At 42.9% G+C, this 144,179-nt stretch overlaps 1 protein-coding gene and 1 long non-coding RNA gene across 8 annotated transcripts; one reads left to right on the forward strand and one right to left on the reverse strand.

The window, feature by feature from the left end:
- Positions 1-6,436: 6,436 nt before the first annotated feature.
- ZC3H12C (zinc finger CCCH-type containing 12C) lies at positions 6,437-84,658 on the reverse strand. Of its 7 annotated transcripts, XM_089775635.1 has the most exons (9): positions 83,708-84,073; positions 53,196-53,344; positions 50,747-50,831; positions 48,956-49,038; positions 43,880-44,643; positions 30,783-30,922; positions 20,255-20,489; positions 17,782-17,888; positions 6,437-14,763 (listed from the first exon to the last, which is right to left on the reverse strand). In XM_089775635.1, the coding sequence occupies exons 5-9, from the start codon at positions 44,569-44,571 to the stop codon at positions 13,370-13,372; spliced, it is 2,568 nt and encodes an 855-aa protein (XP_089631761.1). In that variant the 5' UTR covers positions 44,572-44,643; positions 48,956-49,038; positions 50,747-50,831; positions 53,196-53,344; positions 83,708-84,073; the 3' UTR covers positions 6,437-13,369. The 7 variants fall into 7 exon arrangements, with proteins under 7 accessions (XP_089631761.1, XP_089631758.1, XP_089631759.1 ...); XM_089775632.1 differs by lacking the exon at positions 53,196-53,344; XM_089775633.1 differs by lacking the exon at positions 48,956-49,038.
- LOC149525878 (uncharacterized) lies at positions 84,632-113,319 on the forward strand. The gene is made up of 3 exons (XR_016348553.1): positions 84,632-84,769; positions 111,329-111,385; positions 113,044-113,319. It is a non-coding gene; the product is annotated as an uncharacterized LOC149525878 (long non-coding RNA).
- The last annotated feature ends 30,860 nt before the right edge of the window (positions 113,320-144,179 follow it).

Raw genomic sequence — 144,179 nt, forward strand, 5'->3', positions numbered from 1 at the left:
CACACAGAACAGCTTGCCTCATGCACCTAGCTTCAAGCAGTTGCTAAAATGTCCTGCTGAGAGGGGCAGAGGGTACTTCCCAGCAGAAACCCACGTTCTCCAACTATGCAGCAGGTCATAGCTCACATCTTTTGTTTCATTTAAGTATCAGCTGGTTTTAGTGATCCTGAACATGGTGGGTTGTATTGTTCCTGCTTAAGCAGTGTTTTGGATTTCTTTTGCAGAGAGTTTGTAGAGTTGCAACTTTCCCCTCATTCCCACCCCCACGGGCACATGTAGCAAACCACTCCACTAAAAGATGTTCCCCTCCATGTAACACTATGATTCGGCTGCTTCGCTAGTGTTCTTTCCCCTAATTTCAGGAACTCTTGCTGCTTAACAGCTTGACAATTACTTTGCAGTGAGCCTTCCCCAAGTTGCGTTCCCATACCAACACGCTGGATCTTTAAATAGGCTCTCTTGAAATCAGAGAGCACAGATGGTTGTGTGCATGCAAATTGAGGCTGATCATACTAACTAGAAAGGCTCAGTCACTTTCATAATCAAAATGCAATGAACCAAGACTACTCTACAATGGCTAAAGTTCCTCACAGTCCTGAGAGATCAAAGTAGTTTGCCAGTCTGCATGTACTTAAAACCATACACATCAATGCATCTATCAGTGTTTTATTAAACAGGTACAGTAGAGTCCCTATCATCCGACCTAAACGGGACTGACACATGGTCGGATTACCGAATATGTCGGATGATACGGACTCTACTGTAGAGAGCAACGGAACAGCTGATGCCGCTTCTGCCAGGACGAAGTGTCTCCAGCAGAGCAGCATCAACTGTTCTGTTACTCTCTCGGAGAAGCTGCTGCCGCTCCTGCTGGGGCTGCTTTGTCTCTGGCAGGAGCGGCAGCAGCTGCTCCTAGAGAATGACGGGGCAGCAAGCGGGGCCGTTCTCCTGGCCCACGCTGTATCTGACCCTGCAGCTCCCAGGGACAAAGTCCCCGGGCGCTGCAGGGTCGGATAAAGTGGAGTGTCGGATTATCGGGTGTCTGTTAATCTGGACTCCACTGTACCTCCAAACTGTTACCCTTGAGCTGATTATAGTAGCTTAGGGTTCTTGCCCTACTAGCAGGTAGGTAGTGTGACAAAGGAAGTGACTGCAATGGGGTAAATGGTTCGTGTTGCCTGGTGAATAAAGGACTGAAGAGGGACTTAAGAGACCTGGGTTACATTCCTGACTCTGCCACGAGCCGGCTGGGTGACCTTTGGCAAGTCCTTGCACCACTCTGTGCTGCAGTTTCTCCATCTGTGAAAGAGGGACAATCATACCAACCTTTTTCAAACACCACCAAATGCAGTGGGCCAATTTAAGAAAGGGAGAACAAACGTATGGCCACTAACCCAAGCTGTAAAACTATTTATGGGGACAGAGTAGTTGATCGTCAATGTTTCTCCAGGTGCTCTGTATTCATTAGTTAATCAAGATGGACAGTTTAGAGCCCCACCTGGGTGTGCCTCAAGGAACCCAGAAGACTATAAGCAGTATGAAGATAGTGGCAGCTTAAAGAGGGCATCAAAAAAATCAGAGACCAAGCTGATCAATCTAACATGTAACATCTCAGATCTATCCAAGTTACCAACTGGGAGGAACCCTTCCCTCCTGCCCCCCACCCCCTCCCACAACTCAGCTCTAGTCTATGGCTTAAGTTAAGCAACATTTCTTAGCCTTGATAGCATTTCTGAAATGGTTAGACATGTCCCTTTGGAGGTCAGCAAAAAAAAAAAACCAAAAAAAAAAACAAAAACAAACCCACACACTACTCTGTTTTAGTTACTGACAGACTTCCTGGAACAAAAACAGTTAAAAATGGGTTTATGAAATCTTACAAGTCACTAAATGCAAAAGATATTAGTGATGTGTTAGATATGGTGATTCTTCAATATTTTTGAAATATATAAAGCGACATGATTGATATGCTAGGGCTATAAAAAGCTACAAAATATGCTTAAATACAGGAACAACCCCCCCGATGCCGCCTTATGGCAGCCTGAGTTGCGACTCCCCACACTTATGACCATTTTTGTAAGTGCAGAAGAGGCTCAAAACCCCCAATTGTCATCCTCGGCTTGCATTCACAAAGGCATACGGCACCTATCATAAATGCAGGTTTGAATTACGATGCCCCCGACTTGCAACGCTTCCACAGGAACTGATCGTGTCAAGTTGGGGGCTGCCTGTACAAGTTTGTGATAAACAGAAATTCCTGTAGCTCTTTTGGTCTTATGTTCTAATTTTAAAAAATAGCCTATAAAAAGTTATGGGCCGGAATGCCCCAAAGCCCAAATGTAATACACAACTCCAGTAGATATGGAATAGTCCACTTATAGAGCATTCCAGGATTGGCCAAGGATATCCTAAGCCAAAGGGACATCAGTCTAGGGGTGCTAGCCAGCAGAGTAAGGCCATAATATGGATCACATGCAGTGCTGGGTGGAGTGAAAGAGGCAAGGGGAAGGTAGCATGGAGATCTGGTGTTCAGAAGGTAGATCCATAAAAAGTGAGGGGTAGTTCAGCAGGAAGGAAAATGCAAAGACAGCTCTGGAAAGCCAGTTCTGCCACAGCCAAGGTACCAAATGCTTGGATCCATCTTTAAGAAACTTCAGGGTGCTGGTTAAATAGCTTATGTAAAGGAGAGAATCTTACCTGTTAATGAGATTTTGACCTCTGGGCTCAAACCAAGAATGATGACAGTTTGTTATGTGCAGGTGATAGGTTAATTTAAGCTCTTATCAATGCAACCTACTGATTGCAGTGGTCTTGTGCCCACACAACTAAACAGGGATTTTGGCTCTATGTCCTCCACTTACACAGAACTTTCCATCTATATATCATTGTCCAAGCTGTTCCCGACTCTGGCACTGAGTGCAGAAGGTGAGAGCCCACAAGAGATTTTAAAATATCTTGCCACTAAAGACTTCTGCTTAAGAAAGCTCCCCAAGGTCACAGATTTCCCGACTGGGTGGCACACTGCCGCCACCCAAATGCCAAAACTGCTTTGAGAACCCATTTGGGAATTTCTCCCTGTGGGGTACCCTCAAGCTCTTTAGACCTCCTTCATGAGAAAACTTGAAAATAAACGTATTCCTATTAGCCAACCTTGCAGTTGTATGCAAGTGCACACACAACCTCCTGCCTTCTAGGACACAGGAATCAGATCATAGTCTTAAAAAGCTGATTTTATTAACAAAACAAAGACCAACATACTTGGTAAAGCATTTTTTGGTTGCTAGATGTTACAGCACAACTGTAAAAAGTAAGATTAAAACTACAGAAGTGCTTCCCTAGGATTCAATTAAAAAGTTAGTGTCCACGGGTAGTATGTGGGCTCAGAACAAGGGAGTCCAACAAACCCCCAAATAAAGAAAATAATCTGATTGCATTTGACTAAACATTTCCTGTTCTGCTGACATATCTGTTGTTACAAGATTTCTCTTTCCCAAGGCATGGATATCACTGTAAAGTCCATGCCTTGCTCCTGGCTTAACACATATCTCCAGCTCAGGCTACATCTACACTACGTTTTGTTCTGTTTTTTTCAGGAAAAGATACGCAAATTGCAAACCACAAATTGCATTCCAAAAAAGTGGTCGTGTTCCCTGGATGCGGTTGAGCTTTTCCATGTTAATCCCAGAAAAACTCTGCAGTCTAGACGTAGCCACAGCCTGAAGCAGGAAGGTCCTGCTTTTCAATTAAAAACCCACACACATTTTCATTGGCTCCCCTGGTTCCCTGCCAGCACTTCCTGGAGACTCTCTAGGACTCACTGTTCTAGGGTTTAACCTTTACAGGCAATGTAGTTAACTGAATGGCTCGGATATCCAGAAAAGGGTAGTACCCCTCCCCTTCATCACAATTATGATCTACATTTATGCATTTGGGTTGCATTTTTGTCTCCTTTGTTTGAGCAAGACTTAGTGAAAGATCTGTCAACCCTTAAAAAACTTAAACTCATCTATATTTGGCTAAATACAGTAGATTCTGTAAAAAGTTTTTAAACAACTTTGCTCAGTGTTGTCATTCTAGGATGGCACTAATTCATACATTACATGTAACATACTTGTTCTTTTAATTGCATATATTCTGAAGAACATAATTTCCTCCCCTTGAAAGTATTATAAAAAATGTTAGTTATCCACTGACTGGAAAATGGAAAACAAGGTGCCCATTTTGAGTAGGTGAAATAATTGGGGGTAGTACTAATTTATAATGTTTTTGATATTACCTGCTACTCTCATAAGTAAACTAGGGAAAATGTGATGTTAATGTAAGGGGCATAGTTGACCAAAAAAAAAAAACCACTCAAAGAGTAGTTTACCTATGGTTCTCAGTCAAACCAGCACTATGGATCTAGTGGGGCTCCACCCAGTGTCTCTCCTGGGTCTGGTACTGTTCAATATTTTAATTAATGACTTGGATAATGAAGTAGAGAGTACATGCTTATAAAGCCTATGGACAACACCAAGACAGATCTAAGAGGACAGGGTTAGACCTCAATAGGTCCTTAACATATTGGAGAATTAGGCTGAAACCAAGATGAAGATGAAATTCAATGAAAACATGTGCAAACTACTACATTTAGGAAGGAAAAATGAAATGTACAAATGGGGGAATAACTGGCTAAGCAGTCCAAAGGCCTCAGTGATAATGGATCACTAAATATGAGTCAGCGGTGTGAGGAGGTTGCCAAAAAGGTGAATAGCACTCTGTAATGTATTAACAGGAGCGTCGTATGTAAGACATGGGTGGTAATGGTCCTGTTCTGCTCAGCACTGGTGGATAAATTGGAGGGGACAGCAAGAGGACCGTAACAAAAAATGACAACAGGTTCAGAAAACATGCCTGCAGCAAGAACTGGCTCTCACTAGGAGGTGCCTTCAATGTTTTAAGGAAAGATAGCTTTGATTTGGTGGTTCTGGAGTGGGATTTCCAAAACCATTAGAGCAACATGGAAGATAATTAAACTTGGGGTCTGCCCTGCACCTCAGGGCAAGGGTTCTCAACTGGTTTGTCACTGAGATGCAGATTAAAAACCATAGTGCAGGCCCAGAGGTGGAGACTCAGACTGCACCACAATAGGCCAGGCAGCACCTGGGACCTGAGTGCCGGATCACAGCAGCAAATTTTGTATTGTTTTAGCACACTAATTGGGCCCTATGCAGAGGCTGCAGATTGAGAACCACTGCCTCAGGGTGGTTTTCAGTGCAATTATGGAACATCTGAAGACGCTTTCAGTGCAATTATGAAACACCTGAAGAGTACTGATGTGTGAACACGGAACATCTTAAGGAGAAAGTTCATAGCTGACACACTGAAATCTCTCCCGAAGATAAATGTTACATGTCTGGGACCACAAATCTCAATGAAAGTAGGGGCACTGACTTTTAGATGCTCTTGGAAATTGCACTTTGTCTATCAGCAGAAAGATGCAACTCTTGTGCTCACTGAAGTGGATGGGAATTTACAACACTTTTTACACTCTTGTAAGGCCCCTTTTCATTCACTTTTTATATAAATATCTTATTGATTGTGGTATGCAGAGCTCACAGAATACTGCATTTATGTTACACAAGTATCTGTGGTCACAGAAAAAACATTTACAGATGATCATGTGAAAGACTATCACAGAACAGCTGGATAACAGGAAAAGTTAAGGTCTGACATTTCCTTAAATTTGTTACTTTTTCTTTTAGGCCATTTCTAAAGATGGATTATTTACAAGCTGTGCCCCAAAGCATGTGCCTGACACAAACAGAACTGGTCACCCCAGTATTAATAAAAGACAAATACAACAATGACAGAACTGGAGGTCAGCACATGTGATGAGAGAAAAATTGTCTAGAAAAAATGCAAGGAGTCATAATTATGCACGACCCATTAATGAAAGAAACAGAATCATGTCTGAAGATAGCAAAGTAAGTAGCAATGGGTTGACAAAGAAAAATTTGAGATTAGACAAAAAAATATTCTGGAGCAATTGGATGGTAGAATCAGGCCATCAGAAAAAGAAAATGAAAGCAGGTTATTTTATAGTACAGGCAGTCCCCGACTTGCGTGGATCCGACTTACGTCGGATCCCTAGATACGAACGGGGTGAGGCAACTCCCGCACATACACAGCAGCATTCCCGGGGCTCGCTCACCTGGGTCCTAGGATCCTTCTCCTCCTCGGGCCGGCTCCGACTGGGGTCCCGCAGAGCTGCCGGGCAGAGGAAAAGTGCCTCCCCACTCCCGCTGCCCCCCCCACCCCCCTGCCAGCAACAGGCTGCCCCCTCCCCTGAGCAACAGGCTGCCGAACAGCAGACAAAAGCAGCCTCTCCGCCCCTCCTCCCCCTATACATGCTGGGCTCCCTGGGCAAACAAAGACTCCACCAAAACAAACAAAGTGCTGGCCTCATTGTGTTAGCAAAAAAAAGGACCCTCCTCCTAGAACCCTTGGTGGTGTGTGGAAATAAAGCTATTAGCTCAAAGCATGGTGCAGAGCTGTTTGGTATTTGATGAGTTACTCCTTTAGTCCTGAGTTTGTCACAGGGACAGAAATAGATGTGAAATCTTCTGAACAGGGGAACAGACAGCAAAACAAACATTAGAGGGGAGTTAACCTTTCCCTATGCTATCCAAAACTAAAAAAAATGTTTGGCTAGAGTTTCCCCTACAATATGTACCAGTTCCGACTTACATACAAATTCAACTTAAGAACAAACCTACAGTCCCTATCTTGTACGTAACCCGGGGACTGCCTGTACTGTGCCAAAAGCACCACATTCAAGCATAAGTTTGAGAAGTGCTTTCTGCTCAATAATTAATAGCATTTTAAACAAGCAAGCATCTTACTAATTGTTCAACCCCTACTTACCAAAGGGAGAGACATTGGACAACTCATGAGAAATAAATGTTGTTAGCAGCACTAGCGGAGCTGCATTCCTGCAGTCTTTTCAGACATTCTTGTTAGTGGAAAACTTGTATTTTCAGTCCACTTCCTCTCTTTTTCAGAAGGTCTGTAATGATGCAATGTCACTGAACAGCCAATGAAATGACAAGGATGCATGTAATATAGCAGAAGCTTACTCCTGTGCAAAACATTGGTCTTGGCTATCAGCCGTGAAAACCCATTTTACATTGTCACTCTTATCACCTGCTTTTGTGTGTTTACCCACGTAATGGTCAGTGGCCACTGAATCAACTCAATCCATGTTTTTTACTGTTCTTTCCCTGACTTAAAAAGTATTTGTTACCACAGAATCCTTTCTGGTACAAACTACCAGGATTCTGCAATTAAACATAGACTTATGGCAGTATTTGAAAGAAGCCAAGAATTGTTTATATACAGAGACTCTAATAAAAATTCTGTTATGTTACTGATAATCCTTTATCAACTACTTGGATCTTCTATTTAAGAGAAATTAAAAATAATGTCATGAGGACAATAGTTAGCTCAATGAAATACAAATTACCTCTAAGAATGAACAGACAGTCCATGAATCTATTAGGCTTTTAAAATGCTTTCTTTAGCTATACTGAATATTAGCTCTGCTAAGCTCAAGCAAACAGTTTTTATTGTGTGGTTATGAATGACACAATTTCATTACTAGCTTCAATGTTGCTATTGAAAGATCATCTTACATGAAACAAAAACAATCCAGCTGTGAGAAAAAGGTTTCTTTATTTTTCTCTAATATAAGAATTCATGTACATGTTTTGCAATGATTTTTCTTAAGATCTAAAATATGACTAACAGATGTGAACAGGCACATCACAGAAGTAGTACACAACAGTCAGTGAAGAGAGAAAGGAATAGTTCAATCTGTTTTGTACAAGGGGGATATCAAGACAAACACACACAATCCTACCTAATCAATAAAAATTATGGGGGTGGGGGAGGGGGGGTGAGAGAACAAAACAAGACACAGGCTTGTGCCACTAGTTCTGCATTTTTGTATTTTGTTGGTGAAACTTTTATACTTCAGCTGAGAAAAATACCTGCCTTATAAAACCTGGACAAGTTTTTCTTACAAAATGAGAAATGTGGTTGAAGGTAAATGATGTGATATGAATAAGAATCTGGACAAATCGTTAGAAGGAAATCTGTCTGCCTTTTAATAATTACAACATGTGCAGTGTTGGCCAAATTCTTCACTTGCATTACTTCTGTTTCACCCATTTATAAAAGCAGAGAATTTGATCCTACACATTAAAATGTTCACCAGGTTCCAATCTAAAATATACCCAAAGTCAGGGCCCAGTCTCGCAAACCCTATACCCAGGCCTAGCTGTAAGACTGGGAATAGTCTCATCAATGTTAATGAGATTATTTATTCAGGTGATTAAGGTTAGACATAAGCATACATTCTTGTAAGACTGATGTCTCAAATTATAAAGACTAAATAAGGAATGAAAAAAATCTTGAGAAAACAGGCCGAGCTTCTCATGCTTTAGAAAGGGCATAACAATTTTAACTTAGATCATTAACACACAGATACAACACAAAATTGAAAATTATGAACACTATAAGAATTGAAATTTGGAGTCAGGAAAATTATGCATAGTATTCTACAGCTATTAATACACTACAATTTGGTAGAGACCTTTATATACTGCTGTGTGTTATATATCCAAAAAAAGTTTGAAATGCACTGCAAAAAAGCACATACATGAGTATGTCTCCCATGTGTACATACTGCCCAGAGATGCATATGATTAGCTCATCAGAACACCAGCTGCTGTTGGAAGTCTTAAATTGAGCATAAGAGAAACTTTTCCCACAGATATGAACATAAAGTCTAGATAGAAGTGTAGGTATCTAGAAAAGTTTTAGTTAGAACAGTTATTTAAATTGGATTACTACAGAATTATTTCCATATTCAAGATGAACAATGTCTACATGTGTTTTATATAGTTCAAACAAAATTCTTAAACTATAACTTCCATTTTTTTCCTAATTTACAAATACATAAAATGTGAGCTCAGACATTTAAAAAACCCTAAATTTTCAAACAAAACATGGAAATTAAGAATATATTTGCTTTTATTAGTCATATGCTTCGTTTTGATTTTTTTCTACAGTAATTAAAAGTTACATCTAAAGGTATTCCACCTCATCTTTATAATCAAGGAATAAATAAGAATAACTTACATATGTTGTAAATAAAAATAAATAAGTTCTAAACTATTTATTTTTTAATTGTTCTCTTAATTGCACAGTATTATACCTGTCTGATAGCAATATTAAGTCAACTGGACATTTTTAAACGTTCTGATATTATGATAGCCATGTGTCAGTCAGTAATTCAGTCTTACCACACAAAAACCATCTTGCTCAAATCTTCACCTGAGAAAAGTTTTGGTAATGCTTATTCTGGCATTAGTGGTGCCCAGACTTTAAAATCTTCACATCTATCATGCCAGCCAACAATGTTTCTTCATAAGTCTTTTTTCCTAAGGCAAATGACCCAGGGTTTTAGGTCTGACTAAACAAGATACTCTGGTTTTCATCCATATCTTTATTTTTAGATGATAGTCTCCTCCGATTGCTATAGCCAAACTCCCCTCTCCTCTTTGAATACTCATTTACATATTCAAAGAAGGGCAAAGAACACATCAACAATCTACACTCCCAATCTTCAAGTGTGAGCACCACCTGGAGTCACCCTAAATCTGAACAATATCTTATTTGGTTCAATGTGATACTTTCAGGTCTGCCATTGGAACTGCTAGGGTTTGGTTTGGTTTTTTAATTCAGACATATGGGAAAAAAAGAAATTACCTACAAAGAGAAAATCTTACCTCAGAAAAGTAGTAGCTAGTGGTGATAGATTTAAAAATAAAAGGAAGAATTGTTTAAAATGTTAAACAGAGGGAACAGTGGTTAACAATAGCTTTGATATAAAATATGGGCCAAAATTAGTCTTGGTGTTTTTTCACTGAAGTTAAAACAATAAGGGAAAAATTGCTCATGAACATTTAACTCATTAAAATGGAATATTTGAGATGTGTTTAAAAAGCTAATATTCACAATCTAGCTACATAAAGAAGAATTGTGAGTGGATTTAATATGGAAATATGCGTACCATATACAATATTGAATCTATATAAGCAGAGAGTGTTGCATTTTAAAACTACTTAATTTATGTATCAAATAAATGTATCAAAGTAAATTATCCTAAAATACTGAAAACAAAGTAAAATGTTGCCCTCTTTTCAGCGATGGCTTTGCTTGAATACTTTATCCGGAAATGAAAGCCATATTACCCAAACTGAGCAAAGGCAAGCAGTAAATAGCCCAGTTGGACTTCATATATAAATTGCATCTTTACAGTTATATTGTTTGCATCTTTGCATATAACATAAATCAAATGTAAAGTTTTGCCAGTATTACCACAGTCCTATACATACTTGTATGGCATCACTTGTTATTAACTATTTAGAGCAAACTCTTCCAGGATGATGAGATCACAGAAGGCATTGCTCATGTGCTTTATTACTCATAAGGAGAAAAATACTAAACAGGCAATATTTTGTCACCAATAAATTTCCTTTGCACAATATAGCAAAGTTTGAATTTAACTAGCATATCATTGCACAATATTAAAAGCTGCCAAATAACTTCTGTGCTTACATTTTGTAAAGTAATTTTAGTGCTTTAGGACAAAGTACAATTTGACATGGTATAAGAATGCTTCTTGCAATCAACTTGCTTTAAATGATTCAATACTGTATTAATATACAAGGAATCATCTAATGCTGATAGCTCTTATCTGTGCACTGCAGCATACAGTGCCATGTTACTTCTCTCACCATTTTAATTATGTTGCCAAGACTAATGATACATGTATTAGGAGACATTCTGACTAAAAAAATTAAAAAGTGAAATGCATCTATTACATACACATCTCTTCTCACGTTCAAAGGAATTATCTTTTGGTAAAAGTTAATTCATACATACAAATATAAATGTAGAAAAACATTAAAGACAAAACACTCTAGTACAATCATTTCATTATTAAAACAGACGAACCTACTCTATGGTGTACTACTTAAAAGTGTCATTTGATTTAAAAATCTTAGTTCACAACTAAGATAAAACTCACTGTTTAGAACGTCTATGTCAGTACTTTACTAGTCTCTACATTAAAACATGTTCTACAGATAGTGACTAACAGATCATGGGGAAAATATCGTCACAGGTGAATAGGTTCTCTCCCTAACCAACTCAAGATCGCTTATATACAGCACTGTTTTATTACAAGGGACTGATGAATGCAGATCCCACCTCAAAAAACAGTAAATCTAGAGAGAGGAACACTTCCTGAATTAAGTTTGCTGAACATGGTTCAGATTATTGGATACATCTATAAATTCAATGCTTTTTAGAAGCATTTACTGTATACCCTAATCCTACTTCTTGCAACACACAGTGTCACACAAGTAGTGAAAATGTTTTCCTACATTGCTTGGACATCATTTTCAGGCAGCATTTTACCTTATTTTAGTAAGTTCACATTAGGTATGTTTTAGAAAGAAGAAAGTGCCAATACCTTTTTTATAATACAATTTATAAAAATATAAAATTGAAACAGACACTTACAATTATTGTATTTTTATTTGTCTACCCCTATTCTGGATTGAAATCTATTGTTTTAAATAAGGGATAAAATGTTGCCCAAAATTCTAATTATAGTTACACATTTGTGTTTTAACTAGATCTAAAAATCAAAATATTTCTCAGTTAAAAAGATACAATTTGTATCAACAGTATAGGTACTTTCTGGTTCTTCAGGGCCTTGCTTTAAATTGCAGCAAGTATATCAAAATTATCACTTATATTGTAAGCTAGTGGTTTAACAACACTGAACAATGTTACTTTACATGGAAACCTAAAACTGTAGGCAATTGGCTACATCATGTAAATACACTCCTCTGTCAATGACTTGCAAACCTTGTATTAAAAAGTTGAAGCAATAATAAAACCCATGACTTAAAACCAGAAATATCCCTTACTAATACTAAAACAGACTATTGTATCTGTTTCTACAGCAATACTATATGTGGCAAGAATTGGGCCTCCATAATAGAAGAGGCCAAAAACTAACTTCTAGAACATATACAGTATCTTACAAAAATGTTTATCATTTTCAGCTACAATACCATTACCATAGTGCAGTTAATAAATGTTGCATATCCACGACACACAAAACTTTCTAAGGCCAGCCTTGATAAATAGCAAGAAAAATGAACAGTGTCTTAAATACAAAACTTGCATTGAGAATACTTACATTAATTAAAAACAGGTAAATATTTTATGAAAAAGCATATTTTATCCATTACACCTGTGCACAAATACAAATAAAGAGAAACATATCAAACAATTTACTGGAATCCTATTCTGTTCCATTTCTACTGACCAGAAGCACACAAGCACTGGATAACAAATGTATCTGAACTGAAATATTCACAGCCTGATTTTAGGCAGTTCTGAACAGCTGCAGCTTTTACCTGATTCAAAGGAAGTTGCATATGCTCAGCAATTATTCTAATCAGAGCGCAAGGCTTTGCCTTATCCAAAAAGTAATGGAAATGAGTTCTTTTGCCTTTGATTGCATCTGCTTTTACTAAAATCAGCTGAATCATTAAAAACTATTCTTCAAAGAGCAATGAAAGTGCCATACTGTAAATCACTAATATATTGTTACCCATTTCAACATTAACTGGTAACTTAACATTTTATTTAAAAAATAAAGTCAGTGCCATAGTAAATCTTTGTTTTCTATAAATAAATCATTATAGCACAAAGAAGCCCACAAAATAAATAAATAATAAATTAATTGTTATTAAAAGTTCAAATTAAGCTTAGCTTGAAAATTGTTTTTACCAGGTCTATTAAACTCTTTCAGCTTTCTGCAGATTCTTTTAATGCCTTGCAGCTGAAGGACAAACATCCAGTAAGTTATAAAACATGTAACAAAAAGATAGAAAGTGCTGCATATAAACCCCTGATGCACCAAAGATTATTATTAGAGACCAGAGATACACACACACACACACACACACACACACACACACACATATTAAACTTAGACTGGAAAGTTTTCCAGTCATTAACATAGCTTAAAACCATTTAAAAATGTCAAGTTAGAATGTAAAACAAACCTGTTACTTCCAATGCATGGGGCATACAGATTCCATGATACTGTATTTCACATAAATGGATTACTATATAACCTCCTTGCTGAGAAGGAGATCACATATGCTATTGTAGCAAACCTCCCTCAGCATTTGAGCTGAACTGAAAACTACTAGACACCACAAAGATGCATCATCTTTCAATAACCTAGCTGGGATTTTTCCACTAAAATAGCTGCAGCAAGTTGCTGAGCATCTGTCATGTGAGGATTCCTTTTCATAACAATTCTCACAAGATCAGGAGGGAAGATGTTGCATAAGTTTATATAAACCTTCTCCCGGGTGTCCTGATACCTCGGAGGGTCTTGAGGGATTCCACAGAAAGGTATGCACCAAGTCTGATCTTGCTGTTCAGGTAAACTTTGGAAGGCAAACTGCTCATAACATGGCTGTGTGGGATTACTAGGCAAGGAATAAGTCTGACGATAGCCATATGCATCAATCCCATAACTCTGCCTATCCCAACTTCCAAGCCCATCTTGGCTGGAATAAGGCTTTCTTTGTCTTAATGGAGAATTATCATATAAACGTGAATCTGAAATGCTATCTATTCTTGTGGATACAAGGGCTCTACCCAGATGCATGGTCTTTGAATGTTGCAAACTCTGAGAAGGAGAGTAGTCATTAGGGCAACTAGAACGAGCACCAACGGTAGGATGCTGTAGATGTACAGACATGTACGGAATAGGAGGTTTGTGATGCTTTGGTTCTTCATGGCTATAACTTTGCACTCTTGTTAAAGGATCATGGTAACTCTGCAGGAACGGCTGTGAATTAAGACGGCTATGTGGATGCACATGTTGGCACTTTAAGTTCTCTTCTAATTGTGGGTCAGGTGAACTCATGTAAGACCGATCATTGTAACCCACATAAGAATCGCTACTACCACAGCTCATACTGCCTTCACTGCTACAATCAGAAGCTACAGAGCTAATTCTATAATCTGTGTCTAAGGAGAAACGCCTTTCAGGACTACGTGGACCAGAGATACTTAAATTTGAATAAGTATTCAGCATAGAGTAGTAGCCTACGTCCACAGGAGACTCACATTTTGGGTATTGGTCATAAGGCATTGGCGTTCCATGATTTTTGGTTGCCATCATCATTGGAGGATATTGTCCCTGTGATCTTTGATCCTGAGGGGGGAAATGAACCCCAGATGGAAGGCCATTGCTTAAAGGAACAGTACTTTGGGGTTTTATAGCTGAAGAATTCGGTATACTAACTAAAGAAGGAACAGACCTGGTTTCCAATTTGTTTTTGGTGGGAAGCTTTTCCTCCAAGTCTTGATAGACTTGAGTCCTTATGCTAGGGTCTGATTGCCTCTTTGGAGCAGCACGTTTGAGATCAGAAGTGCCATCAATCTTAGTGCTACAAGGAACACTGTTGCTTTTTACCAGTCCTCCTTCATTTGCAGCTTTGGCAGCTGTGCTTCTAGACATGGCTCGAAGTTCATCAGCTACAGACCGCTGAGGCTGATTCCCTCTTTCTGGGTGGTAGTATTTGCATTTGTGTCCATAGGTACATTTCTTTCCTATTAAAATTCATACAAGTTGAGGTAAAGAAGAAAATAAAATTATTTAGCTTCTTGAATTGGAAACTTTCAATTTTTAAAAAAAATTGAGAGTGAAATTAAAAGGTTTTAAAACTGCGTGCACATGTGTTGTGTTACAGAGGTGAGGTAAGGTTTTGAAACCTACTTCCTTGCTATGTGGAAACTGTGATTTGCTGTAGCTAATATTCAAACAGGTAAAAATTTAGATAGCACAAGGCTGAGACAGAGCAAGCAGAAAATATTCATCAGGCTGCCAGTGTACCTCAATTCTGTCTTGAAACATCTCTTCTACGTTCCCACTTTCTACTCCCGTAAACCAAGGAGTGTGTAAAGTCCAACCTTGTTTACATTTGAGAATTTGGGTTTTGAACTGCAGTGCACTAAATTCTTGTGCTTTCTTCACCACCTTCCCACTGTTCTAAAATGTAATTTTCTGTCTACTTTTAATTAATATCCACAACCTTTATATTTTTACTTCATCTCATTTCAAGGAACACACTTCCATGAAGTATCGCTAATGAGAAGAACTGAACATTATGCACATGCAACAAATCAGTCTTCATGCATATAGACCTTATGGCTTTCAATATGATCAAACTGGACACAGCTGGCATTAGCAGCAAAAGCTGCTAACATTTGAGCTGAAGGAGGTATTTGTTAGCATGTAGGCAGATGCTTTAGTTAGTGGGTGACACAAAAGTGGAATTTTTTTTGTAATTTCCCTCCCCTATATGTACCTTAGTTTCCCCTATAAGTTGCATGGGTAGCCAGTGGAGACAGGGGAGGACACTAAGGATACGTCTATACTGCATGCTTATTTTGAAATAAGCTATTCCAGAAGAAATACTCCGAAATAACTTATTTTGAAATAGCGCATCTACCCTACAGGGAACCCTCAAAACTTGTCCTACACAGGTTTCCCTAACATGTGGACGTGTTACCTCAATTTAGAGCCCAAAGACGTCCTGGGGACTAATTCTTCTGAATGGCCCTGTGGAGGAGCTATTTCAAAATAGCTGCAGTGGTGCGTCCACACTACTGCTATTCTGGAATTTCAGAATAGGCTTCATTCCTCTGGAATGAAGTTTACAGAAGTTGGAATAAGGTGTCTGTTATTCTGAATTTATTTCAAAATAATGGAATTGCTGTGTAGATGCTCGCATTGTTATTTCAAAATAACTGCTGTGTAGACACATCCTAAGTTTGCTCCCAGAAAAGGCTAAGAGACATTGAGGAGTACAGGATCTTTCGAAAAAGGTTTTTTTTTTTTTTTTTTTTTTTTTTTTTTTTTTTTTTAAAGAACCATGTCTAGATGGCGGTTTCACTTTCGAAAAGCCCTTTTTCGAAAGAATGCGCGGCCCCCATTATGCAAATAAAGCACGGAAAATTCAAATCCCGGCTTCATTTGCAATTTCAATCTGTCTAATTTACATCCCTCTTTCGAAAGAGGGATGTAGTCTAGACATGCCCTAAGGTATCCTAAATCAGACTCTTCTGCATAATAGATGATCAAGTCTTGCTTGCTTTGCTAAGGAGCACAAAATATACTGACTTAGTCAATGTGAACATGTCTGCTTGTAAAAACTTTAAAAATAAGGAATGGTCCTGCATCACCTTAGAGACTAACAAAAAATGTATATGGTATTATGAGCTTTCGTGGGCATAAGAACGTAAGAATGGCCATACTGGGTCAGACCAGTATCCTGTCTTCCGAAAGTGGCCAGTACCAGGTGCCCCAGAAGAGGTGGACCGAAGACAATAATCAAGCAATTTGTCTCCTGCCATCCTTCTCCAGCCTTTGACAAACAGAGGCCAGGGGCACCATTCCTTGTCCACTGGCTAATAGCCTTTTATGGATCTAACCTCCATGAATTTATCTAGCTCTTTTTTAAACTCTGTTATAGTCCTAGCCTTCACAGCCTCCTCTGGCAAGGAGTTCCACAGGTTGACTGTGCGCTGTATGAAGAAGAACTTTCTTTTATTAGTTTTAAACCTGTTACCCATTAATTTCATTTGGTGTCCTCTAGTTCTTATATTATGGGAACAAGTAAATAACTTTTCTTTATTCACCCTCTCCATACCACTCATGATTTTATATACCTCTATCATATCCCTCCTCAGTCTCCTCTTTTCTAAACTGAAAAGTCCCAGTCTCTTTAGCCTCTCTTCATATGGGACCTGTTCCAAACACCTAATCATTTTAGTTGCTCTTTTCTGAAACTTTTCTGATGCCAAAATATCTTTTTTGAGGTGAGGAGACCACATCTGTACACAATATTCAAGATGTGGGTGCACTATATTTTTATATAGGGGCAGTTAGATATTCTTTGTCTTATTTTCTATCCCTTTTTTAATATTTCCTAGCATCCTATTGGCTTTTTTGACTGCTGCTGCACACTGCGTGGACGTCTTCAGAGAACTATCCACGATAATTCCAAGATCTCTTTCCTGATTAGTTGTAGCTAAATTAGCCCCCATCATATTGTATGTATAGTTGGGGTTATTTTTTCCAATGTGCATTACTTTACACTTATCCGCATTAAATTTCATTTGCCATTTTGTTGCCCAGTCATTCAGTTTGGTGAGATCTTTTTGAAGTTCTTCACAGTCTACTTTGGTCTTGACTATCTTGAACAGTTTAGTATCATCCGCAAACTTTGCCACCTCACTGCTCACTCCTTTCTATAGATCGTTTATGACATAGCCCACTTCTTCAGATGAATAGAGTTTAAGGGGTCCAGGTTCCAAATAAATAGCAGAAAAAGAGAGGGGATGGGGAAGGAAAGGAAAGGAGGGAAAAAATGGGGAAAAAATAGTCAATTAGAATGTCCTTGCTACATGAAGCTGATAGAGAGGATTCTGAGTACTCTTAAGTGCCTGGTTTTTGGCTTTTTATGTCATTAGGATGTGGAATGTAGTGGGTAATCCAGTTAAGGTTTTTGTTTAAACCTCTTTTGTAGGTATTAAACTTGTAAATGTGCATTTAAATCAAATTACCATATGGACATGGTTGTTTCTTATGTTCTGGTACAACAGGCTTCTTCCTCAGAAAATTGTCAAGGCTTGGGCCATGACGGCCAAGAGGGTCATCAGGAGGCATGAACCTGTAACAAAAAATAACAACATAAAAGAACTCAACATCACATATCATTTTCATGTTCTTGTTGCATCTAATTATAGATGTGGACTACGCATTACAACTTCTCTGTCACATGTTATGTCAAATTTATTCTAAAACAGTAAGACTACATTTTCCAGGAACAGGTTTAACAAAGAAAACCAACATTTTGCAACTAAGAGGAAGTTGTCAAACCAGGACTATTCAACAAATGATTTTGCTCCAAAAGATAGTTTTGAAAGACTGCTTTTGCTTTACCGCTTTTGTCTGTCAGAAAAAAAATCCCAAAACATACTCCCTGGTTGTCATTCAATCTGTTTTACAGTCTGCAGAACTATGCAACGTATCACAGCACTACAGACAGAAATACAGGTCCAAATGTTTAAAACTGAATGCCTACATTACTATATGAGCACAAAGATAGAATTTATGTGATTGTTAGAGATGATGAGGAGATGTTGAGGAGCCTCCACTTTCACTGGGTGTAACAGGAGTTACATGTGATAAGCATTTCTTAGAATCATAGGATTGGAAAAAAAAATCTCAGGAGGTCAAGTCCTATCCCAATAGGACATCTATTCATGTCCTAAATTTATCTCTCATTTATTTAGGTGACTAAGTGGAGTTATTCCAGAATAGTTCAATTACCAGGACTAAGTGGCACCTTTATTCTGAAAAAAAGGTATCTCCACTCATGGAGTTAATCAGGAACAGTTAATCCTTTTTAATTTCATAGTCTACTTTCACAATTAATCTTCATGTATTGAAATTAAAGGGTTAAAATGTTGTCTTAAAAATAAGAACAGCTATAGTGAGTCAGAATAGCAATCCGTGTAGCCCAGTATTCTGTCTTCTGACAGTGGCCAAGGCCAGGTTCCTCAGAGGAAATGAACAGAACTGGTAATTAGCAAGTGATCCATCTCCTGTTGCCCATTCCAAGCTTCTAACAAAGACTTAAGGATACCATTCCTACCCATCCTGGCAGTCACTGATGGTCCTATCCCTCCACAAATTTATGTATCTCTTTTTTGAACTCTCTTGTAGTCTTGGCCTTCACAACATCCTCTGGCAAGGTGTTGCACTGGTTAACTGTGTATTTTGTAAAGAACTAGTTCCTTTGTTTTAAACTTGCTGCCCAATAATTCCATTTGGTGACCCCTAGTTCTTGTGCTATTAGGAGAAGTAAACAACACTTCTCTATTTACTTTTTCCATGCTATTAATGATTTTATAGACTTCTATCCTATTCCCCCCCCTCCTTTACACTCTTTTCTAAACTGAAAAATCCCAGTCTTCTTATTCTTTCCTCACATGTAATCTGCTCCACATCCTAAGAATTTTTGTTGCCATTTTCTGAACTTTTTCCAATTCCAACTTACCTTTTTTGAGATGGCGCAACCACATTTGCATTCAGTATTGAAGATGTGGGCATACCATGGATTTTTATAGGGGCAATAAGATATTCTCTGCTTTATGCTCTATCCCTTTCTTAATGATTCTCTTTTTCCAGATTATTTATGAATATACTGAATAATACTAGTCCTAGGACAGATCCCTGCAAGACACCACTAGTTACCTCTCTCCATTCTGAAAACTGACCGTTTATTCCCATCCTTCGTTTCCTATCTTTTAACCAGTTACCAATCCATGAGAAGACCTACCTCTTTTTCCAAGACAGCTTACATTTCTTAAGAGCCTTTGGTGGGGGACTTTGTCAAAGGCTTTCTAAAAATCTAAGTACACTATATTCACTGGATACCCATTGTGCATATGCTTGTTGATCCTATCAATGAATTCTAGCAGACTGGTAAGGCATGATTTGCCTTTAGAAAAGCCATTATGACTTTTTTCCAACAAATTACCTCCATCTGTGTATCTGACAATTCTGTTCTTTACTATAGTTTCAACTAATTTGCCCAGTACTCAAGTTAGGCTTGCCAGTCTTACACATGATTAAAGATTCTTTGTTGTTCACATAACAGCCAAAACAAAAGCCCCCCCTAGGCATTTTACATTATGGTTTACACTCAATATGCAAAGTTTTCTGAGCATCCTGGGAATTACATGGGTCCACTAAGCTGTCCAATCCTTTTTTAAAATTTGGATTCTTTCCTGGACAGGTGGGAAAGGTAAATAATACAATTTTACAGAGGTTGTTATTAGTTAAGATCTCTGGCAAAAAGCAGAATTTGAAACTTAGAAGACTAAGACCAGAGCCTTGGAACAACTACATCCTTTTATCTTCTCATGTGTAGTTAATAATTTTGATGGGACTCTAACATTAATGGAAGCCTCAAAGTGCCCTTTTTGCCATTAGTTTTCTAATAAGTGGTACAAAATGAAGATTACTTACTTGTCATTGACAAACGAATACATCAGCAATCGTTCATCTATGAACTTCTTCCATTCTGGCTTTTCATTAGCTAGATCCCTGTAGTTATCATTAGACACAATGATACCATCTGATTCAAAGGCCAGCTTTACTATGAATCTGTCATCATAGCACACCACCCTTCGCCCCTGCACACGACGAGATGGCGTAAACACCAGAATTTTCTCTTTTTCTAACTTGCGCAGGATTTCTTGATCTAGAAGTATTAGGAAATAGTCAAAGATTTAATGCCTGAAGTGAAATCAGGAATTTTTTCACTCTTTGCAGATCTAAGGGTTGATGCAAAAGGTCTACGTTTTTAGGGCTAAAATATGCCCCACTTATAATAGTTATAATCCAGTAGTAAACACCTGCTGCATCATGTTTTAAATTAATATTAATCAATTATCCAACACCACATTTAAAAAACAAATTCATTCCATAGCACTTTTATCAGATCATCAGAGAAGACTATGTTTTGTACTGACTTTGCTACTTCTGCAGCTGTTAACAGATACTCCAACAACCACATTTAGGAAATGGGGATTTTTACATTAATTGCTGTGATGTCCAGCGGAGAGTTCACAGGATGCAAAGGAGCTCTCCTTTCTGCTGCTGCCTGGCCATGTCCTAATGTATTCTGACTGTAAGCAAGGTTCTCCCATGACCATATTCTGAAGTACAGATTTAACTTTTCATCCTCACTTGGTATTCATTAAGGTTAAACTTCTGAAATTGTTCCAGTAGTTCATATTAATTGTGCTCTCTCCCTCTCCAAAAGTATTTGACAATAATAATAAAAAAAAAATCAGCAGAAAGAAAACTCTCCCCCATAAGGAGTCAATGCTACTACAACACATAGGAACCAGTTTTCCAGCCTGTGGCGAAGTCTAGTATCGTGGATATTACATGGCCTCAATTTCTCAAATGTGCAGACTCAACTTTCCTCTGACAGGACCCACAAAAAAAGCTGGCTTCACAGCTGCAGCACCAGGTTTCAGAATAAATTCAACTTTCCCTCCATATTCTCAGACAAATGGCTAATGATATAGACTTTGACTCCCTTCTCCAACGGTCAAAGGTCTAATTTCTTTTCAACCTACAAAAAATAAGCCAAATCAAATCCACAGAAACTGCTTGATTCTATTAAACAAGCATATTTAACACCTTGCAGATATGCTATTGCATGTGTCCCTTTGGATCAAATACACAAAGACATTTTCTCTGATCCTTGTATTGAAGCGCTTGAGAGGCTTACAAGCTGTTTAAGACCTTAGATAGTTAAACTGCTTTTTGGACTACAAGAAATAATCTCTTCTGCCTCGAACAAAGGTGTATAGGAAGAAATATTAACACTGACCAGATTTATAAGATGTGTATTTGGTGCATGATTAGAAATACTTAAGATTCAAAGATCAGTATTTTCAGTACCCAATCCTTCCTTTCAATTTTCCTGTTGCCCCCAATGACTTATTAAAGTTTTGAATGAAATAGCAGCTATTTATAATTGATGACTGATAAAGCAATAAAAGCTATGCTTCAAAGACTGTGTTCTGTTCTTTAGTAACCACCATTTTTATACCTATTCCATCTAAAATCCCTTTAAACTCAGGAAGGCCACATGTTACCAGATTTATCAGGATGAAGATCTCACAATGTAATTTATCAGTGACAAAATTTTAATGTAATTTTATCTGGACAAAAACAATATCACCACTAATAATCTGCAGATGGCACCAAAATTGGGGAGTGGAAAATAATGAAGAGGACAGGTCACTGATACACAGGATTTGGATTGCTAGGTGAACTTTGCACAAGCCAACATGGATTTTAATATGGCTAAATGTAAATGTATACCTTTATGAACAAAGAATGTAGGTTACACTTTCTTAATTGAACATTATCATAGGAATAATTTTTCAGTGATCCTGAAAAAGGTTTGAATGTTCCAGTGGCTTCCAATGTGACGCTGTGGCCAAAAGAGCTAATGCATAAACAGGAATCTTGAATAGGAGTAAAAAGGTTATTTTACCTCTATATTTGGCACTCGTACCATAGCAGCTATAATACTGCTTCTTCTTCGAGTGCTTGCTTATGTCCATTCCAGTAGATGTGTGCGCACCACGTACACGTCTGCCGGAACTTTTTACCCTTAGCAGTACCCGTTGGGCCAGTCAGGGAGTCCCCTAGAGTGGCACTAGTGTAGCCGCACATATATGCCCCTGGTGGCCCCAACTCCCCTCAGTTCCTTCTTACCGCCCGTGACGATGGACTGGAACACTGGTCTTGCTCTGCGAGACTGCCCTTGATGTTAGCTATCTCTTGTGTAAATAGTTGTTCTCTTAAGTGTAGTTCTTTGTTATTCATAGTTAGGTGTTAGTGTTACTCTCTCCTCCCCCGTGTGAGGGAAGGAGGGATGCCGGGGTCCCAGAGCTGATGCTGCTCCAAATTTATGCCCCACGGGGACCCTCACAAGGACTGTTTAAAGTGCTTGGGTGAGAGACATCTTACAGACTCCTGTAAGATTTGTACGTTTTTCAAGCCCCGGACCAAGAAGGAGCATGACTGGAGACACAAACTGTTATTGATGGAGTCAGTGCTCCAAACCCAGGCACTGGCGGCATCATCAGTGCGGACCACACTGGGGTCAGTGCGGGAGTCTGGGCACCAGAGGAAGCACACCTTGCCACGGGAGCACCAGTCGGCACCACGGCACCGGTCCCACTCTCCAGACCCACAGGCGAATAAGAGGGTGCACAGAGACAGGTCGCCCTTGTGTGCAAGGAAAGAGGTGCGCCAACAGAGGGGGCACCCAAGCCCTCCCACACCGGAGAGGAGCCACTGGAGGCTGACTCCCTGGACCTGTCTGTGGAGGAGGCCTGACCACCGCTGACGCCAGAGATGTTCCTGGCAGCTCAAGAGCTGATAGAGCTCACAGCGTCCCCGGGATCGGCACCGGGGGAAGCGGAAGCCCATCCCAGATGGGAGACACAAGCGGCACAGTCAACAGCGGCACTGGGTGTGTTGGTGCCTCCCCATCAGGCACCGCACCACTCAGCACCACATGCCTTCACGCCAATTCTGCCTCAGTCAGCACCGGCACCGCCCATACCAGCACCACTTACCCCAGCAGCGGTACTGCCGCCGCCCGCACCACTAGCACCAGTACCACTCATGGCTCAGGTACCGTGTTTGCAGCCACAGGAGATTAAGGTCATGCCCCTGCTGACACACTGTGGCAAGCCAGCGGCTATGACGCATCATATTCACCAGGAGGGGCAGGAATGGCCGACGGCACCACCACGGTTGGCCTCCGACTACTCCTCCGAATCATAGGTGGAGTCTCTCTCCTCTAGGGCCTCCTCAAGATGCTCAGGCAGGTCACGGAGGGATAGTCCCTGGCACCGTTCCAGATCACAGCACGGCTCGACCTCCCATCACAGGGACCAGACCCATCACCCAAGGGAAGTGCAGACTTGGCCGCCACAGTGGCCTTTCTGGACCCCATGGGCATACCACCAGAACCAGGGACAGGACTAAATGAGGTTGGGGTCGGTTAGTTCTTCCTCTTGCTCAGGGCGCAGGACAGCTCCCTCCACCACCTCGCTGTTTAGGGACCTGGGGTAAGAGGGCAGAGCTTCCCCACCAGGTATGGCTGGAGTAGGGGCTCCCCCACAGCAGATGCCGGTGCCGGCTCAGTCTGTCACGCAGACTTTGCCACAGCACCCGCAGGACTCCAGGGACGTGCTCCTCCAGGGTCAACAGGAGGCTCGGGATTTGTCCTCCTCCCCGCCAGATGAGGCCTTGGGGGACCCATCCCAAGCTATGCCAACCATGGACATGAGGGCCCATCAGGATATCCTGAGAATAATGGCCCAGAATCTGGGGGTACATGCCGAGGAGGTCAAGGAAGAAGAGGACCTTGTCGTAGACATTATTACGGCAGATGGGTCAACCAAGATCGCCCTCCCGTTGAATAAGACGGTGGCAAAAATTACCAAAACCCTCTGGCAAACCCCAGGGTCCATACATCTGATGCAGAAAGGGGTTGAGAGGAGGTACTTTGTCCCCCAGGAGGGCCATGAACACCTGTTCTGCCACCCACCACTGGGATCGGCGGTGGTGCAGGCAGCCTGTCAGAGGGAGAGACAGGGACAGCTGGGGCCCATGCCCATGCCCATGAGCAAAGAGCCCAAGCAGTTCGACCTACTGGGCAGGAAGGCGTACGCGACGGCAGGCCTGCAATTGAGAATAGCCAATCAGCAGGTTATGCTCAGCAGGTACGCCTATAACTCCTGGGTGGCCGCTGATAAGTTCAAGGCTCTCTTGCCCCTGGATATCCAGCAAGAGTTTGCGGCTCTGACTGAGGAAGGCAGAGTGGTCTCCAGGTTGGCCCTCCAAATGGCCCTGGATGCGGCCGACTCGGCAGCGTGGGCTATGGCTATGGCTACAGGCATAGTCATGTGCCAGAGTTCCTGGCTCCAGGTTTCTGGAATCCCCCCGGAAGTGCAGACTACTCTGCAAGACTTGCCCTTCGAGGGGACTAGCCTATTCTCAGAGCAGATGGACAGTAGGCTCCATAGCTTAAAGGATTCAAGGGAGACCCTGAAATCCTTGGGTCTTTACACCCCGGCCCCATGGGGGGGAGGGACAGAGGGGCTTTAGTCAAGGGGCCAGGTTTGACAGCAGGCATAGATCCCAGGGTGGTAACAACAGGAATGCTAGGAGATGCTTGAGGTCGGGCTCTGACTACAACCAGGGATCGCTGCATAAGCCCCAGGGCCCTAGGTCGGGGGTTTGATGGTACACATGAGGACGGCACCCCAGTCAACGCCCTAGATCGACCCTTTGCGGACAGATTATTCCCTTTCCACCATGCTTGGGCAGCTATCATGTCGGACGGGTGGGTCCTAGAGGTGGTGGCAAGGGGATATTCTATCCCATTCTTGTCCCTCTCTTCCCCATCCCCTCCTTCCCTGTCCCTTTTCAGGGACCCCTCTCACAAGCACCATCTTCGGCAAGGGGTTGCCGCGCTCCTATCTTCAGGGGCAGTGGAAGAGGTCCAGATAGCCTTCAGGGGGAAGGGGTTCTATTCCCACTACTTCCTGATAACAAAGGCAAAGGGTGGCCTTCATCCCATTCTGGACCTCAGGAGGTTGAACGCCTTCATAAGGAAAGCAAAGTTCAGGATGGTGACATTGGCCTCCATTATCCCGTCACTGGGTCTGGGAGCCTGGTATGCCACCCTCGACCTTTGGGATGCCTATTTCCATATTTCCATTTCCCCTCGCCACAGAAGGTTCCCAAGATTTGTGGTAGGGGAGGATCATTACCAATTTGCAGTGCTCCCCGTCGGCCTGTCCACAGTCCCAAGAGTATTTACAAAATGTATGGTGGTGGTGGTAGCCCTCTTGAGAAGGAAAGGGGTCCATGTCTACCCTTACCTGGACGACTGGCTCATCAGGGGCCGGTCGAGGGACCAGGCTCAACAGTACTTAGCCCTGGCCAGACGGACTTTCGAGTGGCTAGGGCTCTGGCTAAACGAGAAAAAGTCAACACTTGTCCCTACTCAGGTCATCGAGTCTGTGCAGGCGAGGCTAAACGCCACGGCAGGGAGGGCCTGCCTCCCGGGCCCCAGGTTCTAGGCAATACAAGCGATGGTCCAGGAACTTTGGGCCACCCCTATGACCACAGTGAGATGGTGCCTGAAGCTTCTGGGGCACATGGCAGCCCGTATATATATGCTGAGGCATGCCAGGCGCCAGCTTCGACCACTCGTCTTGGCTGTTGAGTATTTACAGACCGGCTTGAGACCACATGGACATGGTGGTTACCATCCCATCAGCAGTTCTGTCAGCGCTGGACTGGTGGACGAGAGACAGCAAGGTGTGCAGCGGGGTTCCGTTCACACCTCCCCTCCCCACGGTGCAGCTGGGAACAGACTCCTCGGATGCAGGTTGGGGAGCCCACCTGAACAATTTGAGGACTCAAGATATGTGGTCTGAGGTGGAGAGCTGGCTGCATATCAATGTCAGGGAACTGCAAGCAGCTTGCGTGCATAGTGTTTCTCCCCCATTTGGGAGGCCACTGTGTTTCGGTTCAGATAGACAACACAGCCGCCATGTACTATATCAGCAGACAGGATGGTGCTCGTTCCTCTCCCCTCTGCCAGGAGGCAATAGCCCTTTGGGATCTCTGTGTAGTGCATGAGAGCTACATGCAGGCGACGTACCTGCTGGGGGTGCATAACACCTTGGTGGATCAGCTCAGCAGACCGTTCGCGGCCCACGAGTGGTCCCTCAAGGAGGAGGTGGTCCGCTCTCTCCTCCTCAGGTGGGGCACTCTCCTCCTTGATCTGTTTGCCTCGAACAGCAACAAGAAGTGCCTCAGGTTCTAGTCCTTCAGAAGGATGGGATGGGGGTCAATGAGGGACGCCCTGATAAGGTGGTGGCCAAGGCACCTCATGTACGCTTTCCCTCCCTTTCCCCGATCCATGAGGTCCTTCTAAGAGTCAGGAGGTTCGGGTCAATCCTCATTGCTCCAGCGTGGCTCCATCAACACTGGCACACAACCCTCAGGAGCCTCCTGGTGGAGGACCCCATCCTCCTTCCACAACTCCCGAACCTGCTGACGTGGGACATTAGCCAAGGGTTTCTCTGTCACCCGGACCTGCTCTCCCTGCACCTAACAGCCTGGAAGATCAGTGGTTTAGGAGGGAGGAGCTCCTCTGCTCAGACCAGGTAAAAAAGGTTCTGATGGAGAGCAGGAAGCCATCCACCATGGCCACATACAGGGCCAAAGTTCTCATGCTGGGCCATTGAGCAAGGGGTGGACCCGTCTTCGGCCCCCACCCTGAATATACTGGAATATCTCCTTGACCTTAGGCAACAGGGGTTATTGCGCTTCTCAGTTAGGGTGTACCTGGCGGCTATTGTGGCCTTTCATCCTGGGGAAGACGGACACTCGGTATTTGCCCTACCTATAGTTAAGAGGTTCCTGAAGGGGCCGGACAAACTATACCCTCAGGTTAGGCAACCCATTCCCCAATGGGACCTGAACCTGGTGCTTCACGGGCTGATGGGGGCCCTGTTTGAGCCGCTCGCTACCTGTTCCCTGTCTCACCTATCCTGGAAGGTGGCGTTCCTGGTAGCAATTACCTCGGCTAGGAGGGTCTCAGAGCTGTGGACTCTGTCCTTGGAACTACTGTATACGGTGTTCTCTAGAGACAAGGTGACCCTACATCCACACCCAGCTTTCCTGCACAAAGTGGTGTCTCCGTTTCACATATCACAGGAAATCTACCTCCTGGTATTCTATCCGAAACCTCACGCAGCAGGGAGAGAGCAGGCACTGCACATGCTAGATGGCAGGAGAGCACTGGCATTTTATTTGAATAGGACAAGAGAATTCCGTAAATCCACACAGATCTTTGTCTCAATAGCAGAGAGAATGAAGGGCTCCCCGGTGCCAGCGCAATGTCTCTCCTTGTGGATTACCGCATGCATTAGAGCATGCTATGAGCTGAAAGGGCAATCAGTACCTCACGTTACTGCCCACTCAATCAGAGCTTGGGCATCATCCACAGCATTTTTAGTCCAGGTGCCAATCCTAGATATATGTAGGGTGGCCACGTGGTCATCTGTACAAACATTCACCACGCATTACACGGTCTTGCAGCAGGCTAGGCATGATGTGGCTGTGGGTATGGCTTTGTTGCAATCTGTCTCGATCTAGACTTCCGACCTCACCTCCATGGTAATGGCTTGGGAATCACCTACTGGAATGGACATAAGCAAGCACTCGAAGAAGAAAAGACGGTTACTTATCTTTTAACTGTTGTTCTTCGAGATGTGTTGCTTATGTCCATTCCAATCCCACCCGCCTCCCCTTCGTTGGATTGTCTGGCAAGAAGCAACTAAGAGGGGTTGGGGCCAGCAGGGGCATATATGTGCGGCTATGTCAGCACCACTCTAGGGGGCTCCCTGACTGGCCCAATGGGTACTGCTGAGGGTAAAAAAAGTTCTGGAAGACATGCACACGGTACACACACACCTACTGGAATGGACATAAGCAACCCACCTCGAAGAACAACAGTTACAAGGTAAGTAACTGTCTTTTTCAGTTCTGGTGTCCACAATTCAAGAAAGATGTTGAGAAATTGGAAAGAGGTCAGAGAAGAGCCAGAAAAATGATTAAAGGACTAGAAAACATGGCTTATAGTGATACACTAAATATATTGAGCTCTTTGGATAAAACGAAGGGTGAGGGATGACTTGATTATAGTCTACAAGTACTTATAGGGAGAACATATATTTAGAAATGGGCTCTTCAACTCAGCAGTGAAAGGCATAAGATACATGAGATTAAACTTAAAACTAGACAAATTCAGGGTGGAAATAAAGTTTACATTTTTAATTACAAGAAATAATTAACCATTGAAACAATTTATGAAAGATATTAGTGGATATCTATCAATTGCTGACAGTTTTCCCATGAAGACTAGATTTTTTTTCTACAAGATATGCTGTAGGAATTATTTGGGGGCAGTTCTAGGGCCTAAGTTATACAAGAGGTCAGACAAAATGTTCATAACGGTCCCTTCTGGCCTTGGAATCCAAGACTCTGAATAAAGAAATTCCCATAGATTTGTTGCAAAAGTCAACCATGAAGTACCTCTGTAGAAGATGCAAGGATATGCTAGCAATAGACTTCAGTGCCTTCTCCATTTTTTAGTTTTTCTCCCATTGCCAAGGTGCTGACACAGAGGCACAGCTAAACAAGGCAAACTGGATTCTCCTAGTTCCTGAAAGAACGTACTTTCTCAAGACTTGGGCTCTTCCTCAAAATCCCATGTAGCAGGGTCCACTCCACTATCATCTGTGGCAATATCTCAGGATGAATTAAGTTTGAAGGTCAAAAGCTGTATGGCTAATGCCCTTCCTAAATCGCCAACACAAGTAACTACCGATCAGCACAACTGAGCCTGCCCTTTATGACATGCTGAGAGGAATATTTCCTCTGAGTTACAAATACCTTATTTTATAATCTTCAATGCAGCCTATCATAAAATTAGTCTCTTACTACCTTAAAGAGACAGACCATTTATTTAATACTATGATGGGATATAGCACCTTGAAATATTTGTTATCTCATTCTTATTAAGGCATGTTCAAAAAGCAGTTGACAATTTCATATTCTGCAAAGATTTCTCCATTTTGGTAGTGAAACATGTTGCTCAAATACTCTGCTACTTTTCATTACAAACTATGGTGACTATTCATTTGAACTTTCATTTTAGGTGGCATGGTTAGGAGCCATTACTTCAAACAAAGGCAAGGACAAATTGCAGCCTCTATTGCAGTTTGTTTCATTATCTTTTGCCTTGGACTAGTGGTTCTGAGGACATTATTCAGCTTATCTTGAAAGAAAAATTCTAGCTTTCATACCGCCCTGCGTCTTTCATTTTTACATGGGAAGAATAAGCACATTTGTACCAAAAATGCAAAGCAGAGGGCCAATTTCTCAGTAATCATTCAGTTTTCTCTGAATCACACTTCCAAGAGGTATTCCATCAGTTACCCACAAAGGCAGGGGATATCCTACTTTCTGAGGACAACAGGAAGTAGTTTCTGTAAGAGACTCTTATTCCTGTAAACAGATTTCTTCGCTCAGAGCTGTCACTTAGAAGTTCATCATCTCTAGAAGCCATTATTGGGTAAGACTTCAGTGCACCCACTGATAGGACTTTCACTCAAGACTTTCTAAGACTGTAAATTTAATAATCTAGTATATGACAAACAACAAAGCAAGGAAGTATATGTTTTCTCCTCTCAAAAGCAGCTCCTTACCAGTACTGTTGCTAATCGGTATGGATTACTGGAACGACAACAAAAAAAGGCGTTCTTTCTTATTAAGAAGTTTGTTTCTGAGTAGCTACACAAATCTAGATATTTGCTACATTATTTTTAATCTTTTATTCTTAACCAGTTCAGCATTGTGTTAATTCTAGAACAGTCATTCTGGTTAATGGGAGAACATTCTTAAGGTACAAGAATGCTTTCTGATTTTCCTGTCTGCCAGTCACCCTACGGAGGATGACAACCCACAAGTTTGGATTACAGGAGCTACTCTCTCAGCAATCCTTTCCATAGTTTGGAGAATATTCCTTTTTGATTATTGTTTGGAAAAGTCTTTCCAAAATTTTCATTTTAAATATATACAACAGATGGATAAAAAAATCAAAACATAATCTTAGAGGTTTAACTAGAAACTTTCAGGGAAAGCTCATCAGGCAAGCACAAGAAACAATGGGATTTTGCTTTGTACTGGCTACATTCCCTTGCTTTTTTCCTCCTCATTTGGAGTTCACCAAGAAGGTCTTAGTCCAAAGATGTATTACTGTATAGAAATAATTTAAATGGTTTGTTCAGCTAATACTCACAAACAGTCATTAAGAATCTTACATTATATAAAACAAAACTTAAGTCAATGATGTCTGAACTGAGCTTACCTGTGATAAGAGCATCTGGTCTTGACTGTTCTTTTCTCCATGCTGGTACAAACACTGTAACATCTTTGTGGCCTCTTTCCAAAAACCAGTCTACTGCCAATTTTATTCCCCGACAAGAAAATACTTCTTTGTTTCCATGGCTGAAACAGATATCACACAAACACTTAATTTCCTGTTTTACAACCATTACTTTCCATGTGATCATGAATCAAGCAGAGCATAGCAAACACAGCTGATTATTCTTAGTAATGTTATTAACTTAATCCAGGATTTCTGTTAGCAATGAAGGTCAATCTGAATTCACTTCCAAACACCGCCTGTTTCCAAGAAAGGGCACAAAGAAAGACAGAAGGACGTCTGTCAAACCAAATGAATGTTTATTATGCTTGCAATATATATTTAAATAAACATGGTGTGAATTATAAAGGGAAAGACAAATCTTTATTTCAACTACATGTGGAAAGACAGTACACAAAGTTTTTAAAAGATTTTATTTCTGTTATACACACATTTATCTTTTTCATTTGTACTGTTTTAAAGTACATTTCCAGCCGTCTAAAACAGTGGTATGAGTACCTTTAGAGGTACTCGAAAGAAGTACATCAACACAACTGAAATTTGGAGAAAACTGAATGTGTGTTTTAAGTTTTACAGCGTTTTATTATTTTTGTACTTTTTACACCCAAAATTTTCATTGCCCAGCTGGCTACAATTAAGTTGTTTAAACAAATGTGTTGCAAAGGTAGAAAAAAAAATGTGTGTGTCTTAAACTGTAGGTACTGGGGGTACTTATAATTTTTAAGGGGTCCTTTATAAAAAAAGGTTAAGAAACACTGCTCTAAAATACTATAGTCTTTACCCACAGAGTTACTTTGGGGAAGGTTGGGAAATAAATGCAGAGAGGGAGGGAAATGGTAAAACACTGGCAGAAACGAGGGGAAAGGGAGAAAACAGGGTCTCCCACTGGCTGTTGTATAGTGAGAAGCTAGTGTCTCAGGCGAACGGCTTGAGCAAATGGCTAGCTGATTGGCTAGTGTCTCAAGATGGAGTACTGAGCCCCACTCCCCCAAGCCACGTCTCTACATATGGGCAACACAGGAATGAGGTGTAATCCATACTAGTACGTGGGAATGCTAGTGTAAAGAATTACAGAATCATAGAACACTAGAACTGGTAGGGACCTCGAGAGATCATTGAGTCCAGTCCCCTGCCCTCACAGCAGGACCAAGCACCATCCAGATAATCCCTGACAGGTGTCTGTCTAACCTGCTCTTAAATATCTCCAGTGATGGAGATTCCACAACCCCCCCCAGGCAATTTATTCCAGTGTTTAACCACCCTGACAGTTAGGAAGTTTTCCCTAATGTCCAACCTAAACCTCCCTTGCTGCAATTTAAGCCCACTGCTTCTTGTCCTATCCTCAGAAGCCAAGGGGAACAATTTTTCTATCTCCTCTTTGTAACACTATTTTAGATACTTGAAAACTGCTTCTTTCAGTCTCTTTCCTCAAAACTCATGATTTCTAGGCCTTTTATCATTTTTGTTGCTCTTCTTTGGACCTTCTCCATTTTTTCCCACATCTTTCTTGAAATGGGGTGCCCAGAACTGGACACCATACGCCAACTGAGACCTAATCAGCACAGAGTAGAGCGGAAGAATGACTTCTTGTGTCTTGCTCACAACATTCCTGTTAATGCATTCCAGCATCATGTTTGCTTTTTTTGCGTCACACTGCTGACTCATATTTAGCTTGTGGTCCACTATGACCCCTAGATCCCTTTCTGCAGTACTCCTTCCTAGACAATCACTTCCCATTCTGTGTGAGACTGATTGTTCCTTCCTAAGTGAAGTACTTTGCATTTGTCCTTTTTAAACTTCATCCTATATTCCTCAGATCACTTCTCTAGCTTTGAATTATGACCCTATCCACTTGCAACTTCTCCCAGCTTGGTATCATCTGCAAACTTAATAATCATACTCTCTATGCCAGTGGTCTCCAACCTTTTTACACCCAAGATCACTTTTTAAATGACAGACCAAGCCAAAATCTACCGCTCCGCCCCTTCCTTGAAGCCTTGCCCTCTCTATTCTCCTCCTGTCCATCACTAGCTATCCCCAATCCTTATACTGTTGCTTTTTTTTTTCCTTTTCAATTCTTCTATAGGAAGAGGTTTTTCCAACATTTGGTCCAGTCTAGACAGGCCACATGTCAGAAAACCCCTTCTTTTGGAAGCCCCCTTATTCCTCATGGAAAGAGGAATATAGAGATTACCGAAAGAGAACGTTTGCTCTTCCACTAAAAAAAGGGGAAGAACAAACGCATCCCTGGATGCAGAAGAGTATGTCTGAGATATCTCCGGAATCCTGAAAAACTCCTGCAGTCTATCTGTACCCTAGCTGGGTTGAGACAGGATGTGTAGGCTCTGGGGTGGGAATGAGGGATTTGGGTGTGCGAAGGTGTGATGTAGTGTTGGTACCTTGCTGGTTGGTGGGCTGTTGGTGACCTCCGCTGGCGGCTGTTTGTAGCACGGCCCAGCAGGACAGGGGATGAGTCATTATGCAAGGGGCTCCCAATCTGTCCGACCAGTTGGCTCCCAGGGAGAGACAAAGGAAGCAGTGGGAGGCCAAGCCCTGGCTGGGGGGTAGGGCTGGAAGGGACTTTTTAGTTTCTGTCTGGTATCATGGAGGAAGCAGTCTAAGCAACGGGCTGAGATTTAGGGGCCCAGTCTCCCCCATCTCAAGGGGGGCTGAGGCATCCTAGGCCTGCCCTGTAACCAGCTTACATCTATGCTGTGCTGTATCCTGGAGAAGCAATAAACTCCCTCTATTTTACTGGCTGGCGGAGTCTGTTTGTGCCACTACGGGGGTGCAGGAGGCGGGGGAACCCTGACACACTGCCACAGAAGGGGTGAGAGGTGCAAGCTCTGGGAGGAAATCTGGATGCAGGAGGAGGTGGAGAAGGGGACGCTGGCTCAGGGAGGGAGCTCCAGGCCGGGCAGTGTTGGGGTACTAAGCAAGCCACAGGCTTGTGGAGGTAAGGGTGCAGGAATTTGGGTTGGGGTACGTGAGGGGCTCAGAACAGGGGGTTCCAGTGTATGATAGGCTCAGATCTAGGGTCTGAGGGCAGGGGGAGTGCAGAAGAGGTTGTGGCCAGATGGGGGCTTGGCCCCAATTGGGGGTTTGTTGGCCAGGCTTCATTTTTAAATAAAATTCTATGTCAAACACAAAAAGTTTCTGTATTATCTTTATTTATGAGAAGGGCAGGGAACCTGTCTTGAGTCAGGAGTCATGGATACACAGAAAAATCAGCTAGGAGCAGGGGACATGGTCCTGGGGAAGGGTGCTAGTGGGTGCTGGGGCATGAAACAGGGTGCCAGTGGGGGCAGGGTTCTGCAGCTGGGGGCAGGGTAGAGAAAACAGGGTGCCAGGAGGACAGGTTTCTGCAGCAGGGGGCAGGGTGCCGGGGGGCAACAGGTTTCTTCAGCAGGGGGCCAGGTTTCTGCAGTAGGAGGGCAGGGGGACAGGTTTCTGCGGCAGGGGGAAGGGAGGACAGAGTTTTGTGGCTGGGGGCAGGGAAGAGGGAACAGGGGGGCAGGAGGGCGGGGACAAGGTTCTGCAGCAGGGGACAAGGTTTGGGGGCAGGGGAGAGGGAACAGGGTTTGGGGGCAGGGTGCCAGTGGGGGCAGGGAGTCCCCTACACCAGCCTCGGAGGGAAGCCTCCGTTGCGCACTCCCTCTGGGGCCGACCCCTTCCCCAGTGGAGGAAGAAAGCCCCGTCGTGCGCCTCTGCCGGACCTGACTCCCCCCTCCCGCCAAGCAGGGAAGCCTCCATTGCGCACTCCCTCTGGGGCCGACCCCCACTCCTACGGAGGAAGGAAGCCCCGTCGCACGCCTCCGCAGGGGGAGAGGGAGGAGTTAGGTCCGGCGGAGCAGGGAGGCCTTCGTTCTGTGCCCCCTCTAGGCCTGACTCCCCCCTCCCTCAGAGAAGGGAAGTCCCAGCGCGCGCCTGTGGAGACTTACCCGGTAAGTTCCCGGAACGCCAGGGAGCTGGGGCAAGGAAGCAGCTAGCGCATTTCCGGAACCTTCCGTCTACCCCACGGGAATCTGCCACTACCTCCATTGTTGCTCGAGGTAGGTAGTGGGGCTTCTTGGAAGTGGGGAGAAATGGGGGGCCCAGAACGCCTCCCAATCAACTGGTCGAGGCCTTGGGATCAACCAGTCGATCGCGATCGACTGGTTGGTGACCACGGCTCTATGCCATCATCTAAATAACTGATAAAGATATTGAACAGAACCAGTCCCAAAACATATCCCTATGGACAGGGCTCGACAAACAATGCAATCTACTCGCCACAGGCGAGTAGATTACAACCCAGAAGAGCTGGGTTCGGGAGATCTGCGCATGGGCAGAATGATCTGCGCATGTGCAGATCGCCGGACAGTGCGGCTAGTGAGCGGGGCTCGCTGCTGTTTGGTGAGCCCTGCCTATGGAAATCCACTTATTATGCCCTTCCAGCATGACTGTGAATCGTTAATAACTACTCTAGGAGAACAGTTATCCAGCAAGTCATGCACCGACCTTTTAGTAGCCCTATTTATGTTGTATTTCCCTATAGCCACAAGAGTTGTCAGCAGAGACCTGATCTGTGACCTTTCACACTAAAAGAAAAAAAGTGCAGTTTGATTTATTATTGTTAGAGCCAGACAGACTCTCACCCTAAACCAGTGTATTAGAGAGTCATTTTTTGTTCACATTGACACTCATGTATCCCCATTACAGATTGAGAAGTGTGAATCCTCTCAATACCTCTTTCCTACTTTTAACTTCAGAAGTTTTCACCTGGAATGCTGGACTTAAGTCTGATTATGTAGCCTGATGTGCTTTATGGCCTTGGATACTGAAGTCTATGAAATAATAAACATACTGCTATTGTGACATGCACAATATCCAACTATAACAGTCTATTTAAAAGGAAATACTGTAGATTACACTTATTCTTGATTCTAATTGGCCAAAAGAGAACGTGGCTTGTTAAAATTCTTTAGAACTCTCCAGAAATGGTAAATGGATAAATATGTATACCCATGATTTAAAGACATACACCAGCAGTATGTCCAGTTATCACATCTTCCAATGAGATGCAGTCACATCTCAAATGTTCAGGATAGTTGTGCGTAGGCCACACTTGGATGGGAGACAAATGAAGTTCCATGGCCTAGGACACAGAACAATGGACGGGGATTCAGGAATTCAGTGGCAGACCCAGGAATAAAACCCAGGGTCACCTTAGGTAAGTCATTCCTTGCTTTCTCTGCCTCATTTTCCCTATATGTAAACTGGGGATGACGACACGGACATCATTTTGTAAAGCATGATGTAAGAACTAGGCACCATTATGTAGTCCTTAAAAACTCTACACCACTTTTCAAGAAGAGTTGTGTGTATTCCAGTAACTAGTCTAATTTCCTCATGATAGCCCCAAATGGATGCTTTTTTCCCCAACAGCATAACAGTATTTTTCACTTCCAACAGTAAACAGTTGCATAATATTGCCATGCTCTGCTGCATACACAGGAGATCAGAACTCACGTGAGGTTTCAGTTTTCATAGCTCTCTCTACAAAGGTAATACTTATCCAACAGGAATTTATAAGATGTTGACTAAAATATTTGTGAGGAAAATGATCAGCATAACTAGCATTTGTAAAGTTCTTGAATACTGCTGTCATGGGCAGCTTTGCCTTGGCTTTTGGCTGTGTGCTTCCTTCAGCTATATTTCATGTAGCTGAGAAAATACCATATTTTCCATTTCCTATTTCTGATGCCTGGTTGTCAATATTTGGAAAGTAAATAGTGCTTGTATTGCTTTGTCAAGTAAAGATCTATTCAAAGGTGAGCAGCAGGTTTTAAAAGTGCAAACAAAGCTGCAGTCTGGGAACAGTACTCAGTACCAAATGTCTGAGTCAGCTGCAGTGTTCTCCTTCGGTTTTTTTGAATCAACTTGATCTAGTGTACTTAGTGAATTTGAGAGAAAAGTGTCTATTTGTCAGTTACACTGTGGGTAGAAATGACTCTCTCATGCATTTATCCATCACATTGCTTCTTACAATTGCATGTACTCATTTAAGTGATAGGTATTTTCATTTTTAAGAAAAACAAAGCCAAAGCTCTTAAAAGTGTTGCCTTTGGGCAGCACAGTTAGTGAGCTTATGAGTATGTGAAAATGTTCTCATCACAATCTCCATTACTTTCCTCAGGCTAAAAATTAAATAGTGGCTCCAAATTTTAACTGCAACGCTAAATCTTTAAATTGTCAAAAATGGTTGTAGTATAGTTCTAAAATGACAACCATATACAATGCATGCACCACTTCAAAAGTGCCATGCTGAAATATTTAGGTAGCCATGAGGGACCCATAATTTGGAAGATACAATATATTAGTATTTTTTTTATAACTGCACTGGTCATTATAGCTGATGGTCTGCACACACTTCTATTGTAAAAAGATTAATTAACTGAAATTTGTCACATGCAAACATTTTATTCAAATTGAACGTTTTAAACAATAAAACACAAACCATAAAATATAAAGAGAACAAAATAACTACAGGTTGTACCTCCCTAAACCTGGACTTTTTGATTCGGCAACATCTGAACAGGGAGGTCTGGTAGCGAGGCAGGAGTGAGATGGGGGGAACTGGCAACTCAGAGAAGTTTCGCCCTTAACCTGTTATTAGTGAGATTCTATCCATAGGAACAGTTATTGATGGGAAACATATTCCTGGAAGAGGCCTCAAGATAGAAAAAGAGTTGGATACATACAAATTGACACAAGACATAACTGTCACAATGATGCAGCTACCTTAGCACAGACACTACAACTCAGAAAGCACGAACAGACAAGCCACACAGTTTGGAGATCTTTGCTGACATTTGATAGAAATATGTACTTGAATTGTTAGATGTAAATTGCATCTAGTTCAAATTAGGGATGTTAGCTATCATGTAACTGAATTGTTGTGTAACCACATGAAATTTTAGCAGTTACATGACTATTTGATAGTCCCCAGGGATGGGGCTGGCAGCCAGTGTGTTCTCGGCCCCACCCCCAGGGATAGTGTTGCCAGGTGTCTGGTATTCAACCGGACAGTATGGTTTTTGCGCCCTCTGTCCAGAAAAAAAACCTCAGAAAATACTGGACATGTGCAATGGTCGGGGGTGGGGGAATAATGGTTTTGTTTGTTCTTCTGTTTAATCAACTGAATGCATGCCTAAATATAAGAAAAATCAAGTTACATTAGAATACAGTAGAGAGTAGAAATTTAAGGCACTGGCTTTTTAAAAAGTCATTTATTAGATTTTACAGGGCCTCGATCTGGTTGAATTTGAAAATTTGTCCTACTGCCTACTTTTAAATTTAAAACTAAATTTTATAAATGCTATTTTGAAATGCCACTGTATTTAAATGCCAATGTATTTATTTTATTTTTACAAAATTGTTATAGGCAACACACAATATTGAAAGTTAAGAACCTGATACTACCAACACGTAAGAAAGTACATGACATTACTCACATTATTAGCTCTGTTGTCCTTCAGTGTTAACAATGAGCACATAAGCATTTGCTATATCAGGCCCTAAAAGTGCGTATTTATTTTTAAAAAAAGATTGACAAAATCTTTATTTAAACTATATTAGCCAGGTTATTAACTTGGTTATACATGTGCCAATTTTTTTTCAAAAGCAGGATCCTAAAGTTAAGATTCTAAACCCAATCAACCAACCAATTTATATGTCGTATTGTAAATCAATATTGACACCAGTTCTGGTGTCCAGTAATGGAGAAATGTTTGTTTTATTCTGTGGGCAAAGTGTATGGATGTGTGTAATATAAAGAAGTAATATAATTATCTACTAAAAGAAGGCAATGTAAGTATTATAAAGACTTTGAAAGGACCATAGGTATCATTGCATAGGTACAACAGGCTTGAATCACAAGAGCCAGAGGTTTTTATTTACTATAATATCTTTGCCCACTATGGATTTGGGCTCTTACAGTTAGCTTGGATAAATATATAGCAGAGAGGACAGCAACAATTAAAATACCCATTCTTCAGAGCTGCCAAACATGCTTTTTCCATGTTTTACAAAAAGAAAAATCAAACTTGAAAGAGCATTCCAATGACAGCTGCCCATGTCTTAAGTGTAAGAAAGTATCATCTGATATCAAATAAGTGTATTCAGAGAAAATAAACACTGTGGGTAGGTTCTGGACTAACAAGTCAATGGAGAGACCATGATGGTTTAAATAATATTGATGGCCTTCAATCCATCTAATCATCTTCATATTTTTCTAAGATATTCTGACATCTCTTCTCTTGTAGTTTGTCCTCTAAATTTAAGACAGTGGATGAATTGGTCCTCTTGTATTATCTTCAGATATTGGCTTAAGTAGTGAATTGGTTGGTTAAAACTTTTTCAGTGGTATCTGCCAGAGAGGCTGGTGGTTTGTAGCTTAGTATCTAGTGAACACTCATAGGAAAGTGGGGTGCCATTGCAGCTGAACCTTGGTCTTAAAGAAGAAGACAGTGTAAGGGGCTCGAAAAATCAAGTCATGCAGCTTGGAGAGCCTCTTAGCCAATGTAATTGCCACCAGGAAGGCCATCTTCCAAGATGGGTGCAGAAGGGAGCACGTGGACATGAGTTCAAAGAGAGGTCCAGTAAGTCTGGGGAGAACCAGAATAAGGTCCCACTGGGGAATAGGAGGCAGTAAATATAGGAAGAGCCACTCAAGACCCCTCAGGAACCGGACAGTCATGTGATGAGAAAACATAGACTGGCCTTGTATTGAAATCAAATAAGTGTATTTGGTATACTCAGGACCGGTACTCACTGGTGTTAGGAGGGGTGCCTGAGCCAGAGTCACAAAGGCCTGATCTGTGACCAGACTAAAGGAACATGCAGTGCTGGGAGACCAGGAACAAAGCGTAACGTTGGTTCAGCAGTATGCACTGGCTACGGATGCCGATGCCCAGGACATGGAGGAACAGCAAGAACAGTTCCCTGGATAAGGTCAACTCAATGACTGGCCAACTCGCAGTGACAGAGAGAGTGGCCGCAGGAGTAGTACCAACCTCCCGAAGAGCAGTGCCACGAACCCTTGCGCTCCTAACAGACTTGTGGTGGGGAAACTGGTACTGGGGAGTGGTGCTGGGGTGACAGCGATTTATCCCTCAAATGGCTATGGTGAGTACCGGTCCTGAGTATACCATCTATGCAGTGGAAGGGGACATGCTTCTGGAGAACTGCACCTAAGTCCCACAGAGCCTTTCTTCAAATCTTCTATAGCCCTGAATCTTTCAAGCAACTGAATTGGACTATATGCTCTGCAGCCCTCACCACATGGAGGTAAGGTTGTAGACACAAGAACAGCCATACTGGATCAGACCAAAAGTCCATATAGCCCAGTATCCTGTCTTCTGACAGTGACCAATGCTGGATGTTCAAGAGAGACTGAACAGAACAGGTAACCAAGTGATCCATCCTCTATTGTCCATTTCCAGCTAATAGAGGCTAGGGACACCATTCTTGCCCTTCCTGGCTAACAGTCATTGATGGACCTATCCTACATAAATATATCTAGCGCTTTTTTGAACCCTGTTATAGACTTGGACTTCACAACATCCTTTGGCAAGGAGTTCCACAGGTTGACTGTGCGCTGTGTGAATAAGTACTTCCTTTTGTTTGTTTTAAACCTGCTACCTATTAATTTAATTTAGTGACCCCTAGTTCTTGGGAGGTAGCGATGTCTCTGCAGAGACTGAGGTGGTGCCACGATAGGTTTCCCTTTATGGCACAGTCCCACAATTACAGATGTGGATGGCACCGGCATCAACACTATGTCCTGAGCTGTGTAAGGCCTTCAGCATCAATGGCACCTGGAGCTGTTTGATGCCACTCTGGGAGGAAGCAGTGCAGCATGAAGAGGAACATCACTCCAAAGAGAACTTAGAGGTAATCTGGCTGCAGCAGAAGCATCAGCTATGATCAGCATCTTGGCCTTATTCCTTTTGGGCCCCGGAGATCTGCCCAGGATAGGTTTACGTGGTGCTGGGGAATGGTGCTGAGTGTCCAATGGTAACAGCGGAGTGCTGCATACCAATGCACTTGTTCTTCGTGCAGAGCCCGACTGGTCACACACTGGAGCTATAGTGAATTCCATTTAGAGAGCTTTGAGACAAATGTTCCTCTACTTTTTGGTGTGAAGCTTAAACGATTTGCAAATGTGGCACTTACCAATAATGTGTTTCTCTCCTAAGTATCAGAAACAGTTGTAGTGGAGGTTGCTAGCTGGCATGGGCCAACGGCAACTGTGACACGACGAAGCCCGGGGACCAGGGCATGGCCCAACCCAAGGCTAAGTCCCAATGGAACCTAACACTATCTAACTGATAACAGTAAATTAACTAACAATAAGAACTATTAACAGGGAAAACAGAGTCCAACGAACTGGAAAAAGGGAGCGACAGCTGACGCTGAGGTGAGAAAGTTCCAAGCACCATTACTGGTGGCAAGAAGGAACTGACGGTGGAAAGGGACTGGATGCACCCTATATAGCACAGCATGTTTGTGCCACTCCAGGGGTCACTTGAAAAGTTTTCCCTATGGTTACTGCTGGTAGCAGGGCCAGGTAATGGTTAGAGTGAGGCTGGGTGGTGCTCCCTCTCCTAGGGTGTGGTGGCCCCGCGGTTTTGGGACCACTGATCTAGACAGAGGAATTGTAGCAAAGTCATCCAAAATTCCACACTACAAAACATCCCAGCCTCTCTACATCTTGAAGTCTGTAAAAAACAGAATCTAGCCCTACAATTATCACAAGAGTCTTCTCCATGCTATAAAAATCCATAAAAGATAATGCAAGCATCCAACTTTTTGGTGCAGCAGCTCACTGAAAAAAAAACCCCAAAAAAACCCCACACTTATTTTAATCAAATTGGATTCATTCAAATTTGATTCATTTCACAAAAGTGGTTAAGTCAGCAACTGAACATAGCAATGACTACATATCTGAATTTATATAAAGAGTTAAGTGTCTATTAAAAATGGAAGACCAGGTTCTCAGTTGCTTCCAAGGAATGCCTAGTAGGGAAATGAGGCTTGTAAAAAGTTTGCCAGTATTGCTCCCCTCAAATAGCTTTAGTGCTGTGGCAGTAAGCTGATCAAGAATAAAGATTCTGCTCCTGGCATGTAAGGGCCATTTTGGGTTCCAAGAATTGCTGTCAGGGATTCTTATGGCACAGGGATCCTTTGACCAATGCTCTCTTTTCAAGTGCTGGGGAAGGACCCTATACCATCTGAGAAGTCCCATACACAGAAGTAATCTTTAAAACTGGTTCAGTGATCATTAGGGCAACTTGCATCACCAGATGAACACAAAGCTGTCACAGAGCAGTTAAGGATTTGGCTCTAACAAGTAATGAGAGAACAACGAGCAAAAACTATTATGCCAGACTTTCAAAACCAGTAGCTGTTTTTGCTAAAAAGTACACATCTAAACAGTTCTTTAACTATGTAAAATTAAATTTTACTCAAAAGGTGATATATTTCAAAAGTGTTTGATCTCTTTTAGTTAGAGTATTAGAATACTGATTGCTTGTTATGTTAACTTGAACAAAAACAGTATTTGCCATCTGGCTCTTTTATAGTAAGACGCACTGTCGTGTTTTTCAGCTGTATCACCTGGAAAGAATTAGGAGAAAACTAAACAGATGTGCAAGTTGGCCAAAAAAATTAAAAGATGAGCTGATAGGAAATACCAGTGGCCAGAGTTTTGGGGGGAGGAAAAGTAGCAACTTCCATTGACATGTTGATTACTTAAATCAACTGAATTTTGTCTACACTTTAATTACATTTGAGAACAAGCTCTGTTTACTAAGTAACTTCTACTATGCAATTAATACAAATTAGATGCCTCAAGCCCCGTAGTTATATCAAGTTTTATCATTAAGCTAACAATTACTATCCTGAAATTATTACTATGTTGAACTTGCTTTTCCTAAATAATGTGGTACAATTGGTTAACTGCGCTCTGATTGCCATATGCACACACAAAGTATGGCCACCAGGATTTCTGATGTTTCTCATCCCAGTATCTTCAATACTTCTGTTCTCCACTTCTCCCTTTTCAGTAAACAAGGCCTGCTGCCCCCTACCTCAGCTAAGAGTATTTTTGTATCTACAGTTACAGGTGAAGATGGGTGTGTGAACTATGCAGACATGTTCTTCTATGGGCATATCATTCAAATTCTGAAGACTACAGTCTCAGGAATTACTGTTAAGATCTAGTTCAATATCCTATTTGTGATAAGATCCAGTACCAGCAATTTCAGAGGAAAGGTGCGCCTCATTGTAAAATAACCTACCCAATAGGATACATTTCTTACTAATCCGATGCATTAGTGTTTGACTTTTAACCTGAAGCATGAGGGACTAATACCCCAGGTATTTTACCTATCATAGGTAACTTTGGATAGTGCAATTATACATAGAAATGGTGCTGGCTTCAGTGATACAGTTGACATTCAATAAAGGAAGAATTTCTTTTACCAGGTTAGAATTTACTGTCTTTCACTGTTTCCTTGTTCTTGTATTACGTTGCTGCCCATAAATCTAGCTGTGGTTGCCCATAAACCTAGCTTTTTTAGGTCCCTCTAAACTAAAGTTCCTGACAGCTTTTTTGGATTCCACATCATGATAATAACTTCATGTAATTTATCAAATGTGCCCCCTCATTGTTTGCTTTTCCAGTGGAGAGAATTTAATAGCCAAAGTAGAGAGATCTGCATAATTAATGTATGGTTGCAATTACAGATTATGCAAATCTCTGCTCTGATTGGCTAATGGCCCTTTGTGTACAGGTGTTTGCATACTGTATTGATGAAAAATAAACAAACTGCAATTATACAAATGAAAACCAATGTACTGTTATAGATGTGTAATCATACAGTACACCAGTGATCTAATTGGACAAGATAATGCAATTTCCATATAATAGATAAGATAACATATCAGTAATTCAATGCCTCATTGCCACATACCTCATTGCCACATTGCTGCCATCAATAACTATTGGCCTCAGGTTATCTCCATCTTCAGTCACATCCTCCTGAAGTGGAGACTCAGACCTCTGAGACTCTATGGAAGAGGCTTCACGCATTACATTAGTGTTAATATTATTTACAGTCTGGTCAGTTTCAGTTTTATTTCCAAGTTTTACAAGCTCTCCCAAAATATCATTGATTAAAGCATCAGTGCCAAGCTTATTTAGCACAAGTTGAACCTGTTCTTCAGAGTAACCTAGCTTAAGTGCAAACTCCAGTTTGGTTTGATATTCCTTCACCACATCAGGGGGCTTCTTTGCTTCCTTAGATATGATCTGAGCCTCCTCTATCTTAAGGTCATGTAAAATTTCATTACGTTTTAGAACATGAGGGTCTAAGCAGGGAGACCTGCACAGTTGTCGGTGAGTCTTAGGTAGTAAATGTGATTCTGCTGTAATGTTATTCAGTCTTTCTGACTCATTATCAGAATTTGTGCTCTCTTCTGAATCACAACTGGAGCTTTCAGTCTCCTCAGATACCTCCTTATTTGCATCTTCCTTCCTAGAGTTGACTTTATCCATTGTTGGTTTCTCCACCATTGACCAAGGTCCAACTGCATTTATTTGTGTGTCAGCACGCTGCACATAAAGATGGCTTAGGTCATGCCCCAGGTGATCCTTCAAGCCCATGAAGCTGCTGCATGTACTCGACTCCACTTTGCTGTTTTTCCTGTATTCCTGAATATAAAGTGTCCTGTATTCCTATAGAAGAAATAAAAGTGTTGTAACTAGTTAGCACTTTTATTGTGTTTTCTTGATTTTTCATTTGACGCGCTGGCTTCATTGCTAACCTAAAAATACCTTCACATTCAAGGAAATTCCCTTTTCACTTAAAGTTGGGCTACATTTGTAAACAATCTGGACAAACTTGCTGCATGTAAACACACTTCTTCAAACAGAGAACTTTCCAATAAAATCAATCCTGTTTGATTAACTATACTCTGTTCAGTTTTCATAAAACATTTATATTTCTAAACTAATGAATACATTAAAAAAATAGATTTTCTATAAACTGGTTTTCCTTAAAAGCTGTTTGAAAATAAAAGAACTGTGTAAGTCAGGAAACTAGCCACTAAAAATGTTAACTTGGACAGGAGTCTTTTGTTCAGTTTTAAGTAACAGTGATATTCTGCCATTGGATATGTCTTCAATGTAGAGCAAACAAACCCCCAAAATGTGGCAGTCAGTCTCAGACTCTGGGTCAGCTGACTTGCATAGGCCCTATGGGACTAAAAATAGTAGTGTAAATATTCCTGCTCAGGTTGGAGCCCAGTCTCTGAAACCATGCAAAGAGAATGGATCTCAGAGTTCATGATCCAGTCTATGCAGGAGTATCTATATTATTTTTATCCCCATACTGTGGGCCCAAGGCAGATGACTTGAGGTCTGAGATGGGCTTCTGTGTGTTTATTTTCCAGTGTGGACACACCCTCAAATATAATATTACTAAATAGTGTAATGAATAAGAAATGTAGCTATAAACCATATTATCACAATCATATAAAGACAGGATTGGAAGGAACCTAAGAAAGTCATCTAGTCTAGCCTCCTTCACTAAGGCAGAGCCAAGAACATCTACACCATCCTCTGGTATTTGTCTGACCTCTTCTTAAAAGTCCCCAATGACAGGGATTCCACCACCTCCATTGGAAGCCTATTCTAGAATTTAACTACCCTTATAATTAGAAAGATTTCCTTAATAACAAATCTCATTTGCTTCAGATCAAGCCCATTATTTCTTGCCCTACCTTCAGTGGACATGGAGAACAATTGACCACCATTGTCTTTATGACATCTTTCAATATCTTTGATCACTTATCAAGATCCTTTCTCAGTCTTCTTTTCTCAACATTAACATAACCAATTTTTTTAACCTCTCCTCATACGTTGTTTTTCAATTTAAAAAAAATAATTTTAGTTGTTTTCCTTTGAACTCACTGTAATGTGTCCACATCTTTCTTCAGTGTGGTGCCTAGAACTGGACACAATACTCTAACTGAGACCTCACCGTGCCAAGGGAAGTGGCGTAATAATTTCAACGTTTTATGTACAAGCACTCCTTTTAATACACACCAGAATGACATTTCCTTTTTTTTTTTTGCAACTGCTTCTCATTGTTGGCTCTCATTCAATTTGTGATTCACTGTAATTCCCAAATCCTCTTCTGAAGTATTATAGTATTGAGTTATTCCCCATCTTATAGTTGTGCATTTAATTTTTCCTTAAGTGTAGTACTTAGCATTTGTTTCTACTTGAATTTAGCATGTTGCTTTCAGACGAATTCTCCAATTTGTCAAGGTCATTTTGAATTCTAATTCTAATTCCAACGTGCTAGCAACACCTTCCATCTTGGTGTTACATAGCTTGTAGATAGATAATTATTCCTTCCACTCCACCATCAAAACATTAATGAGAATACTGAATTGTATTAGAGCCAGGAAAGACTCCCATGAAATCCCACTAGATACTCTCCCACCTCCCCTCCATTTGACAGCAAACAATTGCTCTGATTACTGTCTTACATCCAGTATTGTAGCCACCCTATTGTCATTTTATATTGACCACATTTTCCCAATTTGCTTATAAATCTGTTATGTGGAAATGTGTTAAAGTCTTACTAAAAATCAAGATTTATAAAGTCTATAGCTTCTTTTCTATGCACTTGGCCAGTAATGCCGTCAAAAGAAGGAAATTAGGTTGGTTTGGCATGATTTATCCTTGACAAATCCATGTTGGTTATCACATATAAACTAAATATTCTCTAGGTGCTTATAAATTGTTTAATAATTTCTAACTTTACAGATATCAAAGTTAAGCTAACTGGTCTGTAGGTCCTTGGCTCCCCCTCCCCCCCCCCCCCCCCCCCCCAGTATATTTCACTAATTAGGCAAATATGCTTAAGAAGCTTGTCACGGGACATTCCATATGTGTTATAAAAATATGCTTATGAATATAAATGGCATAAATGGAATATGCTTTATGCAAAATACCTCATGTAAGGTATCACTGGAACGTTATAATCTACCAAACAGGACTTTCCATTTGTATGCCTGCATCATTTCTGTATTTGAAATTAGAAATAGGAAGTATAAACCAGTGTTGCTAATCTAGCCATACTAAGTGAGGGCCATTACTAGAACTCAAGGAACTTAATGCAAATATATCTTTTTTGAGATGAGACGACCACATCTTACACAGTATTCAAGATGTGGGCATACCATGGTGACCCCTAGTTCTTACATAGAGGCAATAAGATATTCAGTGTCTTGTTCTCCATCTCTTTTTTGTGGAAGAAAACATTGTCCTCACTCTGAGTTTGTAAGCAACAAGTAGCCAGAGGCAGTTTTATTACGAGCTGCAGCAAGGGAAAAACTGGTTCGGACAGGGGGGGAGTCCCCCCCCCCCACCGAGGCAGATCTTCGAATGCAAGCAATTATGAAGCAGTTTATATACTGTCTATTAAATATAATAACAATAACAATTAGTCTCCTTCCCATTACAAACACCAATGGCTAACAGTTATTTAGTTCCACCCAGATGCTCCTTATCTCAAGGTCCCTACCAGAGTCAGCATTCTATCCTTATCTCCGTATAGAGGCGAGAGGCGAAGGCAGCGTCTAATTACAAATCTCGCGTTGTCAGGCCACAGACTTAGCCTGACTCTTGCTCTCTTGTTAACAAGACCAAGATGGCTGCACACAAATTCCCTTATTCCCTTTTCCTGCCTCCACATTTTTAATAATTCCTAATATTTTATTTGCTTTTTTGACTGCCACTGCACATTGAGTGGATATTTTCAGACAACTATCCACAATGACTCCAAGATCTCTCTCGAGTAGTTGTAGCTAAATTAGTCCCCATCATATTGCATGTATAGTTGGGATTATTTTTTTCAATGTGCATTACTTGACATTTATCATCATTACATTTCATTTGCCATTTTGTTGCCCAATCACTTGGCTTGGTGAAATCTTTTTGAAGCTCTTCAATCAGAGTAACTCTAAGGGTGAGATATTATATGTAACCAGTTTCTTAGTGTATTAAGTTTAGCTTGTATATTCTGTTTAATAACCTACATTGTTCTGTCTGCTATCTATTATGATTGCTTAAATACTACATTTCATACTTAATAAAATCTCTTATTTATAAATAAATCCAATGTAAGAAATTGTTATGGGGGTGGGATGGGGTGTGGGAGGAATCTGTGCATCTCTCTCTTTACCGTGAGAAAGAAGCCAAACATGATCTTAACTTGTATAAAACTTTATACAGAGTAAAATGAATTTATTTAGGGTACAGGTCCCATTGAGGCTCTGCACTTAGATGCAGAGGCAAGTTCTTTTGGCTGAGCATTCCAAGAGCTGATATGGACTCCGTATCATTATTATACTGCAAAGGGTTGCGATCCTACCCCTTTCAGTGAGGGAGGAGGCCAAAGAGCTTGGCTCAGCAGGACAGAGTTATCGAGTGCCCAGGAGTACAGGAAGGTAGGCTCAGTGGTATTTCAGCCCATCAAGTGGTGGTCACGAAGGGGTGTCTCAGTCACAAAGCAATTTTATGAAAATGGGTTAATTTTAGAGAAATGGGTCCTATGAAACAAGAGTATTTGTTCAGACAGGTAATCATCCCTACACATTTCTAAATTGCTTTATAAAGTCCAAGCCAAATCAAGAACCACTTTGAAAATTCTCAAAGTAGTTTTGTTTTAGTCAGAAGTTCAAGACTTGTAATAACTATGGGATGATGCAACGTTTACTGAAGTAAATGAAAGCAATCCAGTAAAGCACTTAAATATTAATTTCAACAACAGTACTAGTCATTTGCTTAAGCTTAGGCATGTGCATAAGTACATCACTGAATCAGCACCTAAATGTAGAGATGGGAAAGTATATGGTATAAAGCAAGTTATAATTTTCTGTGCCTCATAAAAGCTCCACCCACCCAAGTTTACTGGAGAAGTTCAGATTGTTGTAATTTAACATTTTTTCAAATATCATTTCTTCCAAAAAGTTACCTTAATAATTTGTTGAAAAAGGACCTATTACTTCCTTTACTGGTTCTCTTCAATGAGAATTCTGGCATGAAGCAGAACTGTTCCTATTATTAAAAAGTAAAATACCTATTTCTTTCTCATTGTTAAAAGTGGGCTGCATTGCTCATGTTACAGGACTAACACTAAAATAACAACAGGTATTTGATAAAGGTGAAACAGAAAATTAACAACAGCTCTTCTAGTTCATGTAGGGCAAAAATTAAGCAATACACACATACAAAAGGCAGTGCTTGAATGTCATGTATAGGGTAGCCACAAACCAGATTATTGAAGTCACACAGAAATAAATCATTGTATCAAAAGTAACCCCATTTTCTCCACTCTATTAATTATTCATAGTTAAAATTTACCCAAGATACAAAATTTCTTCCATGTGAATAAATAATCCCCATCCCCATAAACAAATAGTATATACTGTATTTAAAAGTAATGAGTCACTTGCATAGTCTATTTCCATTTAATGGAAAAATAAAGTATGCAGTGTATATATATGAGAACTCATGAAGACTTCTCTCAAGACAAATGTGAGCTAAGTGAAAATGCCATTAATGATTTAATATAAGATTGTAAATGCACTGTTAGGATATCTCCACAGCAGTATTTAGAAAATAGCTGTATTTACTTTAAAAAAAAAAAAAAAAGTCCTACTTGATAACTTACCATTTTTGGTTTGAAGCCAAAGAAAATGTTTCAAAACAGTTTAATCTAGTTTATACTGGCAAAGGTTAAAATAATACATTTTTCAGTAGAGACCTGATTTAGTTAAAAGGCTGTGATACTATCTCTTATGAGTCAACGTTCATTTTCTTTATAAGGATCTTTATGAGTTCAAGCAATACTACAGATTAAATACAAAGGGAATTTAGGAAATGAACCTTTACACTTGGTGATTTATTAACTACTGTAATACACTGGATAGCCTAGTGCCAGTAACAAATCACAACAGTATCTCAATAAAAGGATACAGTTAAAAACTGGCACTGTGGCCTTCATAGAACTGACACCGAAAAGTATCTTAAACAAGAAAAACCTATTGGAAGCTATGCTGCCTAGCAACCAGTCTTTAGTTGCTAGGAAGCACTCCTTTAACATGCCATCATGAATGCTAGCACAGTGAAGGAATAATTTGGTATGAACAAAAGCCTATGAAAAAGACTGGGACTTAAGTGCGTCTGGTTTACCCTCTGAGAACAATGCAGCTGCCAAACCAATCTGGACGCTCCGACATCATTGTTCCATAAACCCCACAATCTGCTCTGACTGGAGGAAGTATATTTAATGGGCAACATTTTTAAGCTGGACTGAAAAGTTGGGTCAGCTCATGTATTGCCCTAATAGAATACACCAAGATAATGGGTCACTGCCCAAATTCATGTACTGCGAAATGCCATTTTAGCAGTGAACTAAAAGAAATACTTTTCTTTTGGACAGTATCTTGAGATGCATTTAAATTGGTTAAAATTCACATACAGTTATTTCTGGCTGTCATATTCTAATTGTTTCTCATTAAAATTTTATAATAACTATAAACATCATATTCTTTCACAATGACATCTCAAAGAACCTCAGTTATTGCTTTGTGTGAGTAACCTCTTCTGCAAAGATTATTTAGAGAGATACTATAGCAGTTGAAGCTTTTAAAGCCAACACAAATAGAATTTAAATGACTAGGCATACTATTGATATTTTAACTATTGGTTTAATTTAAAAAGTCCATTACAATCACAAAGAATAAGGATTTTGAAATACTACCTTTAAGTTTGCATAAGCAGCATACTACTCCTACTGTCAGGCTTGCATATAAGTTCTATGCGTCTTTAGACAAATTCTTCAGCATCTGTAATAGACAGCAAATAAATTGCTGCAATACCTCCTTAGGACTTTGTACTGGGAGCTTCCAGTACAGTCTATGCAGCATTGATTAGAACTATGAAAATTAAAGATCACAATTAAATACTACTCGAATTTATTATTTTACTTTGAGCTAGAGAGTCAAGAGAGGAATGCCAGTAACTCTGCCTGTGCACGCTAACTTACATTATTTTTGATTATTTCAGTAAAATTAATACACCTGTTGACAACATAATGAAGCCTACAAGAACTGAAGAGAATGAATTTGTTCAAACAGTAACAAAAATGTAAAAGCTCTCTGCGTGTCCTTTATTTACAATAAAACTCTTATACTGAGAACATGGTTTTCTAAAATAACTTTATAGATACCAACCACATAATCTAGATGGGAATATCTGCCATGCACTATTTTGAGTGCCTTATACATGTGTGCATATATAATAAATAACAATAAAAAGTGTATCAACACAAATGAGTGGCCAAAGATATATACCTATTAACTAAATTATATTCTTAATTTTATATACTTTCAATATAACAGCTAATAGTTTTTTAATTTATAAAAATTTGAAATATAAAATAGATAATCTCCAGTAGCTATTGTGTGGTAAATGATCCAATCATTACACTGAATAAAAAAAGGATTCTAAATTTATGAACTATATGTACTTACACTCTTTATACCATAAAGATAGCAAACCATGCCCCTCCACCCCAAAGCTATAAAACCAAATGCAGCTTCATATTTTAGACAGGCTCCATTACTACAGGATTACTATAATCACCAAACACACATTTATCAAACATTTGTTAAGTCAGAGATTTATATTTAACACTATTGAGGAATACGATGCCATTGTTACAGAATTGCATCCTTTTTCCATCTACTGTTCTTCAAATTCAGTAGCACAACTATTTTCTAACTACTAACATTAATTTATTTTGAACTAGACATTTATATTGTTCAAGAGGTCAAGTGCAAATAGATCATCTAAACTTTTAATATTATGAAAGTTGTCCAATTTCAGCTGAAATTCGTAAGAGTGGTTTAAAGTAAATTTACATGGCAGAAAAAGCAAGTAATGAAATAGTGTGATGTGACACATTTTTTATAATAGTAATTGCTTGTGTTCTTAAAAGAGCTCCCAAGTTTTTAAAGACAAATCCTGCAACAATGAACTAGAGTGATTGTTTTTAAACACAATATTTAAATTATTCCTAGATCTTCTACAGCAAGCAGTAAATATTTAATCCACAGCTTGTTTTAAAAAACCCACAACTTTACACAGACTACCAATATAGAAACAAATGTCCTAGTTTCCCAAATGGCAAAGATATTGCAACAATGCAAATAAAATAATGAATATGTAATAAATACCTCCCGCAGTAGTTTCTGTATGTTTAATTACCATTGTATTTCAGGGAGTACTGTTGTCTGCATCACTCTATCTAACAAAGGAAGGATGTCCCATTGAACAGATTGGTTAATGCTCTGGGGCAACAGATGTCTACTAGAACTGCAGGAGACCAGCAACTGGTGGCCTGCCCATCTTCGGAAAACTTTCAATAGACTTATGCATATGTTCACACAATAGGGCATGTGGTAGAAATGCAAACCTCTTTTTAACCCTTTTATGTGCCCTTTCCCCCTCCCAACTGGTATATGAAGGTCTTTGTAGTGTTTTTTCTTTAGAGAATCCTTGGAGCACACTGGTTCATGGAGTGTACATTGTATGTATTCTTCAACCTAATATCTGAACCCAAAATATAAAACAAAATAGATTAAAAAGTCCATAAAACTGTGTTGGCTAATTTTATAAAACCTAAAAATTACTTTGAAATCACAGAGGCTTTGACTTGATCAGGTTACCACCTGAGAGTAGCCCCAAAGAACTAATGTTATATCCTTCCTTTTAAATCCAGACATTGTCCCAAAGTTATGTTCCTCAGCAAAATGTTTAAAATTTCACCATAATTTAGTAAAATGGGCAAATTCACAAAATACTTTTTGCCAAAAGAAAAATGACTATAGCATATTTGCATGTGATAAAACATAGAAACTCAAGCTCAAGTTACTCAAATCTAGAGTGCTGAAGAGTTCTGTCATTTCCAACCCTAGCAATACATTATTGATGCTCCTTTAAGTTCCTTCCAGAATGTATCAAATTAAATATCCCCCCTTCATGCAATTATTTTTCAGATGTCAATTCTTTTTTTCCCCAGACACCCCAAATTTGGAAATTTTGTGATGTGTATGGCTATTTATTTTGTTTAGAATGCAAACTGACATATGGAAGTGTGAGAATGGTGAAACTTTTCAATCCCTGCAGAGAGTAATCCAAATACTTACATTAGCTGGAATACACAGAGACAGTGGTTTCTTGTAGCAGTTCCAGAAGCAACTCCTTAACACAATTTCAGCTGCAGACTTCCAGGCAAGCAAGCAGAACAATGAATGGTTGAACAGATGGAATGGCAGTGTCTTTGCTTAACCTATTACTGAGTGGAACAACAGCCAATCATAGGCCAGAGAATTTACAATTAGTTGACCAGGCAGATGCAAGGCAACCTCCCCACCCTGCATCAGGTTTGTAGGTTTCTAAGATAAGCAAGTTGATGTCATTCTCAGGGTCTGCCCCAGGCAGCATGTGTATTAAGGAGGGGTGTGCAGTAACAATAGCCCATACAAAGGAGACTAGCAGGCAGCTGCTGTATGAGCGCCAGAGTCATTAGGGAGCAGGCTGCCAACAAGAAACACCTGGCTTGGGCAGACTTCAGCTTTTCCTCATTGTTTCTAATGCATGAAACAAAGAAAGGAATAATTTTTAAGTAGTAAAAATTATAAGTTTCTATAAAAACCAAAACCTAAAGGATATAGCGTAGTCTATTACAAAAATTTGTAGTTGTTGCTGGGAAAGTCACAGCAGTGATTGTGTATATTCTCATTTTCCTGTTAGTAAAATAAATCATCATTGATCTATTGCAACAGGAGGTCTGCTAAGGAGCCAATATAAATACATTCAAATACGTAAATATATTCAAAAGCACTCTATGAATTTCCTGAAACTTTACTTTTATTTATGAACCAGTAAGCCTAAAGAACTTCTTATGCACAAATAAAACCGAATACAATGTTTAAAGTATTTCAGTGGAAAAACTTTTGATAAATGATTAAACTGTAAAAATATAAATTCTAATTTTCAAATGTGGGATTTTTTCTAACTAATGACATTAGAACATTAATAAACTTACAGAAAGGAAAGAGGGACTGTGATAGCACCACCACAATAATAAATTTACTTATTGCAATCACCAATGTTCATGTGTTTGTAAGAAAAAAAAATTGCTCTACAGATTTACACTTGAAGCAGAAATCTCCCTGGTTTCCTATAGTTTGTACAGATGATGAAATATATAAATAAATGTTTTGGAAAAAGTCAGTAGGAAAGTAGGTTTTAGAATTTTTCTTCCTTCTTGTGGAGACAGAATGTTTCTAAGCTAAAAGAAAACGTCCTAAACAAATGTATATTAAAGGACCTACAATTTACTGCATTTAGCAACACGACAACAGCTACATGCTACCTTGGAGGCAAAGGAAACCTTTCTGCACACACCCCAAACTGACCATCTTGGACCTCTAGTTATTGTCAGAAAGGCCAAAAATATGTACAAAGTAGGGATGTTTAATTACATTAAACCAGTCATCGACTACTCAATTAATATATATGGGGGGAAACTGCAGAGCCTAGTGGGGTTAACTCCCATCCCTGGGAGCTAACTCTGCTGCAGCTCTGCCTTTTAAATGTATTAAGAGCTGCTAGGCTCTTAATACATTTAAAAGGCAGAAGCATATTGGGGGGACCGGGCATGAACTAGGAATCAGCAGATTTCCAGCTTGTACCTGGTCCCCACACTATGCCTCTGCCTTTCCTGCCCCTCCTTCCCCCCCCCCAGAGATGGTGCTGGGGGGAAACCAGCTTTTAAGGCTCAGACACTAGTATATTAAACAACTTTCAGTTCTATTCAATGCACAGATAAGCAATACTGAAAAATCAAGCAGAAGCATCTGTTTGTCCATTCTCACAGGCAGAGGAAATCTATTTGAGGCCACTTGCTGTGGTTGATAGAGATCCCATAATATAAATATGCTCTTGTTAGTATAGTTAATTTATTTATGCAAGTTGTATTTGAAGTTTAAATTGTTTCAGGAAAACAAATGAATCCACACAGCCTCACACTATAAGAAAAAAGTTTACCAGATGCCCAGCTTTAAGGATATAAACCAAGTATTATCAAGTGCAAAATTGAACACTGTACGCATTTCTGCACCTAAACCTTCTGGGAACAGCAGCAGATGAATTTACAAAACTGCAAACCAAAAATCCCACAATCTCTTCACACTGTCCATTAAACACCCACTATCATTACTGTTTTGAAGTTTATAATTCTGAGGTAGGAGAAACCTTCTCACTAATTCCTGCCACTGTGAACACAAAGAATGAGAGAAAGCTACCGAAATGCACAGCAGGAAACCTGGTCTCCAGCACTGGATTAAGCTTCTTTGCAAATAGCAAATGAAGGCAGTGATCTGAAAAAGCTAATCAGTCCCTGCTGTGGTATTTAGACTACCTCAGTTGCTGGTATTGGATAATGTTAAGCATATTAAAACATCTGTAGAAGAAACAGGAGCAAGTCTGGTTTACCTAGTCATAGGCACTGACCTTAAATGCAAGCAGCGTCACTTTGCTAGCCATTAGTTCTATCACTGTCAGAGATGCAACAGACCCTATATGTACATGGTGGCATAAATGCTCATTTTGGCAAAAGGAACATAAGATTTAATCAAAGTGCAGGTATGATGTAAGATTTATTGTTCTACACACACAATGCAGATTAGTGCAGGTGGATGACCCAACTTCAATATTAACCTAATATTTAAAGTATCAGAAGTCACCCCTTCACTATTTTTGTGCATAAAAAAACCTTTCCCAATCCCATGCCTTTTTGAAACAAAGGCAACTACTTTAAGTAACTTTTGCTTCATCTCCACGTCAGATTCCACATTACTGGAAAATAGCATTGTGCAACTTTGAGAACGATCAAGACCAAATTAGGTTTTTAAGAGGATATCAAATAGACCTGTAGGCTGAGACTATGTCTACACTACAGAGTTTTTCTGGGCTACCTCTGGTATCCCTGAAAAACTCTGCCACGTCCAGGGAATGCATACTTTTTTCGGAACAGTTTCCAAAAAAGCGGGTGTGTTTTTTTCGGAAACCTTGTATTCCTCATTTTATGAGGAATAAGGGATCTTCCAAAAGAGGAAGTTTTCCCTACATTTGGCCCCATGTAGACAGACTAAATGTCAGAAAAGCCTCTTCCCCCCCCCCAAAAGAGTGGAAAAAGGTAAACAAATTGTGATTCACAATTTGCATATCTTTTTCTGGAAAAAGAACACAGTGTAGACATGGCCTGTATTTTGAGTAAGCCAGTGTAAACTAATTTTTCAAACCAGTCTCGACAATTTTCTCTCCTGAATAATTTTCTCAAAACTTTCTTAAAATAAATTGGAAATTCTCAAGATTTAAGAGATGTCAGAACCATTTTATCAAATCATACTCACACTGACATAAGGACATTCATATTAGGATTTTAATCAGTACATTAGATTTCCTACTGGGAACAACAAGGGCAACAAAGAAACCTTAGCAGGAAACAATGAAGATCTGTGTCACATCTGTGACAGGCTATAATGGCATTACTAGAAAGTACACACAGCAGAAGAACAAAGAAAGCTCTACTTCTGCTACTAAAACCTTCAGATACAGCAAACTGACCGGGCTAACCACTTCCCACTGCTATATTTAAAATACAATATGGAAAATTAATTGAGTATAGCTAGTCATTGAAATGCAGCATGCATAGTGGTTCCTCAGACTTCTAGCATCTTGCCCATCTGGAGAGGCCAGTGATTCTATTTTTTTGCTCTTTACAAAGACCAGAAATTGTATCAAAGCTCACAATTAAGTCCTAGAACTACTTTATTTAAACAATTACACTATCACACAAAAAACATAAGATAGTTACAAACAACCTAGCCCTGACTAACTTTGGAGAACATCAGGATGAAAGGAGATTTCAGAGTAGCACACAAAAAGATAAGGGGGAGAATACTACAGAGTCCTGGAGGAAACACAGCCAGGGGAGGGAGAAGAAACTGTGTGGTAAGATGAAAATGATACATAGAGGGGGAGCTGGAGCAGCTTGGAAAACTTAAAGGCTGAGTGTAGACTGGCAAGTTTTTGCACAAAAGCAACAGCTTTTGCACAAAAACTTGCCAGCTGTCTACACTGGCCACTTGAATTTGCGCAAGAACACGGACGATCTAATGCAGTGGTCCCCAACCTTTTGAGGTTGTCGGGCGCCAGGGGGCGTGGCCGTTTGCCCGCTGGGAGCCCGGGGGCGGGCCCCCCCCCTTGCTGCGCGCCCGGGGGCGGGGCCCCCTCCAAGGCGCCCGCCCCCACCAAGTGCCGCACGCCCGACGCTCCCCCCGCCAAGCGCGCTCCCCCCGCAAGCGCCCATGCGCCATGTGCCTGGGGCCAGGCCAGCCCTGAGCACCTGGCGGGCGCATTGAAATGCGCCCGCGGGCACCGTGTTGGGGACCACGGATCTAATGTATGATCGTCAGTGTTCTTGCATAAATACAATGATGCTCCCGCTAGGGAAAAAGCCCTCTTGCACAAATGCTTTTGTGCAAAAGGGCCAGTGTAGACAACTCGGAACTGTTTTGCGCAAAAAAGCCCCGATGGCAAAAATAGCGATCAGGGCTTTTTTGCGCAAAACCGTCTATATTGGCCACAGATGCTTTTGCGCAAAAGCATTCGTGCCAATCTAGATGCTCTTTTCCGAAAATGCTTTTAACGGAAAAACTTTTCAGTTAAAAGCATTTGCGGAAAATCATGCCAGTCTAGACACAGCCAAACAGTATCAGAATGACCAAATAGGTGAAGTTATCACTTATCAGGATACATCAGTACTATAGAAAATGTCCAGCACAAACTTCTAGTTCTAGCAAAATGCTGGTTATTTCAAAACATGCTGAAAACAAAAGCTTACTTAAAATGGAATTATCCTAATTCAAAATGCACAGAAGTCACAGTCCTCCAGTAATTTTAACCTGCCAAAAGCATTGCTGTAGCAAAATACTAGAAACAATTTGATTTATCCCAACGTTGTTTCCTTTTGTTGCACAATCCTGTACCAAAGTCAGTGTAATAAACAAAAATACAATTCTGTTTCTGCAAGAATACATTTTCTAAGAAAAGTTGAGTATATGTCATACACATAAAGAGAGACAAGCAATAAGATTTTTATTAGCATTCATACTTCAGACAATTCTGACTATTGTTGCATTACAAAAATATCTATATACAGTAAAACTGCAGTGGTCTGGCACCCAATGGCCCGGCACTCTTGATGGTCCGGCACCATCTGGAACCCGGAAATGCTCCGGGCAGCTGGACAATTGGAGCTGCTCTGCCCCGGCTTCCCCGGTTCAGCCACTGCTGAAACTGACCAGCAGCTGACTCGGGGAAGCTGGGGGCAGAGCAGCTCTGCCCCAGGCTTCCCTGAATCAGCCGCTGGTCAGTTTCAGCAGCAGCTGACTTGGGGAAGTCTGGGGCAGAGCAGCTGGGGTGCTGCCAGGTTGGTCCCGCAGCTCCGAGAGGCGCATCACCCCAATCCACCCCAGACACCTCATAGCCCCCCCTTCCGATAGTCCGGCATATCTGATAATCCAGCACCCCCTCGGTCCTAAAGGTGCCGGATTATCGGAAGTTTACTGTATTTTACGCTGCACATGGCAGCGTCAGAAAAGGACCTTTAATTCCTAAAATTAGGAGTTGGCATAAGAACATAAGAATGGACGTACTGGGTCAGACCAAAGGTCCATCTAGCCCAGTAGCCTGTCTGCCGACAGTGACCAGCACCAGAGAGGGTGGACTGAAGACCATGCTCAGCGATTCGTCTCCTGCCATCCTTCTCCAGCCTCTTACAAACAGAGGCCAGGGACACCACTTCTATCCCCTAGCTAATAGCCTTTTATGGACCTAACCTCCATGAAATTATCTAGCTTCTCTTTAAACTCTGTTATAGTCCTAGCCTTCACAGCCTCCTCTGGCAAGGAGTTCCGATTGACTACACGCTGTGTGAAGAAGAACTTTCTTTTATTAGTTCTAAACCTGCTACCCATTAATTTCATTTGGTGTCCTCTAGTTCTTCTATTTAGCAATCTGCTAAAGTGTTTGTTGGTCACTAATCAATACCTGAATAGGTGCAAAATATTCAAAGCTATCAGGTGAGGCCTGTTCTTGACCAAGAAAAGTGATTTTGCATAGATTACACTTATAGGAAAGTTCAATAAATTAAATATATGTAATAGAATTTTTTATTAATGTACTTGCAAAAAGGAAGTAAAAACAGTTTTAAATTTGTAGGATTTCAACTTCAAACATTATTCATTTTATTCAATAACTACCATACATAATACATTTTAATCAGAAATTCTTAAAGCTTCCATTACTCTTTTCGTAACTAATTTGAATTATTTTATGATTTGTAACAGTAAAAATTTTCTTTGCACTAAAATGACAGTTATATAGGTGACTCAATTTTTTAGGAAATTTTTTTTATGAACTCTAATCATAATAGGCATGACTTTTTTCTGATGAAAAACAAAAATAATTATTTCAAGGTAACCACTAACTACCCAATTCTGTGACAAAGATAAGCACTAATTTTCCCTATGCAAAGAGGAAGTGAAATTGTAATTTCCAAACTATTTGTAAGAAAAAAAAACACACAATTCTTATAAAAACTGCAATACCAGAACTATCAGTTCTAAATATTCTGATTCTTACATTGGCTAATGCAGCAAGATTCACAAGGAACAGTCAATTTACCCTCTCTAGGCCAGTCAGTCTTTCTTCAAAATGTCATCTAAATAATTTCAGCTGCTTATTCCTAAATTCAGAGACATTTCTTTTACTTGTGGTAAACATATTAAAGGATTTTAAGCGCCTACAAAATCCATAGTTTGAATTAAAACAAAGTAGAAAGGAATATTTTTGCTCTGGAGAGAAGACTCATCCATTTCTACGCATGTAACTTAGTAAGACATGGATATGTATCACTGTAGGCCATCAGTATGAAAGAATCCACAAATATTAAGTGACCATTGGGTTCCAGGAAAGACCTATCATGGTACACTAAATCTTTGTGATCAATGGGTATATCTGCAATTAAGAAACCCATGGCTGGCCTATGCCTGGTGACTCATGCTCACAGAGCCAGGGCTATGGGGTTGTTTAACTGTGGTGTACACTGCCGAGCTTGACCTTGAGCTCAGGGTTTAGGACTGTTATGGGTCCTTCCCTGACCTGGGTCGGCCCGCCGTCTAGGTCCTCTTTCCTCAGGTCTGTAAGTCCTTTCTCCCCTCTTAGTGGCTAGCAACGCTCCGGCACCGGCCGCGGTGGAAAGGGGACCTGGGCCCACCCTCTCTCCAGGTCCCAGGTCAGGACCCTAAGAACAGGCGTCACTGACGCCCTTCTCGACCTCGGGGTGGGGGTCAATGCCACAACTCACCAGCCTTTGGGTCCTCCTTGGTCCCGTCCTGCGCTGCTTCCTTTCCTCGGGCCGTCCGCCATCTGGCTCTCCCAATCCCTGGGTCCTGCGGTTGTTTTTACCCAGTCCGGGCGGGCCAGTGCCGCCCTTCCGCCGGACTCTCCTGGCCCTGGGATCCACCGGGCGTTCTGGCCCCCGCATCGCCCCCGAGTTTGCCAGTGCCACTGCTAGGGCCGCAAGCCCAAATAGGTTGGCGCAGACAATCCCCGGCGCCTCTCTGGCCTCGGTCCCGGTTCCCACTCCTTTTGAGGCGTGAAGCCTCCCTTTTCAAAGCTGACTCCTGTTTCCTGCGACACCAGTGCATGCGCTTCACGGCTCTTCCTCCTCTCCTCCAGCGCGCCCGCTGGGGAAACTCTAGCACCTGCGCAGGTGGCCGCCGCCAAGCAGGATCGACAGCCTCTTGTTTTCCATGGCACCGGGGCCGTCCTCCGCACGTGTGCGGGGTGCGGGGCTTGCCTTTCTGGCCCCTGCCACCCCATTACAAGGACCCAGTAAGGTGGAAGGATCCTAGAGCTCAGGTTGCAGTCAGAGCCTGGAAGTCAACACTGCAATTAAACATATCTGCAGCCTAGTCCAAGGAGACTGAAACATCTGGCATAGGCCAGTCATGGGTTTTTAATTGCAATGTGGAGATAGACTAAGATGCCCAAACTGTTGCGCAATATAATATTTGTATTAATGAGATCAGAAAACAACATAAATATAATTTATCCTCACTGTTTTTGGGTATAAACATAGCTTCCTTGAATGTTTGTTTAGGTCCTAACCATGCAAGCTGTTCATTGCAGGAACAATGCTATGCCCATGTGCAGAGCCATCACTACCACAGTCGATCTTCTGGAGTTCGATTTAGCAGGTCTGCTAAAGACCTGCTATATCAAACTCAAAGGGTACCCCTGCTGGTGCCAGTATTCCTGCTACTCATCAGTAGTAAGAGAAGCGGATGGGAACATCAACTTCCTGCTGTGTGGATGCTGTGGAAATGAGATTTAAGATGGAGTTGCGTATCTTAATTCAACCTTCTGCTGTAGTGTAGACCAAACCTCAGGGTCTAAATAACTGCCTAACCATCTCTAAAGAAGCATTCTGCCGTGAGAAAATTTTAAGAAATAGTTTGACAGCCTACATCCCAAATCACTCTGGAACATCTTCAAGTTCTGCCAAAAAAAATAATTAACATCATCAAGGCTTTATATGAAGGTGCAGTCTGCACAGTTATATAGACTTAAATAAATCATTTCTTAGAGACAATTGCATCAAACAAGCATATATTGTCCCTGTTTGGCAATGGCATTGATTTCATTACATGAAAAAAATATAGAGCAATAGAACACAGGCTTCACTTGGTTCAACAATAATAAACTAGAAATCAGCATAATATATATCTTCTAAGTGACAGATAAACAACTGGCATTGCAGAAAGATAGGATTAATAATCAGTTATGAAAAAACAAATGAATGAAAACCCCAATAGCTCCCAAACTCAAACATTACAAGGAGTTCATTCACATATCTTGCAGTAATGTACAATAGAATGGAGATATCCAGAAAGAAATGTGCATTGGCAAGGTGGCAACTCATTCACCAGTTTAAACAGGATTTGTAAATTTTTAAATGACCAATTTGAAGATAAAACTACAAATTTTAACTCATATTTTATTTATATATCTTAGCATAGGAATCTGAAAACTGAAAATCCAAAGGGATACTAAAATATAAATGCCATCAAAAAGCAAATGCTTCAGTGAAATCCTAGGTAATGTACGGAATAATTTGTAGCAAATGCAAAGATTGTCAGAGTTCTACAATGCCTTAGCTCTAAAGATATCCAGAAAAAGATTAAAACAACAGGGACACGTATTGAGAACAAAGCCAGAGGGTCTGCCATGGCAGATATTCTGCTGGGCAGCAGTGATAGCTCTGGGGGTCTCCAGGACTGAGTCACCTTATTATTCACTGGAGGGAGGGCAAAGGGAAACATGCTCCTGCTTACCCCGCTGTCAGCTCCCTGACACCACCAACCTGTTAGCTAGACAATGCACTTGTCTCTGACCTCCTTTGAAGTGTTCCCATTTAGTGTCTAGTACCTTGTGCACTGAACATACACAGAAATGCCGGGTCTGCTATCCACAAGGCAACATTGTACACATCAGCTTGTATGATTTAATACAGCACCAGCACCTGATTTAATTCCCAACCATGAACTACAGTTATAAGTGAAAACAACAAGGTTATCATCAAAGATTCAAGAGACAGTGGGTGATGATAATGGAAATAGATGTTACATACACAAATGAAACGTTTTCTAGAAACTAAACTTTAGATGGAGTTTAACCTGTTAAATTAAGCAATTTATCTCACCCCAAAATGTCCTCTGCAGTGTTTCAACCAAGACTGGGCATGTGACGATGAATGTAAATAAGCTGCATAAGTGCAGGATGATGGAGGTGTCTTCTTTGCTCCACAAACAGTCTAACAAAAACAGTCCCCAAACCTTGTCTTTAAAGTATAGCCAAGATAAGGTTCTCCTCCCCTGCTGTGAACAACAGAGATAGATGAATAAAACATCTGTTGTCTGACAGAAAACCTGTCTGTCAACTCTGCCTTGATATAAACTTTTAAATAGTTTCAAAATATGTATTTTATACACACGCCTTATATAGAACCTGTACAGATACTTCACAACAATATGAATGACCACTATGACCTTAGCTTGCACTTAACTACCACCATGATATTCAGTATTGAACTACAATGTGCATATCAGAATCAGGACATTCCTGTAATCTCCCTTGCCAGATGGGTCACAACAACAAAAGGAATATGCACAAGAGTATGAATGAAAAAAATCTCTATCAAATGCCACTCACAGGGGAAAAGTAGGGAACTTAACAACATATCAGATATGCAAAGAGTAGCCCAGGACAGGAAAAAATGGCAGAGCTTTGCTCATGTCCTAAGCAATATCTGACTGCTTGAAATAAGATAAATTAAATAAATGGTGAAACCTAGCTCAACTGAAAACTATGGGTACCTTTACACTGCAGTGGGAGATTTAATTTCCAGCTGTGATAGACAGATGTGTTAAACCAAGGAGGTTTAACGATAGTTCGAATTAGGAGCTTTAATTCGAACTACCTAGTCCATGCCGCGTGTAGCCACGGGCAGGTAGTTCGAACTATGGGCATTTAAAAATGGTGCTCGCCCGGAAACATGCAAATGAAGCCCGGAATATTTAAATCCCGGGCTTCATTTGCAAGTTCGAATACCTACATTAGCCACCCTAGTTCAAACTAGGGTGGCAGTGTAGACATACCCACAGTGACTGCAATGGGGCCAGATTTTCATCCAAAATGTTGCAATGAAACCACTAAGTAACGGTAATTGTATCAAAGTGAAACTGAACATAACCTTTGAAACAGAGCTTTCATTTCAACTGAATCAAAGGATACAGTCAAAGGATACAGTCAACTTTAAAAATTGTGGTCTGAAATTCTTACCTTCTATGTATAGCAATAATGCCTAAAATTGCTAACACTGAAAGAGATTAGAGAAAAACGGTTCTTCCTTTTACTTTACTTTCTGCACTCTGTGTATAATTGGTTTCACCATTTCCACTATTTAGTTACTTAGATCTTGGTCCTGTAACTGAACTTGCATGGGTTCCTGTACCCACCTGATTGCTCTCTTGACTTCAGTAGGTCTTCATGTGGGCATTAAAGTCGTCCTGTGAGGATCCAATTGTAGGAACAGGACCTTAGGAAATGTTCCCTGCTTGCATGAGACTTTCCCACAATGACAAGAGAGATTTATTTAAAAAAGGAAACCGTTACAGTAAAATTCAAAAGTTGTCAGTGGGACTCAGAGGCAGGTACAACAACTTTTAACTTTTTTTTTTTTCCAATTGATCAAGTTTCAAACTGATATGTCCCCTCAAAGGACAAAAATTAACTAAGTGGCACACAACATCTCATTGTTACACGCCACAAGAATATTTATTTAGATTTCCATATTTTAACCAGTTGTTTTTAACACTTAAAAAAACACTAATGCAGATATCTACTGAGTAACTATTCTCACAGATGTCAGTATAGCAAACTTCCCTGTGTATTTCTAAATCACCTAAAAAGATGTGTATCAAAGCATTGCCTGAATATATTTGACTAAAGAAAGTCAGAGATGTTAAATGACCTTACTGCTTAAGAATTTACACTTCAAACACCACTTTCTAGAAAACATTCTTTCACTGATGAATGTGATGTGCTGATCTTTTCCTTTTTTCAGAATGAATCACATGAACAATCTGTATACTTTCTGCACATGGGAAACCTGAAGTGCCTGTAATTAACTTTCCTTGTGACAATATTTGGTAATCAACCAACATCTACAACTGTACAGAGTATAACTATCATGCTTAACAGAATGCTTTTATCTTTCTATCAAAAGAAAAACCAACATTTTGTGTGTGAGATTAATGTACTCACTTGATCCTACTTACTTACTTACTGCCCGTTACGCCAATGGCGCATAGGGCAGCAACAAAGTCCTTCCACTTCTGTCGGTCGCAGGCCAAAGCGCCTATTCCCCAAGTGTGATGATGGTCTTTTAATTCTTGTTCTACCGTTCGGCGCCAGGTTGTTTTTGGTCTTCCTCTCTTTCTCTTCCCATCTGGTTTCCAGTGGAGTTCAATTTTCGTAATAGATCCGTCTTCTCTTCGTAACACATGACCTATCCATCACCAGCGTCTTTTCATAATTATAGTGGCCATGTCTTCTTGCTTACACTGAGACAGTAGGTCTTCGTTGGAAATTTTATTTGGCCAAAATATCCTGATTATTCTTCTAAGATTCTTGGTATGGAATGTAGACAATTTAGTAAGGTCTCGTTGTATCATGCACCAACATTCTGCTCCATAGAGAAGCACTGGGAGAACACAGCTGTTATATAGTTTCAGCTTGGTGCGCACGCTGTACTTTGAGGATTTCCAGATGTTATTCATACTAATAAAGGCATTTCGTGCTTTACTCAGTCTATTCTGAATGTCTTGCTTACTTCCACCATCTGGGGTGATGATACTACCCAAATATACAAATCTATCAGTAAAAGGAAGATCGTTGTTATTGATCTTGATGGGGGTTTGTATTGTAGTGTTCAGAGTCATGACTTCTTACTTCTTCTGGTTTATCTTAAGGCCAACTTGTGAACTATACTTATTTAATTTATCTGTTTTATCTTGCATATGCCAATGAGTGTGAGAAAGAAGTGCCAAGTCGTCGGCAAAATCCAGATCTTCAAGTGAAGAGAAAAGCGTCCATCTAATGCCGGTATGCCCCTCCTCAGTCGTACGTCGCATCACCCAGTCAATAACAAGATTGAAGAGCAGTGGCAACATTACGCAACCTTGACGAACTCCGGTCTTGACTTCAAACCATATATCGCTTCCTCCAACGCAACAGGTCGAAGGGTAGAGACCAGACGAAGTGTGGTCCCTGGTCCTCCAGGTTGGGGGTTTGGCACAGGGCTAACCACCCTGTCCTAGGAAACAGTTGGGGTTACGGAAACAGCAACAAAGAAAACTTTCACGAACAGGTGTGATGGATCCTTAGGGTCTCCTCAAGGGGTGAATGTCAGTGGTGAAGCCACTTTATGGAAGCCACTGACAGGATGATAGAGGTTTTGAACACCAAAACAAAGACAAAGTTAGGATTTTGGAATGTTCGTACGATGTACCAGATAGGCAAGCTGGCGCAAGTAACAGCAGAGATGCGTCGTTACAGCTTGCATATTTTGGGCATTAGTGAGAACAGATGGACTGGATCTGGCAGAATGACAACATTAACCGGGGAGACAGTTCTATATTCGGGAAGAGAGGACAATCAGCATGAAGAAGGAGTAGCCATCATTTTGAGAAAAGGAATTGAAAAGTGTCTGATAGAATGGAAACCTGTCAACAGCAGATTGATGAAAGTGAGAATGAAGGGGAAGTATGTAAATATGACCATCATCCAATGCTATAGCCCAACCAATGACAGCGATGATGAAGTGAAAGATCTCTTTTATGAGCAGCTAGAGATAGAAGTCAAGTCATCTCCTCGACATGACGTGATGATTATCATGGGTGATTTAAATGCAAAAGTTGGGAGTGACAACACCAACAACAAGCGTGCAATGGGAATACATGGATGTGGGATAAAGAATGAGAATGGAGAAAGGCTGGTTGAGTTCTGTGACACCAACAACTTGGTTGTTGGAGGTACTTTGTTCGCATACCGTGACATCCATAAATTGACATGGTATTCGCCCAATGATAGAGACAAAAACCAGATAGATCATCTGCTCATTAATGGAATGTGGAGGAGATCATTGCTGGATGTGAGAGTGAAACGTGGGGCTGATGCTGGAAGTGACCATCAATTGGTAATTGCAATGGTGAGACTTAAACTCCGGAAGGCACGGAACAAACCCCATATACAACCAAGATTTGATATCCAAAAATTACAGGACCCACGCATAAAATACAGCTTTGTCACACAAGTAAAAAATAGATTTCAAGTGCTGCAGGATTTAGTTACAGAAAGTAATGTTGGTAACATCAATACAGTCTATAATAATATAAAGACTGCATACCATCAGAGTGCTGAAGAATGCTTGGGCTATAAGGAGAAGAGAAAATCTAAGCAATGGATCCAACCAGACACTTGGAAAGTTATAGAGGAGAGACGTAAATTGAAGTCTCAGATGATTAGCACTCGATCAGCAAGATTACAAGAACGTTATAAACAACAGTATAATGAGGCCAATAAGATAGTTAAGAGAATGGTACGTGCTGATCGCCGTGCTTTTGTCGACGACCTCGCAAAAGAGGCAGAAAGTGCTGCGGCTCGAGGAGAACAAGGACAACTATATAGAATTACTAAGCAAGTGTGTGGTAAGTATCATTCCATAGTCAGCCCACCTATTAAGGATAAGCAAGGAAAATTGCTCACAACACTTGATCCTATGAAGTCCTAAATGACTTTGATCCTGCCTATCAGAGGCACCACCTAAGTCATACCATTGCAGTTGCCAGCCTGGGCTGGAATTACCTCAGAGACAGCTTCCAAGCAACAGATTCTCCACAAGGGGCTTTCAACTTTGAAATTTACCTTCACTCTTGAAGTGAAACAGCCAAAGCATGCAACAAAGTCCATCTCTTTACCAGGAGCACCATTTCAGATTTTGGTGTTGGGGGGGCACCTCTGCATGATGGGAGCGGGGGAGGAGCAGATGAGGACAGTGGGTTCAACAGTGATACTGAGCATGCTCAATACAAGCCAAGCAGCAAATGGCGGGGAGTGGGGGGATTCCATTCGCCCTCCTCTCACACTCACACAATCTCTTTCTAGGGCTACTAAGGCACTGAAAACTCCAGGTTTTTTTTGAAGGTAACTTAGCAATTAGAGGACAGGAAACCTGTATCAAATTCCTATATAAAAGAAAGAAAATTTAAATAAATATTAGACATCCCCCTCAGCTCTAATATTAACATACTTTGAATAGGAATCTAAAAGAATAGTCAAGTTGACTACTTGCATTCCTTCCTCCCCAACCTCTTTATCAGAGGAAACAAGGGTGGAGGGGGAGAAGCAGGAGCTGATGCTGAGGGGAAGCCGGTTTAAAAGCCCATTCCTCCCCAGCACCATTTCCACTGTGCGGGGAGGAGGGGAAAGGCAGAGGTACAATGGTCAAGTCCCAGCTCACGCCAGGTCCTGGACCTACCCCCACTGCAGCTCTGCCGTTTAAATATAGTAGGAGCTGGGCTGCCTGCATGCCCAGCTCCTACTACATTTAAACTGCAGAGCTGCAGCGGTTCCTTATCGACTAATCATGTACTCGATACAAACTATATTGATTATATCAGTGTTTCTCAAACTGTGCTCTGCAGAGCGCCAGGGCTCCGCGAGACTTCTCCAGGGGCTTCGCGAGGTTGACAAACTGGAAACATTGATAGGTATAACACATACAATCAGTGGACTGCTGGGGCTCAGAATAAATTTTTACGCATGTAAAGGGCTCCGGAGCCCAAAAAGTTTGAGAACTGCTAGATTATATGATTAGACATTTACTCGCTATTTAACATCCTTAGTTCTGATATCTTGTGGCAAGTCACTTAAAGGACACTCGTTAATCTTAACACTTTAATATACAGTCATTCTTTCTTACTAACTGCAGAGATAGAGACTGCCAAGACTTCTGGGCTCTATCTCTGCTCTGAAACTGGAGTATGGTTTAGTGAGTTACAGCAGGGGGCAGATACCTTTGGGCTCTATATAATATCACAATGGCCATACTGGATCAGATCAATGGTCCATCTAGCCCAGTATCCGGTCTTCCAACAGTGGCCAATGCAAGGTGCTTCAGAAGGCATCAACAGAAGAGTCAATCATCAAATGATCCATCCCCTGTTGCCGACTCCCAGCTTCTTACAAACAGAAGATAGACTCACAATTCCGGCCCATTCTGGCTAGTAGTCATTGATGGGCCTATCCTCCCTGAACTTATTTTGTTCTTATTGGAATCCTGTTACAGTTTGGACCTTTCCATCATCTCCTGGCAAGGAGTTCCATGGGCTGACTGTGAAGAAATAATTTGTTTTGAATAGGATGCCAATAAATTTAATTTAATTATTGCGCTATGCTAGCGAAGGAGTAAATAACATTTTCTTATTCTATTTTTCCATATGATTCATGATTTTTCCTCATCCTTTAGTCATTTCTTTTCTAAGATGACAAGTCCCAGTTTTGTTAAATCTCTCTCTATGGAAACTGTTCCTTACCCCTAATCATTTCTGTTGCCCTTTCTTGTACCTTTTCCAAATCCAATAAATATTTTTAGATGGGGTGACCAAATCTGCATATAGTATTCATGATGTGGGTATACTATGACTTTATATAGAGGCAATATCATATTTTCTGTCTTATCTATTCCTTTCCTAATGATTCCCAATATTCTGTTAGGTTTTAGACTGCCAATGCACATTCAGCAGATGTTTTCAGGGAACTATCCACAAATATTCCAACATCTCTTTCTTGAATGCTAACAGCTAATTTAGACCCCATCATTTTTGTATGTATAGTTGGGATTATATTTTTCCATATATAGTATTACAGTAGTACAGTAGACTTCAAATAATCCTGCACCTTTGGGAGCTAGGTGGTGCCAGATTATTGGATATGCCGGAGTACCAGGAGGTACTATAAGGGGCATATTCCCAACCCAATCCCCGTTTCCCCCTTATGCTCAGGTCCTGGAGTCGCCGGTACAGCCACGCGTCTCCCTCCCGGCGCTGGGGCACGGGCACTGGCTTTTCAATGAGCTGGCTGGGACGCCGGGTGCAACCTAAATCCCTTCCCCTCCCCTTCCCCAGAGCCAAACACCTCCCATCCCTGCTGTCACCCAATCCCCCTTCTCCCCCAACCTTATGTCCAGGTCCCAAAGCAGCTGTCTGTGGTCAGTGGCCGGCTGCTAGCACATGCAGGCTGAACACTGTGTGCTGGGGACCGTGAGCGGGACAGCGTGGGACGTGAGCGCATATGTGGCTCTCAGCGGCCCAGCCATGAGAGTGGCTGATCTGAGCAGTTCCGGGTTCCAGCTGATGCCAAACTATCAGGAGTGCCGGACAACTGGATGCCAGACTACTGGAGTTTTACTGTACATTACTTTGCATTTCTAACCACTGAATTCCATCTGCCCTTGTGTTGTCCAATCACTCATTTTTGGGAGATCCCCTTATAACTCTTTGCAATCAGTTTTGAACTTAACTGTTTTGAGTAATTTTGTAGTATCTGCAAATTTTGCCACCTCACTATTTACCCCCTTTTCAAGAACGTTTAACAGTACTAGTCCAAATGTAAATCCCAGCAACACAACATCACAACATTCATTCCTACTCTCCCCCCCACCCTTATTTTTTAAGTGGTGTATCCAGCAATGTTTTCCTGATGATCTAATGATCCTTCAATTACTTGAATGACCAGTCTTGTGTTTAGGGATGTTAGACATAGTGTAACTGAATAGTCGCATAACTGCATGAAATTTTAGTGGTTACATGACTATTCGACAGTCCCTGAAGGCAGGGCCAGCAGCCAGGGTGCTCCGGCCTCACTCCTGGGGAACCCCTTGCCATCCCACGCTGCTGCCTCTGTATCAGAGGCAGCAGCATGGGGTGGCAGGCAGGAGCCAGTCTGCAAGGGCAGCAGATTTAAAAACCAGCTCCCTACATAGACTGTCTCACCTACCACTCCATACTGCTGCCTCTGATACCGAGAAAGCAGCACAGGGTGGCAGCAGCCCCTATCTGTGGGGTGCCTGAGCTCCCCACGGACAAAGGCTGCTCCGCAGCAGCAGCCCTTGTCTGTGGGGAGCTTGGACCCCTTCACAGACTTAGGATGCTTCCGTGGAGCAGCTTCTCTCTGCAGCAAGCCCGGGTTCACCATCACCAATGCTGAGAGAGGCAGCAGCTTGGGGAGGATGCAGGCGGCACCGGAGCCAGTGCTGAGGGGAACTGACTTTTAAGCCGGCTCCCCCTAAGCACTGACTTCTGCCTGGCCCTCTCCTCCCTGCTGCCTGTGTCCGCGGCGCTGGCACATGCACAGAGCAGGCTTAAAAGCCAGCTTCTCATGTGTATCAGCTCCTGCATGCCCCTCCTCACCCTCTGCTCTGCTGCCCCTCAATCAGAGGCAGCAGCACAGGGTGAGGGAGGAAGGGGAGGCTGCAGAGAAGTAACCACACAGGCACTGCCTCCTGCCTCCCCCCTTGCTGTCTCTGATACAGAGGCAGCAAGGGGGGTGGGAATGTGTGTAGTCAACTTAACAGTTAATCATGTCATCTACACATTGACATCCCTACTTTTGTTATTCTTAATCACCTGCCTCCCTCTTCTTATAACAAACTCCATGCCTCAAAGGCAAAGCTGCAAGCAGCTCAAACTCTGTTGCATTTAGGAACTGCCTTTGGAGCCAGAACATGCAGCTTTAAGTATCAAATCCAGGGGTTCAAACTTTGAGGGGTACTATTGCCTCTCCAATTCCACCAAATAGCACCCTTGCTCTTTATCCAGACTTTTGGGGAGAGAAAAGGCCCAAAAAAGTTTGGGTGTGTGGGGAGGTACCGTAAGGATGTTGCCTGAGTTTGATTATTTTCTCTGATTTGTTATTTTTGGCAAGATGCTGGGACTTCTTATATAATTTTAAAAGTATGACAAGCTCCCAGATCTGAAATTATGTGGGTTTCTCTTCATGTCCCCACACCACTTAGTTCTAAACTAAATAAAATATATTGAGCCTTTAAAAAAGACATCTAACAATGTATTTAGCGCTCATTTAGATACATATTTTGTTTGGATTTACTGTATCCATAGAATACAAAGATCTCCAAGAAGTCTTCAAAGTCAAGATCAGACACAGCATTCCTGATATTTTTAACAAACAGAATAAAAATGTCTTTATTTTTTAAAATCTAATAAATCATAAGCAGTACCACCTACTGATTGTTCTTCTCCCAACTTCAAAATTCTCTGATTTGTTTTTAGTTGAATTTCCTGATGATTACTCAGGTTCAGCCTAATGAGAATTTTTATAAAAAATGGGCAAGCAGACTAGGTTCTAGGTGTGAAAAAAGTACATTTTTCCTTGAGAATATTAGTTCACACCTCTTGCTCTAAACTCAAATTCTTACTTTTAAAAGTTCAAACTTCTCATGTAGTTTAATCTTCTGACAATGACAAATGCATGTGACATGTCTGAATGTTCAGTTCAGAAATGGCAAAGTTATTAACATTCAGATGTATTAACGCTTTTAGCAACATAAAATTTTAACATCCATAATTAAATGCAAGATAACTTTCCATGTAGCTGTTCTCATTTTAGTTGATATATCAATCCTTACTTAGTGTTCAGTAGAAGCTTTTTGGTTTAAAGATTGGAATGCAAATTGTTTTCATTTACAATCCCGAACAAATGAAAAAGGTTTGCACTTTGCTCCGTGAACTTATATACAGACAAACAATTTAACAGCATGTGCAAATGGGAAGTGAAAAGGAAGAAGGATAAATAGATGAAGTTAGCCACTGGTGATACAAGTAGTTTTCTACAAGGTTCCTTCTTGATAGATATCCATCAGGATGATCTGGATGGTGCTTGGTCCTGCCATTTGAGCACAGGAGTAAGGATGTTAAAATGTTGTAGAGGCAGCAAGGGGGAGGGGAGATCACAGAAAGCACGGGACAAGCAGGGACTACTTGAGTCCCTGCTTGTCCCATGTTCCTTGCAGCACTTCTGCTTTTGAAATGTACAAGAGCCCTACAAGGGTTCAAAAGTAGAAACACCCACAGTGGGAACCGGCATGAGTGGGGACTGAAGCAGTTCTCACTTGCACCGTTTCCCGCTGTGTCTCTGCCTCCCCTACTCCTCACAGAGACGGTGCTAGGGGAACCCGCTGTACCATTTCCCTCCAGCACTGGCGCCTGCTCCCTCTCTGTTGCTGCCTCTCTCATAGAGGCAGTAAAGGGGGGAGGGAGCAACATGTCAATTAGTCACTTACATCCCTACCGGGGCCTGGACCTGATGATCTCTCAAGGTCCCTTCCAATTCTATGATTCTCGCTCTACAGTCCAGGGAACCACAATGTGCTCAATCTGTACCATGCTGGCATCTGTTATTTAATGAGTTATTCTAGCCACTGACTAAGTCTCACTACAGCCTAGGAGAAGTAATCAGCTTAGGAAAACTGACCATAAAAGACCACACACAGCCTTAAGGCCCGTAGTCTGGAACTAAGTATATACAGCCGGTCCCTGACTTATGAACACCTTAACTTATGACGATCCTCACTTACGACCAACCTCGCAGTAGCACGTTGTGTTTGCGTGTCTGTGGTCAGGCAGCGTGTTTACGTTTCATTCCCTCATATACATATCTTGCCCTTGCTGTATTTTCAGTGTTTGCTTGTGGCCATCATGGCAAGTAACAGGAAAAGGGCTAGTGATAAGGGTGGTGAGAAAAGAAAGAGAAAAACTATTAATTTGTGTGACGAGGCGGGCCGCCTCCTCCCCATGGACGCAAGCCCGCCCCGCGCTGAACCCGCGGTAGCCCTGACACTCCTGGGAACCACCCAGGGAGCGGAGGTAAATTGCCGCGCCTGTTCCGCCGCCGCGGCTCAGCTGGCGAGCGGCGTGCGGGAAACATGGCTGGCTGAGGAGTGGGGATATGAGAAGGGGGCAGAGTAACCAGGGCGGCGCCTGACGTTATCAGGACCCGACGCCGGCGCAGGCCCTTTGAAAAGCCCCATGGAGCCGGGGGCAGAAGGGGGAGGAGAGTGGAGTGGAGCGGGGAGTGAAAGTGAAAGGAGAGGAACCAAAAGCGAAAGGAGCAGGGTGGAGGGAGATAGGAATAGCACCAGAGGAGTAGGTGGAGGCAGCACAGGAAGGTGGAGATCACGGAGGTACTAGCTAGGGGGTAGGAAGGAGCCCAGGGCGGGCAAGACCCGGCGAGCTGGTGCGTTTCGGGCAGGCGCCCCACCAGCAGGACAGGTCTCCGTGCACCTGTCCTCAGGGCCCTGGGTTGGGGTCCGAGAGAGAGGGTGGGCCCGGACCCCCCTACCCCACCTTGGGGAACTACCATCCAGGAATAGCCAGAGAACTAGAGAAAACAGAGAGAGGGACCGGACTCCCCTGTTACAATTTGGAACAGAAAATAGCAATAGTGAGACAATACGAAGGGAGTAAAACAGTATTGTTCATGTCGCGTAATTTAGGGCTGTCGAAATCCACCGTAAGCACCATTATAAAGGATAGTGGTTGCATTCGTGAAGCAGTGAGATGGTCTGCAGCTATGAAATCAAAAATTCTATCAAAGAAAAGAGCAGGTCCCATCCTGGAAATGGAAAAACTCTTAATGCTTTGGATGGAAGACCAAATTGAAAAACGCATGCCATTAAGCCTCATGACGATACAAGCTAAGGCTCGTAGTCTTTTGAAGACTTAAAGAAAAAGGAAGGGTATGACTGCAACCAAATTTTCACTGCCAGTAACGGTTGGTTCAACCTTTTCAAGATTCATGAAAACTTCCACAATGTGAAATTAAGTGGGAAGGCAGCCAGTGCTGATTGGAAAATAGCAGAAACTTTCATAGAAGAATTGGATAAGCTGATAAAAAGAGGGAAATTATTTGCCAGAACAGATCTTTCACATCAATGAAACAGGTCTCTTTTGGAAGAAAATGCCCAAACGTACCTACATACATAAGGAAGCAAAAACTATGCTTAGTTTTTCATAGACCATCTAACAGTCTTGTTAGGAGGCAATGTTTCCAGGTATAAATTGAAACCCCTCTTGATTTAACACTCTGAAAACCCTAGAGCCTTCAAGAATATCAGCAAGGCTACTTTACCAGTCCATTATCGTGCTAATAAGAAAGCACAGATGACACTTACACTTTTTGAAGATTGGTTCATGAACTGTTTCATCCCTGAAGTCAAGGCATATTTTCTGGAGAAAGGAATTCCTTTCCAAATGTTGCTTATTGTGAATAATGCTCCAGGTCACCCTCAATACCTAAATGACCTACATTCCAACGTGAAAGTGGTGTTTGTCTCCCAATACCACATCTACTCTCCAACCCATGGACCAGGGGGCCATAGCTGCTTTCAAAGCATACTATCTTCACAACACATTTGCAAAGGCAGTAGCTGCCACAGAATGTGAAAATGGCAAAACATTACGTGACTTTTGGAAGGACTATAACATTCTGCATTGCATAAGGAACATTGCTGCTGGGTGGGAGGAAGTCACTCCACAATGTATGAATGGTATATGGAGGAAAATCCTAAAAAGATTTGTGAACAGTTTCAAAGACTTTGAAAAAGAAAAGGGACTAGAAGACATTTCCAATAACATTGTACAGCTGGCGAAAGAAGTGGATCTGGTAATGGATAATGAAGACATACACCAACTGGTTGAGGATGTTGGGGAGGAGCTGAGCAATGAAGATTTAATGCAGCTGGAGGCAGAGAGGGTAGCAGAGGAAGAGACACAAAAAGCTTAAGAAGAAGAAAAAGCCCCCAATATATTGGTGATGAAAGAAATGGCTGCAACCTTCAGCAAAATAAATGAAGGAATGCAAATGTTTGAAAAAAATAGACCCTAATGTTGCAAGATTCTCAAAAGTGGATCATTTAATTCAAGATTCCCTGGCTTGCTATAAGGAAATTTATAATGAGAAGAAAAAACAAATTGTCTAATCCAAATTGTCTTTTTAAAGAAAGCCCCCAGCACTGCTGCCTCCCACACTGAACCAATGCCTTCTACAAGCAAAGGCACTGCTTAAGTAGAAGATGAATCTGTTGATGATGTTGTTACTGTAGTAGTGTCGCCTACCTCCTCCGATTCTTCATCTAATTAATTCAATTCACATTAGTGTATTTAAATTACTGCACTGTGTTTTGTATTTCATGTTCATTTTTGTCAAATACAGTTTGCTGTCACTGCAGTAGTGTTGTTTTTTTCGTGTGTTTCTATTTTTCGTTGTTGATTGCTGTTTTGTTGGTGCTTGGTTACTTTTGGAGTGCTTCGTATAAGGGTATTTCCAACTTATGAACAAATCGAGTTACTACGAGCTGTTCGGAACATAACCCATTCGTAAGTCGGGGACCGGCTGTATTAATTTACAAAAGCAAGGGTGTAACTATTTTGGGGTAGGTTTTGTAGAAGGGATAGAATCCTCATATAGTCCCATGTGGGCAAGCACTGGAACCTGCAAGTTAATTTCTCATAATTCACTGAGCAGTTGTGATTTGTCAAACTCAAATCTGAGTAAGACATAGGCCTTTGCCTTTCAAAAGAAACCTGAAGCTAACCCTAAGGAAGAAATGGTACAGCAGCCAAATTTGGGAAGACTGTTTAGGTCGCTTAATTTAGGGCACATACAGCATTTTGTTGGACCAGTGTGAGGAATCCACCATCGTACGTCTAGTACCACAATTTGTAGAATTTTTCACACAACCTCCACTATAAAAGCCATAAAGAAAAAAAAAACAAGTGGGTGGTGAAACAAACAGCTGAAGCATAAAACTCAGATTTCATCTCTCAGCAACAAGCATGGGTGTTAGTTCAGAAGCATCTTCACAAAGCTCAGATTGCAGTCCACTAGGAACAGCAATGAGTCCCAGAAACAGTAAGAAGTCCAACTTACAGTTCAGCAACAATGGTAGCCCAACAAGAATAGCAGCAGCAATTTCAGGAGCAGTTGCTATACAGACTTAAAAAACCAAGTGCAGTGTAAATCTCAACATTTCCTAATCAGAAATGGAACTATTTCCAGAAGCATACCTGATCATTTATAAAGGGTGACTATTGTAATGCAGGAGTCATCATCATCTTAGGAGTTTAATCAATTTCTTTGAGGGGAGAAAAACAGATGGCATATCAGGGCCTGGGAAAGGATGCTACCACAAACTATGAGAATGTCAGATCTGCCATCCTAGACAAGTTGTGAATCTCTGAGAAAATATTCAAAATGGTTGTTGGGGGTCTCTTTCCTTGGAGGTGCAGCCATGTGTCTATGCTTAGCATTTGACAGATTGGGCAATTTGGTGGCAAAAGAGTAAAATTTACAGACAGTCAAGGAAAGACTAGATCTGCCAGTGATAGCGCAATAGACTAACTGATTGGAAGAGTGATAAACCAGGTGCACTGACACCCGCTATCTATACTAGGAGTAGTGCAACAAAAGGCACAGAATGCCAATTCCTTTAATGGAAGCTAGGATCTAAACCAACATTAATCCAGTTCGTGGCTAGATTTTGTTAGCCTTGAGGTACGTGAGTTGAGTGAAAGCTCAACATTCCATCTCTCTCACAATCTAAGTTCCCTGTAAGGTATGCAGCAAGGCGACCCCACAGCTGCCAATTGATCCCCACCCAGAGGTTTATGGTTGCCACACAGAGAGCTTCCTGTCTGGGGAAGAGCACTCCCTCAGCAGCATAAGCACCTTGCTCCAGACAAGGAGCGTGCTGGTAGAGAAGTGGACATAAGTGGGGGGTGGGTAGGAGGGAGTAGGTACATGGCTGGGACGGGAAGAAGCCAGAGGGGAGGGGAATTTGGAGCATGCAATAAGTACAGGAGAGGAGAGGTTTGATTACAGCAGCTAGGTTTGCTTGCAGCTTCCTGGTCTGGGAGAGAAGGAGCAAATTGCATGGGGTAGGTGGGGGAAATGGAGACAGTGCTGGCATCTATGCAGTGAGGTGGAGACAAACGTTTGTTTGGAATGTCTTAACTTGCTCCCATCTGGCTTGCAGGCAGCAAGAGCCAGACTGTCTCAGCACAACAGCCCTAGTTGGGCTGCAGATATAGGACTAACTCCTGGGATGAGGCAGGCTGTATGAGGTGGTGCCAAAATGTCAGGTGGTTTAAAAGCTTTTAGTCTGCTTCTGAATACTGGAAAAGGCCTAACTCATGACATTTACATGATTACATTTCAAACAAAGTTTACATAGGTGTTAATGGCTTAAGGCCCTGTTTCTCAAACTGTGGGTCCTGACCCCCCCGGGGGGGGGGGGTCAGGAGCAACTTAAAGGAGGGTCATGAGCAGCACAAAGTTTGAGAACCCCTGGCTTAAGGTAAGAAAGGAAAAGATTATTTTAACAGATTTTTAAAGTGTTGTGGATATCTGAAAAGTTCTGATCTTAATGGTTTTTTAATCCTGTGCCACTAGTTAAACTGGAAGAACTTTACCATGAATCCTGTTTAATTTGTTTTGCCTTTCAATTGGAATTGGATTCCGGACAAGTGCTTTGGGGGCTTCTACGCTTTTAGATAGTGATACACACAAGGTGAAAGTTTCAAACCAGAATTTTTATATGTTTTACAGATCTGTTTCATTTGCATAGCATGGATCTTAAACTTTCCTCAAAGAAAGTATATAAACCTGAGTGAATGCCTTCCACTCTCCTTTCCAGTGTCAGTAAATAATATACTAATATTTTCAAGGAGAGCATGACTATTTCTAGTTGAACATAGATTGGTTTAGTATCTTAAAGCGGTGCATATTTTTAAGACTTTTACTTAATGGCCATGTCTTTGATTTATTTATAAAGCTATTTGCTGTATGCCCCATTTTGGTGTGTTTATTAGCTTGAGTTGTTTGAAAAGATGATAATACATGTACTCCAAGAGTAATATTAGTTTTATTTATTTGATTTCATATTTTAAAAAATCTTAAGTGTTGCTCCTTGTTAATTATCCCTTGTTTTAAAATATTGTCTTCCATACCTATGAACTATTTAAAATACATATTTATACCTAGGTGTGTGTGTTTGTACTGGAACACATTGTACAGCCACATACAACCTCAATATTGGTAGTGCACAAAAGAAATTTCAACCCACCCAAAAGAAATTCAACCCACCCAAGAATGGAAAATGTTAGAGGGAACTCAGCTCATCATCCTAATCTCTTCCCTTCAAAAGCATGGAATCATAGAATACTAGAACTGGAAGGGACCTTGAGAGATGTGCAATAGTATGAGCATCTGATGTTGTGGCTTATGTGGTTAGGTCCTGTGATAGTGTCACTTGAATAGATGTGTGGACAGATTTGGCAATGGGGTTTATTGCAGGGGTAGGTTCCTGGATGAGTGTGTCTGAAATGTGGTGTGTGGCTGCTGGAAAGAATTTGCATCAAATTGGGAAATTGTCTGTAGGTGAGGATTTGCCTATCTCCCAAGGCCTGTGAGAGTGAGGGATCGTTTTCCAGGGTAGACTGTAAATTGTCAATGATATGGAGGGGTTTAAACTGGGGGCCATAAGGGATGCTAGTGGTGTTCTGTTATTTTCCTTGTTGGGCGTATCTTGAAGTAGTTTCCTGGGTACTTGTCTGGCTCTGACAATCTGTTTTCTTCACTTCCTCAGATGGGTATTTAAGTTTTAAGAATGTGTGATAAAGATCTTGTAGGTGTTTGTCCCTGTCTGTGGGTTTAGACAAAATCAGGTTATATCTTAGGGCCTAGTTGTAAACAATTGAGTGTATGATGTGTCCTGGATGGAAGTTAGAGGCATGTAAGTAAGAATAGTGGTCAGTAGGTTTCTGATATGGTGTGGTGTTAATGTGGCCATCATTTAATTGTACTGAAGTGTTAAGGAAATGGATCTTGTGTGTGGACAGGTCCAGGCTAAGGTTGATGGAGGGGTGGAAATTGTTCAGATCCCTGAGGAATTCTTCTGATAAGTCCTTATGATGAACATGCCATCAATGTAGCATAAGTAGAGGAAGAGTGTCAGGGGATGAGAGCTGAGGAACATTGTTTGAGGTCAGCCATAAAAATGTTGGCATATTATGGGGCCATAAAGGAGCCCATAGCAGTACCACTGACTTGAAGATATACATTGTCCTCAAATTGGAAACAGTTGTGGGTGAGGACAAAGGTGGCCGAGTTATTCCTACCTCCATGCAGTGAGTGGTCAGTCAATGGTTGATGTATTGGTTGTATCCTATAATGTAACTGTGGATGTTTTCATTAACTTGCATGTAAACCAGAAGCAACTCAAAGACTTCTATCACAGAAGCCCTGTACTTAAGCCTTTCCCTGGTAATCTAAATGTAGCTTGCAGGACCTCCAGGTAGTCTTTGTTTTGCAGTTGCCTTAATCACCAATGTAAATACTTAGCTAGCTGCCCTGGAAAACAGGAACTTTGGAAATAAGTCTCTGAAAGTCTCTTTAACCATTAATTTTCCTTAACAATATCCATCCAATAACTCATTGGCCTAGGCTTATTGGTTAATCTTGTCGACTGCACACATTTTCTCCCCACTTACTGCCTCTGTATTGGCAAGCAGAGGCAGGAAGGGGGAAGCAGAAGCTAGTTCTGAGGGGAGCTTGCTTAAAAGCTGGTTCCCCTCAGCACCAGCTCTACAGTGCCACCTACCCTTTCACCCCACGCTGCTGTCTTTATCAGAGGCAGCAGTGCAGGGAGGCTGTCACAGAGCAGCATCTGTCTGCGGTGGGCCCGAGCTCCCTGAGGACAGAGGCTGCTCCGCCTCCCATGCGAAGCAGCCTCTGTCTGCAGTAAGCCTGGCACACTGCAGACAGAGGCTGGTCCACAGTAGCAGCCCCTGTCCTTGGGGGCCCAGGCTGCTGCCAGAGCAGCCTCTGTCTAAAGCGGGCCCAGGTTCGCTGCAGACAGAGGTTGCTCCATGGGAGGTGGCACAGTCTCTGCCTGCGGGGAACTCAGACCCCCCTCAGACAGGGGCTGCTGCCAGACCAGACTCTCTCCATGGCCAGCCCAGGCTGCTGTAGACAGAGGCTGCTTCTGAGCAGCCTCCTCCACTTTCTTCCCCTCCACAGCAACTTATGTCCACAGAGAGCTCAGACCCCACCACGGCCAGGGGTTGCTGCCACCCCATGCATCTGCCTCTGTATCAGAGGCAGCAGCACCAGGTGGCAAGCAGCTGGCCTGTGTAGGGAGCTGGTTTTTAAACTGGTTCCCCTCACAGACTGGGTTCTGCCTGGCACCCTGCGCTGTTGCCGCCAATACAGAATTGGGCTCCCTGCAAGTGGGGCCAGAGTGCACTGATTGCTGGCTCCCCTCCCAGGGACTATAGAATAGTCCTCTGATGGTGTTCTAGCTGTCATTACCTACTCCATTTGTCTCCACCACGCCAGGACCTATGTCCTTCCCAAACCACAGCACTCCTTCCCCTGGGTATGGCACTCTGGTGATGCCTACCCCTGGGTTCCTCCACTTCAGGTATGAGGGGGAGCAGCCAGCCACTGTGGCATAGGGCTACTCTGTGCCTGAGGGTCACAGAACCATAGAATCATAGTATTGGAAGAGACCTCAGGAGGTCATCGCATTCAACCCCCTGCTAAAAGCAGGACCAATCCCAATTAAATCATTCCAGCCAAGGCTTTATCAAGCCAGCGGGATGGGCCATGGGCCGCATCTTGCTTGTCCTTAGGCTAGACTAAGGATCACAGTGGGGTACTGAGGCAAGTGGTAGGATCTATGGGTAGCCGGCTCCTCACTGGCAGCTGGGAGCCCATGGGATCAGAGGATGGCACAGCCAGTAGCCTGCAAGGACCGGCCACTGGCGAAGCTGGAAGCCCACGGGGTCCAGAGGTCAGAAGAGCCTGGAGCCGGCACAGACCAAAGCCTGTGGGAGCTAGGTTCCAACACAGCGAGGAACCTGGCAGCCCATGGGGCCCCAGTCCCTCAGAGATGGTTTAACCATGTAATCGATTTAAATTTTAATCAGTTATAGCCCACAGTCAATATTTTCAGAAGTTTTTTATATCCCTTGTTTTATCTTATATTACTAAAGCTGCTGTCAAGTTACTGAACATTGACACAGCAAGCTGGTAATACAAAAGCATTGCTTTCAATATCCATTCACTACTATCCACTTCAACGAAGACTTCATCAAGCACATCTAATAAACGTGCTCTTCTAGTGCAGTAAAGACACTAAATAAGTACATGTTCCAGTAAACTGAATGGATTTATACCTGCCAGGAAGCAATAAACAGATATATTGAAAGGGAGCAACAGGTTACCTTGAAAAACCTTTGGTACATGAATGGTTTAGTTTCTTTGTAGCTCAGAAGCCTGTTAAACTTCTAAATACTCATTTTTAGTATACATGGTCAACATTGGCATTAGTGACCTTTGCTAGCAAGTAAAACCTAAGCAACTACTCAGAGCGGTGGAGCTTTTCCCCCCTGAAACTAATAATCAGGAGTGATCTTGACCAAATATTCTTGGACTATCCCACAATTATTTGTACAGAGGTGCTCAAAGGCCCCAAAGAGAATTTGAGCTCCATAGTGCTAAGTGTTGTAAAACTTAGCATGAAACAGGACCCCACCCCAAAGAGATTACAATCTAGAACATAAAGCCTACAAATGTTGCCGCATATGCATAGTTTTTCTAACAGGTGTTTGTAAAATTAAGTCTAAATTAAGACAACAGAAAAGGACAAAAACTTTTTAAACTAAAGACAAACAACTTTCTAAAATAATCTCAGGCTTGGGTCTAAGAAATTTTCAACTAATTATACATAACTAGAACTGAAAAGATTTTTTTTTGGCATAACAAGTTTCCTTATTTTCCCTATTTGTGGCTCTTTCATCTGGCAGTGTGGGAAATTAATTAATCTGTTAAATACTAAGAAGTGTTTTTAAAACCACAAAAACCACAACAGGGGAATTCTAGAACAATTGCTGCACACAACTACTTTTAAACTCCTCCTTAAATTGGCTATATTTTAAGTTGAACTTGCCTTTTTAATATAAGTGGTTCTATGAACTCTGAACACATAGTTATAGAAATAGTTTGAAAGAATTATCCAAACAGTAAAGATTAATTATTGGTTACACAAAGTCAACTGCTCTTGATTCTAAACAAATATTTCCACAATATTATACCTAAGAAAATGAAGTTTAAACTGACTACCTGAAAGGAACCGATCAAACACCATTATGAATGCAAGTGAATCACAAGGCTTCACATGTCACAAGTAAGGAAAAGGAAAATGGACAGGAAAATGGAGGAAGTCTTTCAGAAATCAACATAATAGAGGAACAGTTGTCTCATCACAGATGACCTATTCCCCAATCCGTAGGGCTGTGTCCTTGAAACAGCACAAGTGTTATGGTCTCTGAGTAGTTCCAAATCTGAAGCATAACCCTTGATTCAAGACCACCACCCAGCCCTCGGATTATACACCCGAGCTTCATAAATATGGGCAGAAGTAGAGACTTCCAGATAGCTAACAAGTGCCAGACTAAAGCTAAAAACTGTTATTTCGGGGCAAGAAGGTTGGATTTGGGACACCTCTGGAGGCGGCTTGTTTGGGGAATTTGGGTGTTGTAGCCCTGTGGCTCTGGGATATTGAAGACAAGGTCGGTGAGGTAATATCTTTTACTGGACCAGTTTCTGAAGGATTCTGTGCAACTCGAAAGCGGTCTCTCTTACCAACAGAAACGGATCCAATAAAAGATATTACCTCATCCACCTTGCTTTGGAGCAGCTGGCTGGAGTGAAAGAGGCATGGAGGGGGAAAGGGATTTATTGGAGCAGGGCGCTGGGGGCAGAGAGGGGCCGGGGAGCTGCTCCTGGGGTTGGTACCGGGCGGAAGCGGGGTGCCTCTTACCTCGCCAGAAACCACTGCGCGTCCACCTCGCCTCACCGCGGCAGCCGCCCGGCCGCTCGGCGCGCCGCGGCCTCCTCCTGCCCGGGGATCTCACCAACGCGACATCGAGGAGCCACCGGCAGCCAAGGCCTGGAAACAAAACGGGCAGCAGCCCCGGGGCCACCTTTACTCGCACGCCGGCCCGGCCGGGGCCCGCTGCCTCCAAACCCCGCCTCGCGGAGCGGAAACTGTCCGGCGGCCGTCATGGCCACGGGACACCCCGGGGAGGCGCCCACACTGCGCCGTTACCACGGCCCAGCTCCCCTCCCCGTCCTGGCTACGCCCCCCCCCACCTGCCCCTGTCCCCCCGCCCGGACCTAGCTCCACCCGCTGCTTCCTGCACGGTGCAGCTCCGCTGCCACGCCCCCACTTCCCTACGCTCCCTGGCCCGGTGCCCCCAGCAGCCTGGCCGCCCCACGCCCGCCCTGCCTCGCTCTGGCTGAACCCTGAGCCCCCGGCCTGCCTACACCCTCCGCCCGCGCCCCCTCCAGTCCCTGGCCGGGCTACACGCTCCCCCGGCTCCTACCCTGGCCCCACCCCTCTGCGGTCGCCGCCTGCTCCTGTTACTGGGGTCTCTGCCCCGGGGGCTGTGGAGATCCCCCCAGCTCCGCCCCACCGCTGCCCAACGGAACGAATCTTGCTCCACAACCTTCGGGCAGGCTCCTTGCAGCAGCATGTTCTGAACCGTCGCCTCCGGGCCCCTTGGCTCGGCTCACTGTGATGCTGGCTGGGGGAGTCGACTCCGCTTAACCCGGGGGGGAATTGCCTGCTTCTCCGTTAGCATCGCTGGGGCTGCTGCATTTCACCTCCTCCTCCCCTAGTTATTGCAAGGGCTGCTTGCGAGACAGAAGCGCTGCTAGGAGGAAGCCTGTGCTCAAGGCTCCTTTCCTCTGGCAACACCAAGCAAGTCGCCGCCGCCTCCTCCTGGAGGGAGGCTGGGTTGGAAATCAGCACCTGCTGCTGGAGATCACTAAACATTGAAATCGGAAACCAGGAGGAGCCTCCAGGGATCGTCCTAGAGAGGTACTGCACCCCTGTCCTGCCCTGGAGCTCTTTGGCCTAATGAGAGAGACAACGGGCTGTCTGCTGAAATCTAATCTACACAAGTTAACTAGCAGCAATCTATGTTAAAAATCTGCAAAAGAAGAGAGGTTGAGCTTAGGGGTGGTCATGGGAGTGAGGGAACTACATTTACCCATTTAGCAGCAAAATAAGCATAACTGTAAATGCTTGTTTGATGCCTGAATAATGACATTGGTACTGGTAATTGCTGGAGCCCTGGTTTATAGGAAAGAGCCAGAAAATTTTCATCGTGAAAACCTAGTGTGTGATTACCATACAGTGTCCAGACACTTGAGACTTGTAACACAGATGAAGCACAACTGCTAAATCAGACTTGTTTGTACTGGGACATTTTAACAAAAAAAATCCAGCCGCTGCCACCACAGGTTCTAATGCCAGCTCTGAGCAAATCTCATTAATACAGTATTGAAAACAGTTGTTAAACCCATGAGAAAGCTACTGTAGTGCCAGTGTCAATAACACCAGTACAACAGTCAAAATGGATTGGCAGGATGAATATTGCACTACTGAACCACTTTTTAAACTGCGGAGCCTTAACATATTGCCAAGACCATGCAGGACGGACCATAGTTTTTCATGTGATAGATGGGATATAGGATTTCCTTTCATTTACTTTCTTCTAGTTGCAACTGACTTCCAACACTGGTCAACAGTTAACTCTCAGCTATCAAAAATTAAAGAAATAAGGAGATATTTTATCATTGGGAGTGTATTGATCCACATGTTAAGTACCAATACTCATCTGGGACTCCGTTTATTTTGATGGTGTCATTGATGTATATTAATGCACAGTATGGTGCATCTGTCCATATTACTTCAAGCACTAGTATTATATTTGCCTTTCTTGTGAAATGATTTTTACCCAGAAAAATCAAAATAGTTTAATTGAAAACTTTGATGCTGACCAATTAACTATGGAAAGGAGCTAGTTCAAAGGACAACAATACAGGAATAATTTCAAAAATTCATATTTTAGGGTGATAGGTGGGCTATGAAGCACCAAAGCCACATGAACAGCTGACTTAAGAACATAAGAATGGCCGTACTGGGTCAGACCAAAGGTCCATCTAGTACAGTAGCCTGTCTGCCGACAGTGGCCAGCACCAGGTGCCCCAGAGAGAGTGGACTGAAGACAATGATCAAGCGATTTGTCTCCTGCCATCCTTCTCCAGCCTCTGACAAACAGAGGCCAGGGACACCATTTCTATCCCCTGGCTAATAGCCTTTTATGGAGCTAACCTCCATGAAATTATCTAGCTTCTCTTTAAACTCTGTTATAGTCCTAGCCCTCTCAGCCTCCTCTGGCAAGGAGTTCCACAGGTTGACTACACGCTGGCTGTGTCTAGACTGCATCCCTTTTCCGTAAAAGGGATGCAAATTAGACACATCGCAATTGCAAATGAAGAGGGGATTTAAATCCCCCCTGCTTCATTTGCATAAACATGGCTGCCGCTTTTTTCCGGCTCGGAGTTTTGCCAGAAAAAAGCGCCAGTCTAGACGGGGATCTTTCGGAAAATAAAGCCTTTTCTGAAAGATCCCTTATTCCTTATTTTAAGAGAAATAAGGGATCTTTTGGAAAAGGCTTTATTTTCCGAAAGATCCCCGTTTAGACTGTCGCTTTTTTCCGGCAAAGCTCTGAGCCGGAAAAAAAGCGGCAGCCATGTTTATGCAAATGAAGTGGGGACGATTTAAATCCCCACTTCATTTGCAATTACGATGTGTTTAATTTGCATCCCTTTTACGGAAAAGGGATGCAGTCTAGACACAGCCGCTGTGTGAAGAAGAACTTTCTTTTATTACAGTAGTTTTAAACCTGCTACCCGTTAATTTCATTTGGTGTCCTCTAGTTCTTCTATTATGGGAACTAATAAATAACTTTTCTTTATTCGCCCTCTCCACACCACTCATGATTTTATATACCTCTATCATATCCCTCCTCAGTCTCCTCTTTTCCAAACTGAAAAGTCCCAGTCGCTTTAACCTCTCCTCATATGGGACCCATTCCAAACCCCTAATCATTTTAGTTTCCCTTTTCTGAACCCTTTCCAAGGCCAAAATATCTTTTTTGAGGTGAGGAGACCACATCTGTACATAGTATTCAAGATGTGGGCATACCATAGTTTTATACAGGGGCAGTAAGATATTCTGTGTCTTATTTTCTATCCCTTTCTTAATAATTCCTAGCATCCTATTTGCCTTTTTGACCACTGCTGCACATTGTGTGGAAGTTTTCAGAGAACTATCCACGATAACTCCAAGATCTCTTTCCTGATTTATCATAGCCAAATTAGCCTCCATCATACTGTACATATAGTTGGGGTTATTTTTCCCGATGTGCATTACTTTACACTTATCCACATTAAATTTCACTTGCCATTTTGTTGCCCAAACACTCAGTTTGGTGCGATCTTTTTGGAGTCCCTCACAGTCTGCTTCTGTCTTGACTATCCTAAACAGTTTGGTATCATCCGCAAACTTTACCACCTCACTGCTTACCCCTTTCTCCAGATCATTTATGAATAAGTTGAAAAGGACTGGTCCCAGGACTGACCCTTGGGGGACACCACTAGTTATCCCTCTCCATTCTGAAAATTTACCATTTATTCCTACCTTTTGTTTCCTGTCTTTTAACCAGTTCTCAGTCCAAGAAAGGACCTTCCCTCTTGTAATAAATAAAAAAGCTTCTTAGAAATATTTGCTTGTTGGATGAGGCAAAGTGCTAAAACTTACTGAAAACAAAGTGGAAATTGTTCCCAATTAATATTCTTAGCTAGTTTGGACTAGATTGGGGTGGGCAATAATTTTTGATCGAGGCCACTCCAAGAGTTTGGTAAGTGATCAAGCCTTCTTCCATGATATTAATGGAGGAGGTTTGGTGTCTGTGATGGAGGTTGGGTGCAGAAGGGAGCTTGGGGTAAGGGATTGGGCTGCAGAAGAGGGTGTGGGATTTGGGAGGGAGTTTGGGTAAAGGAGAGGATTGTGGCCTTGAGCAGGAGACTGGGGTGCAGAAAGAGATCCAGGGTCCTGGAGGGGATATGGGTGCAGCAGAGGATTCTGACTTGGGGGAGGGATGCAGGAGGGAGTGTAGGGCCTGGGAGGGGTTGTGACCTGGGGCGGGAATGCGGGGATCTGGGTTGTAACTGGAGATTGAGGTGCAAGGTCTGAAAGGGGGTTGTGACCTGCATGAGGGGTGCAGGAGATTGGAATGCAGGGTCTCAGAGGGGATAGGAGTGCAGGAGGGGGTCAGAGGGTTGGGGCTGGGAGGTGTTTACCTGGGCAGCTTCCGGCCAGCAGCCTCGCAGGTTCCTCAGCCAAGGTCCCTGCCTTCCATGCCCCTACAGCAGCTGTGGGAGCCATGTGCGGCTCTGAATGCTGTGAGTCTGAAGATGGAGGAATAATTCACATGGTGCCTGTCCTGCAAACAGGCAACTGCCATTGGCCAGAAACCAACCAATAGGAGCTGCAAGATTGTGCTAGGGCTGGGGGCAGCATGTAAAGCCTCTCCTGCCTATTGCTGGGCTTGCAACCTTCAGAGAACTGCTCTGAACAAGGTCGGGAGGGGAGCAGGCAGGGAATGAGGCTGATGGTCCCCTGGGCTGGATCTGGGGGATTGGTGGGTTATATTTGGCCCACAGGCCATATTTTGCCTGCCCCTGGACTAGATGGTTAGTCTCTTCAGCCAAGGTGATTGGATTAGTACTTTGCATCAACTTTGACCTTACAAAATTATTTGCCATCAATAAGTTTCTTCTAGCATTCTCTAAAGTAGAAGTTCTTAATCAAAAGTTAGGGTGCCTTGGGAGGCCATGAACAAGTTAAGCTGAAAGTGAAGCTCAAGATCCAAAACCCAAAGGTGAAGCAGAAGCCCTGTGGTGTGGGGCCCTGGCAATTGCCCTGCTTGCTACATCCTAAAGCCAATCCTGGCTTTTAATCTACTGGATATGCAGAAAAACAGTTGTGATGGCACAGATGTGCCATGGAATTTGGGGGAAGGGAAGGCTCAGAAAGAAGAAAGCTGAGAACTCTTGCCCTGGTGTCTTCCAAATGTTATGACGTTTAATGATGTTTTCTTTTGAGGATCTCCAAGTGCTTTGCATGTGTTAATTAAGCCTCACATACTCCTGTGTTAATTAAGCCTCACATACTCCTGTGTTAATTAAGCCTCACATACTCCTGTGATGAAGGTGAATAGCGTTGTACCTATTTGTATAGATGGGGAAATGAGCTCTTGATGCCTTAAGCATTTTGCCAAATATCACAAAGTATATCAGACACAGAGCTGGAAACAGAGCCCAGAAATCCTGAGTTCAGTCCCATGGCCTAATTACTAAACAACTATTCCTCCTACCTTCTTTTTGCTTTGTGGCAACAAAGTAGTCAGTTCCTTTTCACCATCCTACTGTGTCTGCTCCTGAATGTTGATAGTTGTGGCTTAATGCCAGGAAGGCTGTCAGATCGTATGAATGCATCTTTAATTTTGAGATCACAGCTCACCACTAGACTGAGCATGTGCAAAATATGGTATAAATTAGCAGATTTAGCCAGCGTTGCTCACATCCTTAACTTCTTTTTAAATAAAAGGAAAATGTACGTGCTTTATTTAAATGATTATATTTTTCAAAAATGTTATATTTATGAAGTTAATTTTTTATTTTGGATTTCTTTAAAAAGGGATTATTATAATTCTTCCATTAATTTTTTTATAGTAAATAATTTTAAAATGGGAATTATATCAAGTATATTTTTTCCTTCATCCCTCTAAATCTGGGTTTGGGAACCTAAGCCCTGGGGCCAGATGCAGCCCCTGGCTTGCCTGGATCTGGCCTCCAAGACTGGGCCCCCCACTAGCATTGGGGAGCCCACACTGGTGCTCCAGCTACCCCCAACCCCACTGCACCGCTGGAGCACACAAAATCTACTAGACTGGGCCCTCCTAGGCTCTGGTGTGTGAGGGGAATGTGGGGAGTGTCTTTCTCCTTCTTAGTCTGGGGCCATGTCAGTGAGGGTATTTTGTTTTGTTTGGGGTTTTTTTGCTTTTCACTTGTGTACGATCCCTGATTGATTTTTCTGTGGGTCATCAGTCCTGACCCAAAAAAATTTTCCCAGACTTGCTATAAACTTTTATCATTCACTATATGTTAACAAAAAAGATCTATAGTCAGTTTGGTTTGCAGTAACATTGTCTTCCAGTTTTCAAACCTTCAGCATTGATTTAGCTGTGCCAAAACAGAGCACTACTCCACATTTCTCCATTTAATCTCTTTTTTGTAAGGTTTATTGAGAAACAATCCTATTCCAGGTTCATTCTATTTTTCTGGCTCATCTTAGTTCAGTCTCTTTCAACATTTGCTCAGTTGTATCAATTTTGAGGACTGTACAGTTTGAACCTCTTTAATCCAAAACTCTCTGGTCCAGAAACATCTGTGGTCTGGAGTGATTTTTATTAGCCAGATGTCCACTTTTCATGAGTGTGGCCAAGTTTCCCATGGTCCCATAAAATTTGTTTCTGACACCAGTCCTAACTCTGTGTTCTTTGTTATTTAGTTCTAATTTATCCCTAAATGTCCTCTAACTGCCCACTAAGCAGTGAAAGTGCTGGTTATGCTGCTAGACAATACAGGCAGTCCCTGACTTACGCGGATCCGACTTATGTCGGATCCGCACTTACGAACAGGGCTTTCTCGCCCCGGAGGTCGAGGTGGCGGATTGCTACCTGCGAGCTCCGGGGCGAGAAAGCCCCATTCGTAAGCTGCTCCGGTGCCCCTGATCTGCTGGAGACCGTCTCCAGCAGACCAGGGGCACCGGGCGGGTTCCCGCGCTTCTGAGGCTTTGCCAGAGCAAAGCCTCAGAAGCGCGGGGAACCGCCGCTGCTGCCGCTTCAGTCCCAGTGCCTGTGGTCTGCTGGGGACCGTCCCCAGCAGACCACAGGCACCAGAACTGAAGCCGCAGCAGCGGCGTGGTCCCGCGCCTCTGAGACTTTGCCAGAGACTTTGCTGCGGCTCTGCTCCCCGTGTCCCTGGTCTGCTGGGGGAGGGGGGGCGCAGCTAGTGTGCCCCCCCCCCCCAGCAGACCAGGCTTTTGTTTTGGACCCTGGGGCAGAGCAGCTGGGGCGCTGCCGGTTGGTCCCACAGCGCCGCTCTGGGCACTACTGGACCAACCCGGCAGCACCCCAGCTGCTCTGCCCCAGGTCCTGATTCAGCCGCTGCTGGTCAGTTTCAGCAGTGGCTGAATCAGGACGCCTGGGGCAGAGCAGCTGGGGTGCTGCTGGGTTGGTCCAGTAGCGCCGGGGAGCGGCGCTACTGGAGCAACCCAGCAGCACCCCAGCTGCTCTGCCCGAGGCGTCCCCAAGTCAGCCGCTGCTGAAACTGACCAGCGCTGACTACAGGAAGCCCGAGGCAGAGTTGCTCTGCCCCAGGCTTCCTGGAATCAGCCGCTGATCAGTTTCAGCAGCAGCTGACTTGGGGAAGCTTGGGGTTCTTAAGTTGAATCTGTATGTAAGTCAGAACTGGCGGTCAGTTTCAGCAGCGGCTGAATCTGGACGCCAGTTCTGACTTACATACAGATTCAACTTAAGAACAAACCTACAGTCCCTATCTTGTACGTAACCCGGGGACTGCCTGTATTGACGTCCCCTGGTTTGGAAAATTCTCTGGTTTGGAACTGGTCAGGTCCAGACTAGAGAGGTTCAACCTGTACTCGATTTGGTGATTCTGGCTCTCTTCTATTTGGTTTTATGAGAAGCAATCCCAATACGGGCACATCCCATTTTCCTGGCACAGCCAAGTACCGATATTGCTTTAAGTTATAAGAGGAAACTTTATACCAAAATTGGTGGTCTGAGCTCTTACCATGTACGAGGAGTTCTCTATCAAACAGACAAACTCTCTAAAATGTATAGTAGATTACTGTCACTCATAGTCTTAAATATATTAATGTAGTTGTCACTGACAGATATTCTAGTATTAAAAACTATGAAGAAATAGTCAGACTTCCAGCAGAGATTACGCTAACCTTGTAAATTTTGTCCACAATGGGAGCTATGCTACTACCTGTAGGAATGTGAGTTCTCTGTTGTCCTGAGAAAATCTTTTTTGTCTTGCCAGCAAAATATGGCAGACTATGTAACATATTAAGATGAGAGAGGGATCACACTCTATTTCCAATCAATATCATGGTTAAATGATTTTTCCCTCTTATGGCGTGTTCCATAAGTGCTGCAGTCTTAATTATCAGAGCCATATACATATGATGGATAAGATATTAGAGGAAAAGTTAATTATGATGAAGTCTATATTTCAGAGGTTTCTGTTGCCCTTGTACCCCTTTTGCCCTCTACAGAACTGGTTGGTCACATGATCCTGGCTTTATTTTGTTTTCCAACTATTTTTGAGCTAATTCACTGTAAATAAGGAATTAGAGGCCTGTAAAAGCACATGGAATGCAGGAGAATTAGCTTAGCTGTCTCTAGTAGGATCCACTGCTTTGTGAAAGAGGGAGAAGAAATGAGAACTTTCCTCAGAATTTGGAGCCACTAGCAGGGTAGCATTAGAGAAGCCAAACAAAAGCCAGTCTGAGATTTTTAAAGGCACCCAGATCCAATGAGATTTGGATACCTAATTTTCTTAGGCTCCTCTAAAAATCCTAGCCTTAGTAGAGTAGTCCATACAGATTCTGCAGAAGTGGCAGCAATAGAGAATGAGCCAATGGTCCCTAACGGGTTGAAAATATTTTCTGTCCTTGAATTACTTGCTGCATGATCAATTGAATGAACATATAAATAGTCTTGTTTGAGCCTTCGTTCTTATTTCCCTGTATGCCTTTGACTTATTCTTTTGTCCACAGTGAAGAACTTGGCTCATGTTAGGTCCCAGTCTAGTAATGATCTCTGGGTGGTTGCAGGGGTTTTCCTGCATGGAAATCTCTGCAGGCGCAGAGCCTTGGTAAATGAATACAAAAGAGTACCACTCTGGTTTAAAAAAAACAGCATTAGTAGGCTTTACTCTTGAATTGTTGTCAGTCTACAAGCAGTATTTTTCCACCAAAGTTGGACATTGGCATGTTCTACGGGACTTTTCTGTTTTTTCCTTTTCAGTCTGACCTTTCTTAGTCAATATTGTTTCTGAATAGTTTCACCACTTATGGAAATTTATAGCTATCATGGTTTTATTAATCATTTATCTAGAACCACAAAGCACTACACAGGAAGTAGTGGTATAGGCAGAGATAATATTACAAACAAAACAATGTACAGGATTGGGTTTGGACATTAGTCAATGAATATATAACAGGAGGATTTTGAGTAGTTCTGAAAAAATGTAGCAACTCTGAAGCACAATGCTGTTATTTTACTGCTTTCTTATATTGCAATAGTGCCTAGAGGGTGAGGGTGCTGAAACTTCTTCCTCCCCCCAATTCATATGGGAACTTTGCTGTCTGTTCCCCTTCTTCAGGGAGTGAGGGGAAAGTGCACAGTTCACTGCATTCCTTACTCTGTTTGGGGAGCACAGGGGGGGCAGACAAACCTGGACCCGCCCCAACTGCAGGATATGCACTCTTTATGAGAAGCAATCCCAGAACAGGCACAGCCACATAATGCAGGATCCTAACTGTATTTGAGATAGCTTATTTTCTGTTCACACTAAAGAATATTTAAATGTGCTGCTTATTTTGCTTTTTTAAAAGAGCATTAAGTGCCATTATTTGTACCTGACATTACTGCTTACTTCACTTGTCAGACTTGTTGCCAAAAATCTACCAGTTGCTTGGGTTTTAAGTGAATTTAGTGACTGATGGCAGTGTAAATCGGAGACCTGAATTTATCTACTGAGTAAGTCCAACATGTGGTTTGTCCTTGCAAGCTTCTCAATATACTTCCCCACCAATATGCATCAGCCAAGTCTTGAAGGGTCCATCTCAAGGGGAAAGAGGATAGTTTACTCTCTAACTTATTCATTTGGTCAGCAGTATTAGAAGAGACTCAGACTTTTATGATCAAAGACTGCTTGCTTCCTTAGCCTCAGACACAATGGCAATGATGTTTTAAAAAGTTTGGAAATGGTGTGCAAAATCAAATATAAGTGTCAGTTTTAAAGCAATTCAGTGAAAGCAGGAATTTTTTAAAAAATTAAATATTCTCTGACAATGAATCTTGCTACACTATTGCTTTATTTTGGAAATCTGTTCCAGAGACTGAACAATGGATGAGTCAGTTAAAAGCAACTGCAATGCTGGAAAAGATTATTGGTAATTTTCAAAGTAGCAGAGAATAATAGAATAGAATTAATTTTGAAACTACTTAAAGTATCAGGAGACTTCAGCATGAACTTTTCTGTAGTAAACTTGTGGCCTCAATGGAGATTGTCAGTAATGACTGACCGTCTTTTCTTTTTTGAATAGCCTCTCAAACACTACAAGGCCAATGTTTTCCTGGATATTTGACTCAGGAGTGTTGAATTGCTCCATCCTAAGCATTTCATAAAATAGTTTTACAGAAAAAGGTCATTTTCCCATAGTGTGGAATCCCGAACAATAATGCATAAGAAAAAGGAAGTGAAACTGATTGGTTTAGTCCTACTTTCCAGACTGACTATAGTAAGGAGTGGAGGGGGAAATAATTGTAAATTATATTTTTAAACTAGAAGAACATATTATTCATTTCTTGGACTACAATTTACTGATATGTAATATCATAAGTGCCTACAGATAGGGCACAGTTCTGATTTTCTAGAGATTTGGTACTCACATTGGGGCCAGAGTTTCAAAACTTTAGCTATTCCACCTGTGCTCACAGTGTAGGTCATGTAGGCATCTACTCTAAGTATTTGTGCACACAGAACAAGCACTGAAGCTGAAATGTTTCAAATCTGCCTAGGATATTACATGCCAAATTAATGGGAATTTAGCATTCTTGCTTTAAGTTATGATAAGAGGAAGCTGTATACCAAATTTGGTAGTCCTAGCACTTACTGTTTAGAAGGACTTCTTGAACAGACAGACAGACAGATTCGCTCACTCTCAGACAAATTCTTTCAAATATATAGTAGATTAGTTTTAATAATTTAAGGTCATGCTGTTATTTCTTTATAGTGTGAATAGCACAACTGGAGCCCTGATCCTTGATGATGCTGTAATCTATAGCTACACTATTATACAAAGAGAGGCATCCGTCATGCTGTCTGTTACAGCGAACAGACTTCTTGTGAGACTTCCCACCTCTGGCAGGTCCTGAGGCATCGGGCAGGGAGGAGGGGGAAGGGGAAGGTGCAGCGCAGGTGCTTAGTGCACCTTTCATTTTCCCACCGAGTTGCTGGAAACAAATCAATTGCCACCAGGTAATAGCACATGGCCCGCCCCCCTCCCCCGGCAGTGTGACCCATATGCCGTGTTGTGGCCCAGCTCGTCTCACCCACCCTGAGTGCGCCAGGACCCAGGTGGGGCTGCTTTGCCATGTGGCCAGCGGGTTTGGGGGAGACTCGCACTGAAGTGGGGTCTAGAAGGCTTCCCCCAAACAGCTGCCAAAATCCAGCTGCCCCCCTGGTGCAAGCCTGGACCCCATGCCTCCCCAGCAGCCCATTAAACACCTGAGTCAGCCCCTTAGTACTGTCCTGGGCTTGCAAACCTGGCCCTGAAAATGCCTCCCCCGCCCCATTGCTGTGACCCTGAAATTCTCTTTCCTCTCTGCTCAGACTGGTTCAGCTAGGATAGTTGCCCATGGGCCAAGTGTGTAATAGAGGCCTCACCTCACCAGGAGTGCAGGGAGTCTGGGCAGGCTGGCCAGGATCCAGCCTACCAGCACCTGGATGATGGACTCAAGCGGTCTCACAGCACTGTCTGATGGGTGTGAGTGCATGGCACGCAAGGGCGAAGAAGCAGGGACATGGCCATGGCAGCAGCATGTCCTTCATGAGCAAGATGGCAGTTACATCTGCTTTTGCCCCCCATGCCAGGCCAACCTGAGTGTACATCTACTGTCACAATGGGACAGGTAATTCTAGTACAAATCATAAATGATAATGCTCTAAATTAAAATAACACAATAAAAATAGCTTATTATGAGCAATGGGGCATATATAATATGCTCTTCTTTGTCTGGTGGAAGAAAAAAATGCTGAATTCATGTGCACCATTTTGTGAGACTTAATTCACTAGTTGTTCAAATGTGAATGTTCTTCCACTGATATATATAAATAGAACAAAGCGGTTGTTGTTTTTTTAAATAAGTGTAATCCCCCTATCCTGTTTACTTTCCCTGAATGAGGTGTTCAAGAGAGAGCAAGTCTGCTTTTACACAAGTTTGGGAAACTGGGCCTGAGGATCATTAATGTGCTCTGCATTGTGTGTCAGTGTGTGTTCACCTCAGGCCAGTCCCACTCAGAACAAACCATCAGGAGCTATTACTAGAGAAAACTCTCCAGTCTCTACTTTATATTTCTGATGTGTATTCTGAATAAGCAAAAATCACTCCACCTTCAGATGGAAACTGCAGACCTCAAGCACACGTAGTAAGAATTTAGGATTTTTTAAAAGAGTTCTGGCAAAAAGCCAACTGTGTGGGTGTGGCTTGTCAGAATCACAACTCTGAGGTAAAGGACAACAGTAAGCATGTGCAAGATTGGAGGCTACTATCATGTGCAGTAAAGGAGGACAGGTCAGTTAGCTAAATAGTTAGGTTGGTCAGAACCCACACATACCAGTTCCAACTTAATTTAAAGATCAGAGCTGTCAGTCAGAATTCTGAGATAATGATTAAAACTGAGCATGCACTAGTGAGAAAATTGCTTCTATGAATAGGAAGGTATATAAAGAAAGAGCTACAATGTAGAATAAAAGGTCAGCTACCAATAACAGTTTCAGAGTCTGTGTCTTAAAAGGAGAGTGGCGTGCAGCAATAGCTGGGGAAGCCAGCAAGAGAAGCCAAAGAAAAACTGCTGCCGAGAGAAAAAAGAAAAGCTGGAATGGAACAGAGCTAACCAGCAGAAGCAGAAATTTTTAAAATAAAGCAGCAATTTATTTGTAGAGTAAGCTTAATATTTTTAAATTATAATTTAGTATAAGCATAGGGTAGTATACAAGGTGAGTGTGTATACTTGCAGTGTGTGTGTTTTAATTATATTTCACTTATGTAAACTTCAAAGCAATTTAAGATCTGATGTCAGCAATTTATTGCAAACTGCTCACTTGCAACAAATTGTTTCACTTAGAACCACTTAAACTATATGTTATTGTAGCTTAAGTGCTCTTTATCTTGCAATAAGAGATTTTTCTCTCAGGGATTTTGTGCTTTGTTTAGGATTTTTAGATCATATTGTAGTGGATTTATTAGTTACTTTAATAAAAAGATACTTTGTTTTGGAATGAATACTGCCTGTGTCAATTACTTTATCAGAAGATTACATCCTTGTCCTTCAGTGTATTCCTGAGCAATTCTGGGAATGTTTACCACTACATGAACAGACCGAGGGGGGCAAAAGGCAGGTTATTATAGCAGCACTCCAAAATCCTTAGGGTAACAGAACAAAGCTTTAGTTTGTAAGAAAACAGAACAGATTACGGTCCAGCAACCTCCTCTTTACTTGCCTTGTGCACCCTGCTTCAGTCAGCAGTAATACTTCTTGTTGGGATGGCAGAGGGTACTTCCCAGTAGGAAACAGGAAATTATCCTGACATTCAACAGCTTGTATTCCATAACTTGTAGTCTCCCCTCCCCATTCATAGATGCCAATTTCCAGATTTTCTGGGGGGTGTTCAACCCCTCTCCCCACTTAATCCACCCTAGTCCCCTCCACCACACTCCTTCCCCAATGCCTCATCCCTGTCCCACCTCTTCCCACACCTCCTCTGCCCCCTTCCTGGTGGGTGCCCCATATTCAATGCTTTTTCATTGTGTGGAGGAGGCATGATCTAAAGGGTAGTTCATATTTCCTCACCTGCCTAATGCCCAGCCCCAGGGCCACCGTGCTCTCCCTGTCCCATGGTACCTGTGAAGGGGCACCTTGTCTTCTCACTGAGCCTGCCTCCCTCTCCCCCGCCAATGGCATGTTGTGCCGCTCTCCCTAGAGGTCAGAAACCCATGTGTGGAGCCAGGAGGGAGTTGCTTTTAATGCCATCCCCTCCTGGGAACTGAATTCCTACCTGGAAGTTGCCTGAGAGCCTTGCTGAGGAGGAGGCAGCTTTTGCTCCCTACCCAGCTTGGTTGCTGGGAATCCCAGCAGTACAGCCTGGGAAGGGAGCAGATGTCACCTCCCCAGCCAGGGTCTCTCAGGCAACCACTGCACAGGGCTGCAAAGCAGCCTCTCAGTGGCTGAAAGGGCCTGGTCCTGTCCTTTCCACTCCTGACATTTGGGCCATGCATCACCCAGGCCTGCCCTTACCCTGCATTTTCTCTTCCCCTGCTCCTCCTCCTGCCCCCATCACTTCTGGCACATTGTCAAACAGCTGATAGTCACAGGTGGGAGGCACTTGGGGGGACAGGAACAGGCTGCTCAGTGGGGTGCAACTCTGCTGGGAGGTGCTGGGGGGAGGAGTGGCTTGTAGCTGTCAGAATGTCATGCCCAGTCCAGAGGGCTGCCATCAGTGCCAACCTGTCCTGCACTGCTCACTTCTGGGGACCATGTGTGAACTGCTGTATCAATTTATAGTTCCAATTGGGGAAAGGATGGCCCTGAGCTCCACCGCTACCCACAGGCGGTCCTTTAGCTTCATGGCATAGGGCGGGGCTGTTTCTCTTGGGCATTCAGTGACAAATGGTAGCTACTGTACTCTGCTCTAAGCTCTTCAACAGCTCGGGCCAGAAATTGCTCCTGAGGTGGCAGGCTAAAGACTAACTGACAGCCCCTTCCCCATCAGATATCTCACTGGTCAGGGATGGGGAATTTTGAAGGCTAAGGAATTCCAGTGGTTGTGAGCAGATACTTTTACCCAGTCCTCTGTGTCTACCCTACAATTTGTACAACCACTGAATACAGAGACTCACATCTGGTGCTGTGTAGGAAGGTGGGATATTACTCTGTTCCTCCTTAAGATTTACTCTCCAATATTTTCACTGAGTGGCAGGAACCTCTGGCCAAATCCTGATGCTGGCCTTCTTGGAGAGAGAAAACTCAATGGAATATTTCATGATTGTGGAAGAGAAACAAAATTCCAAGAGCCAGAACCCATGAATTCCATGCTCCCTCACCACAGACTGCTAAAATGGCAGTAGGGGCATTTAGGAGTGGTGGAATGAGGAAAGGTTCTACCCCCTACAATGGTTTGAGTGTTTGGGGACAGTATTACCTTAGCCGAGTGGTAGCTGATGCAAATGAAGGTGCCAAGTCGACTAAAGCCTGTAGAGATGGGCAGAATTTCCTGAATAGCTGAAAATCATCCTGGTCTGGGGTTGGGAGAGTGGCATAGTCACCAGAACATCTACAAGCCCACCCTCGAGTTTTGTATCCCATTCCAGGCCCTCATCTTTCCCATTTCATTGCTCTTCTGGCTTGAAACCCTGGCACTTCACTAGCCTCCATGGGAAAGAAAGAGCAGAAAGAGAGGTGGACAGGCAGAAGTATAGTCTGAGGGAGTGCTGAATTAAAGTATAAACTAACTAATCTAAAACTTAATGTGACAGGCTCTCTAAACATAATGTGAGGGGCCCTAAAAAGAACAAAACTGACTCTTTAAAATTTTATCAAAATTCGTTGATAAATAAAGCAGACCTGGGGAAAAGAAGATTCTCTCTAAATATAGACATTTTCATTAAAAAATGACAAAAGTATACACATCTGGCTACATACACACCCTTATCCTTACCCTCACCTTTAGCCTTCACTAGCGGTTCATTACTGACAGGTGGGAGGCCAGGGAAAAGGGATAAAAATGATAATTGCTTTTGTAAACTTAGTATTTCTATGAGTAAGTCTGCCATCAGTCTCCTAAGGTAGTGTTTTGTTGGCCAACTGCTACTGGTAAAATTCTAACTGTGCCTTCATAAACTTTAATTTAATGAAATTAAATGAAATTAAATTAAATAATCTCACTGCCTATAAAACTGGGGAAAATGTGAGGTTGGAGATAGCAATGTTGTGAAGCAATCCTGGCAAACTCATACTTGTATGGGACTTATCCTAGAAGCGACATCATGTATAAAAGCCCCCTTGGCTGGCAAAAGCTGGAAGGCCGCCATCTTTTGTTTATAGTCCAGTACACTCAATTGCATAGTGCCTTCAGTCCTATTTTATTTTGTTTTCTTAAGTGTTAGTGTGTTCTTTCTTCTTTTGAACTGTACACATGCACAATTGTGTCTTTTAATGTGCATGCCACTTTCTGATTCATTTGCTGCCTTTGCTTCACGTGATTGAGTTTGCAGGTTATCATCTTATAGATTTGGATCAAGTGGATCTTGGGGTGCGTCTACACAGCACCCTAAACTCAAAATAAGATACACAATTTGTGCATATTTTATTTTGATACGGTCTCGCATGATATTCTTATTGATAAACTAGGCAAATATAACTTAGATAGGGCCACGATAAGGTGGGTGCATACTTGGCTGGATAACCGTAGTCAGAGAGTTGTTGTTAACGGTGCTAAATGTGGCTTTCCAGGATCTACAAGAAGGGATGAGTTGTGGTCCCTCCTGGTTTATCTCCGAGGGAGACTACACCGCTTCAACCACAGATACTTTCTATAATTTATTTACAAATCTTTCCTATAGTAATCTACAAATATGACAGTGTTTCTCAAATTGATCCATGGGCCTGCTTTGGGAAAATCGCTCATGAACCTGTGGATTGATTGTTTAATGCAATATCTGCCATCATCAGTATCATTTAGTTTGCACTGCCTCCTTCTGGCCTGGGCCTAGGAAATGTTCCTGTGTATGTATAGGTGTTAGATATCTGGAGTCTGGTTTCTTATGTCTGCTTTGTTTCTTTGGACAGTTCCTCCTGTTTGGAGTAGGTGAATTAGGAGGGTGGGCCATGGGCTGACTTGAGTGGAGGAATGGTTGTTTGGATTGTCAAATGCCATGAAAAAGGCAGGTCTTTTGGAAGTGTAAACTGATTGAATCCTAGCCTATCACTGAATGAAATGCCTATCACTGAATGAAATGCCCCTTTAAAGTGTTTCAGCACTGCACCAGGGTGTGCTCCTGGGAGCACTCAGTAATTCTGGGGGACAGTGTGCATTTGGCACCCAAGCCTTTGAGTGTGTAGTGTAGAAGAGCTCTGATCCAGAAAGAGCACTGGTAGAGAAAGTGCCTCATTAGGGAACACAGGGATGAATATTTTTGCACCATTGTTCCCTGAGGTAAATTGCATTTACCCCAATTCATGGATTGAGTTGGTGAGCAGGGTTTTCTATTGTGCAGAGCCCTCAGATGGGCTGGACAAATAGATGGAAGATATTAAGAAAAACAACATGGAACAGTCTGGCCCAAGGTGATTAGGACTGAGCTACAGATTTTGTTTGGGTGAACAATGTCCTTGAGTTCTATGTGGAGGCTCTCTGTGCAAGGTGGATTTAGGTGGTGCAGTGGCTTTGTATTAGCCCTCTACACAGAGGAAAATGTTACCCTAGTAGCACATTTTGTTACAGTAATGTGACAGTGTGTACCAGCTGTGGTTAATTCTATCCTATGGGCTGAGGTTGCCAGGCACCCTTCCCTCTGCTAGGCATACTCCAGTTAGAACCAGGATATAAAAGGCAGCAGCTCCTCTCTGTCTTGGCTGACTGCCGGAGGGAGCAGAGGCTCCTGTTGAAGGACTGTCGGTACTTCGGGTTGCAGAGATGAGCCAGCCAGTGATAACTCACAACCCCTAGGTTCCTGATGCCACAGAAAGAGGAGAGACTGTGGGAACCCTGAGACAGCAATGTATTTCAAGCTGTAAAAACTGATACCAACAGAAGACAAAAGAAGAAAAAGGGGGAAGAAGGAGGTGTGATGTCAACTTAGCCTAATTCAGATCCCATTGAAGTCAGTAGAAAGAGACCCATTGACTTCAGTGGGCTTTGGATCAGGCTCATAACAAGCAATTATGAAAGAAAGATGGAATAGGAATACTGTACATTCAGTCCATTGAAGTCAGTGGAGTTACAGCAGGGGTGAATGTAGTCCTCTCTTTCAACACTAAAAGGAGACAAGTTACACTACCCTTGCTATTTTAGGCTCTAATTTAGAAAACATACTTTCCTACTAAAGTGTTATTGAAATTCATAGGAATTAAACAGTTATTTAAGCATGTGCTTAACTTTGTTCTAAATAAGATCTGGGTCCTAAGTTACGAGAACAGAGGCATTATGGGGAAAAAACAGCTATCAAGCTAAGAAAGACACTAATTTATCTGCCTATGCTGTAGAGAAATGTTTGTCCTATCCACAAAAGTCCACCTGATACCTCTCTAGCAGGTTATCAGTTAATAGTGCATAACTAATAGACCTCACATAAAGGAATTACATAATGAGAAAAAAGGTTTGCTAGCTGATTATATCTTGAAGGTAGGACACCAAATAGCAGTTCCAAAAAACTGCTTTGTTCCTCAATAAACCCTTTTGTTACTAAATAACGGTAATAGAATTATCCGCGCAAATATAGAAAAGGCAGAAGTTTTCAATAAGGCTATGTCTACGCTGCAAGGGTTTTGCGCAATGCGCCAAAACCTGTGGAGCATCCACACCTCAAATGTGCTTTTGTGCAAGTAAATCAGCAGTAAAACAGCAGAATAGAGGGCTTTTGCCAGTTTAGGTAAACCTTCTTCTACAAGGTATAACTCCCTTTTGCGCTACAGCTATTGTGCAAAAAGGCAAGTGTGGACGCTCCAGAGGGGTTTCCGAAACCCCTCTGGGAAAAAGCGCAGGTGCTCTGATGGCCATTCAGTGAATGGCTATCAAAGCTTTATTGCGCAAGAGCGTCCATGCAGTGTGGATGCTCTCTCATGCAAAAACACATCACTTTTGCAATGTGCTTTGAGGTGTGGACATGCTTTTGCGCAAGAAGTTTTTGCATAAAAACTCTTGTGCAAAAGGCTTCTTGCGCAAGAAGCCTGCAGTGTAGATATAGCCTAAATGTTTCTGTTATGTATTTGAGGAAAAATAGGTGATGTAGTCATGTCATATGGTAACACTCTATCCATTCCTCTAGAATTTCTGGAAGATATTAAACAGCATCTACTGAAGTTAGATATTTTTAAATCAGACCATCTAGATAATTTGCATTCAAGAGGTTTAAAAGAGCTGACTGTGGAAACACTGGATCATAAATGTTGATTTTCAATACATCTAAGAGCACTAGAAAACAGGGGTGCTGGAACAATTGCATGCAGTCTGTGTGCTGAGAGTCATTGAACCAAACAGTAAACTCTGTATATCATAGAAACCACTTCAAGCCAGGGAGTGTGGCAGTGTAGACATACCAAAAGATTTTTGCTCCTTCCTTCTGATTGTATTGCTCTTTCAATTTAGTGGGCAACAAGGGCATACATGGAGAATCACTTACTTGTGTGATTTTTTTGTATTGTCTCTAAAGGTTAAATATAACTGACAAGTAATGTAAGTAGAATTTATATATATGCTATTGGGTTTTTAATGTTTGTATATATATTTTGCATCCTTTTTATCTGAAGCCAAAGAGCTTTTACAGTGGAATATTTTGCAAAATCTTTCCAATGTAACAGTAAAACAAAATCTCCTACTTCTCAAGGATATGTTTCCAATATCCTCTCCCTCACCCTTCCCCCGCAAAATGGTGAAATAATTTGGCACATATAAATTGAGGAAAAAAAGCCAACTTTCCAAGTGGAATATTCTGTTCAGAAGTTTGGTTTGAAGCAGCAGTTAGGGAATGAGAAAAACTTATTCTTCACAAGCTTTGAATCTAGAGAAACCATTTCTTCTACTGGCCTGAGTAAGCTTGTTTATATGGAAAAAATACAACTGACTAAAAACTAATGTAATCTTATCACTGTACAAGGGATATTTCACTTGCAAGAACCCAACATCCATAGGTATTAACACAACTTCTCATTTCAGAGACTTAAAATCAACAATACAAAATATTACTATGATTTCAAGTAAATCTGAGCATTTATCACCCTCTTCTCTTTTATTATATCTTCCTGCTTCAATCCCAAAAGAACTTTGTTTTGGTCCATGACTTCACCTCATCTCTAGGGTGAGTTGTAAATTACTATCCTTGCTTAGCATGGAATAATCTCCATTGTTTCTGCTGGTAAATCCGATGACTGGATATATTCGTGGCACCACCATCATGTAGTTCCTTGCTAAGCACTCATTAATTACCATCTTTTGCTAAAGTTTCTGTAAACAGTATTAATTTGGTAATGTGACAGGTCATGTCATAGGACAGTATGCACTAGTGGTCAGAGCCCCCAGTGGAGCCAGGATTAAGGTCAGAAGTCACACCAAAGGACAGAGCTGAAATCAGAGCCAGGAACCATGTCACATTCCCTGTGAGGAGATGAAGTAACTGACTCATAAGAAGATCTTTGAATTAAATAAAGCTTTCAGAACTAAACTGGCAGGCGTTAGAATAGGTGTGAGAGTGTCAGTCCTTTGATTAGCTTTTATGAAGAGTATAACCAATCTCTTATAAAGAAAAAGTGCTTACAACATGCATTCTGGTAGGTATCATGCTCTTCAGTTTTATGAATTTGTGTTTAGTGTCTTTCTGTAAGGAAGATTTGGATAAACCTGCCCCTTGTATGCTCAGGCACTCTAAAAATGGTGGATAATTAATCCTGTGAAGAGTGAGCCAGCTGCCATATCCTACACCTTCTTCCGCCCACATTGAGTGGGAGAATACCTGCCATTCACAGGTAATTGTAACCAATTTTCTATCTGCTGTAATGATAGCTTTTTTAATCTCATGAAGGAGCCTATGCAGAATAGCAGACAGTCAGTTATTAATAGATTCAGCCTTCATATGTACTGATTAAGAACCTAAGGCCCCATCACTAAAGTCAATGGAAAGACTACCTCTGAATTCCATGCGTGTTCAGTTGGGTCTCTCGTGCACTGGTTAGCATGTGTATCTTTGCCCACTTCTGAAATATAATTGCTCTCCTCTCCTATAGCAGGTGGTGCTTGTTGGAAGCATCAACTAGTGGTTAGGGGTCAGTCCCCTCTTAATGAGCAAGGGTGTTGGTAGAGGAGTCTGGGCCTTCCCACTTCATTGACATCTGGCCCAGGGCCCTTTGAGGGTTACCAATGTTCCAGCACTCTAAGGCTGCCCTCCCTGGGCCGCTTCCTAGCTCTTCTCTATTGTCCAAGTTTTGCACTCTGTGGCCAAATGGTAATGAAAGAAAGGTATCGACTGCAGCTTCAGCCTGTCTGGGCCTACCTGGCAGGCTGCTCTGTTCCCAGAGATGCTTCTGCTGCAGAGTCCTATCTTATGAGCTTGCTGGGCAGCTCCCTCTCCCTGCCTTATCAGCCCCCTTTTGAGCTGTCTTCCCTTTAAACTCTATCTGCTGCGTGCTCTCCAGGAGCAGCTGAACAGTGTCACCTTGGTCAAGAGTTGTTATTTAACCCTGTCAGTTCTAGTTGGGGGATTGATACAGCCTAGGGATATTAAATTTAGTTTAATAAACGAACCTACTAGTCGATGGATTTTCCATTGGCTCGTTCATAAGCGGGGAGCCACAGTGGGGTTAGCTCCTGACCTGGAAGCTAACCCTGCTGCTGCTCTGCCTTTTAAATGGCTTAAAAGGCTGTCGGCTCTGAATACATTTAAAAAGCAGAGGCTCATCTGGGACTAGGTGTGAGCTGGGAATCAGCTGATTTCCCAGCTCGTGCCCAGTCCCAGCTACCCCACTGATATCCACAGAGACATTGCTGGGGGCAACTGGCTTTTAAGCCATCTCTCCCCAGCACCGGCTCCTGCTCCAACCCCTTGCTGCCTCTAATAGAGGCAGCAAGCAGGAGGGAAGCGACTAGTCAATTATACGATAAGCTTTTGCTTATTGGGTAGTCGACTAGTCACTTGCATCCCTAATACAGCCCCATCACAACCTGTCTAGCAGACAGGTTCATGGAGATGCTCCATTAGCATTTTTGTTTGCAGTTTAGAATCTGGAATTGAACATCGTGAGCTCAAAACACTTACATCCTCTTTACAGCATAGCTGGCCAAGTCTGTTTGCTCATTAGACCTGGGATAAATTAATTCAATTCACTCTCACAACATTTTACAAGAAATGGCGTTCCTCCTACCACTTTGGTACAATAACACACAGGCTGATTTGTGGCCATCGGAAGAAGATACTTTCCTCTGCTCCTCACGACAAGAATATTTAACAGGCTCCTAGCATTTTTAGGATGGATTTCCAATATTTAACTCCTGTCCTAATATGCTTATGATTCACCAGAGTGAACCGGTAGGACCATCAAAATCCTATACTGTCCACTCATCTCTCTTCCAGGGCTTTGTCAAATTATTATCTTCAGACCTACACACAGTATTTTGTATGTATCTGGATAATTGCTATATCTGTTTTTCTTGATACTGCACATTTAAATGCCAACAGATCCCGATTGTGTATTTGAGGCAAGGCCTTCCATTTTGGAGAGAAGGTTCAGTTCCAAACAACTGCTGTTACAAAGCAGTCTGGCCCACCCACTCATGCTTCTCTGCCAGTAGGGATTTACTTGTTTTTGTTATTTCTCTCAGTCTAAAATAAAAGTAATTGAGAGAGAGCATGTGGTTGTTCCTGTGCAAGGGTGAACATAACACAGCATTTTTTTCCCGTGGCAAAATAAACAGGGCTAGATTTTTAAATCATCATAGTTCCACTCAAGTAAACCAGTGTAACCCAGTTGAGGATCTGGTTCATAATGTCTGCTCTGCTGAGTTGGAGGTGTGGTGATGGGTGATGCCAAGGTGTGGCGTGTACAGCCACAAATCTTTTATTATACTACCTTAGAAGCAAGATGGGAGAAGTTATATTTTTGATTGGTCCCTCTAGCAACAGACATTGATCCAGACTGTCAAGTACCTCTCAGGAAGAGCTCCTTGAAGCTTGAAAACTTGTGCCTGCCACTGACAGAAGCTAGTCCAATAAAAGATATTAGCTCATCTACCAGGTATCTCTCATATCCTGGGACCAACATGGCTACAGCAACACTGCAAACTAGGGATGTAAGAGAGTAGTAGAGTAGTTGACTACCTGATAATGCTAGGCTTATCAGGCAGTCATGTCGATTACTTGACTCTCACATTCCCCCCCCACACACATTTTGCTGCCTCTGTATCAGAAGCAGCAAGGGCAGAACTTGGAGCCGGTGCTTCCTATGACTGCAGTGAGCATCAGTTATACCTCTACAGTAATTTATTGTATAGATATCCTGTAGGATAAGAGGGGAAACCTTTTTTGGGCCAGGGGTCACTGACTTACAGAAAAAATCAGTTGGGGGCCATACACAAGAGAGAAGGGGAAAAGCCTCACTGACATGGCCCTGGCTGAGAAGGAGAAAGAAATTCCCCACGTTCCTCTGGTATACCAGAGCTTAGGGTCACCATCATAGTACATTTTGTGTGCTTCAGCCCTCTGGTGGGTCAGTGGGGGGGCTGGAGTGCCAGCACAGGGGCCCCTGAGCCTCAGGCCAGATCTGGGAAAGCCACAGGCTGCATCCAGCTGTTCGGCCTGAGGTTCCCCACCCCTGCTGTAGGAAATCACTACCGCTTTGGCTATCAGGAATAAGTGATTAGCTAATATTGTCTTCTAATCAAATAAGACGAACCTGCTTGGATTAACAATAATCTCCAAAACCAGGAATCTAGTTTTCATTTTTGCAATTTCTATAGGAAAAAATGCTTTTGAAAATTATGGTCATGTCATAGGGGGCGCTGTGTTTTGACCAGGCCTGCCCGCATTGGCCCAGGACAGAGTTGGTTCATCCTCTCACAGTTGTTGGGACAACCTGTGAGCTCTGGCAGTTACACAGTCCACAGCTGCTGAGCAGGGCTGAGCAAAATAAACTGTGGTCTCTCAGCCTTCTGGCTGGCGCAGACTGTAACAGTTGGGGGTTCTGACTCTCTGGGCAGGCAAAACAAACAATCAGTCCATAGCTACTGGGCAGGGCAGAGTTTGTCACCTGTTTTACACTTTTAACTTGTGTTCTGATAACTGATGCTATCACAACTTGTTTTAGTAAGACTAGAAAAACTTCAGCACTCTTTCCCAACTTCTCTAGTGTTTGCCAACTGGCAAAAGCTGGAGGACATAGTGTGAGAAAGGGAGAGGAAAAAGCTATTTGTCATACCTTTTTCACAGTTAAATCATACTTTGCTATTTTAAACATTAAAAGATGTGAAGTATAGGTTCTCCCTTTTTACTGTGGAAAAGGCAAAAAAATGGACATGGGGAAAAGAAACCCAAACATTGCAAACAAAGCCAATTGTGTTTAAAAACTGAAACAAAATTAAACTTTTCATTTTGTTGTGTAATTTCCACAAATAGTTGAAATTTTTGGCTTGTGATGAGTTGAACTAACTGAGCCAATGTGGCCTGGCCAATTACTGTGGCCCAAGGACATTGCCCGGCACTCTTTTCTTCCCTGCTGTGTGTGCTGCAGGTTCAAGGGACAGATAAAAGGAGGTAGCCCTACTCGGGGCACATCTAAACTACATCCCTCTTTTGAAAGAGCGATGTAAATTAGAGATATCGAAATTGCAAATGAAGCTGGGATTTGAATTTCCTGCCCTTCATTTGCATAATTGAGTTATAAGACTTTTTCGAAAGATCCTGTACTCCTAAAAAAAATAAGGTTTACAGGATCTTTCAAAAAGGCTTTTCTTTTCGAAAGAACCACGTCTAGATCACGGTTTCATTTTCAAAACAGCGTTTTTCAAAAAAACACCGTGACACAATTATGGGAATGAATCATGGGAAATTCATATCCCAGCTTCATTTGCAATTTCAATATGTCTAATTTACAGCCCTCTTTCAAAAGAGGGATGTAGTCCAGACATAACCTCAGTCTGGGCTTTCTGAGGAGAAGGAAGGATGTGTGCTGCAGACTCCTGGTGGGAACCATGAGTCCAGATGATGCTGTAGTGTAGACAACTAGCCAATCACAGAGACTGACAGGGAGGCTGAGCCATTGCCAGCAGAGGAGATGCCTAAAATAGGCCTTGTGATAGGAACTGAGTGATCCAGAGAATGAATTAGAAGCTGATGCTTAAACCCATAACTGGGAATGTCCTGGCCTCATAGGGCTCTGGGTTGGAATTCTATGGAGTAGGGAGGGACCCAGTTCACCTACCCCACCCCACTAAGGCTACATCTAGACTGCAATCCTCTTTCGAAAGAGGCTTTTCCGAAAGATACTTTCAAAAAAACATCTTCCGAAAAAGAGTGTCTAGACTGCAAGCAGTACTTTCGAAAAAGCAAGCAGTCTGGATGCTCTCTTTCGAAAGCCCTGTTTGCATTCAAGAACACCTTTTTTCGAAAGAGCACTTTTGAAAAAAGGCGTTCTTCCTCGTGAAATGAGGAGTACCACCGTCAAAAGAAAAGCTGCGTTCTTTCGATTTAATTTCAAAAGAATGCGGCTGTAGTCTAGACACAGGTGAAGTTTTTTCAAAAAAAGGCTACTTTTTTCGAAAAAAAACCTGCAGTCTAGACACAGCCTAAATGTGGATAGTGTTTGCTTCCTGCTATTATTGGGTGTGTGCATGGGAATCCTTTGCAATCCAACTCGAGTGTATATGCCTGGATTCACTTCTTACAAGATAATATAGCTGCCATTGGCCTTACTTTGTCCTCATATTTGTCTGTGCTTCCTGCATTGGAGGAATTACATGTAAAATCTTGGCTGCACTGCAGTCAATGGCAAAACTCACACTAACATCAATAAGGCCAGGTGGATTTTTTATTCTGAGTAGGAAAGGTTGGAAACCACTAGTCTATGTCACACTTACCTGAAAGACCGCCTCTCTCCAGTAAGTCTCATAGTAGCTAAGAGAACATGGGATGCTGTGGGTTCCTGGAGCTGACTTCACAGGGCCAAGAATAGAGACATCTCATTTGGGCACCCTTATATTTGGAATGTACTTTCCTTGCATGCCTGCTACAATGTTGGGCTTTAGCAATTTTTAGGTGTATTTGTCTGGTCTGATATATGCTTAATTTTCAGAGGAGGTAGCCATGTTAGTCTGCATTTGAAAAAACAATGAGGAGTCTTGTATCACCTTAAAGACAACAGATTTATCTGGGCACAACCTTTTGTGGGTAAAAACCACTTCATCAGATACATCGAGGAGACCCATGGCACCTTTGCATATGCTAAATTTGTTGTTTGGTGGTTTTTAGTTTCAATATTTTTTTTAAACAAAAATCAACTGGTCTGGTTTGCAGCAACCAAGATGCTTTAAAAATAAAACTCCACAATGAACAGCACTTTATAATTTGCATTTATCTTTTTTGAACTTAGCTATTTCGTTTAAAAACTCCAGCATGTAATGGTGAGTAAACTTCAAGAGCTTTGATGTTGAGTTCCATTTAGAAAAGCCCCAAGAGTCTCTTGTGTCTGCAGAATTTGGATGGGGATCTTGCAAGAACAGGTTTCACTGTATTTTGGAACATATGGGTCTAGTATTACACAGACCTGAGAAGCAACAAAGTAGGCAAATGAACTTGAGATATGAGTCCATTTTAAAACATCTGTTCAATATGGATTCCAAGAACGTGCAAATGCTTTGGCAGAAGTTCCTTTTTTTCCCCTCAGCTTGTTTGTCCCATAGTACACAGAAATTGTGACATGGCAACAGACCCGCGGTTCAACTATTCCTGGATTGTGTCTCAAACAGTGACCAATGGCTGATAGCATTGAAGAAATGCACAAAACCCACCAGAGAGAGGAAACCACAGATAAGGATATATTCTACAGTTTTGTGCTGTGTATCGAGATTTCTAACTCCCCTCCTTTTCTTTGGCACAAAATATCAGTCATGTTGACGAGGTGGTATGGATCGTTTGGGCTATGCATTCCATTGGGACTGGGGTGCAGTTAAATAATTTACACATGACGGTTGGAATTACACTGCTGTGATCAAACTGAGCAGTGTGTGCTTAGACAGCGGTTTGTGTGCCAGCTGGATTTAAAGCCGTTCGATAATATAAAAGACACGTGTGGATTAGTACAAGAATAAAGATCAGGGCTCCACTGGATTTTTTTTTTTCGATTCCTTTTTTTTTTCTCTTCATTTTACACTTTAGGCTTTGCCAAGTCCTCTTTAAAATAAAACTAAGCCTTCATGATGAAGATAGGGACGGGGTTCTTCTAGTCTGCCATCTAACAGCCCTTGTTGCTTTTGCTTAGCATTATTTTAAAAAGTTTGTCTGACTGAAGCCACATTTTTAAAAAGTGTTGATGCAAGCCTCGGACATGAAATACAATAATTTACAAAAGTTGTTCTCATCCAGTGGATTATATTTAAACCTGTGTATGCCTAGCATATCGCAAAGAAAGAAAACAAGCAAGCAACCTTCCTTATGTCTTCATATTGCAGCATTGGGAACGCCAATTGGGATGGAGGCCCCCTGATGCAAGGCCCGCTATGAACACAGTAAGAACCAATGCATGCCTTAAACACCTTTCCGTGCTGTTTGTAAAAAATAACTATTACGGGGCTATCACTTTAAATACTCAGGTGTTTTCTGGTTCTGCTTGAAGGCTAAGGAGCTTTGTAGGGATGGATGCAAGCTTTCCGTTTACAGTCAGCCAGCCTCCAGCAGGGTAAGGTGAGCTGTGCTTCTCTCTGGGTTCAACCGCTGTCAGCTGCAGGCACCACTCACCCTAGTTTTGCTATTAATATAGAATATGGCTGCAGGCTAAAGTCATTGAATGATTTTTGAATCCACACACCATCATCACAGTCTTCTACAAGGGTGGGCAATAATTTTTAATGGGGGGGGCCACTCCAAGAGTTTTGTAAGTGGCCAAAGGCTGCCCTTCTGTGGAGGAGGTGTGGGATCTGTGACGGCAGGTGGGATATAGAAGAGAGCTTGGGTTAGAGGACTAGGGTACAAGAGGGAGTGTGGGGTCTGAGAGGGAGTTTGGGGGAAGAAGGGAGTTATAATTTGGAGCAGGGACTTGGGGTGCAAGGTCCAGGAGGCAGTTATGGGTGCAGAAGAGGATTTTGGCCTGGAGGAGGGATGTAGGAGGGGGTTCAGGGTCTGGGAGGGAGTTGTGACTTGGAAGAAGGGGGGAAGGGGTGCAGAGGGTTTGGGTGGTGGCATGGGGCAGGGGAATGGGGTGCAGGATCAGGGAGCAGTATGAATGCAGGAAAGGATTCTGGCCTGGAGGAGGGGTGCAGGGTCTGGGAGGGAATTGTGACCTGGAGGAGGTGGGGAGAGGGGATGCAGAGGTCTTGGGTGATGGTTGGGGGAAGAGAGACGGTGGGGTGCCAGAGGCAGGCTCTGGTTGGGAGGTGCTTACCTAGGTGGCTCCCAGCCAATAGCTCTGCACAAACCTGAGTCCGGCTCCATGCTGGGGTTGGGGGGGGGGGGGGGGGAAGGGAAGGGGAGAGGCACTTCTCCAAGATGTGACTCTGCTCCAGCTACAGTTTCATTTGCTGCCCCTGTAAAAATTCTCAGCTCCTAATGGCTGGAAACTGGCCAATGGGAGCTTTCTCCTCCCTGCCCAGCTTGCAGAGCAATTAGCAGCTGTAGCCAGACAGCCCCCCCCCCATCTCATCTTGCCTCTCTGAGGTTCCTGAAGCATACAGGACAGAGAAGGAGCGATAAAATCAGCATAGTCTATGCTGGCTCATCTGATCCTGAGAAGCTGAAAACATAGATATGAGGAGAGAGAGAGCAATTAAGGCAATCAGCATAGCCATTAAGCTTTGATCTGCTTTGATGAGAGATCAGGATATGCGGGTGTGCCCGGCTGGCACCAATGTTGATTCGAACACACACAGTCCCTGGAAGAGGAATTTCCCACTGAGAAAAGTATGCCCAGTACTTCCAGTTTAGTTATCTCTCTTACAAGTGTAAATTAAGTTCACAACTCCCTTGTAAGAACTGGTCTCACAAAAGACAGACCAGCACCATTTGGCATCACAGATAAGAAAGAGAAATACGTGACCCCATGAGTATAAAGGTGGTACAGCAGCACACTCTCTTTTGAGTGTCATTCTACCCTGTACCTGCTGGCCGGGTTAGGTGTTTGGCCTCCCGAGGTTCTATGGGGATGCCCACCTCGTATTTTCGTCTTTCCTAGGAATTGAGGGACTGGCCCTGGCCTGACATGATGGAGTCGAGAGGCACAGAAGGGGGTAAAAATTGTACCTGGATGTGGTCCTCTGTCTTAAGTGTACACATAGAAAGAGTAAGCTGTTACTTGGTACCATTATTTCTATTTTTCTATCTTTATCTTCTTTGTAACCATTTTTAAGATCTATATTTTGCTAGTAGTTAAGAAATAGAGCAATAGCCATTGTAACCATATGATTTATAAGCTTCTTTAATAAACCTGTAACAGTTTAAGCTTTAACCTGACTCTTTCAGTTGCTGTAACAGAACCAAGCACAATTTAAAAGAACTTCAGCCGGTCTTAAGGGACAGATATAGGGAGAGCTTGGGCGTTTGGATTTGTGTCACACCCAGGTGGCAGAATTCATTGGGGCATCTTTCAGTCTTTCCCCAAGGCTGCCCGCTGCGAAGGAATTACGAATTCTAGCAGCTGAAATCTAAGGTGTTATAAGCTCTCCCTGTACACTTATTGGGCACCCGTCAACCTCCTCCAGGTTGCCTGCTGCAAGGGACCCCGGTCTCAGCAGTTAAAGTTTCGGGTGTATAGCACATACACACTGCCCTGACCATCGGCTGACAGCAGCCTGCTGTTTAAAGCAGCTGCAGCTGTTCTGTAGTAAGGGTGCTGGTGAGGTGGCCAAGGGCAGGATCTGGTGGCTTATCAAATTGCTGGCCAACTCTTGCCCATGCCTGCTCTACACTCTGCTATGTGGGGAACCTAAGTCAAATTGACCTATTCCAAAGCTTTTTAGCATCCTTCATTGCTGTAATCACTCTAGCCATGGTTCATGATACACTGTAGGAAAACTTGATTTTATTCTAAATTATCTCAGTTTACAAAGGCATCCAGCTCAGCTGCCTTTCTGTACCCTTCTGGCAAACAGAGCCTGGATAAGGCATTTTTTTAAGAACTTGTTCTTGCACCAAATAGGCAAAGAGCCCATAAGATACTGCTGGATATTTCAGCTGAATTTTCTGACCTACAAAGGCACCTCTCAATGGAGAAAAGGGGCGATACAGAGATGGCAGACCCTAATAGGCTGATGCTGATAGTGATTCATGGCACTGCTATGGATGCCCCCTTTGTAGGCTGGTGCTTCTGGAGAAGGGCTACAAGCATCGAGTGGTGGGATCACACCATCATTTGGACTTTGGATGGCCACCAGAACTGTTGAGAGAAGAAAGTAACATTTCTGGAGCTTTGTGAGGAACTTGTCCTGTGTGGTGGTGTATATATATATATATATGTATAAGAATGCCATATTGGGTCAGACCAAAGGCCCATCAAACCCTGCACCCTGTCTACTAACAGTGGCCAATGCCAGGTGTCCCAGAGGGAGAGAATCGAACAGGTAATGATCAAGTGATCTCTCTCCTGCCATCCATCTCCACCCTCTGACAAACAGAGGCTAGGGACACCATTTCTTACCCATACTGGCTAATAGCCATTTATGGACTTAACCTCCATGAATGTATCTAGTTCTCTTTTATAGTCCTAGTCCTAATTTATGTTGCCACTATTATACAATTGCAACAAGCCTTTCATAAAATGGGTTTGTTTAGTCTGGAAAAGAAAAGACTGAGAGGGGAAATAACCATTTTCAAGTACATAAAAGATTGCTACAAGGAAGACGGAGAAAAAAACGTTCTTAACTTCTGAGGATAGGTCAAGAAGCAATGGGCTTAAATAGCATTGAGGAAGGTTTAGAATGGACAGTGGGAAAAACTTCCCGTCAGAGTAGTTAAGCACTGGAATAAAGTGCCTAGGGAATCTCAGTCACTGGAGATTTTTAAGAGCAGATTAGACAAGCACCTGAGGAAATTCTGTTTAAGGGATGGGAAGCAAACAATGAGACTACATCTACACTGCAGGCTTCTTGTGCAAGAACAGCTGTTCTTGTGCAAAAACTTGCAGAGCGTCTACACTGAACACGTGTTCTTGCTCAAGTAAATTTATGGTAAGGCGTCAGAACAGAGGGCTTCCTGCGCAAGAGTTATTCCTCTGCCCACAAGGAATAAGCCCTCTTGTGCAAGAAGGCAGTGTGGACGGGCAACAGGGGTTTCTTGCACAAGAAACCCCTATGGCTAAAATGGCCATCAGAGCTTTCTTGCACAAGAGAGCATCCACACTGCCATGGATACTCTTGCGCAAAAGCACATCTCTTGCGCAAAAGCACATGGCAGTGTGGACGTGCTCTTGCACAAGACCTTTTGCGCAAGAACTCTTGCACAAAACAGTTCTTGTGCAAGAAGCCTACAGTGTAGACGTAGCCTGATTGTCTTCAGATGGCTTTTGGAACAGTTTTGCCTCCCTAAGAGAAAGCACAAGAACACCTGGAAAAAAAGAGAACTGTAAGGAGAGGGGTGAAGATGCATTGGTGGGCCCTGGCTAGAGAAATAAATCAGCTTTGGCTTGTGAAGAACTGCACATGAGAAAAGAATTGGGATGATAAATATGATTTGCAACAACTTTTCTTAGTGTATTAGGCTGAACTGGCATTTTTTAAAATTTTAAGTTAGCAGCTTACTTTGTTCTGTCTGTTTTCACTTGCAATGACTAAAATCCTCCTTTTTATACTTCATAAAACAGTTTTGTTTATTATCAAACTTAATGCAAATAACTGTTACCTGGGGGCATAGGGAGGAGAATAGTTGTGCATATCTCTCTTTCATTGATAAAGAGAGCGAAATTATGAACTTTCTCTCTTTAAAACTCATATACAGAGTAAGTCGGATTTATTGGGCTTTTGGTCCTATTTGGGGCTGTGCTCCTGGGTGCTGACAAGTTCCTGTAATTGAGCCCTCCCAGAGCAATAATCAGCATCTATGTTACTTGGCTGTGGGGCTGTTACCCCAACTCTGTGCCTTTGCTGGGGAAAACCAGAGCATCTGGCCCACAGTGGTGGGGCACCTCAGAGAGCAAGAGGCAGGCTCAGTGGTTTTATTAGCACAATAGATGACAATCTCAAGGGGACCTCTCATGCATCGTAAAAGTCTGACCTCTGCCAGGCTCCTAGTGGACCGTAGCTGGTCTGCAGACATGGAAGGGCCTGAAAACAGAAATGAAACAATACATTTTTGTCTCAATATTGCAGAAAAATCTCACTACATCATCAGCAGATAGGTCTTTGCAATCTCAAGGCCAAAAGCTGATACTTTATGTAATAGTGTTTCAGTATATCCTGAGACATGAGTTTCAATTCCCTGATGCTCCTTGGACACCACTGAGAGTTGAGGTGTTTAAGGCCTGACATATAAAAATGAGGTGAAATTTACAAAATTAATTTAAAGACATATGTTTACACATTCCAGGTCATTTTAGAATGGTACCACTTCCCATGATTCCCACTGCCCTTTTAGGCATTCAGCTTTCTGGAGGATCTAACAATTCTGAAGATTTCTGAGTGGCAAAGAGATATTCTGGCCCAAGCTACTAGTTGCAAACCAGCAATTTATGGTAAAGAGGTTTTCAAGAATGGTTATGGAGAAGCTGGTGGCTCACAGAGGAGTGTCCAGAAAGTATACTGCCCTGAAAGGTGACTGTTCATCTGGATTTCATGGAATCACAGAATATTAGAACTGGTAGGGACCTTAAGAGGTCATCAAGTCCAGTCTCCTGCCCTCACAGCAGGGCCAAACGCCATCTAGATCATCCTAGAGAACTGTGTATGGACAGAAATGGGGCTTGAATCTGAGTTTCCCTGACTGTGGGGAGGGGGAGGGGGAGGAAGGGAAGGGAATACAATTGCTGGGCCCTTGGAAAAGGTGGGGTGGATGGCTCCATCCTCCTGGAAGGGGTGGGCCTTGGGTAAAAGGGGCAGGGCCAGAGGCAACCAGCTCTCCACACTGTCCGGACAGTACCACATAACCCCCTATCAGCTCTTAGTACTGCCCAGAGTGTGCTACCCCAGGGCTTCTGCAGTGATTTAAAGGTCCCAGGATTCTGGCTGCTGCCATGGCTACGGGAGCAGCAGTGTTGGCCCAGACCTCTGGGCCTTTTTGAATCACTGGGTCCTGGGGCAGCTGTCTCCTTTGCCCTGCCCTCCCCCATTGGTGGGCCTGAATGTAGACATCAGCAAATAACTGCATCTGCATCATGGATAACAGTTGTATGGTTCCTGGACCCATCCAGGAGAAGCCTGAGGTAATCTTGTTAGGGTGAACATTTTTTTCTTTGCCTCTGACTGAGGGTTTTTGGGGGGTATTGATTGGGTGAGAGCCTGTTGGGGAAACAGTGGGAAAACATAGAGAGCAGAGGTTGGTGGTAGGAGCTCATTTAGAGTCTCTTTTGGGCATATTGAGCTGGGGTAAGATTTTCAAAAGTGACTTAGGAGCCTGAGCACCATTGACTAACAACGGGGCTGTGTCTACACTGACGCGATTTTGCGCAAAAGCAGCCGCTCTTGTGCAAAAACTTGCTGCCGGTCTATACTGGCCGCGTGTTCTTGTGCAAGTAAACTGACGTTCTAATGTATGAAATCAGGGCTTCTTGTGCCAGAACACTGACGTTTCCACTCAGGAATAAGCCCTTTTGCGCAACTGTTCTTGCGCAAGAGGCCAGTGTAGACAGCCAACATGAATTTCTTGCGCAAGAAAGCCCTATTGTTAAAATGGCCATCAGAGCTTTCTTGCTCAAGAGAGCGTCTACACTGGCATGGATGCTCTTGCGCAAAAGCACATGCAAGTGTAGACGCTTTCTTCTGGAAGAGTTCTTGCGCAAGAAGCTGCCAGTGTAGACGTAGCCTTGAGTTTGGCCTGTAAGCACCTAAATCACTTTTGAAAATTTTACCTAGTGTTAAATTTTTGATACAGCACCGAGAGCATTGTCTGAGCACTTAAATACATGTGAATTGATATTAAAACATCTGCTGGACAGTAAGATTGTTTAAAACATTATCTGAAGTGTTTAATTAGTTAAAACTGATAGTTCAACTCCTTCCCCTAAAACATACAGCAAAGAAGGGAAATGTGAGCAGTTTCTCATTTGCATGCTGGAACAATGTTTTGTCACATCTATTTGGTGTTTAACATTGAAACTGAAGGGTAGAAATAGCTGGAAAAAAGACTTAAAGAATTGCACAGAAGGTAGTGTCACTCAAACCAAGCAACTCCTTCTGCAAGAAGCTGACAGAGTTTTTGAGGTGAGAACACAGATCCTCTGAACTAAAATGCCTCACAAAGGATACTTAGGCTGTAATTGTGCAACATGTTAGCCTGCATTTCAGATAATGGGTTATGGAGTGTTCTGGCTCCCTTTTAGAAGCCCTGAGGTAATTTGTGCACTATCCTACAGACTCATTTCTTTCTCCTCTTGGATGTGGAATCCTTTTAGGCTAGCCAGGCAAGGGATTTTCTAAAATACAATAATCGGTTTGTCATGTAATAATAATAATAATAATAATAATAAGTTAGTTGTGGGTATGGAATCACAGAAAAATGCATTAAATCATTATGTCCATCTCCCTGACAAGGCAGGGTTGTTTTCTACTATTTTAATTTTTTTTTGTAATGTTTCTTTGCTTCCTGCATCTTGGCAGGGGTTAAACAAGATTATACTTGTGGTCCCTTCTAACTCTGTGATTCAGTCATTCTAGGCTGAGTAGAATTTCCTGCTGGTTCCATCATTATTATTTGATTACAGTAGTGCCTCTGATGTGTTAGTCACTGGCCACACACAAGAGGAGCCATGTTCCCTCTTCAGGAAAGCCTAGTAGTTAAATTGGTGAAGGCTGCATAGATACTCTGATTTCTCTTTAAACCAAGCTTAATTTGTTTCAGCTTCAGTTGTATGGGAACAGGTCTGAGGGCTGCTCTGTGCACAGTTCCTGTGCCACTTTCACTGTATTTGTTTGGAAAATAAGGTAATTCAAATTGTGCAGGCCGTAGTCTGGATGCTACAAAGGTGCTTGTATTTATAGAAATAAGCTAACACAGTATAAGTAAATTAATGATGTAGTTAATGTGGTACAAAACCTGCGGTGTGCACAAACCCAAAATAAGAGGGTCCACACAAGAGTTTCGCTCTGTTTTAATTAAAGGGGTCTGTGCTCGCAGAACTGACTGCAGAACAGGTGCCTCAGAGACTCTGTATTATTGCTCTAGATGGTGTTCCTTTGGGAAAGCATGGTGGCTAGATGGTGGGCTTGTTGCCTTTTTTATGACCATTACAATTTTTCTGTTCTCTTTTTACATATCTGAAGCAATGGTGTTTCCACTGCTACTTTTTGGAGATTATTCTTCAGTCTTGCCATGAGAACATTTTCCTTGATAAGATATTTAGCCTCTTCCTTAGGGAGTGAACTAAGGGCTGAATCTTGTATCCACTGAAGTCAATGAGAGTTGTGCCATAACCCCAATGCGTATAGGATTAGGCACTCTAACAATCTGGGTATGACTATGTGTGCAGGCCCGCTGATGGGGAAGGGCAAAGTGGACAACCAACTTGGGGCCCATCAATTCTAAACGGCCCGTTGCTCCCAGAGCCCAGGGGCCTTTAAGTTGCTGCTGAAGTGCTGCATGGCACCTGCAAGGGAGCTCTAAGGACGGGGGTGGAGGGACATGATGCACTCCAGGCAGATGTGAGGGCTGGCTGCCCCGGCCCCACACCTTTTCAGAGCATAGGGCCGGCCCCCCAACCTTGCCCAGGGGCCTGGTGTGGCTGTTGGCTCCCCTGACTCTATGATGTGACTGCTATGAACCCAAGAGCTACAGGAATATTTGTGTTGAATGCTTTGATATATAAGGAAGCTGTATTTTTGAAAGGTAATGTTTTATGCGGGGGTAGGGTGGCTATGACCCTCCCGGGGCGCTACTGATACTGACTAGAGCCAGGTGAGCTTCCTCACACAACTCTGTTAGTGCACAAGATGGAACTTTTATATGCCTGCAGCACCCATGTTAGTCAATTCTACAGATCACCTAGGGTATGTCTACACTACCACCCTAGTTCCACGAGGAGTAATGGTAGTTCGGAATAGGAAGCCTAATCCGAACTACCTAGTTCGTGCCGCGTGTAGCCACGGGCACGGAGTCCGAACTAGCGGACATTTAAAAATGGCGGCGCCCGGCAATATGCAAATGAAGCCCGGGAAATTCAAATCCCGGGCTTCATTTGCAACTCCGGTTGCCTACATTAACCACCCTAGTTTGAACTAGGGTGGTAGTGTAGACATACCCCTACTGAGTAGAGCAGTGTGTACAAACACAAAGAGAGGGGCTTTATGCAAATGTAATGCCAACAATGCCCATTTGCAGGTGAGACTGAACCTGGGAATTTAGGAGCTAAAGGCAAGCGCCTTTGTGCATGAACTAAAACCTAACTTGTCATTGGCTGTAGCGCACTCACCAATTTCCCAGTGGTCTCAGTGCCTCTGGGTTACACAAATTAAATGTTTGTGAATCTGAAGCTGCAGGATGTAACTTTTTGTTGTGCCTTGGAGATTTGTTACATATTAGTTCAGAAAGGTACAAACCCGCCCCCCCCCCCCCAAAACCATTCCCAGCACACTTCTGGGCATCGTAATGCTGTTACACCTTGCTACACCTTTCTAGGAAGCTAGTGATGTAGGCAAAATGTATGGTGCCAAATTGTAACCCTGTGTCAGTGAACCTAATGGACCTGATCTCCTTTTTTTTTTTTTTTTTTTGGGTGGGGATCAGGGAATACCTACGAGTGAGATGTGTTTATCTGCTGTTTTTCCAAGATTTGGCATCAGACACAGATACGGGTATATCTTGTCACTATAAGCTTCTCTGGTTTTATGAAAACTGGCCAAAATAATCAGAACAAAATGTGTTTGAAAGTGTAGCAGCTCATATGTTTTGTCCTGCAACAGTGGTCTAGAGTGAGCACTTAGCACAGCTCTGGGAGGCCAAGAGACCTGAGTTTGGTCTTGCCTCTGCTACTGATTGGCCTTGATATTGTGTCATGAGTGTGGTTAGGAGTTTGACTGTACCCTGTTGGCATTGCCCTGCATAGGAAAAATGCTCAGCTGTACCAGCCTAAAGAAAGCCTCAGGGCTGCATGTGCACTAGTGAACATACTGCTGGTGTCTTACCACTGCTGGTTGTCCTGTGGACATGTTGCTCACCAAGTCCATCCCACTGCACCCAGAAAAGGGTTAGACAGTGGTGAAACTCCACTCTGCCTTGGTGCCACAGCTCTATGACACGATGCAGGATCCACTTCCTGGAAGGCTACAGAACAGCAGTAACGGCTCACAAGAGCATGAGGAGGGGAGAGCACTAAGTCACCAGCTGGGAAATTTAGACAAGCAGTTGCTGACAGCTACTACACACACTAAAAAGAAAAAAAAGGTTTTAATATTTACTTTTACCTGGCAAACAGAATCGATCTTGCACAGTATCTAAAGCAGGGCCGTAACAAGGGCAAGGCAAATGAGGCACTTGCCTTGGGTGCATAGCTAAGGGGGCACAGAAAAATAATATAGAAAAGTATTTCTATATAATTTTGTTGCAGGACAAAACAGCTACTTATTTTAAGACAGTGCCGCTTCCCTCCCCTGTCCATTAGCGTCAGCCAGCCCACAGTTTACATGTCAGGCTGCATGTTGCTGCGTTGTGATCCAACAGTCACCAGGCCTGGTGGCCGCCCAGCAATCAGCTGCTTCCGAGCGATGTGGGATGCCGGGCACTGGCTCAGCCGCGCCAAGTGCTGCCTTAAGGTGCCCTAGCGCAGTTCCCAGGCGGGGGGCATGGGACCAGGGGAAAAGGAGCTAAGATTGCTCTGCACAGGGGCAGAGGTGCAGGGGGTGAGGTGGGAGTGTCAGGCTGGGAGCCAGGACTCTTGGGTCTTGTCTCACCTCTGCCAGGGGAGTGGCTCTAGGTCTTAGGGGTATGTGATTAGAGTTGGGGGTCTGGGAGCTACAATCCCTGGGTTCTATGGATCGGGGTCCAGGCCCTTAGCATATTGGAGTCATGTTTTCCCCACCAAAAACTGGAGCCCATGCTGCTGAGCCACCTGTGCCAAGTGCTTTGAATGTGGTACACAAACCAAGGGAAGAAGGCAGTGACTGTTTTAGTAAATGACAATTAATTAAGAACTACCTTCAAGTATCCATGGGTCAGGAGAGATGATCAAATATGTCCATCTTATCAATAGAACATCAGGTAGTGAATAATATTAATTTCAATGCAGTTATTGATGAGTTTGCCTCTTTAAAAGTGCACAAAGTACAATTATAAACAAATCTCTAATAGTACCTGACATGGTGATATTTTATAATTATATGTATATATGTATTAATTGTTTATGCAGGTCTCATAACCAGGGCTCACCGAACCGCGGCAAGCCCCGTTCGCCAGCTGCACTGTCCGGCAATCTGCACATGCGCAGATTGCCCGAACACGGCTCTTCCGGGTTACAATCAGCTTGCTATGGGCGAGTAGATTGTATAATTTGTCGAGTGCTGCTCATAACTATAATAAATAAACATTGTGTTATTATTTTTATTAATTATTATTATTATTGTTTATCTATTTTCCCTTTTCTACTAAATAACTACTATGAATATATACACATGAGGGGGCGCGATTTTATATTCTTGCCTCAGGTGAAAAATTAGCTAGTTACAGTACTGATCTGAAGTGTCTACAGGGCATGCTGTGGAAATACCAGAATCTGCTTCTAATGTGAGTGTGATTCACCTTTTAGGATGGCTCCGTCTAGTGGATTTACTTGGCAACAAATATATCTCCTTTTCCCACTTTTTTTTCAAAGAAATTAGAAATGGAAAAGATGTAGTCAATGCCTAGCTAATCCCCTTCTGCTGATGCCAGATTGATTCTTACAGTTCATTTTCTCATACTCTGTTCAATCCAGATTTAGGGTTGACAGGATCTTGTCCCAAGATCAGGCTCATTATTATTCAAATTATTCTATAGTCGGGAACTCTGATATGTGCAGTTGCAACACTTGCATTGCAGGAACTCTTGTATATTTACAAATACAGTTTATTAATACATTTAGTACAATCACTTAAAAGCCCAACTTCGTAAGATGGAGATATTACAGAATGTACTTCTGCACTTCTATATACTCACACCATCCCTTCTAGAATAACCTGCAGTGTTATCCATCATCTTCCTTCCCATCTTTCCTATCACTACCAGTGGTAATCAGTCGGGCACCTTCAAAAGACTCCATCTCCATCCCCTACTGCCGTAGGATGGGATGCCAGTTTTATAATATGTTACACTGATGATATGTTTGATGTATATTCAGTGGGGATATTTCCCCCTTTCTGTAGTTGTATTTCCCCACCTAATGTTGAAGTGTCTTTTCACTAGAGGTTAGTAAATCATTGGTCTCAACTTATTTTCATATACTGAACATCAGTATATTACTATGGCCCTTTTGTGGCTAGGTATCACATTTGTTATTTTGGGTAATGGTGTACCTATTATGTTGCAAGCAGGTTAGCCCTATAGGCTACAGAGGCAATACTGCTCCACTCACAAGGACAGAGTCTGAGTGTACAAAAGACACTTAATAAAAGGAGGGAAGTAATTCCGCATTAATTTGGGAAAGCACTACAAATAGGGTTCATACATATAAAACAGGAGTAAAAAACCCACCCCTGAGTGGGTTAAGCAGTGTTCATTTCCCTTAAGGTTTTTAAGTCCAGCAACCCAAAAGTCCCTGTCACGTGCCTGACCTGTATCTGCATGACACTCGCAATTGCTGCCCTTGGTCAGTGCAAACCCAGAATTCCGAGGTGCATTTGCAAAGTTCACCTCCCACCCAGGGTGGAGAAGGGGGTGAAGAGGCACATTACTTGCTCTGCTGCTCGATAACTTGCTCACTGCCCCTTTCTGCCAGCCACCATGCTGGTTGCTCACCAGCCGCTTCTGCCAGTCCCCTGCTTGCTGCTCCCTCCAGCCACCTGCCTGCTGTTTTCACTGTAACTCCCCACCAGCCACACAATTGCTTCATCTCGCCAGGCACTTGTTCGCCAGCTAACTGTCAGTAACCTTCTGCTGCCACCTACTTTTCTGCTGTGACCTTTGCACATCAGTTTCTTAGTAATTTTCAGCTCTTTGCGTCCTGCGCAGAAATATTGTCCCCTCTCAAGTGATTTTATCTCTCAGTGATTTTTAGCTCCTGGCAGGCAGGGCAGAATCTTAATCCTACCAAAAATGATTTCAGCTATGATTGAGCACTGAACATAACAAAGAGGCTCCTAAAGAATCCTGTCAACTCTTTCTTTGAAGGGAAGGAGCCAGGAGTGTACTGGCAATCAAAATAGGCCCAGGAAATGGGTTGAGAACAGCCCTCCACATGACGTCATCTCTGCGTGCCCCTCAAGCCCCACCCCCTGCGTCATGTCTGGCACGTGGCGCACGTGGTGGGTTGCGCTTTGCGCGCCACATACAGCGTGGACGGGGAGCCGCTCGCAGTGAGGGGCAACGGTGCGTGGACACGATGGCCCACCAGATGACGGCCCACCGGGAAATTCCCGGTATCCCGCCGGGCCAGTCCACCCCACCCCTGGAAGGAGCCAAGATAAACCAGACCAGAGAACCCTTGGAGAGGCTTCAAACTTCCCAGTGAGACTCCTGTCCCCCTACCCCTCAACTGTCACAGGGTTCTAGCATTCAGGCCCCTAGCTTAATGAGCTCTTTTCCTATGAGACGATCCCTCATTTGGAACAGGTTAAGCACAGTCCTGCTTCACTGAATTCCTACAATAATTACAACATTGGTAACAACATTTCACTACCCTCTGCTTTTAGTACAATGTGATTTGTGACCCAACACCAGCCAAAGTTGATTACTTTGAGCAAAACACTGCTCTTCCTGTTGCCTATCTAAAGAAAACAGGAGCAAATTGTATTTACATTAATTCACCCAAAGTCTCCCCCTTCCTACTAACTGTCAGGGAAGAATTCATTTAGACTCTGCTTACACTTGTGAAGGCCAGTCCCAGCTGCGATAGTGAGCAGTGGAAAGATTCTCATTCAGTTTGATGGCAGTTGGATCCTAAGTGAGAGAAGAATTTAAGATCACTGGAAATTGTTAATAGATAATGAGGACCACGTTGGGTATTGCATCAGACATTTTTTTTTCTCCTTAGGGCTATGTCTAAACTACATCCCTCTTTTGAAAAAGGGATGTAAATTAGGCAGTTCGAAAGTGCAAATGAAGTGGGGATTTAAATATCCCACGCCTCATCTGCATAATCGCGTCTCAGCATTCTTTCGAAAAAGGGTATTTTGAAAGTGAAATCGATGTCTAGAAGCAGTTTAAAAAACAAAACAAAAACAAAACCCCTTTTCAAAAGATCCTGTACTCCTCATTTTTTGCCAAGTCAGACATTCTGGCTCTTGAACATGAGTCTCTTTCAAGTCTAAATACAATCAGCACATCATGTCCTTCTCTCCATTCTAGAGTTTATAGAATGGAGTGCATTGTATCTCTTTGGTATGACCAAGTGTATCAGGCCCCGGCACTGGAATTTTGCCCCATTTCCAGCTGTTACTGCAAACACACAGAGCATGTCTACACTACAGCATTATTTCTAAATAACTCATGTTATTTGGAAATAACAAGGTGAGTGTCTACACAGCAAGCCCATTATTTTGAAATTATTTTGAAAAAACAGGCTTCTTATTCCAGAATAATAAACCTTCATTTCACAAGGAATAACACCTATTTTGAAATAAATAAGGTGTGTGTACGTAGCACAGATGTGGTTATTTTGAAATAAGTGGCCTCCAGGGCTTCTCACAGCTGCCCTGCTGGCCACTCTGGCCACACTTATCAGAACTCTGTAGTCCCCCTTCCCCTGCAGCCTTTAAAGGTGCAGCCACAGGGAAAATACTTTGTGGCACAATGTGAGCCCTGCCAACACCGTGCCCCACATAAGTGCCCTGCTCTGCCTTCCCTGCTGCCATGTCAGACCCCAGTACTCCCACCAAGCCCCCTACGGCTGCAAGCAAGCCTGCAGCCAGTTCCCATGCTCCTGCCTGGGGCAGAAGAAGAGGGCTCTATCCTGATCTCGTGTGGAGATCCTGGATCTCACTGAGGTCTGGGGAGAAGAGGCAAACCTCCAGGATCTCCACGCCAGTGGAGGAATGTGGACCTCTACAGCCAGATGGCCAACAGCCTGGGCCAGAAGGGCCATATGCCTCTCCAGGAGCAGGTGTGCATGAAAGTCAAGGAGCTGAGACAGACCTACACGAGGGCCAGAGAGAGGAGCTCCTGCTCTGGAATGGCACCCCAGTCATGCCAGTATTGTGAACAGCTCCACTGCATCCTGGGAGGGGGGGGTCAGTCCCTTCTCCCCCCCCCCCTTGTGGACTTTGGGCTGGAGATGCCCATCGTCAGCCTCCCGGCGGGCGGGTCCGTGGGTGAACAGGAGGAGGAGGTGAAAGTAGAAGAGGAGGAGGAGGTGGCAAGCACCGATACCATGTCCACCAGCCAGGAGATCAGCCTGTCCCTGGAGCCAGTACACTCTCTCAGGATGTCACCCAGGACTCAGACGAGGCCAGGGAAGGCCCATCAGGTGAGTTGCATTACTTTCCCTAGATGCATGCGGGGGGAAGTGGTGGGTTGGGAGGGGCTGTGCGCTCCTCGCCCGGCCTTCTCATCCTGAGGATTGTACAGCAGCTTGTGTACATGGAGCGTCAGCTCAGAGCACACAGCCACAATGAGGCTGCCACATCAGAACCTTGTACTTCTGCTCACAGGGTTCCTGGAGAGGCCTGCCTTATTCCCGGCCCTGTGATGGGACACCTCACACACCTTCCCCAACACTCTCCCCTCCCTCTTCCAGAGGGCAGGGATACAAGTCCTCTCTCTGTGAGATGCAGCCACTCCAAGACCCGGTGTGTGTGTGGCACGGAGGGAACCTGAGCTGCCTCATCACCCTCCTCCTTCCCTCAGGCTCCTGGTCTGGCCACCACCTTTTCATGCCTTCTTGTCCCTGGGATGTGGGGGTAGCAAGGCTCCCCTGGGATGTCTGGGCCCCTGCAGGACTGTGCCTGCAGTCTAGGCCACAGATGACTTTGCTCATGGCACAATGCCGTCATCTGAACTGAGACCTTTCTGTAGGCTCACACACAAGGGCTAGGCTTCAGGCATCCGTCTCCTGGGATGACTGCCCTTCTCTCTGTCTTTCACAGTTGGACCAGCTGCAAGTGAGGTGCGTCCACCACCTCCGGCACCAGCCTCATGGCCCCGCAAGAGCCGCCACTGCAGATGACCCCAGGAAGACCTGCAGGGAGAACCCATTGCCTGCCTGTATGCCCTGCTGTGGTCGCTGGAGTGCCAGGGCCTGAGGTTGGATGGCGACCTGGAGGAGCACTGTGCTGACAGGGGTCTGCACTGCACCATCTGGCAGAGACTGCCACAGGAGACCTGGAGCATGCACAGCGTACACTGCTGCCACCAACTGCATGGTGTCTGCTATTGAGTGATCCAGCAGCCACCCCCTGCTCCTGCTCCAGCTCGTGCCACTCTGGCTACTCCCCCTAGCCTCCCCCGCCCCCCGCATGGCTGCTGAGGGCCCCGCACATGGGGTGGTAGGACCACCTGAGGCAGGCACCAGTCTCAGCCCCATCCCCGAGCTTCTCCTCCCTCCACCTTCCTCTACCACCTCCCTTCTTCCTCCTCCCAGATTCTTTCCCCAGTCCCTCCCCAGTTATAGTTACCCCAAATAAAAAACAGTTTATTCTTTCAAAACAAAAAGTCTGGTTTAGTCTATCTGAAGGGAAGGGGAGGAGAAAGGAGGGCAGGGAAAAGGAGGGGTGGGGAAGGAAAGGCACAGAGGGGCAATACAGAGGGCCTATAGGAGAGTACTACAGATGTCCTTGTCTGAAACTCTCCCTCAGGGCTTCCCAGATACGCACAGCCTCCAATGGGCCTGCTGGATGGCAGCAGTGCATGGCTGTTCAAAGACCCTTGTGAGTTGTTTAGCCTCTGCCCCCCATCCTAGCAGGAACATCTCCCCCTTGATTTTGCACAGGATACAGCAGGCTGACACCACGAGGGGGACATTCCATTCTCCAAAGTCCAGGTGGGTGAGGAGACAGTGGAACCTCCCCTTTTAACTCCCAAAGCCGCCCTCCATGACAGTGAGGGCCCTCCTGAGCCTGTCGTTAAAATGTTCCTTGGTGGGGCCCAGGTGTCCCGTGTAGGGCTTCATTAGCCAGGGGAGCAAAGTGTAGGCTACATTCCCCATGATGCACATTGGCATGTCCATGTCCCCAACCCTGATGGTTCAGTCAGGGAAAAATGTTCCAGTGTGCTTTCTCTGGAAGGGGCTGGAGTTCCTGAAGATGTGGGCATCGTGCGCCTTCCCCGACCACCCTATGTTAATGTTGATAAAGCAGTCTCGGTGGTCCATGAGGGCTGCAGCAGTATTGAAAAGTACCTCCTCTGGTTGATGCAATCAGAGGCCCAGTGGGTGGGGGCCCAAGATGGGGATGTGGGTGCATCAATGCCCGCACCTCCTGCAGTTGGGGAATGGTGGCAAAGCCAGTGACGATGGGGTCCACATTGCCCAGGATGATGACGCTGTTCAGCAGGATGGTGTTGATGGCCCTCACCATCTGTGAGAGGATACAAACAGAGAATCACTGGGTTGCAAGAGCCCTCAGGAGTTCTCTGAGTCCAACCCCCCTTCCCACACCAGGAGCAAACCCAACTTACTCCATCCCCAGCAGGGCTTTGTGAAGACGGGTTTGAAAAACCTCCAGGGAGGGAGGGTCCACCCTCCGATGGAACTCTATTCCAATGTTTCACCATCCTCCTGGGACAATAGCATGAGAACACCAGACCTTCATGAGCATGGCCCCGATGCTCAATTTCTCCACGCTGAACTGCTTCCCAACGGAGTGGTAGCTGTCCAGCATGGCAAGCTTCCGAAGTGTGATAGCTACATGTTTCTGTAGTCAGGTGCGGCCTGTGAGCATTGGCTGACTCAGTAATTGCGTAGGGTGCCGTCTTCCATTGGGTGTCCGAGGCACCCAATGATGACGTTATGGCCATTGACGGCTGTGCAGGCAGGAGCGCCGATCCCGCATTCTGCCTGGGGCGCCAGCTGCAGCAGCCCACCTCAGGCCGCCCCTGTCTGTAGGGGATGACAGGTGGCAAGTGTATGTTCCTTCATGTAAGGGCACGGGTGAGCCATTCACGGAGCTCCAGGAAGGTGTCCTTCCACATGGGAAAGTTCCGGAGCCCCTGCTGATCATCCCACCACTCCAGAACAATCCGGTTCCACCAGTTGGAACTAGTGTCCCATCAGCAGAAGTGGTGGTGCACAGTGTGCAGGGGAAGGTGGGAGAGGCTGTACTGCATGAGCAGCATGTGGAGAGAAGTGAGGAAGTGCCTCACAGTGAGCTGTGGGTCCTGTTCCTGCAGTGCCATGTGGGCAACCTGCAGTAAGTGCACCAGGAGGTGTGGCAGGAGGTCTAAGAGGTGGCGAGTGCTTTGCAGCAGGTCTGGCTTCATGGCAGAAATGCTATGGTGTCTGCAACCAGAGCATGCAGTGATATGAGTTTGCTGTCCCTCAAGGAGGTAGGCAAAAGTGAGGAGTCTGAGAGATGGCCATAGAGGGTAGCCCCTTTAAGCACGAGCCTTAGGCTATGTCTACGCAGCAACATTATTTCAAAATAATTAGCATTATTTCAGAATAACATAGTCCACATCTACACATCCAGGGCTCGTCTACACTGGCCCCTTTTCCGGAAGGGGCATGTAAATTTCATGAGTCGTAGTAGGGAAATGCGCGGGGGATTTAAATATCCCCCGCGGCATTTAAATAAAAATGTCCGCCGCTTTTTTCCAGCTTTAAGAAAAGCTGAAAAAGAGCGTCTACACTGGCCTTGATCCTCCGGAAAAAGCGCCCTTTTCCAGAGGCTCTTATTCCTACTTCAAAGTAGGAATAAGAGCCTCTGGAAAAGGGCACTTTTTCCGGAGGATCGGGGCCAGTGTAGACGCTCTTTTCCGGCTTTTTTAAAAGCCAGAAAAAAGCGGCGGACATTTTTATTTAAATGCCGCGGGGGATATTTAAATCCCCCGCGCATTTCCCTACTACGACTCATGAAATTTACATGCCCCTTCCGGAAAAGGGGCCAGTGTAGACGTAGCCCCAGAGTTATTTCAGCATAATGTTGAAATAATATCAAGCTGGAGGACTTCTTACTCCGATTCTTGTAACACTCATTTTATGAGGAGTAAGGGACATCAGAGGAAAAGTGCTCTATTTCAAAGTAAGTTCTGTGCAGACAGCACCAAAACTCGAAATAAGCTATTTTGAAATAAGCTACACAATTGATGTAGCTCAATTTGCATAGCTTATTTCGAATTTAGCCCTGCTGTGTCAATGCATCTTTAGATTGCCTCAGGCAGCAGCTCCAGGAAGTGACTGCTGTTCTGGTGCCCTGCCCGAAGTGCTTCTGGGGGGCTTTAAATGTGATTTAGTCTCCAATCAGTGTTTCTATATAGATCTGCACTATTTTGATGGACATTTGTAGTGTGGACGTACTATTTTGAAATAGCTATTTTGGGGGGTTTTGTTCCAAAATAGCTTATTTCAAAATAAGTGCCTAATGTAAATGTACCCTAAAGAATGTTCTGAAACATTCAAATCGTGGGTCAAAACTAGTTAGCTTCATCTAAAAAGCAAAACAAAAAACAAACCAGGAACAAAACCAGAATTGTCGCAGTATGTGTTTGCATTTTTTAAAAAGTTAGATTGTTCTTTGATGATGCAGAGTCCTTTGGGAATCACTTTTACAATTGGTGTTATAAAGCTGACCAGTTAACAAAGAAAGACTCATCTATGGTACTGACACATTTCATATACTATTAGCCATTCGCTCCTTGCTGGATTAATGGTAGGTCTGATAGTTTCAGGAAGAAAAGAGAATAAGTATTAGAAATTCTAAAGAGCAGACCAATTCCAGATGCCTAAACTATCACATTAGAGCTTTGAAAACTAGGATGGGTATGTGCCTCATGCAATTCATCATGGGCTGAAACATATTTAAGGATTATAATGCTGAAACCCACCCAGAATAGAATTACGAACCTTAGATTTGATGGGGAGTGAGACAAAAGGTATTTCTTTTCCTCCTCATTTTTATTGTGTGTTATAGCTGTGCCTAGAGTAGTGCGACATTTGCCAAATGCATAGGAATGAGTATGGATTTTGGAATAGAGAGAGTTCTAGACAGAATACAAACAGGACTGTCCAGGTGCACTTAGTGGATATTTGAATTCTGAGGGAAAAGTGTGAAGTCAGCTTTTGTTCTTAAATGGCACAGACCCTCCTACGGAGGCCTGGTTTAGTTAAGAGGAAATTCTCAAACTTTTTAGCTTTCCACTTCAGGTGGGTATATGGGCAACATTGCATAGTCCTTGTACATCTGCTGGAGAAGTTATTTATCTACAAATTTACCCAGTTGAATGACTTTCTTAGATGTACATGTTTTTGAAATGCTTCTTGGTGGGGATCAAGGACAGGCATGCTGTCATAATCAGGAGGGCTGACCAGCATCTGGGGACTAAGGGTTAACTATGTCTCCTGTCCCCAGCTAGGTATCTGGTCAGCCAATAACAATGCAGGTAGGGATTTCAAACTGGGACAAAGGAATTTTTATCTTTTTCCTTCCTTTATCTGAGTCAGAGCGCTTTCTTCAAGGTGCCAGGGAGATGGGAGGCCATCTCTCTCAAAGAAAAGTCTTCTTACAATGTGTAAGTAGGACAAAGTTTAGTTAGCCCATCAGATTTTATTGGTTTCTGGTTTGGGAGTTTGGAACTGAGGTCTGTGCTGTTAAAAATGTTTTTTTCCCCTTTAAAAGTGTTCCCCCCCCCCTTTTGTAATGAAGCTTTCTAACGCAGGGAGTTTTCTCTGAGTACATCAATTGGTGGCTCTTACCATCTAGCCACCTCAACTATGCTTGCAATGGTAGTTTGGTTTTGATAATAAAAGTTCGTTTTCTTTTTCTTATTAACCATCATTGGTTGATTTTTGTGTCCTGGAAGGTCTTTCTGTCTGTCTGTCTGACCGAGGGGTCAGCTATCACAGATTGCAGCTTGTTTTCTCTTTTCTTTTTCAAGCTCTTTTTGGGGAAAAGAGCTTGAGGTACCCCTGAGGTTGTAGGGGTTTTCTTGGAATTACTCGGGTGGTGGCAGCGGAACTCTCCAAAGTCCGAGTATTAGTATTTTGGGGGAGAAGTTTTTGTACCAAAGCTTGTAGAGATAAGGTTTTGTGCTTTTGTGGGCCTCCACTTCTGCATTTGTCATGCCAGAGTGGGAAACAGCCTTTACCATGCAATAACTCATAATTCCTTTCTTCTGAGCTTGGCCGCCACAGCATGTAATAGTTATGGTCCACCTTCACGCCAGTCAGACACAGGGTGGCTACTGTGGCTGGCTGTGTGAGTCACACCCCACTTTGCTCTCTCCAGACTGGTGGTCAATGTTTTCCTCTTGTGCAGGCATCCTTTTGCCTCTCCTTGCGCCAGTGCACAGCACTGGAGCAACTGTGAGTGCTACGCTTAGAGGTACAGACATGCCAAATAGGACGCTGCTTTACATACTCAAGGTACACCAGACATACTGAAAAAATGCAGCAAAACAAAAGCCCAAACCATAATCAAAGTGCCGCCACATAATTCAGCCACTGGTAACTAAAGCCTATTCAGCCTCCTCCAAGTCCCTGCCTCCATAATTCCTACATTTCAGTGCCTGGTAATGTGTTTGTGAGATTTGGGACACATAGCTCCAAGTGAAGACCAAATACTCAGAGAACCCCTCGCCAGCAGTCCCTTCTCACGTACACTGATCAGGCTCTTTGGATTTAATTACATGAGAATATTGTTGCCTTAAACGGAAGTATTTTTCATCCGCCATTTGCCCCCAAGAATACAGCAAACATAAGCAATCCCCAAGGAAAGTCAAGACAGCTCTTAATGCAAAATGCACTAGATGGCAGCATGGTACCTCTGTAGCACAACAACAGACATATTCAATAAAAGCAGGGTACTCAGTATAAGTCGGGCAAAGTTTTAGCTTCCCAACTTCGCTGCTGAATGAAAGCTAGAGATATACAGGCAGACAAATAAGTAAAATACAAATCTGGCACAGGGCAGCAAAAAAGTTCATGTGCATGTTCCCATGTGCTGCATTTCCACAAGAACCAGCAAATAGAGAAGTTTTGCATATTTAGGCCCTCCTCCTTCCACCTGGTGCAGCAGAATTCTTTGGTACATTGTCACTTGTAAGCTTATCTTTAAATAAAGAGTCTAGCAACACCACTGATTTGGGCATTTACTGTTTGAACTTTAAGCCAACAATTACTGAAAGAAAGCACTTATGGTACACAAATATCCCCCTTGTCACCAACAGAAAGAGTAATTAGCAATGTAGTAGGTAGCTTAGAAATAACGTGGGTAGCCTCTTCTTTGGATGTTTTTCTCTACCTGTGTTTTTCTCTTCCTGGTTGCAATCTACTCGCCGCCGGCGAGTAGATTGCATTATTTGTAGAGCCCTGCCTATGTGGATAAAGCTGCTAAAAATGATCCATGAAACTAATCTTGTAATTGAAGCCTGCAATGCTACATTAGATGTTGAAAGAGATAACATTGAACTACTTCTTAAAGATATTCAAAAGATTTGTGATCAATGGGCTGCAGTCCTTTGAGTCCAAATCAATAGCACAGGGTGTCGACATTTCATCTGAATTTTCTACCAATCACAGCCTAACATCTCAATGTGATGCAGAAAGGCACTATCGAGTCAATTATTATTATTATTATTGAATACATCAAATCTGGTCTACATGACGATTTGAGTTACTGCAAAAAATTTGTATCCTTTTTGGATTCCTTTGGGAGTTCAGAGATCTAAGTGATGAAGATCTATATCCAGCAGCTCAATAGTTCAACATAGGTATGCCAATGAAGTTTCCAGAGATGTCTGTGATGAGATCGTCTTCTTGAAACGTATACATTCCACCAACTTTAAATCAGACTGCAAGCCAAAAGAACTGCTTCAAGAAATATTCAATACCAGCCTGTCGATTGTAATTATCGAGGGGTGGAAAGTGTTTTACTAAGCTGTTGCGGACATGTGTAAATGCTTGAGACTAAGTAAAGTTTAGCTGTAAGTGAAAGCACTCTTGTATTGTCCTATTTGTACCATCCATCTATTGGTCAGATGACAGTGTCTCCCCTGAATTATTTCCTGACACCACCTCGCAGAGAGTAAAATTTACCCAGAGGTTTGGATTGAAAGAACCCTGGATAACATAATGACTTAATTGTTAATAAATAAATGCCTCAAGTGTTCATTTTCATATATTCTTTTGATTTTAGTATTACCTGGTAAATGAGAAGTTAGATACAGTAAAACTCCATTAGTCCGGCATCCAATGCTCCGGGACTCCTGATGGTCTGGCACCATCAGGAACCCGGAAATGCTGGGGCAGCCGGACAGGCTTCCCCCATTCAGCTGCTGCTGAAACTGACCAGCAGCTGAATCGGGGAAGCCGGGAGCAGAGCAGCTGGGGTGCTGCCGGGTTGGTCTTGTAGCGCTGCCCCTCGGGGCTGCGGGACCAACCCGGAAGCACCCCAGCTGCTCTTGGGGATGCCTAGGGAACAGAACAGATCGTCCATGCCAATCTAGATGCGCTTTGCCACAAAAAAGCCCCAATCGCCATTTTCATGATCGGGGCTTTTTTGTGGAAATCAAATCTGGGCTGTCTACACTGGCCCTTTTGTGCAAAAGTTTTGTGCAAAAGGACTTTTGCCCAAACGGGAGCAGAATAGTATTTCCGCAAGAAGCACTGATTTCTTACAGTAGGAAGTCAGTGCTTTTGCGGAAATTCAAGCGGCCAGTGTAGGCAGCTGGCAAGTTTTTCCAGAAAAGCGGCTGATTTTCTGGAAAAACTGGCCAGTCTAGACACAGCCAAGGAGTTAACTGCTTGCTTAAGATGGTACAGCTTAGGAATGCACTGTTTACTTTTAACAAGCTCTGAGACCCATTTCAAGGCAATCCACCTGGTCCAGGAGAAAGGGAGTTTCTGTGAAGATCACATAGCTATCTATGTTGAATGTTTACCACCTGCTAAATCTAATTATTTGGCCTGGGAAAATATTCAATGCATTAGCAATTTTGCCAGGTTCTCAAAACAATCGGTGTGAGTAATGTAGATCCGATAGTATATAAGTGCCGGAGATATTCCTAACATTGGAACTTCGACATAGACTGAAGCTACACTGGTGGTGCTACATACTGGCCACTGGGGTCCATCCACTGTCCTTCTTCAGGGGGTTCCTGACAGCAGAAGGGATGTAAGCATTGTATCCTATCCTAAGATTTGCTTCATAAGAACTGTATTTTATTCTAAGATTTACTTAATAAGCATTGCATTTTATTCTGAGATAGGCTTAGTTTTAATAAGCATTGTACTTTACCTTAATATTAAGCATTGTACTTTACTCTGCTATTAAGGATTGTACTTTACCTTGATATTTGCTTGGTAAAATCTTTAAACCTTCAACCAATTTGTGTGCTTATTGCCTCCGAATCCTTTAAGGAAAGAACCATTGCCTCTTGGCAACACAGGTTGTTACTCAGATCATCGTTGTTCACCTCTGCTATATGATATGTTTCCTTTGCTCTCTTTGTTTGCACATGTCTGCACAGGATTTCTGTTTCCACAGTTTCTGTACACAGTGCTGTCAGCTGGGCTTTTGTCTGCTTCGTGTCTTGTATCTTAGGCTATGTCTACACTATAGAGTTTTTCCAGGATACCTCTGGTATCTTGGAAAAATTCTGATGTGTCCAGGGAACACGTCTGCTCTTCCAAAACTGTTTCTGGAAGAGGAGACACACTTTTTTTGGCACCCCGTAAACCTTGTTTTACGAGGAAGAAGGGATGTTCTGTAAAAGGGTTTTTTCCTGACATTTGGCCCAATGTAGATGGGACAAATGTCAGAAAAGCCTCTTCCAAAAAAAGAAGCAGAAGAAGCTACGCAAATGGTGAAACACAATTGCGTAGCTTTTTCTGGAAGAACAGTGTAGCGTAGACATAGCCCCAGTATCTGCAGCTTTCATTGCCTCATCACTATATTTACGTAAAATTGTTTTTTTGTGGGTTCCTATATTTATTTTTGTTTAGACATTGATCAGTCTCCTGTGTATTTGTCATCATCCTCTTAGAGCTTGTTCACTCACTTTGCGCATATCTGGGGCAAGGTTCCCTCTACGCTGTGCAGAAGCATGGTCCTGCAGCTGCTTAATGAACCCTGCCTAGGGGCTCAGGAGCTGATGCTGTAGCTAAGGGAAAAGTGCCCCTTCCCCAGCTAGGCAGCTAAATGTGTGGAAGCTCTGAGCCCCTGGACAGGGCTCATTAAGCACCTGAGGGGCTGTGGTGCTGCGTAGCTTAGATGGTACCTTGATCTGGGGTCCCTGCCAATGTTAACATGAGGTTTCTGAGCATTCTCATTTGATCTCTTTAGTTCCTATGACTAACCTCATATCAACTCATCTTTCAAAATGCCATACTCAAATCTGCCATTTTAAGAAGCTTGGCAATCATAGAATCATAGAATTCTAGAACTGGAAGGGACCTCAAGAGGTCATCAAATCCAGTACAATAAGTCAAGTATAAATCCAGTCCAATATACTGGTCAATGGCTTTTGTAGATGCTTGCTCACACTTAGAGAGGTAGCATTCATATAAATTCTTCTGTAGGTTCAAAGAAATTTTGGAGCGCGTCCAAAATTTTGGAGGAATCTCTATAGTCTGGTGGCATGTCCAGGTGCTTCTGGAACATATGGTGTTCTTTCTCCATCACTGCTTGTCTGTCCAACATATCCTTGTGGTCTTGTAGCTGTCAGCTCAGTTTGACATAGATAATCTCTCCTCCCCCCCCAAACAATCTCCACTATTTCCTTTCTTGATCACTATGGACGGCATTATCATGCTGCCTGTAATCTGAGCATCATCTTTGTTTCTGATTTTTCTCTAGCTCTTCCTCCTTGTTCTATGTCTAAGTTTTGCAGATTCTTTCTGAGAAAGATACATCCTTTCCTATCCATTCCCTTAGCTAAAACTCTCAGCTAGGCTCTCATCATTTTGCATTTCATTTAGAGCTGGGCCAATAATTGATTTTTCAGTTTGATGGCAGTGACATAGATTTCACTATATCCTGGACAAACCTAATGGAATTAAGATAAGCCTCATTAAATTAAGTTTAATTAATTTGGAAGCCATTATATTAAAATTAAATTGTGTATGTGTTGTTTTGATATCATATGTAATTTCTCTAGGATACTGATAAATGCAATCTCTGGGAAGGATTAGGAATTTAAAAGGCCTTTTTGAGATGATAGATGAGAAGTGGATTGCCTAGGAGAGAGGAATGTAAAATGAATTCATCTGTTTGTATCTGGATCTTGAGGAAAAAAATATTGTCTACTTATTACTGCTCCCAGAAACTCCATGTCTAAGATCTCTGACCTGTTTAAAAGGATGGACTCATTCTCATCCTGAACGCAGCGTGTGATGAACTTGAAAGCACAGGGAAACCTCTTGGTCAGGATTTGAAGGACTGTTCCTGACAGATCTCATGTTAGGGTATGTCTACATTAGCCCCCTAGTTCGAACTAGGGAGGCTAATGTAGGCATTTAAAGTTGCAAATGAAGCCCGGGATTTAAATATCCTGGGCTTTATTTGAGTCTTCCCGTCGACAGTCAAATGTTAACTTGAACTAAGTCCTTAGTTCGAGTTAACTGTTACACCTCATTCCATTACCCTAACCCTAACCCTAACCCTTAATTCCCTTAGTCCCTTAGGGTATGTCTACACTACCACCCTAGTTCGAACTAGGGTGGTAATGTAGGCATTCCACACTTGCAAATGAAGCCCGGGATTTGAATTTCCCGGGCTTCATTTGCATAAGCCGGCCGGCGCCATTTTTAAATGCCGGCTCGTTCGAACCCCGTGCTGCGCGGCTAGACGCGGCACGGGCTAGATAGTGCGGACTAGCAAGCCATTCTGCACTATCTGAACACCTCGTTCCCACGAGGCGTACAGATAGTGCGGAATAGCTAGCTAGTCCGCACTATCTAGCCCGTGCCGCGTCTAGCCACGCGGCACGGGGTTCGAACGAGCCGGCATTTAAAAATGGCGCCGGCCGGCTTATGCAAATGAAGCCCGGGAAATTCAAATCCTGGGCTTCATTTGCAAGTGCGGTATGCCTACATTACCACCCTAGTTCGAACTAGGGTGGTAGTGTAGACATACCCTTAAGGACTTAGTTTGAGTTAATGTTTGACTGCTGCTTATAGCTGTGGGCAGTTACTTCAGACTAAGAGGATTTAAAAATGGTGCCCAGACTTCATTTGCAACTTCGAATGCCTACTTTAGCCTCCCTAGTTCGAACTAGGGGGCTAGTGTAGACATACCCTTAGGGAGGGAGATATTTCGTGAGCTTGTTAGCATGCATATAGATTCTTTTATTATTTTTGATGTTTTCTCTGTAATGCTTTTACCATAAGAATAAAATGTACAAGCTTAGAAGAATTGTGAGATAGCTTATCTGTGTGCAGTTACATGATATTAGTCTCTGAAGAGAAAGTAAGCAGGTCTTCTTACTCTGTATTTTGCTGGGAATAACACAGTGAAGGCAAGGAGATGCCTGGAGACAACTCACTCAGAAGGGCAGAAAAACATGATTCTCTGCCCACGAGAGGCAATAGGTACCAGGAGCCCAGCCAGGTATTGAGCGTGGAGAGCATTGGGCAGGGAAGGTTGGGTCAGGTTGGTTGGTCACCCTGAGCCTCATGTGAGAAAGGTGTATGGGAATGTGTTACCACTTCCTGTGCAACCCTTAAAGATAAGAAGATAAATAAAAAACCTTTGGCTCTGCAGAATTTCTTTTTAACAGGGGTTCAGTCAACTTGATGTTAATTTGAATGTTTGTACTATATAGTTCTGATTGATTAGTAGCAGGTTTAATAGGTAGCAGGTTTAAAACAAACAAAAGGAAGTTTTTCTTCAGACAGTGCACAGTCGGCCTGTGGAACGCCTTGCCAGAAAAGGTTGTGAAGACCAGGACTTTAACAAAGTTCAAGAAAGATCTAAATAAATTCATGGAGGTTAGGTCCATCAATGGCTATTAGCTAGGATGGGTAGGAATGGTGTCCCTCGCCTCTGTCAGAGGCTGGGAACAGGTGATAGGAGAGGGATTGCTTGAAAATTCCCTGTTCTGTTCAATCTGTTAAGATTGAAAGTTTTATTCTTTTTATATTTCTTATTTTAGTTTTAGTAATGTAAGGTAATATATATAATCATATAGTAATATAGTAGTAATGTAGCAATAATATAGCAATATAAGGCATACATTTTAACATACATTTAATATTTTACAAATTAAGTCCTTTTGGTTGAAGGTCTATTTTCTTTGTTCTGAAGTTTAGTAAATGTCCTAAAATAGAAAAACAGTTCTGGGTATTGTGGCTGTGTTAATTAAATTAGAGGAATTCTGCTAATGTGCGAGGCCAAAGCCTTAATTGCTTGATTTACAATTGCAGATCTGTAACCTCGAAAGTCCTTGTAACATTGCTCGTGTGTGAGAGGAGTGTGAGTGCGTCGAGATCAGATGCAAAGTTATATTGCTTAGAACCAGATGGCCAAAGAAGGGGGTGAGCAAGTTTGGGTGAAAGCCAGAAGACAAGACGACCTGGATGCAGAGAAGCCATCTATAATAATCAATGTATACTCCCTACTCACAAGAGGATTGGCAGATTGGCTAATCTTGAAGTGGAGCGAGCACCCCCAAAAGATGATTGATTACAGGATGAACCTTGGAAGATGTTTGGGAACAATTGACATCAACAAGATAACATTCCGGTCTCAACCTGACAGAGCAGAATCCATGGATTTCAACAAGAGAAAAGGATTATACAAGCAAGGTGCTTTGCTATGGAATTTTGGGTTCATCTGCCACTGTCTTGAGAGGAGTATCAGATCGATCTACCAATAAGATCCTGCTCCCCGCTGTGCTCGATCTAGCTGGCCATTAGATTGACACAGACTCTGGACTGGTAACTATGATATCATCTGGCAGAACTGTGTATCCATGATGTCTTGTGTGTGTGTGACTGAAAAGCATAAGCAACTGTTGTATTCTCAATAAATTCGGCGTACTGCCATTTCCCCTATAAAAGATCTTTTGTGCTTCGTTTAAGCATAACATTTTTGGTGGAGAATGCGAAGGGGGGATAAGTATGCTGTAATTATTGACAATATTACTAAAAAGGTGTGCACACCACGGTCAGGAGATGCCAGCTAATAAGAAAGAACTAATTGTGATCACTATTGTATGCATTGTTTTGCATTATTAGTATACATACCCCTGCTGGTAGTAGGGTCAGGCAACAGGAGGAGGACTTAGTGATTCTCGTCTCTAAACCGGAGTAACTTTAGGTGCATATACCCTCGGTCGTAGTAAGGCTGAGCACAAGAGGAGAACTTAGCGTTTCTCTCTCTGACCCAGGAAGGGATTTACGTTTGATAACTGTCTACCTAGGGAAATACCCTGAGTCACCTGGTGTACGTACCCTCAGTGGTAGTAGTGCCAGAGGGAAGCTTAGAGTCTCTTCCTCTGGCCCAGAGAGGTTTAAGTTCAGCAGCAGGAGTGAGAAGAGGAATTTGTAAGCCCTGGTACTGGCACGGGCAAATACGAGATCTTAAGAAGTAAAGGAAAGATACCTTTAACAAGTATGAACAAATGCAGGAGGATGACTTGGCAGTGGCAGTCTCACTTGTGTATGCAGCAGCAGGTTAATTTGGGAGCATATAAGCAAGAGCTTGAGATAACTTTTTTCTATCTACGTGTAGCTGCAGGACAATTGGAGAAAGTGAGAGGAAAACTAAAAAGGAAAATCAAGTTTTACAGGGCATGATAAAAAGATTAACCCTGAAGTAAGATAGAGCCCCTATAGAATCATAGGACTGGAAGGGACCTCGAGAGGTCATCGAGTCCAGCCCCCCGCCCTTAAGGCAGGACCAAGCTCCGTCTACACCATCCCTGACAGATGTCTATCTAACCTGTTCTTAAATATCTCCAGAGAGGGAGATTCCACCACCTCCCTTGGCAATTTATTCCAATATTTGACCACCCTGACAGTTAGGAATTTTTTCCTAATGTCCAATCTAAACCTCCCTTGCTGCACTTTAAGCCCATTACTCCTTGTCCTGTCCTCAGAAACCAAGAGGAACAAATTTTCGCCTTCCTCCTTGTGACACCCTTTTAGATATTTGAAAACCGCTATCATGTCCCCCCCTTAATCTTCTTTTTTCCAAACTAAACAAGTCCAGTTCATGAAGCCTGGCTTCATAGGTCATGTTCTCTAGACCTTTAATCATTCTTGTCGCTCTTCTCTGTACCCTTTCCAATTTCTCCACATCTTTCTTGAAATGTGGCGCCCAGAACTGGACACAGTACTCCAGCTGAGGCCTAACTAGTGCAGAGTAGAGCGGCAGAATGACTTCACGAGTTTTGCTTACAACACACCCGTTGATACAACCTAGAATCATATTTGCTTTTTTTGCAACATCATCACATTGTTGACTCATATTCAACTTGTGGTCCACTATGACCCCTAGATCCCTTTCCGCCATGCTCCTTCCTAGACAGTCGCTTCCCATCTTGTATGTATGGAACTGATTGTTCCTTCCTAAGTGGAACACTTTGCATTTCTCTTTATTAAACCTCATTCTGTTTACCTCTGACCATTTCTCTAACTTGCTAAGGTCATTTTGAATTATGTCTCTATCCTCCAAAGAAGTTGCAACCCCACCCAGTTTGGTATCAGCTGCAAACTTAATAAGAGTACTCTCTATCCCAATATCTACAACATTGATGAAGATATTGAACAGTACGGGTCCCAAAACAGACCCTTGCGGAACTCCACTTGTTATCCCTTTCCAGCAGGATTTAGCACCGTTAACAACAACTCTCTGACTACGGTTATCCAGCCAATTATGCACCCACCTTATCGTGGCCCTATCTAAGTTATATTTGCCTAGTTTATCAATAAGAATATCATGCGAGACCGTATCAAATGCCTTACTAAAGTCTAGGTGTATGACATCCACCGCTTCTCCCTTATCCACAAGGCTCGTTATCCTATCAAAGAAAGCTATCAGATTAGTTTGGCATGACTTGTTCTTCACAAACCCATGCTGGCTATTCCCTATCACTTTATTACCTTCCAAGTGTTTGCATATGATTTCCTTAATTACCTGCTCCATTATCTTCCCTGGGACAGACATTAAACTGACCGGTCTGTAGTTTCCTGGGTTGTTCTTATTCCCCTTTTTATAGATGGGCACAATATTTGCCCTTTTCCAGTCTTCTGGAATCTCCCCTGTCTTCCACGATTTTTCAAAGATCATAGCTAAAGGCTCAGATACCTCCTCTATCAGCTCCTTGAGTATCCTGGGATGTATTTCATCAGGACCTGGTGACTTGCTGACATCTAACTTTCCTAAGTGATTTTTAACTTGTTCTTTGTGTATCCTATCTTCTAAACTTACCCTCTCTCTGCTTGTATTCACTACGTTAGGCACACCTCCAGACTTCTTGGTGAAGACCAAAACAAAGAAGTCATTGAGCATCTCCGCCATTTCCAAGTTTCCTGTTACTGCTTCTCCCTCCTCACTGAGCTGTGGGCCTACCCTGTCCTTGGTCTTCCTCTTGCTTCTAATGTATTTATAAAAGGTCTTCTTGTTTCCCTTTATGCTTGTAGCTAGTTTGATCTCATTTTGTGCCTTTGCCTTTCTAATCTTGCCCCTGCATTCCCGTGTTGCTTGCCTATATTCATCCTTTGTTATTTGTCCTCGTTTCCATTTTTTATAGGACTCCTTTTTTATTTTGAGATCATGCAAGATCTCCTTGTTAAGCCACGCTGGTCTTTTGCCATATTTTCTATCTTTCCTACACAGCGGAATTGTTTGCTTTTGGGCCCTTAACAACGTCCCTTTGAAATACTTCCAACTGTCCTCAGTTGTTTTTCCCTTCAGTCTTGCTTCCCATGGGACCTTATCTACAAGTTCTCTGAGCTTATCAAAATCTGCCTTCCTGAAATCCATTACCTCAATTGTGCTGGTCTCCCTTCTACCTTACCTTAAGATCATGAACTCTATTATTTCATGATCACTGTCCCCCATACTGTCTTCCACTTTCAAGTTCTCAACTAGTTCCTCCCTATTTGTTAAAATCAAATCCAGAACAGCTTCTCCTCTGGTAGCTTTTTCAACCTTCTGAAACAGAAAGTTGTCTCCAATGCAGCTATGGATCATAGCTGTTGTGATTTAATTATTGAGAACTCTAACAGCAAAAGTTAGAGTTCACCAATAAGCAAGTGGCTACAGTTGCTTCTGGGTAGTGGGACAACACACCTGAGTGGGAAGGAGAACCAGAGGAGATTTAAAAAGGAATAAAAGTAAAAGAGCTAGAATTTAGCAATTAATGTAAGGTGGCTTAAACAGCATTCCACTGTACAAACAGAGGAAACAACACAGACTGTCAAGCACTGGAAAGCTGGTCTGCAGGCAGAGTAACAGGCTGCCCAGGCATATGATTTGCTTGAACAAGTGAAGCAGGAAAACGGGAAATTAAACAAGGAAACTGTTAAAAACCTGGAAAAGGAATGAAGCACCGTCCCCTGTTGTAAACAACAGACTGCAAGCACTTTTACAGTGTACCTGAAAAGTGGGAACAGAAATAGAAAAGGTGGCCCTAGCAAAGTTAAAAGATTAAATGGGGTCCACTGCATTGCAACCACAATCATATGAGGGGCAAGCCCAAAAGAAGTAATGTTAGTGTTTCTGTTCTTCCCTCATATAGAATCTTAAAAGTACGTGAAAAATAAGATTAAAATTGCTAGTGAAACAAACTGTGCACATTGGAGTAAAAATTCAGAAAAAAAACCCTTAGGAGGAGAAAAGGTATACTATATATTTGGAACAAATATTGCAAGAGTTTAAGCACAGCACAGCTCATGGTCTGACAATATCTTAGCTTACCATGCAGACCTTTTAAGCAAATTGGTGATAT

This window comes from Pelodiscus sinensis, chromosome 1, assembly GCF_052426305.1.
Source record: "Pelodiscus sinensis isolate ZL-2025 chromosome 1, ASM5242630v1, whole genome shotgun sequence".
Taxonomy (NCBI): domain Eukaryota; kingdom Metazoa; phylum Chordata; order Testudines; family Trionychidae; genus Pelodiscus; species Pelodiscus sinensis.

What these genes read in the sequence shown, in the direction of transcription:
- ZC3H12C (XM_089775634.1), bottom strand. Translation starts at nt 44,571, where the DNA reads ATGGGCTTGAAGGATCACCTGGGGCATGACCTAAGCCATCTTTATGTG. An exon ending in GGCAGCAATGTGGCAATGAG is followed by an intron (nt 30,923 to 43,879) that starts GTATGTGGCAAT and finishes TATCTGTTTCAG; the next exon opens with CCATGGAAACAAAGAAGTAT. An exon ending in TATTCGTTTGTCAATGACAA is followed by an intron (nt 17,889 to 20,254) that starts GTAAGTAATCTT and finishes TTTTTGTTACAG; the next exon opens with GTTCATGCCTCCTGATGACC.